The 144,179-nt window shown below is 43.6% G+C and overlaps 1 protein-coding gene across 1 annotated transcript; it reads right to left on the reverse strand.

Annotated features, from left to right (window-relative positions):
- Positions 1-6,863: 6,863 nt before the first annotated feature.
- Positions 6,864-75,325, reverse strand: ELK3 (ETS transcription factor ELK3). Its single transcript, XM_061205293.1, has 5 exons — positions 74,959-75,325; positions 45,390-45,598; positions 24,782-25,564; positions 15,295-15,417; positions 6,864-9,474 (listed from the first exon to the last, which is right to left on the reverse strand). Exons 2-5 carry the CDS (start codon positions 45,594-45,596, stop codon positions 9,376-9,378), a joined length of 1,212 nt encoding a protein of 403 aa, XP_061061276.1. The 5' UTR covers positions 45,597-45,598; positions 74,959-75,325; the 3' UTR covers positions 6,864-9,375.
- Between the last annotated feature and the right edge of the window lie 68,854 nt (positions 75,326-144,179).

Consider the following 144,179-nt stretch of genomic DNA (forward strand, 5'->3'; position numbering starts at 1 on the left):
CTATGCCCACATTCTGGAGAGTTTTTATCATAAATGGGTGTTGAATTTTGTCAAAAGCTTTTTCCGCTTCTATTGAGATCATATGGTTTTTATTCTTCAGTTTGTTAATATGGTGTATCACATTGGTTGATTTGTATATATTGAAGAATCCTTGCATCCCTGGGATAAATCCCACTTGATACGGTGTATGATCCTTTTAGTGTGTTGTCGGAATCTGTTTGCTAGTATTTTGTTGAGGATTTTTGTATCTATATTCATCAGTGATATTGCTGTGTAATTTTCTTTTTTTGTGGTATCTTTGTCTGGTTTTGGTATCAGGATGATGGTAGCCTCGTAGAATGAGTTGGGAGTGTTCCTCCCTCTGCAGTGTTTTGGAAGAGTTTGAGAAGGATGGGTGTTAGCTCTTCTCTAAATGTTTGATAGAATTCACCTGTGAAGCCATCTGGTCCTGGACTTCCGTTTGTTGGAGGATTTTTAATCACAGTTTCAGTTTCATTACTTGTGATTGGTCTGTTCATATTTTCTATTTCTTCCTGGTTCAGTCTTGGAAGGTTATACTTTTCTAAGAATTTGTCCATTTCTTCCAGGTTGTCCATTTTATTGGCATAGAGTTGCTTGTAGTAGTCTCTTATGATGCTTTGTATTTCTGCAGTGTCTGTTGTAACTTCTCTTTTTTCATTTCTAATTTTATTGATTTGAGTCTTCTCCCTCTTCTTCTTGATGAGTCTGGCTAAAGGATTATCAATTTTGTTTATCTTCTCAAAGAACCAGCTTTTAGTTTTATTGATCTTTGCTATTGTTTTGTTTGTTTTTATTTCATTTATTTCTTCTCTGATCTTTATGATTTCTTTCCTTCTACTGACTTTGGGTTTTGTTTGTTCTTCTTTCTCTGGTTCCTTTAGGTGTAAGATTAGATTGTTTATTTGATATTTTTCTTGTTTCTTGAGGCATGATTGTATTGCTATAAACTTCCCTGTTAGAGCTGGTTTTGCTACATCCCATACGTTTTGGATTGTCGTGTTTTCGTTGTCATTTCTCTCTACGTATTTTTTGATTTCCTCTATGATTTCTTCAGTGGTCTCTTGGTTATTTAGTAATGTATTGTTTTGCCTTCTTGTGTTTGTATTTTTTACGTTTTTTCGCCTGTAATTGATTTCTAATGTCATAGCGTTGTGGTCGGAAAAGATGCTTGATATGATTTCAGTTTTCTTAAATTTACCAAGACTTGATCTGTGACCCAAGATGTGATCTATCCTGGAGAATGTTCCGTGTTCACTTGAGAAGGAAGTGTAATCTGCTGTTGTCGGATGGAATGTCTTATAAATATCACTTAAATCTATCTGGTCTATTGTGTCATTTAAAGCTTGTGTTTCCTTATTAATTTTCTGTCTGGATGATCTGTCCATTGGTGTAAATGAGGTGTTAAAGTCCCCCACTATTACTGTGATACTGTCAGTTTCCTCTTTTACAGCTGTTAGCATTTGCCTTATGTACTGAGGTGCTCTTATGTTGGGTGCATATATATTTATAATTGTTATATCTTCTTCTTGGATTGATCCTTTGGTCATTATGTAGTGTCCTTCCTTGTCTCTTGTAACATTATTTTAAAGTCTGTTTTATCTGATATGAGTATTGCTATTCCAGCTTTCTTTTGATTTCCATTTGCATGGAATATCTTTTTCCATCCCCTCACCTTCAGTCTGTATGTGTCCCTAGGTCTGAAGTGGGTCTCCTGTGGACAGCATATATATGGGTCTTGTTTTTGTATCCGTTCAGCCAGCCTGTGTCTTTTGGTTGGAGCATTTAATCCATTCACATTTAAGGTAATTATCAATATGTATGTTCCTATTACCATTTTCTTAATTGTTTTGGTTTTGTTTTTGTAGGTCCTTCTCTTGTGTTTCCCACTTAGAGAAGTTCCTTTAGCATTTGTTGTAGAGCTGGTTGTTGGTGCTGAATTCTCTTAGCTTTTGCTTGTCTTTAAAGCTTTTGATTTCTCTGTTGAATCTGAATGAGATCCTTGCTGGGTAGAGTAATCTTGGTTGTCGGTTCTTCCCTTTCATCACTTTAAATATATCATGCCACTCCCTTCTGGCTTGTAGAGTTTCTGCTGAGAAATCAGCTGTTAACCTTATGGGAGTTCCCTTGTATGTTATTTGTCGTTTTTCCCTTGTTGCTTTTAATAATTTTTCTTTGTCTTTAATTTTTGTCAGTTTGATTACTGTGTGTCTCAGGGTGTTTCTCCTTGGGTTTATCCTGCCTGGACTCTCTGTGCTTCCCGGACCTGGGTGGCTATCTCCTTTCCCATGTTAGGGAAGTTTTCAACTATAATCTCTTCAAATAATTTCTTTGGTCCTTTCTCTCTCTCTTCTCCTTCTGGGACCCCTATAATGTGAATGTTGGTGTGTTTAATGTTGTCCCAGAGGTCTCTTAGGCTGTCTTCATTTCCTTTCATTCTTTTTTCTTTAGTCTGTTGCATGGCAGTGAATTCCACCATTCTGTCTTCCAGGTCACTTATCCATTCTTCTGCCTCAGTTATTCTGCCATTGATTCCTTCTAGTGTATTTTTCATTTCAGTTATTGTATTGTTCATCTCTGTTCTTTACTTCTTCTAGGTGTTTGTTCTTTAATTCTTCTAAGTCTTTGTTAAAGATTTCTTGCATCTTCTCGATCTTTGCCTCCATTGTTATTCCAAGGTCATGGATCGTCTTCACTATCATTATTTTGAATTCTTTTTCTGGAAGATTGCCTATCTCCACTTCATTTAGTTGTTTTTCTGGGGTTTTATCTTGTTCCTTCATCTGGTACATAGTCCTCTGCCTTTTCATTTTGTCTTTCTGTGAATGTGGTTTTCGTTCCACAGGCTGCAGGATTGTAGTTCTTCTTGCTTCTGCTGTCTGCCCTCTGGTGGATGAGGCTATCTAAGAGGCTTGTGCAAGCTTCCTGATGGGAGGGACTGGTGGTGGGTAGAGCTGGCTGTTGCTCTGGTGGGCAGAGCTCAGTAAAACTTTAATCCACTTGTTTGCTGATGGGTGGGGATGAGTTCCCTCCCTGTTGGTTGTTTGGCCTGAGGTGACCCAGCACTGGAGCCTGCCGGGCTCTTTGGTGGGCCTAATGGCGGACTCCAGTAGGGCCTATGCCAAGGAGTACTTCCCAGAACTTCTGCTGCCAGTGTCCTTGTCACCACGGTGAGCCTCAGCCACCCCCCGCCTCTGCAGGAGACCCTCCAACAGTAACAGGTAGGTCTGGTTCAGTCTCCTATGGGGTCACTGCTCCTTCCCCTGGGTCCCAGTGCACACACTACTTTGTGTGTGCCCTCCAAGAGTGGAGTCTCTGTTTCCCCCAGTCCTGTCGAAGTCCTGCAATCAAATTCTGCTAGCCTTCAAAGTCTGATTCTCTGGGAATTCCTCCTCCTGTTGCCAGACCCCCAGGTTGGGAAGCCTGACGTGGTGCTCAGAAACTTCACTCCAGTGGTGGACTTCTGTGGTATAATTGTTCTCCAGTTTGTGAGTCACCCACCCAGCGGTTATGGGACTTGATTTTATTGCGATTGCACCCCTCCTACTGTCTCATTGCAGCTTCTCGTTTGTCTTTGGGTGTGGGGTATCTTTTTTGGTGAGTCCCAGTGTCTTCCTGTCGATGATTGTTCAGCAGTTAGTTGTGATTCTGGTGCTCTCACAAGAGGGAGTGAGCGCACATCCTTCTACTCTGCCATCTTGAACCAATCTCTGGGATCATTTTCTCTTACTGGGTCTCCTTAAGATGATGAAGTCTCACTGTGTCAATGGCAATTAATTTATAATTGTGCTGGCCATTCATTTAATAACCTTTACTGTAATTTTATAGGATAGCACTTTTAAGTATCATTGTCAGATTTTTCATTTCATTGGTTATATATTTGTTGTGAATTTGACATAGTTATCCATTTGTTTGATTCTTGCATATAAAAGGTGAAGAACTGTATCCAGCAGTTACATAAAATTGTTCTTCCTAGGAAAAGCTAGGGATGTTTCTTCATTTTACTAAGTAAGGAATTTGATTTTTTTTGATACTTGAGCACCATTCAGATTCTGAAAACTTTGCAGTGAAGAGAATTGAAACTCAGAAATTTGAACCTTGAACACGTGATTCATCTTAAACTGACAAGGTTCTTAAAGGTAAGAGAGGATGCCTTTTTGTTTTCCTTCCAAATGATGTTGTTAACACACTGAATATGTTACTCTATATATAGAAGTAGCTGCATTCTGTTTGGTGCTTTGTCAGCTTACATTTGAAAGACTATTTGTTAACATGTTATAATGATCTTTTTGACCCAAGAAAGTTCATGTGGTTTTTTTTTTTTTTTTTTTTAAACTGGGAATTTCTGTACTGCTCTTTTTTTTTTATATATAAGTATTTTAATTAATTAATTAATTAATTTTATTTTTGGCTGTGTTGGGTCTTCGTTTCTGTGCAAGGGCTTTCTCTAGTTGTGGCAAGTGGGGGCCACTCTTCATCGCGGTGCACGGGCCTCTCACTATCGCGGCTTCTCCCGTTGCGGAGCACAGGCTCCAGACGCGCACGCTCAGTAGTTGTGGCTCACGGGCCTAGCTGCTCCGCGGCATGTGGGATCTTCCCAGACCAGGGCTCGAACCCGTGTCCCCTGCATTGGCAGGCAGACTCTCAACCACTGCGCCACCAGGGAAGCCCCCATGTGGTTGTTTTGTGTGTGTGTGTGTTTGTTTTTACTATTTTTTTAAATTGTGGTAAAATACATATAACGTAAAATTTGCCGTTTTTACACTTTGTAAGTATACAGTTCAGTGGCATTAATTATTATGTTCACAGTGTTGTAAAGCAATTACCACAATCGAGCTCCAAAATTTTTCATCACTCCAAACAGAAACTTTGTACCCATTAAGATATAACCCCCACCCTCCCACGTTTTCCCGTTTCCCCAGCTCTTGGGTAACCTCTCATATATTGTGGATTGGCCAAAAAGTTCGGTTGGGTTTTTCCGTAAGATGTTATACGGAAAAACCTGAACGAAATTTTTGTCCATCCAATACTTTTTGTCTCTGTGAATTTGCTTATTCTAGATATTTCATGTAAGTGGAATCATACCACACCTGTGTTTTTGTGTCTGGCTTATTTCACCTGCATAATGTTTTCAAGGTTCATCTATGTTGTAGCATGTGTCGGAACTTCATTTGTTTTCATGCCTGAATAACATTGTTGTAGGACTATACAACATTTGCTTATCCATTCATCTGTTGATAGACACTGGTTTTTTCCATTTTTGGCCGTTGTGAATAATGTTACTATGAACACTGGTATAGAAGCATCTGTTTGAGCCCTTGTTTTCTATTCTTTGGGTTTTATATACCTAGGAGTGGAATTGTTGGGTCAGTTAGTAATTTTATGTTTAACTTTTTGAGGAACCGCCAAACTGTTTTCTACAGTGACCGTACCATTTTACATTCTCAGTAGTAATGTATGAGGTCCAGTTTCTCCTCGTCCTTGCTTTTTAAATTTTCTCCCATTATATTCATTCTAATAGCTGTGAAGTGATGTCTCATTGTGGTTTTGATTTGCATTTTCCTAATGACTGGGTGTTAAGCAGCTTTTCATGTGTTTACTGGCCATTTGTATATCTGCTTTAGAGAAATGTCTGTTCAAGTCCTTTGCCCTTTTTAAAATTTGGTTGGATGTCTTGTAGTTGAGTTGTAGGAGTTCTTTATATATTCTAGATTAGACCCTTATGAGGTATATGAGTTGTAATTATTTTCTTCTGTGGGTTGTGTTCACTTTCTTGATGGTGTCCTATTGATATACAGAAGTTTCTAATTTTAATGAAGTCCGGTTTATTTTTTCTTTTGTTGCCTCTGGTGTTGGTGGCATATTTAAGTTGCTATTGCCAAATCTAAGAACATGAATATTTTCCCGTTTTCTTTTAAGAGTTTTATAGTTTTAGCACTTATATTTAGGGCCTTGATCCATTTTGAATTAATTTTTGTCTGTGGTGTAAAGTGAGTGTCCAACCTTATTCTTTTGCATATGAGTATGTAGTTTTCCTAGCCCTACTTGTTGAAAGAACTGTCTTTTTCCCACTGGATGGTCTTGGCATCCATGTTGAAAATCAGTTGACCATAGGTATGAGGGTTTATTTCAGGGCTCTCAATTCTGTTCTCTCAGTCTACATCTCTATCCTTCTGCAGTACCACAATGTTTTAATTAATTATAGCTTTATAAGTTTTGAAATCTAGACGTGTAAGTCCTCCACCTTTGTTTTTCTTTTTCAAGATTGTGTTGTATATTCAAGGTGCCTTGAAATTCCATGTAAATTTTAGGATGGGATTTTCTGTTTCTGGGGAAAATAAGTTTCTTTGGGATTGTGATAGGAATTGCATTGAATTGGTAGGTCACTCTCGGTAGTATTGTGATCTTAACAATATTAAGTGCTCTAATCCATGAACGCGGGATGGCTTTAATTTCTTGATATTATTTGTAGCTAAAAGAATAAATGGTAATTTAGTTTTTCCCATTCTCCTTACCTCCCTATCTCAGTACAGAATGACAGATAGAACTTCAAATTTAAGAGATCACAGGACGACTTTTCAAATTCATTCCCTTCCACCCAACTCAACCTCAATAAGTATATTTGTTTCCTTAAATATCTGTGTTTAAATAAGATTTATATATACATAGTGTGTTTCGATGTGCAATATTTAAGCTAAACAACAATTCATTTTCCAACTTACACCCTATAGAATGGTGGAATTTGGATCATCCCAAGTAAATGGAAGTAAACCAATCCACTTGCCTCTTCACACCTTTTATCACAAAGTATTTATTGAACAAAAATAACAGTAAAAATGATACATATATGAAAGTTGAATGAAGATTTGCAGTCATAGAAAAGATGTGTACAAAGAGACCAACATTTAGGTTATAGTTCTATAAAACTTTACCATAGCATTTTAACACTGATCAAGCAAACATATAAAAAGGGGGAAACAAAGTTACTTCTTATGTTCTTTGAAACCTATTTTCTGACTAAAATAATTGTTTAAAAAAACAAACAAACAAACCCAACACACAGAATGAGTGAGTCAGAGCTATAAGTGTTATACTTCAATACCTCCAGTTCTCTTTGTGTTATAGTGAGTTTTTTGATCCATCAAAAATTATTGTATTTTTCCGTTTCTAGTAAGTGGAGCTAGAGTGTATGTTAGTCATAGTATTTGGAGGAAGGGAGTACAAGAATCAGATTTACATTCAACATTTACATTTAAAATAATATTTTTGGTTGAGGTTTTTGCACATTGACTTAGTTTCTCTGTAAGAATCTTGAATTTGAGGTGTGCTCTTATCTGACAAAACAGGGGGTTTTTTTAATGCTTTTTTTTTTGTTTTTTTCTACCTTACAGTTTTGGACCAGTAGTTACCTATAGCTAGGCGTGGGGAACTAGAACTGGACTGAGCACCAATCATTGTTCTACCTTTAATGAACTATGTAGCCTTAGGCAACTCCCACTTCTCCTGTGCAGTTGTCCTTACCTGGAAATGGTGGTTGGATGCATTCTCAAAGGCCTCTTATAACATTTTATGTTTGATGAATACCAGTCCCCTGGACCAGCTCTTTTATTTTAAGTGTACAGAATTATCCTTAGCCTATAAGGGAGTGACAGTAGTGTCTATTTGGAGATTTTGGAACCAGACCCATTATTTTATATTCAAAGATGCATATTGGAGCGTTTGGATTTTTTTCCCCAGATAAGGGCATACATCCCCAAACACAGAGATGCTCAATTCCAATTGAAAATCTCAAGCTTTGTAAGTGTCAAAACAAAATTTTAGATTTCCTGAAAATTCAAGAAATAATTTGTTTTGGCAACCTTTATTTTTTACCCTTTCTCATAATCCCTGCCATCTAATGCGTCATGTGGATCAGTGAATTATTTAGCCACATTTCAAATTGGTTTCTGTTACAGTTAAGGATGATAATTAACTTAATCTTGAACTGAAAGCACTGGGCACTTTCCAGTTCTTTTATCTTACATTAGAACTTTACTACTTCATATACAGAATGGCACTGTAGACTGGTGCCTGCTGATTTTTTGAAGGAACAGAAAATATGTTTCTATTATCACTGCTCTAAACTACACTGCACAAAAGAATTTACTGCTGAGTATTCCAAATTGTTACATAATCAGTTCAGTTCCACAATGATGAGGTTCCTGAAGAATTTTATATTTCTTTTATCAGTTTTCCTTCATTCTCACCATAAACAGTAATACATAAAGCAGTGTATCCTATACCTCTCAATTTCCACAAGCAAGGCTATACCTATACACATGAAGACACCTGGTGTTACAAAATTGTTTCTTTGTTATTTGTATTCATCACCAGTCTGTGAACCTCTTCCAAAGCATAGGATTTTTAAATGTTAATTATAGTTCCTGGGGTTTAGAGAAACCCTAACAAACATAATGATACAGTAAATGCATCAGAGAGGTATGATTCTCTATGGAAAACTGGGAGAACCAGGTTAATTTTTTTAAACAAGAATGTGCTCACCTAGGAAATATTCCAGGGGCATGGATAGAGTGAACTTTATATAGCTTTTCCATCTCAGGTTTTTGTTTGGAAGGAGTCTAAAAGATTGTAAACAGGAAGCTAGCCTTTCAACGTTCATTTCTCAAAAAATGCACTTTAGAGTATTTTCTTTTATGAAAGTTTATTGTCTAAATATGACTTAGTTTTTTCTTATAAAAACATTACTTGGACATTATATTCACTGAATTTCAGTTCAAAAGAGGTTCTAAGGCAATTCTCATACAGTTGAAAGCAAAAAAGAAAAAGTAATATGAATCTGCTTTCATATTGCCTACTTGTGAAAAATAATGAAATTCTACTAGAGAGCTGTTTGATACTAATTTTTGTCTTTCAAACAATTTCTCTTAATACTAAAAAATATATAAATCATTTACATTAAACTAAAAGAAAAGGAAGGCACAGCTGGTTATAGTGTATATAAGCACAGTTCAGCATATGCAGAATTAAAGAGGAAAAAAGCTTCACATCCTTATTAGTTACATTGAAAACCATTAAGAAAAGTTCTTCACTGTCAACAGTGTTCAACACTTAAGAGCTAAGAAGATATAAAAACAAAAACATTAAAATTCACTTAATGCAAAACAGATTTTCATATATACTTGAATATAAAAAAGTTTTTTAAATGCTAACATAAATCTAGACCATCCATGTTATGAAAAGTGCAAACCAAATTAACAGACGGGTTTCACAACGTCCTTCTCACGACACAGGTAAACTAGCCCATGGGGACAAATTTGTTTCATCAGTTAATGAGTCTTTAATTGTGGCCAGACGTCATCAGGATTTCTGAGAGTTCGAAGAAAGCAGTACTGGAGAAGCAGCTCTGTCCAGACTGGGGATTGGCACTGGCATGTGGCCATTAAGCAGTGTAGGGAACTGTAGTGGACAAAAGATTTTTAAAAATAGTTACTGCAAATCCATCGGGAAGACCTGAGTCCTTCACATTCCTAGACAGACCATAGTGGATCAGTTCTCTCATCACCCCTGTGATTGATAGAGGTCAGTTGCCAATTATTTTATAGAATGTGTGATTGGAAGATGACAATGAAATCAAGGTTACATACAGCAAACAGAGGCTAAGGCTTAGAAAATGTCCCTAATTATTTTATGTGCCTAGGCTACTAGAAAAAAATATGTACTTTATATGTTGCTAAAGTATGTTCTAATACTATTTCTAAAAGATTCCATGCTTTAAATATTAAGAAAAATTAATTTTGAAAACCAGGAAACTGACTCCTTGCATGTAAATCAGTAACTTCTCATACTGTATTTTGAAATTGGCTAGCAGTTTTCCAGAGTACTACAATGATGCTTCTTGGTAACTGTTAAAAATGAGGAAGGTTATTTTTTGACCAGGTGTGAGTATTTATTACACATAAACCTTACCAAGGCCAGTAGAGAGGGCACTAAAAAATAAAAAGTTTGATTCTCTGGAGAAAAAAAAAAAAAAATGAGGAAGGTTCTTATCTTGAAAGATATTCTTATTTTCTAAATCTTTTAAGTATTCTTTCTAATTAAAATGATAAATAATATCAAACTGAGTAGAGAGATCACCCATAAGTGCCAAAACTTAAAGACTAAAGTTAATTTCTGTCTTGTTGGTAACTAGGATGATAAATAGGACAAAGGTATATGCTTTGATACCTTTCAGGTCTAAAATACAGCAGCTATACTCCCATTTAATTTTAATGAAATAATTAAAGACCTCCTTTTAAAACTGTTGGAAACTAGGTTTTCATTGTCCAGGATGATATGTGTCACAATGCTCCTCTCCTGGGCTGTCTTCTAGTTTAATTCCTGTTTAGTCTAGATAAGCTAAATGTTAAACTTCACTTCATCAGTAAGTATCAAACTACAGAGCCAGGCATGTGTTAGAAGTACAATATTTGTAGAACAAGTAAATATATTTTTGCAATTTTCAGACTATTTCAGTAACTGTTATGTGTCTAGTCCCTTACAGTTTATCAGTGGTTGTCATTTCATTTGATATCTAGAGCCTATAAAAGTTCGGTTATCCCCAATTTATGGATGAGAAAACAGATTTCAGTTAAGTTCTGATTGGCTAAAGGTCATAGCTTATAAGCAGTAAAGCCAAGTTTAAACTCTGATTGAAAGATACTGTGCTTTCTGTACCAAACTGCCCAACTTATTTTTGTCAGGGGTTGGGGGATGGTGCTCTTTAATTACTATTTCAGTTTCTTTAATGGTTATATTCAAGGTTTTTGTTTCTTTCCTGACACTTGGAATTTTAATGTTACATAGAATTTTATCCATTTCAGCTGGGTTATCAAGTCTATTTGCATTTAGCTTATACTCTTTTTATTTAAGGCGTGCTCCTAACCACTATTCCCATTGATTAAGAGTGAACACTGGAAGAAGAGCAGATTTTGAATTTTCATTCTTTGAGTTTATTTACATCTTCTCTCAGTTTTTGTCCATCTTATTGGTGTTTTCAAAAGGATCAGCTTTTGGTTTTGTTACTGATTTCTGTCCTGTGCTCTTTATTTCTATATACTCAGTTGTCATAGTTTCTCTTGGTTAGTCTGGCTTTTCTGACATATTTCATAGTCCTCTTTATTGCCCCCCCCCCCACTATCATCCACACACAGTCCCTTTTCTTAAATTACAGCATTCCCCAACTTTTGTGCTCAGCCTTCCTTTCTCCTATACTGGACTCAACAAAAATTTCCTGATGTCAGTTAGATATCCCCACCAATGCCTCTTCCCCACTCACTCTTAAGTCAATAAGAGTGGTGGTAAGGAGCTCGACCCTAAACATGAATCAGGGCTCTGCCACTTATTAACATGTGATCTTGGGTAAGTTGAGCAACATCTCTGGGCCTTAGTTATCTTTTCTTTTTCTCGTGAAATTGGTTATCTTTTCAAATAGAACTATTGGGACTATTAAATAAGAAGCCATGAAAAAGTATGCTTAGAACAATGTCTGGTATACAGCAGCCCTCAAAAAAATGGTAACTATTGTTATTAATAGCATTCCCAGTCTTTTAATCACTTAGTAATCTTTCCCTCTTCCTAATTTTCACTACCTACTTACTCCTTACACTCAACTAAGTCATCCTCTCAATTTTACCTCTGGAATGTCTTCGAAATATATTCCTGTTTTCACTGTTCTTATCTAAAAGATGATTCTTCCCTCAGAATTTAGAATAGTATAAATTTCCTCATGTTTTCCTGCCCCTTACACTTTCTGCTTTCTCTTCTGTCCTCTCTCCACACTGTGATATCAGCGCTATCTTTCTAAAATAGAGATGTTATGCTATTTCCAGCTTAAAAAGCCTTCTGTGGTTATCACTTAACAACTCCTTGGTATACTATTCAAATCCCACAGCTGCTTTTCTAGCCAGTCTCCTATCACCCAGTTCCTTCCAGAACAGACTATGTACTTTCACATCCAAATGATGCAGATCTATTCATTTAGAATATACTTTGCCAAAATCCTGTCCCTTCTTCCTAGCTTAGGTGACACTTCTGCCTTGGAGCCTCTGTCCAGTCCCCAGCTGGAAAGAGCTACTCCTATTGGGTTCCTGTAGCACTGTGTTTACACATCTATTATTCACATATTGTATATCCTCACAGTCCCTGCCTCAGAGCATTGCAAATATTTGCTGGGTTAGATTTGTTGAATTAAAAATTACAGAAAACATTCTCAATTGAAAATTACCTTGTTTCAAGATATAGCTGTACCGACTAGGTGTATTCCAAATCTGATCAAAATCTGTTTCAAAAGTGGAACAGACATCCTAAAGACAAGCTTAAAATGCTAAACGGTCCAATTGTAACCCATCTCTATTTATAAATCAAGGTTGTATATTTAGATTTAGCACAATGTCTTTGGCATCTCTCTCTTCACTAAAACGTGTCTAGATTCCAAAGCATACCTCTTCTAGAAAGGCTAATATAATATCTTCACTCTCCTTCCCTTAAAATTTTCAGTACCTGCTCTCACTTACTATAGTAATATCAGGGGACCTTCTGTGCCAAAACCCCTCAGCTCTGTCAACGGTGACCCTAAGGATTCTGATCTTTTCTAATCATCGTAGCAGGAAATCTGCCAGCATCATTTAAAACTTACTATAGGCCAAGTCTAATTTGTTTCCTCCTCTAACAAACACATTCACATAGCATATGTGATAGAGGCTTGCTATTTTTAAAGAAACTTATTTTCATTAGTTTAAAAAGGGGTACTGTTGATAGTAATCTGAATTTTGAAACCCATCACTTGAAATGTGTAATTTTTAAAAATCAAATTCTTCTTCTTACCATGTTATTTACCATTTTCAAAACTGCTAATTTCAGCTTTCACTAGCTCGATGCTCTTATCATAGGAAGAGTAGTAATACTTTAAAAGGTACAAAATTGTTTTTCCTTAGTGTCATGGATCCCAATCCCAAAAAGAGGGCCCAAGGCCATGCGACCTGTCAGCCATCCAAACCTGGTTGCACTTTCCTTTTCAGGAACTGTGTTTTGCATGGTTCCAGGAGAGAGGACAGGTCCAGTTTGTGAAATCAAAATTCTGAGCAGGTAGCCTTTAAATGCAGCATTTCTTTTGCAGAATTCTAAATGGCAATTAGGAGCCACTGGTCCGCAGTGGTTCTCAAAGTGTGGTTCCTGGGGCAGCAGTATCCCTAGGAGCTTGAATGAATGTTTTTATCAGGCCCCATCCTAGACCTTCTGAGTCAGAAACTCGGGGGGGGGGGGGCGGGGCTCAGCAAACTGCATTTTAACACACCCTCCAGCTGATTCTGTTGCACGTTAACTTTGAGAACCACTGGTCTACAGTAGTGACTGAAGAGGAGGGATATGCCTATCTATCTCCCAATTCCCAGAGCTCCTGATACCCTACTAATGTGTAGAATCACTGTGGACACGAACCACTGTTCCTGTTGGGAGTAACGGGCTGGAAAAGGTTTAGTGTCTAAGGCAACAGATCTCAAAGAACTCCCAACCAATAGTTCTCCATGGCTTCCTTCGGAGGTCACCAAGCCCTGCACCAATCAGGTGGCAGAATTCCCAGTAAGGAGGGAAGTAAGAGTCCGTTCATTATTCACAAGTATCTAGGGAAGCCTAGAGAGGCCCTGTGTCAGGCTCTAGGATTAGAGTAGTATTACAGTCCCTACCGCCATGGAGCTGACTGTACGTATGCACCGTACAGCTAACTCCTTTCTGCTCTACTCGGGAACTCTCTGCTGCTCCCATCTGGAGACTTCCAGGAAATAAGGTCTGTTAGTTCCCCCACCAAAAGATTACCAATCTAAAACTTGCCTAATACTGCACTTGCTCACTGGTTTTTGCTCACTATTTCTAGTTTTTGTTTCCTTGCCTGAGTTAAAATGGCTAAGAATCACCACATTGGCTGTGCATGACCATATCCTCAATTTCTTGTGATGAGAAGAAGGGCCAGGAAGAGAAACCTGATTACTCCAGGGATATAGTCACATCATGACACCCTACCTCAACCCTATTAGGAAACCAGAGAAGCAAGATAGTAATCAAAACCTCTTTAGCTCCACCCTTCTCCCAATGAGACCCTAAATACCAGCATGTACAGCCCATGGCACAGAGGTAGACATTAAACTTGACAAGCAAAATGAACAACTCAGAAAAGCACTGGAGGCCTGATCTTTTTAACACTTAACTTTCTTAGACATCTCTTGATGAATTCTGAGGCATCCATCCCTTAGTCAGCCAGTGATACTTACTGAACATCATTCTGTGTACCAAGAAATGTGCTAGATGCCAGGCGCACACCACAGCAAACAAGATGGGCTCTTGAGGGCCCACAGTTGAGTGGATTGCCAGATGAATACAAAGTGGCAAGCGCTAGATGCAACGAGAGCAAAAGAACTACAACTAACTTGGGGTAAGCCATGTTGGGGGGCGGGGGCAGACCTGGCATGCAGGTGAATGAGACAGACCAGGCTAGAATCAGGTCGAGAGGGGGTTTGTACTTTATCCAGTTTTGCTTCATTCCTGTCCCTAGGATCCCTTCTACACTACATCCACATATTCAAACAGTAACATCTTGGTCAGTGAGTCATCTTTGGGTCTCCAAGAGGAAATACTGATTTCCACACAATAGCAAGTGATGCTACTGCAGGATTCTAGTGTGGGAATGACTAATGAATGTGCTTACCTAGTACAGGGAGTTTTACAAGATAAAATAGCAGAGACTTAATTCATTTTTAACCAAATGCCCTGGAAGCTTTTTTTTTTTTTTTTTTTTTTTTAATGGAACAAGAGCTTGATTCTGATTCATAGAATTATGCAGGTAAATTTTCTGTTACAGCTTGGAGAAGCTGTTCACTATTTATTTTGTGATGTCACTACGTTGACTAATAGATTAGTATTTTAAAGTCTTTTATGAGATTGTATAAAATACAATTAAAAAAATTTTTTTCCTTAATAAGTTTCCAGTTTTCATAGTCAGCGAAAATATCCAAAACACTTCAAGAACTAACTGTTCTATTTATGGGTATCTGACATGAGAACTCCACCTTAGTGAAAATACGTGCCTCTGAAGACAGCCTTTTGCAGCCACGTGAACATGAATTCCTTTTGGAAACTTAAACAGTGAGTTCTGCCCTACATTTAGTGAAAATATTACCTTGCGGGATTTACTGGGGAAACACATCCCTTAGAAATTCCACATTTAAAAGTTCGTTTCCAAATGCTCACCTGGAACAGCGTGTTTGGCCCTTGCAGCCGGGCGGGGCTCAGTGGAGCAACTGGACTAAGGCTGCTCCAGAAGTGTATGCTGGATAGCAGTGGACTCGGGGTCAGAAGCAATCCATTTGGTGTCTGGGAAAGAAGCACATACACAGTTTTTGATACAGGTATCACCTGACTCCACCTGTGGTCAGTAGTGTGGCCGGGGGCATTAGCCACAAACCAAGAAACAAGCTTCACCATTTTAGGAAAACCTGACAACTTTGTTATTTCTGCAGGGCTGTGCAGCTTAATTTCCTTCAATGCTAATTGTATGAGCAATTTTATAAAGGAAGAAAGTATGGAAACGTTACGTTCCTTAAGCATTCTAGTAGAAAACTCAAGTTCCTAGCAACTTTTGTCCGGGTGCTCTTCAATTTGCTCCTCCTCACGCATTAAACAAGATTTATTGTACAAGTAAATGGGATCCCATGAAAGGGCTTTATTTTTTCTTATCTATATTTTCTTATTTTTCTACAGTGGACATCCATTCCTTTGGCTACACACATACACACACGTTTTTTAAAGGGCCTCCCAAGCTTCACTTTCCCTATCAATCAACAGCCCTTTAATACTTCAGGATCTGCTGCTAAAATACCCTGTAGCAGCTTCATCAAAAGCTCTGAACTGGGTTTTCCAGATTTCACTCCGGATATGGGGTTCATGAGAATTCATCTCCCTGGCAAATGGTTTGGAGGGGGAAAAAAAATCCTTTCTTGTCAGATTGGGTATAAAGCCAGAACTCTGGGTTTCCTGGGAGAGTGCCAAGGATTGCATTTGCTTGCATACACGCAGCAGGAGTCCTGGCCTGCAAGCCAGCCAGAGTGCAGAAGAAACAACACTTACGGCCCCAGCTGGTAAGTCTGCATGGCTTTTATTCTCAGCGGAGCCAAACTCCCTGGCCAGGGTGGTTTTATACCTTTGCTGACTAGAAGGAACCCCTCAGTGGTTTTGTGATGTCAATAAGGTGCTCTGTGTAAGAAGAACGACAGCAAGGGCGTCAGCATTTCAGATTGCATCATGCTAGATGCTGAAGTGTTATTTTTTCCTAGAATTGGCCTTAGCTTCGTTAATTATCCAGAACATTTAGCTTAAATCTAAGTTGAAAGGTCTGCTCTGTTCAGTGGAAAGGAGACAAACATCCAAAGGTTCTCAAACAAGCTGCTGAAAAGACTCAAATTATTTGAGTCTTTGGTTCTACAGCATTTCCTACATATTGAATGACCTATGAGGTTACTAGGATAAATACTTGTTTTGGATAAGTTTCCCATTTGTTCTAATTCAAGGCAATTTCACAAACTTGCCAGGCCATCTGGCCTAACGGTTCAGGCTTAGCGGTTCCGCATGGGCTCTGCCAGGGTTCCCATCTTAGAACCACTACTTACTAGCTAGGTAACCTTTCTGTGCCTCAGTTTCCTAATCTGCAAGATAGGAAGAAAAATGCCTACGTTTTTTACATTACAGGATTGTTAGGAGGAATAAATGATCTATGTAAAGCTCTTAATATGTGCCTGGAGCAAATGCTCAATAAGTGTTCAGGACTGTTATCATTAGTAATTAATTAAAAGTGTACTTGACGAACTGTATTTCACCTCTTCATGGGAGAAATCCTCAACTGTATATGGAAAAGTACTTAATGTTCTGAAACAGACAAACCAACCTAGTCAGCTGGTGCTTTAAGGTTCCTCTCAGTCATGTTAGGGTCAAGTCCACAGCTCAGGTGATCTGAGAACTAGTATTTGCATGTTACTCTGAAGCCAGGTCCCAACCACAGTATGCCACATTAACATTTACTAACCAATGTGTTCAGGGCCTCCTAGTTTACCTACCAATGAAAGTCTCACAGCTCTAAAGAGACAGTGAATCTGCTAAACTACAAAACATAGCTAGCTACCTTTCTCTCATCCATGGCCATAAATATATATCCATTTCTTTTTAATCCTCTGAGCAACATATGAGGTGTAGAATATATTTTCATAGTCTAAAATTCATACCCATGTCTGAATTTGAGATGTTTTGCATATTTGTTTCTAAGGGATACAGGATATACTCAGAATACAGTAGCCTTCTGTTTCTCATGTTAAATACATTTGAAATGTCTTCTATAATACATGCAAATAAATACTGTAAAATGACTTCATTCACTCCTCCCTCTCCCTCCCATCCCTGTTCTGCCTGAAGATCCTGTGGCCGTAGAGAAAAAAACTGGTTGGTTGCTCTTTTAGGGAAAATTCCTATAAAGCCTGGCCTGGCTTATCTCTGGTATCATGTGAGCTTTCACAGCCTCTCTCCACAAGCACCTTGAGTCATGGAGGGTAAGCTGAGCCCGAGGTAGAGGCTAAAGAAAGAAGCCACCAGCAAAACGCATGCTTCCTCTTCCTTCATTGAAGAATGTCTTTCTTAGCAAATGAGCTCTTCTGAATGGCAGGCAGGGACTTACTGATCCTGGCACCTGCCAGGGAAGGGGATGCCCTAGGGCCCAAAGGCAATGGGTGTTCATTTTCAAGGGGAAAGACCCTCCTCTCAGGACCTCGTTTCATCCTCCCCACTCAGTTCTTCTTACACTTAATACTGAGTCTTCTAGAAAGCCCTCATATTTGAGCTAAACCTGGTGAGCGAACAGTGTCCAGACACACCCCTCCTGAGTGCCCTCCTCCTGGATCATGCCCTCTGACCATCAAAATGCCCTCCACCTCCTCAAAGGAGATTCCTGATTTCCCCTCAACCAGACGGCACAAATTCACCACCTTCTTTCCAAATCCAGTGTTTATGACGCATCCATTTCTATCAACAGGAGCACCGTTTATCTACCCACTCGACAAATACTGACCAAGTACATAGTATGTATCAGGCGCCAGAGAAACAATGGTAAAACAAGACACTATCCCTGTACTCAGAGCCCAGTCTACGACCCTGCATCCAGTCACTGAGATGCAAAATGCCTTCCCCTCACCCCTTGCCACACCCTCTGGGCATGGCCTGTGGACCCTTCCTGGAACTGACTCTCCTATTTACCCCCTCATTTCCAGTCTTGCTGCATCCAAGCCCCTATCAACTTAGGTGGCTGGCATTCAGCAACTGCCACCTAAAGCAGCCCAGCTGCCTCTGGTCTCTCCCTTCCAATCTGTTGTGAGCACCGCCACTGAATCAATCCTCTTAAGACACTGTGTTTAGTTTCAGGGGAAAAAAAGAGTACAACCTCCCTGGCCACAATTCTAGGTTCCCCCATAGCCTAGTTTCATGTGAAAGCCCCCCCCCCGCATCCCCCCCCGAGCTTTGGTTGAAGTGTCCTGAGCACCACACAATTCCAACCTACTAGTTCTTCAGCACTCATTCCAGAACTATCCTGACCACTCAGCCCATGGTCCCCTGGGCTAGAGCCATTCCACAAGTGATCTCATCTGCTTCTACAGTTATTAACCATCCCTTAACCACCCCAAACTCTCTCCTTAACTCTAATTGCAGCTGGGTGTTTCCTCCTGAATGTCCTTCAGGCTCCTCAAACTCAACACAGCCCAAACTGGACCTGTAACCTTTCCCCATGAGTTTCTTTCCTTCCGTCAAACTCATACTCAACTTCTGGCTCTCCCCTAGCACCTCCACACCCGTCACCAAGTCCTGTTGGTGGCAGGCCCTATGTCTCTCAGATCCATCGCCTTTCGCCTCATGCCACTGTCACAGCCTTAGGTCCTCATTGTCTTTCACCTGGAATTTTACAGTCATATCCTAACTGCTTCCAGCCTCTCCCCTCCCTAATCCACATCATCAGGATGGTTTCTAAAACAATTCTCACTATGTCACTCAGGCTCCATCTTCCACCACTTCCTTTACCTTTGGAATGTATCCTCCCCTCTTCCTGAACTACTGTTCTGCCCTAATGCACAAGGCTATTGCACATCTTTATGCTTTGGCTCAAGGTGTTCCTCTGCCTACAATGCCCTCTTCACCCCATGTGCCAGATAAACTGCTGCTGATCCTTTAACACCCTGCCCAAGTGTGATCTCCCCTTCCACGAACACCTTTTCAACACCCTTCCCCATCCCCAAGAAAGTTAATACCTTCTCCCTTAGTAGTCCTTTTATACCTAAGAATTCCATTTGTACTGTGTCCGGGATACTATATTAACCAACTTAAGGTAAGTTACGAGTTCCCTCCCAACTAACAGGGATTATCTAATTCACGTTTGCACCCCCAGCTCCAAGCAAAGCCCGTGACACATGACAGGTGCTCCATCTGGGTTTGTTGAATTGAACTACATGTCCTTTCCCCCTTCTGTTCCTAAGGTGCTTCTCTGCACTGTGCATTTGGCTCTTGCCGTGTGCCATCTTGTGCGTGTGTATGCCTTGTCATGGCTAGGTCCTAAGGTCATAAAAACAGGCACTTGTACTTTTGGTGTCCTTCCTGTGATTTGCAAATAATGCTAAATAATTACTTGTTGATAGATTCTAACAGGAATTTTTGTTTCCCTTGACTTATACCTTCAGCAGCTATTAATTTCCCATCAAAACAAGTCTAAATTCCTCAGTGAGTTCCCAGGGCCCTCTATAATTTCACGTTATATATTGCCCTTATTCTTTACCTACTGGACAGCAAGCTTGTAAGCTCATGAGAACAGAAACTGTGTATGTCTTGCTCACCTCTGTATCTCCAGGTGCCTAGCCGATGGTTGGACAGGTTGTAGCAACAAACATCTCTAATCTTAATCTCCCATGGATGCCAACAGAATCCATGACAGTGCCATTTTGTGGTTAAAAAAATCCTCAAAAGGTGACAGTGAACCTCTGGAACCTCCTAGAGTTGTCTGAATTCAAATAAAAACATGGTTTTAAGAACTTCCAAAAAGAAGTAGAGTCACACAGGAGTTTGTATAGCACTGAATGTGCTGATCTGAAGGAAAAGAGGACAAAGAGGAGAATTCCCTATTGGTCCAGGGTAGCTATGGTAAGAGTTAGGGGGGAAAATAGAATAAGGGTAGAACTGGGGAGAAGTCGGGAGAGCCACAAAGGATCTACAGAAAAGACGGGCCCCAGGGTGGAAAGAGGGAGGGCGACGATCACACTTTGTTCATCTTAGGCAATCCAGAGCTGGGAGAAGCAAGAACCTTCAGCTGGAGTGTCAAGTCACCCAAAAGTCTACCAATGACGTCCTCCACTGAACAGAGCTCCTAAAAGGACATTCTTCTTCTGTAGGGCCAGTACGGAGAAAGCTGCAGGCTGAGCTAGGGCAGTGTCATGGAGTGGGATGAAGGGGAAAAAAACCAAACTTACTTCCTTTTGTGATCATGGCAAAAGAGACAGTAAGATGGAAACCACTCCAGAGCTGAGCCAGGATGCAGTCTACCCAATGGCTCCTCACCACACGCATCCATTTTACTCCCCATTCCCACCTTATGATCTGGGCTCAAGGTTGTCACATCCATCAGTAAATGCAGGAAGGAGGTTTTAGCATTTCAGTCCTCAGCAAGCTGTCTCTACTCAGTTAGTGTTCACCCAAAGCCGCTGCTAATGAAACAGCCTGGGGCATGCATGCTCAGACTCTGATGTGAGTTCACGCCCTGGTGCCCGCACATATCTGAGTTCAACATCTTAGACATCACGTGTGAGATGAGCAGAGGTCTTGGCATAAATGGAGGGACGTGCAATGAGCCAACCTCCGATTCTGAACTAACTTTACACTGGTAAGACAGGAGGAGGGAGAGACTAAACAGAAGAGGCAAATGGAAGGAAGAGGGACAGGTGACACCCAGATGCAGAAGATACAGAGAATCAGAAGTTCCAGCTGGCACCATTTGGGCTTCCATGGTGCCTGGCTGGAAACCAGGAGGGTGTCACATCCTGGCTCCTCCCCCAACCCCCATCTCAATTTCTGTAGCTCATGCCATCAGAGATAACATTCTTGTTTTTCTAGCAACAGTCCAATATGACCTGGGTGGCTGAGCTCCAACTGCCTCCCTCCTTGGCACCAGCTGGCTTTTGTATTCTCATTTTTTCAGTTCCTCACAGTTCACGCTGGGGGCGCCTCGTGGTGATCATCGTGTCTGTCTACATTTGTAATCGTTTCTCAAAGACTCCTAAGAGTAATCTCAACTGCATTCTTGATGGGCGTGGCGGTTACGATGTTGGGGGAGTGGCAGAATGCCGATGCTTTTTCATGCCCATCATGTTGTAGCTTGACATTTCGAATCTGAATTTGGGCCTACACGAGGTATGTGGTTTAATAAGGTCCTTGGAGGGCATTGTAACCACATGACCCTAAGCAGGCCGAGACATGCTTAATCCTACCCTTCTTCCTGCCATGCTTCTAGCTGAAACTAACTGGGAATTATTCTTGGAATAAATGAATCAATAATGAATCAATAAAATATAAAATATAAATCATTCTTGGAATAAATACAAGTTCTTGGGAACTTCATTTTCAGGGTATCAAATTATTACAGCACACTTTTGTCTCTTTTAAAGCTAGCCACGAAGAAAGTTGATAGGCGGTCCCCACAGGTAGCCAAATGTTTCTGCGTACACACTGCACACCCCACAGAAAGTGGATTTTCTGCGACAGAAAGTGCTAAGGGAGGAGAGAAGCCAGTGAGCCGCGGGAGTGAGGCGCCACTGCTGCCTGTGAGAGAAACGCCCCACGCTCCCTTGGGTGGAGAGGAGTCCCCCCGAGTTGACCTGGGGGCGAACAGGAGTCTTTCGCTCCCGTCCCTGGGGCGATTTCAGGGAGACGGGCTCACCCCTGCGTGTGAGGCCCAGTGGACTTCAGGAGAACTGCTGAGGGAGCTGGTGCTGTTTCTGACTGTGCACCGGAGGGAGAACCAGGGGCTGGTGGGTTAGTTTCTGGGGCGCCCGGAACAGCTCCTGTTCTCTGAGAATCCAAATCCTACACTGACTCGAGGCCTCCCCGAAATCCTAAAAGACTCAAGGCTGGTCAAGTCGAGATAAAGCCACTTGACTCTCCTGTCTGCTCTCAGAGAACCCACCTGGGGGAACACCCCACCCTTGAGTCCTGCCCTTCCTCTGCTCTCTCTGGTTTCTCCCTCCCTGTCAGCCACAGGCGCTCCAGGTGCAGAGCTGAGCCCGCTAGAAGGTGAGGGGATCTCAAGCCCTGAGACTCCGCCATCTCCCAAGGGCAGCCGTTGACCGCTTTAGCTCTGAATGGCTTCAGACACTACCTAGCCCCCAACGCCACCCCCTCACACCTGACCCAAAGCGCCTCCCTTGGCCCAGGCCGCCCCGCCCCTCTCCTGTCCTAGTCCAGACCCTGCCCGGTGCCTCTCTCCCCTCGGGGAAGCGCCCTCCCATGTCTTGGACTTTGTGGCGCTCGCTCACAGGTCGAGGCCCCGCCCTCACAGCTTGGGAGGATCAGCCCGCGCATCTCCCTAAGGCACAGGTCCTCTGTTAAACATCTGGCTTTCCCGTGCTTCCCCCTCCCTGCTGGTAGGCCATTCTAGTAGATGCCGCCTCCCAGTCCTGAGCTTTGCATCCATTCCTCCACATCCACCCTCTGTCCCTAACTCGTGTCACTGTCCCCCCTCCCCTCGGCCCAGCCACACATCCTCAGTCCCGCTGCCCGGAGCCTCCCTAAATTCACTATGTCCAGGCCCAAAACCACAGGGCTAGCCCGAGCCGCTTTCCTCCGACACGACTACAGGGCTGGCACGTGTTCAGAGATGGTGATACACAGAGAAAGCAGAGGCTGAAATCAGAGTTGGCCTGGGCCTGGCTCTAGGCCTCTCTACACCTCACAGCTGGAAACACAGAGGAGGCCGAGGAGGAGAGCCTCAGATTGCCCCCCCTGGCCCGCTTCTCTAGTTACTTCTCTGAGCGACATCGGAAGCCGCTGTGCCTGAGCCATTTACTCAGCGGTCCTTAGTCACTGGACAGTTTTGCTTGGTTAGGAAATGCCCCACTTAAGAGCACACACGCTCATTCTGTCTGTAACGGAGCCCTTAGCCCTCCCCTCCGCGGCAGCCTGCCGTCACCACCAGCTCACAAGCCGAGCCGACACCAAATCCCTGGGCCACAATCATCTGGGAGAAGCCATGGAGAGGAAAATGCCCAAGAGCTGCTTTCAGCTGCCTGCAGACTCCACGGACGTCTCATGATCAAGGACAAGTGGGCATTTTCCCAGTGCACATGCCGAGAGCATTTTACTTAAAGAGCATGGCTTCTGGAGCGGACTAACTGGGTTCAAGTTCACCTCTGTGGCCTATTAGCTGTGTGACCTTGGATGAGTTACCTTACCTCCGTGCCTCATTTACCTCTGTTGGAAAAATGGGACAACAATAGTATCTCCTTCACGGGCCTGTGATGAAAAATAACTGAGACGGTGCATAGACGGTGTTTAGAACAGTACCTGGCACACATGAGCAGCTCAATTATGCTGCCACTAGTGATGGTGACAGCAAGGACACCTGCAGCGATGGGTATAGAGGCAGGGGACAGAGAGCTCCTACCCACCTCAAGCATGACCCCACCCTGGTGCCACAAAGTCACATGATACTAAAACCTGCCGGTTGTAGCCAGCTCTCTTCCCACGGCCATTATCCCCTTTAATCCTCACAACAATCCATTGCACAGATGTGGAAACTGGCTCAGAGAGCAAGTACCCGCAGTCACGTTTCTACCCAGCAGTGCAGCCAGGGACTGAATCCAGGTCTGTGACCCCAAAGCCAATGCACTTAACCTCTGCCACTGAAACGCATCCAGTTTTCCAGAGGAAGCAGAAGTAGGTTTACCAGTACCTGCTCTGCCTTTGCCCTGCAGCTGCCAGCTGGACACGAGTGAGCATCTGAATACTGTATTTAGAGGAAAAGGCCACCTTCATGTTGGAGTTAATAGCACCGAAGACTTTTCTTGCTCTACGAGTTTGCTTTCCTCTCCCCTGTGCTGTGGACCTGGGCTTTCTCAGACTAGCACTGTTTTTTACTGAAGCATCTCTTTCTCACTGTTTGATGTGGCTCCTGCATTTCTTATTAGAGACTACAGGACAACCCAGCTCCCCACTGACGATTGCAATGGCCGTACTGGTTAGCATCTATTTTCTTATTAACAGAAAACAAATAGCTACTTATCAAGGGCCCCCCAGAGAAGATTCTGCCATAAAATTTTCATAAAGCCCAAGCGCCTTCTGAAACGTCACCGGCCTGCTCAGCTTTCCCTGTTTGGATCTGCTTTGACGGCCAGTGTGCGTATTCCATCTTACGATCGCTTTAGGCCGCTAAAAGCTAGAAACCAATCAAGCATCCCACTGTGGCCAATACCCTAAGCCTTTCTTCTTGTGTATGCTCCCACCTGGGCATGGAAAAGTAATTTCCCTGCACAACGACACAGTGACTTTGCCACAGGGACCCTCGGATTATCCTTTGAAGGGCAGAAGGAAGTTGCTTCGGTTGCTCTTTCCTCCCTTCCGCTAAGCCACTGAGTCTGGGTGCGGCCAGGATGACCGGGACGGCTCTTACCTGGGCGGTGAAGAAGGCTGGGGTGAGGGATCCCGAGGGAAGGGCCGGGCTGTTGAGGGCGATGGAGCCGATATCGGTGCCGGAGAGCACCAGCGGGGGCGCGGAGATTTCCAAGCCTTTGGGTTTTTTGGCCTTTGGGGGAAGAGATGGAGACCTGGTCTTGGAGCCCGATGATAGGTTCAAGGGCTCTAGGGAATCCGAGTCATGGCAGGCGGCCTCCAGGAAGAGGCTTCTGTGTTCGGAGGGGAGGGGCGAGTTAGGGGACAGGGACGGGGACCGAGACGAGGAGGGCGAGGCGGACGAGATGCTAGCGGCGGCGTTTGGCAACATTAAAGAGGAGATCTTGGCGGAGACGGACGAGGCCAGGAAGGCCTCCGACGTGGAGGGCAGGGACACCACGGGCCTGCTGATGTGCTTGTCGGTTTTGTTGGTCACAAACCTGATGACAGTCCTGACTTCTTCCACGGGAGGGCTGTCTTCCGGCTGCTCCTCCAGCTTCTCCGTCTTGATGGCCTTGAGGGACTCGGGTGGGTTCTGTAGGGAGTTGATGGTAAAGGACGAGTACAGGCCCGAGTGGATGTACTCGTTGCGGCTGGCGCTCTTGAGGGTGGACAGGCCGTGTCTGTGGGCCTCGCGGCTCTCGGGGGGTGCCTTGCACTCGCTGTCCTGCAGCAAAAGGCTCTCCCGGCTGATCTCCACCGCGTGAGGGTCCATTTTCAGTATCTCCGGGAAAGAGACGAATTTATACACAAACTTCTGCCCGATCACCTTCTTGATGATGTTCTGTGAACACAAAAGCAGACGTGGAAAAGATGAGTGCATCAGAGAAACTGGTAAGAGGCTCATTCTTGTGGGGGACCTTGCTGGCAGAAGCACCAAAACAGTCCTGATGGCACATCTCAGCTAAGGTGTAACGGAAAGAGGACTAAAGCTGAGGGCAGAAGAATTTGATTTGCATTCCAGTTCTGCTAATTACAAATGGTGTGATCTTCAGCAAACTGATGGTCATTTTTAGTTTCCTCATCTGTGAAGTGAGGATTATTATACCTAAGAATATAATAACAGTTGCCAATTATTAAGCACTTACTATGTCACTGGTATTGTTTATGCATTAGCTCATATAATCTGTACAGCGATCCTAAAAGAAAGGGATGATTCAACTCCCATTTTAAACCTTAGGAAAATAAGCTTAGAGCATTTAAATAACCCACAGAGCCACATGGTAGGTAAGTGGTAGAGGCAGCATTTCCTTTACCATAATATAGTATTGTCTTACCTACCTCTGGGACTTGTGAGAATTCAATGAAATAATAATGGGAAAGCATTCTGTAAGCTGGAAAGCATTATAGAAATGTAAGTTATTATCACCAAAACACCACAGTGTTTTCTTAAATCATGTAGCCATTTTTTTCCTTTTTAATTTTCTGCCAAGAAAGCTGCTGGAGGAAAAAACAAAGTGTCTACTTGGATGTTCACGACATTCATACAGTATTTTAAGTTGCTGGTATCTACTTCCGGCTCTTCAGTTTATGGCTCCCATCCTCAAACATTAGGATGTAAATGAAAACCAATAATCATTGCAAAAGTTTCCACCCCCCTTTGGGAGAACGGACTTCATTTTAAAGGCTGTACTGTTCTTGAGATTTATTAAATCCGAACATTAGCCAAGTCTATCAAATGCTTGCCAGGTCCGAGGTACTCAAGGCAGACAAAGATGGTCTCCCTCAAGCACAGAGAGGTAGCGGCACCATCCTGTGGGAAGAGGACTTCCTTACAAACTGTTCCACTTAAAACCTGGGTATGAATGAGGGTAAAAAAAAAAAAAATCATTTGGGGGAGAAGAGCTTGAAAAGTAGCTCCTGTTGAGCATCTACTCTGTCCTGGGTGTTATGCACAAGTGATCCCATTTGATCTCACATGAACCCAATTGTAGGCTGGAAGGTATCATCCTTATGACATAAGCTCAGAGATGGGAAGTGATGTGCCCAAGAGCCACAAGATCTACTAATTCTAAAGCCTAAGGTTCTTCCCATTTCCACACAAAGTTGGAGGGAGAGAATCAAAGAGCCCCCTTAGTAGAGATGACATTTTAAAATTAGTTCATCTCAAATTTTTAAAAACTGAGATACAATTGACATATAACATTAGTTTCAGGTGTACAGCATAATGATTGACATGTGTATACTGCAAAATGACCACCACAATAAGTCTGGTTCACATCCATCAACACACACACAAATTTTTTTTTCCCTTGTGATGAGAACTTTCAAGATCTACCCTCTTAGCAACTTTCAAATATATGAGAGGAAATTTAATTAAATTTTGATGTTCATCTTGTGATCAGTTTGGTGTATAAATACATTATGCTTTTGCCTTCCCTCTTGTTACATTACAGCCTGCTAACTTGCCTTTGTCCTCCTTAAATGCACCCTCAAATCCCAGAAGTGAATTTATCTAGCAGTCAGGAGGGATGGGCATAATTACCAAGCCACTGAGATTTTCAAGGAAGAATTCTTCAGGGCAGGCATCTAAGGGAGGGACACACAAGGTCCCCAGGCAGCACCAGAAAACCCAATAACGCAAATCCTGGCGAAACTATGCTCAGCACCAGCACACAGGAGGTTCAAACCTGAGTACGTGAGATTGAAAGCTGAACAGTTCCAGTGCATGGCATCCTGGCCTGCAATTTAACCCACCAAATCCCATTTACTCCATCTGACCTCATTTTCACACTCGACACTAGCAAAACTGAAAACCACTTAGAGAAACTTCAGAGAGATCTAGTAAACTTAAGAATTCCACCTGGGCCTAATTGGCATCATCTCTGCACGTGACACACCAAGCCTGGGTAGACAACGCGCCTGGGAGAAATCAGCTCCCAAAAGGAAAGGGTTAAATAAGGGTGTTATTGGTGCCACCTGACCCATAAAAAGAAAGCATGCTTGCCTGGTGTGTTCCTCTGCTAAAATTCTAAGGTATTTTTGTTTCCCACTCATAATATTCTTCTCCCTGGAGGAAAACTTCATTTTATTCTCAGCCAGTGTGAATACTCATCTAAACTGAGTGAATCATTAAAGCCTAAATAATTACACAGAAGAAAAGAGAAACTGTATGGGCTGAATCCTTTCTTCTGCCAGGTCTTGGAAATTTTTTTTTTTTTTCTTAACAGAACCAACCTTTAATTTTATTATGGGTATTCAGAACATAATGTCTGAGCAGGGATTACATTCACAAGCAAACCAAGAAGTCATTTGGGGCTGTGATAAAAATGCTAAAAGTGGTTGGAAATTGAAAGGCAATCTCAAATAGAGAGCTGGGCCTCAACGTGTTAAAAAGAACATAAGGGGGCTTCCCTGGTGGCGCAGTGGTTGAGAATCTGCCTGCCAATGCAGGGGACACGGGTTCGAGCCCTGGTCTGGGAGGATCCCACATGCCGCGGAGCAACTAGGCCCGTGAGCCACAATTACTGAGCCTGCGCGTCTGGAGCCTGTGCTCCGCAACAAGAGAGGCCGCGATAATGAGAGGCCAGCGCACCGCGATGAAGAGTGGTCCCCACTTGCCTCAACTAGAGAAAGCCCTCGCACAGAAACGAAGACCCAACACAGCCATAAATAAATAAATAAATAAAAATTAAACTTTAAAAAGAAGAGAACATAAGGAACAACCCACACGACTATCAACTGAGAAATAAACAAAATAGGGGACGGTCGTACAATAGAATATCATCCAGCCATAGACGGGAACAAAGCACTGGCACAGCTACAACATGGACACACCTTGAATGTGTTCAGCTAAGTGAAAGAAGCCAGACACAAAAGGCCACATATTGTATGATGGACTCTATTTATATAAAATATCCAGAAGAGACAAATCTATAGAGACAGAAAGTAGATGAGTCATCTCCTAGGGGATGACTAGGTGGGATGGGGGAATTGAGGGGTGACAGCTGAAAGGTAAGACATTTGGGGGGGTGGTAGTGAAAATGCTCTAAAATTGATTGTGATGATGGATGTACAACTCTATAAAGACACTCAAAGCCATTGACTTGTATGCCTTAAATGGGTGAATTAGCTGGTATGTGAATTATGCTTCAGTAAAGCTGTTATTTAGACAGAGAATGTGAGGAATCCTTTTTCCCCCAGCTTTACTGAGATATAACTGACATATAACATTGTGTAAGTTTAAGGTGTACAGTGTGATGATTTGATGCACGTATAGATCACTAAATATTTACCACGATAAGGTTAGTTACCACATCCCTCACCCACGTAATTACTATTTTGTTGTTGTTGTGAGAAGATTTAAGGTCTACTCTCTCTGCAACTTTCATGTATATATTACAGTATTAACTCTAGCCACCACGCTGTACATTAGATCCCCCAAATTTACTCATCTCACTGCTAGAAATTGGTACCCTATGACCAACATCTCCCTGGTTCCCCACCTCAGCCCCTGGTAACCATCAATCTACTCTGTGAGTTTCTATGAGTTCAGCTTTTGTGGATTCCACATGAGTGAGATCATACAGTATTTGTTTTTCTCTGACTGACTTATTTCACTTAGCATAATGCCCTCAAGGTCCATCCAGAACATAAGGAATTTTAAGAATTTTGGCATGCTTAAAGGGAAGATGGTGGGAACTTTTGATGGCTGGATGGCAACTGCCATAACATGCTAACCCCCACTCTGAACAGAGAACAGAAGACACTGCACAGGGCCCTGAACTCAGCTGAAGCAGTAAGGGCCCTTCAGTAGCTGCTGCCTTCATGAGGAGAGCTGCTTGGACACCAAGAGAGTTTTTTTAGGGAAAGGCTACACGGTGACAGGGATGGAGACAACTGAAGGAGCTGAAGACCGAAAGGAGAAACAAACAGCTTTTGGAAAGAACCAGGGTGGGTCTTGCTTCTCTAGAAACCAACAGGAAAGATGGATTAGATGTGGCTACCTGGACAATTTGAAACCTCTGCAAAGATGGAAGGCTGGGAAGGGCTGGGAGGAGAGGGGAGGGTGGGGTGCAGGAAGGAGGTCAGAGTGTGCAGGCCAGCTGTTTGGGAGCCCAACTCCACACCGGGGATATCTGCTCACATGAGGGGAGCCAGTGAGGAAAGACCCCCACCAGGATGCCCAAGGCCAGAGACGTAGGTGGGTAGGTGGACTCAGAGGAGGTGTGTGCCTGGCAGCTGAACTGACAGCCCCTTCGTACCCGACTTCCAGGGCAGACCCCAGGAGCGTACTGGGGGCATGTGTGTTTGCAGATCTCTCTGTAGCCTCCAAAGGAAGGTTTCCTTGCAAGAGTTTGGCTTATGAGGGGCTTGCTGAGAAAACGCACAGTACAGGGGAATAACATCAGGTAGTATTTGCTGACTATTATCTATCAGGCTGTGTACTAAGAACTTGACCACCTTCAAGTCATTTAATCCTCTGAAAGATTGGAACTGTTATTACCCCCATTTTAGAGATGGGCAAACTGAGGCTCAGAGAGTATAAATCACCCCCAATCACGAGTGTGTACTTGGGCAGTCTGACTCCAAACACTTGGCCACAACGGAAGGTGACACAAGTCTCGGGCTGACACAGCCCAGGACACGAGAGCACTTGGGGATGGGCTCTTATTATGAAAAGTGACAAGGATATTTAGAAGAAGCCTGGTTTTTCCACCCCTTCCTCCCAGACTCACACGTATTTGTTGTTTATGGTTGCCTGGTAACCTGACAAATGCTGTCTGTGTCCAGTTGGGCCGAGTGACTCTCAAGCACGGTTTCAGGGCAACAGTTGCACACATCTTCCCTCCACATGTAGAGGACCAGCCTCTGTTCGTAATTTCCCATCAAATGTGTATTCACAACCAGGGTGGACTTCTGACCCAGCATTCCGTGTGAGGTTACAGGCGGCAAGGACGGGACCAACTTCAGCGAGGGGAAAAGCAACATCCACCCAACGCACCCCAAGCGGCAGTTCCAGCAGAAGTGGAAGCTCAGGTCCCCAAACCACTCCCTCCATTACCACTGCCCAGTGGGTGTTTTAAGACTGCTGGAGCCTACAGGGCAAGCAGTCCATCTGGGGCAGGACTGTGGCCGCCTTGTGCAAAGGAACCCTTCCTGACGCACCAGCTACCTCTGGTCCCATGAGAGTCTCCCTAGCTTATTTCACCCTAACAAGACAGACAGTGCCGAGAGAGTGGGTCCTGTTTCCACTTCCCTCAATGTCGCCTGCTGCCCTGACGGGTTCCAGGCTTACTTACAAAAATAGGTGTGTCCATGGGTGTGTTCAAATATGTATACATTACACCCAACTCTGCCTTCTCCTCCCACTGAAGAAGAAGGAGCTTGTGTGAATAATCCCATACAGTGGAGAACTCAGACATATGTCTATTAAGTATTATGGTTTTAAAAAAATTACATACAGTGCAGGGTAATGAAGAGATGCTTGTGGAATTGAATTTACCATCTTAATTTTGATGTTACGAAGGATACTATTAAGTTCGCTACATGTTTATTGAATGAATGACTCTCATTGTGGAGAGAACCGACTGAGGCAGGAAGCCAGAGGCTTCACCCCATGACAGACGATTTTCCACGGCTAATCCCCAGGCTGGTTAAAGCTCTATGTGATGCATCCGATACGTATACTTTCGCATATGCTTTTTTGCTGGCATTTTTAAGTGGAAAACTCCCAGACAGACCCTGGGGGCTAATGCAAACCTCCACAACCTCACACCTCCTGTGAGAGCTTAATAAACTGTAATTCCACTTACCCCAGCAAATATCTGTTGCCTCTGTCGGCTCTGGCCTGGCACCCCAATTTTGATGTAAGGTCATGCTTGGGGCTTTCCTGTGCTCGGACTTCTTTCCCCAGCTCTCATTCCTCCCCAGTGCTGCCCTTCCCTCGGGGGCTGCTCCTGACCCCAGGAGGAGCCGGACCAGCTGTGGGTTCCCCATCAGTAGGGCTGCGGCTCCCTTCATCCTCCACCATTTCAGGGCTCCCAGAAACTGCAGGACCCCTGCCACCCCCCCAAACCCCCGATTTCACAACTTTCCTATCTTGTTCTCACAACTGAGAGATGTCTGCGGCTCACGACAGACAGCCCATCCTTTTCTGAACCCAACACTGGCAGCAGGGCTGGGTACAGAGGACAGAGTGGTGGATCTTTCCATAAATTCCCACTTGACCTGGCCACCAGGGCTGCCACCGGGATGACAAGGAGCCGTTCCAGAGTCACGGCCTGAGGTCAAATGCCACCCCTGTCTCTTATCAGTCGTCTCCTCCTCTATAAAATGAGGGGACCGACCTCCCACCCACCTTGCAGGATTGACTGTGTAATCCACATAATGCTTAGCAGAATGCCTGAGACAGCCACACGTGATAAGCCCACAGTATATACCAGCTCTTAGCATTATTATTTTTACACTCCCATTGAAGCAAAACCAAAACAAAACGTAAAAACCACCCTCCATCAGCTCTGATGACAACTGAAGAGTCAAAATTAAACCTCTTAGAAGGCTGTACTTATTCCCACGGGTCTGGGTGACCAGTTGGGTCGTCCAGCAGACAGAAACACACCTGGTTTACATATCTCGACCAAGGAGGGGAAACACGATGTTCTATTTAGTTGGGTTAAGACAAGAAGCAGACACGAGGCTTCAGTCCGTCATGCCTCGTGTGGACAGCACTTGACATCCACTGTGAAGAAAACCTCACACACGCCAGTTGATTCAGGACTGGGGGGAAGAGAGGCCCTCCCGCAGAGAGCAGCAGACGCGAGCAACTGGGGAGTCCAAGCGTCCCGCTCGGAATGCCCCAGCAGCTTCGGCCGAGATGCCGCACGTCCAGCCTGACAACTGGCGCAAACACTAACCGGACACCCCAGCCAATCTCGCTGTTCTCTGATGCCTATCAGAGCAGGAAACGCACTGCCCAGGCTGGAGGCAGCAGCCCAGATCCACGGCGTCTGCTGTGGCTGCGGCCCTCGGGGAGGGTGACGCAGGCAGCTGGCCCTGAGCGCCTGTCACCGAGATCCTGGGGCAGGGAAGGATTTACTTGGGGGACTTTCGTCTGGCCAGGATAGATAGCCTACATGAAAGGAACCCGTGGCCAGAAAGGGCAAAAGAAAGAAGCAAGCATTTGCGAGGGCCTGTCACGTGGTGTACATGCACAGCTGCCTCGCGAGATGGGCACTGTGATCCCATTTTTAAGATGAAAAAGTCGAGGCTCTTGGTTGGAAGTGAGGTTATACCCAATTTCCCACCCCACAGGGGTGGGTTCAATACTGGGTGAGCCTTACGACAGAATTCCACAGAGGTCTTTTAGAGGACAATACATCGTTAACATTTCCCCATGTCTTTAAATTAAAATTAGGGGAAAAAGCAGCATGCCTGGGATGCTTCCATTATTTTAATGAAATCATTTTACATGTATCAAATAAAAGGAGAAAAATTAATCTTGAAAGGTGTATAATAAAATTTGACAGAGGTAGGATTACCACTGATCTGCAAATTTGTTTTTGCTTATCTGCATCTTCACATTAAAAAAATTATGTTTCATATGTTTTGCTCGTCAAATTAAGAGAAGGAAGCAGGCTCTGAAAAGCTTAGGCACCCAAGATCACGTAGCTTGTAGCTGGAGGAGCTGAAGTTTGAACACAATTCTATCCAGAGCCAAGACCAAAGCCGTCTCTGTTCCACCACCACACCCTCTCCCAGAAAGCAGCTGAGTTGGCTCAGAGGCTGCTGCTTAAGCCAGGCTGCCAGGACCACGGGCTCTGCATTCCAGAGGAATCTCGGGGTAACTGCGGCGAGCCTGGGAAAACCAGCTCCATGCTCAGGAAGCTAGGGCGCTTCTAGATCCTCCTGAGGAAGGCCGGCCTTCCTGAGGCTGTTCTTTAACCCCACTAGAGCTGCCTCTGCCCACCTTCAGGGCAGAGGAGGTTCCTGCTTTGATGGGACACCCTACTTGAGGCACCGGGGACCCAGCGGTCCTACCACAGCAGGATGGACATCAGAAGCCCACCTCTAAGTGGGTGACACCCAAGGGTGACAGGAAAATAACGGGAAGCTGATGTCCACATACAGGCCTGGTTACGGCCCCCGCCAAGCAGTAGAAGGGCTCGGAGGGAGCATGGAGAGCGACGGGCAACTCCTCCCAGTGTCCACAGGCCTGAGCAGAGCTGCTCACACAAAGAGACAGGCCCAGGGCCTTGATGGGCCAGAGGCGAAGTGCGACCAGCACTGGGATGAACGGGCCCAGGTTTGAATCCCAGTTTCGTTACTTACTAGGACCTTGAAAAGGTATTGAACTTCTGCAGGCTTCAGTTTGCTCACCTCAATTCAATGAGTTGGAAACACATTTAATATAAAATGTTGATATTCTCAAAGCAACATTTTAACATGAATTTAGGAAAATGAATTTTAAACAATCTTCAAAACATGATAAAGGATGGTGGTATCTTTGAAAAACATACAGACGAAGTTAAGGGACAGGAGATGTATTAGATAGTTGCTTTCCCAAAATTAGATATTTAGTTTATTCCTAAAAGGGAAATAAAAATATCTCATAGGGCAGTTTTTTCTAAAAGGCCAGTGTATGTCAGTGCCTCACTCAGAGAAGTCCTCAAAACATGAGCTCTCACCCAGTGGAATTTCACCTAGCAAGCAATGATCTAATTGAATAGCATCCTCATTATATCACACTGTCTTCTCATTTTATTCTGCCTTCAAGGAATCAAAATTCCTTATATGGGTACTTTGTTTTAGTTACAGAAGGCTTATGCAGTATCTCATGTAAGCCTCACAACACTTTGAAACCCATTTCACAGATAAGGGATCCGGGGCTCCAAGCTGGGTTCACAGCCTAGTAAGTAGCAAAGCTGAGCCTCCAGGCCCCCGGCTTCGCAGCCAACACCCTGTCTTCAGCTCCTTGTTTTGGGTTCCCATCCAGACCATGATCTGACTCATTCTTTCCTGACACAGAACCTAACTGTCCTCTCTCCAAAGTCAGAACAAGGACTCACTGTAGGAGTCATGCTCAAAGTTCCTCCTCCATAACACGCAAACATTCTTTCAACAAACACTGAAGATGCGTTTGTATGGAAAGCTCCTTGCTGGGCTCTGAGGAACAGCAAGGGAAGGGAATCTGGCCCCTGTCCTCATCCCCTAAGTGTCTGATGGCTGCTTGCATGGCAGTGGCAGACCCTGCCTCTTCTCGTCCCTGCCACCTGAACCCGAGGGGACGCAGAGGTTGCCTGGCTGTACTGGGCTCTGCTAGGAATCTGCTGTGGGCAGGCTTGCCTCCCAACGGTGGCCCTAGAGCAGCTATGAAAGGGCTCCTGTGACCCACGCATGAGCCTGAGCTCCCTCCCCCGGGGCAGTCCTTCTCCTCGGTCCTGAGTTGAATGGCGCTCCCTCCACCCAAAATCCACACCCACCCTCAAATGAGACCTTATCTGGAAATAGGGTCTTTGCACATGTAATCAGCTAAGGATGTCAGGATGGAATCATCCTGGAGTCGGGGTGGGCACTAAATTAAATGACTGATGTCCCTACAAGAAAAGGAAAAATCCAGAGACACACAGGATGAAGGCCATGGGAAGACTGGGGCAGAGATTGGCAGGTGCAGCTATAGGTCAAGGAACCAAGGATTTCCGGGAGCCACCAGAAGCTGGAAAAGGCAACGAAGGATGTTCCCCTAGAGCCTTCAGAGGGAGCACGGCCCTGCTGAAACCTCGATTTCAGACTTCTGGGCTTCAGATCTTTTAGAGAATAAATGTCTATTGTTTTGAGCCACCAACGTGTGTGCTAACTTGTTACAGCAGCCCTAGGAAACTCCCTCCTCTTTCTTAACGTCTCTGTCCATCGAGGCAGGGAGGCCTGGCCTTTCCTTTCTGAGAGCTCGGCCTGCCTTCACGCCGTCACATTGCTGAAGGCACTGGGTCCAGCGCAGCCTGGGCCGTCCTGGGTCTAAAGCTGAAGCTTGGAGTGCGCACATTCGCACACACGCGCGATCACACCCAGCCCCACTTCCAACTTCTAAGAATAACATGCTGCCAATAAAGGGCTCCAACTCTGTCTCGGAATTGGCCGACTCCCGGGGGAGGTTTCCTTGTGGTTTGGGTTGAGATCTCTATTCTCTGGCACTGTAAAGCTGCAGGGCCAACCGTCCTTCCAAATTCTCTCCTGGCCTGGAGCGAAGGGCTCCTCTCCCTGCTGCCCCAGGGGCACCCACCCCACCCAAGAAGCCCAGACTGCACGATGTTAAGGACATTTTCCCACCCCCTCTGGGCCCGCGGCTGCTTCTCGCTGGATGGGGAGTCTTGTCTCCCCCTGGCTCCCTTTCAACACTCAAGGGTATATTTATTAAAGGCCCCTGGAGTGTTAATAAAATAAAATGTAAAACTGCTCCCCTACTTCCCCTGCGGGTGGGGCAGTTGCAGGGGAAGCAGTGGGGATGGGGCCAGATGGTGAAGGGACTTTGGAGCCTTTCCTGGAGGCTGCAGGGAGCCGGGCAGGTGCACAGGCGGAGGGGTGCCGTGCTCCAATCTGGCTTTCTTTAGGAAGTGTCATCTGGATGCAAAGGAAGTGCAGGGTGTTCTGGGGCATCCAGAACTACCACCTCACGTTTTCAGCAGTTTTTCCCATTATCATTTCCAACAACAAACATGGGAAGCCGGGCCCCTCTGCCTGCCTGCCCTGGGGCAGTAATCAGCAATATTAGGAATATGGGATTCAAGCTTGAGTTCCTGGCTCTGCAACTGTGTGACCCTCCAGCTTCGTAGTCCTGAGCGTGGGCCTTGGGGTCAAGACTCCGAGGCAGAAAGCTCTGCTGTTAACCGGCCGCTTCATCTTGAACCTGTTAGTTAACCTCTCTGAGACTCAGTATCCCCACCTCTAAAATGGGCCCACTGCCAACAGAGATGACAGGCATTTCACGTGTTAGGGAACGAGTCTCTAAATGTAAAAATATCTACCACAGGGCCTGGCTCAAGACAGATGCTCCATACATGTGAGCTTCCCCTCCTTCTGTCACAAATTTGGGGTAGGAACTGAGATAAACTGTTGCTGGAGCCCAGGCAGGAGATGGGGAGGAGGCCGCTCAGAGGAGCAGCTGGGTCTGGTGGGTGGATGGTGGGTGGCGGGCAGTATGCTGTGAACGTTAGGGATTTTGTCAGTTTATCTACACAGCCACTAAATTTTCCTGCAGCTAGAAGCCCAGAAGCGGGAAGGCTCATGCTGGCAAACTGGTGTGGGCTTGGGTAACGGCCTGACGTAAGGGGATTCAGCCGGGCTGCCAAGCACAGCAGCCTGATCAACACAGCACTGAAGTTATTCCCAAGACTCTGGGTGTTTCTTAGCAACGGCCCTATTTGGGGGAACACTGAGTGCCACAAGGAAGCTGGCTTGGAAGCTTGTGCAAGACAGGCGACACCCCCAATCAACACGCAGGGTCCCCCCTGCAGCCTGGCTCCCTCATGCCAGCTGCTCTCTCCCGGGGCAATGCGGCCAGGCTGGAAGCCCTCCACGAGGCCAGCAGCTACCCCACAGGTCTCCAGGCTGCATCCAGGACCAAAAGCTTGCAGAGAGGCCCTGGTTAACCCCTCGGCCCCCAGGCAAAGCCCAGTTGCCATCTGTTGTACTCCAAACCGTCCAAGCGGCTGACAGGACACAAAAGAAAAAAAGACACCCAACAAAACACGCCAGGCCCTCAACACTCAGACCCAGGGCTGAGCACAGAGGGCGCCTTTGAGATACAAAAGACCCCCGAATGGAGTCCAGGATAGATGGGTCTCCTGTGCCATTTTGCAACCAACCAAGGTGTTCTAGAAAGTTCCAGGATATAAATGCTCGCTGGACTTTTGTTCTCTCTCCACTCTGACAGACAATACATCATATTATCTTCACAAAATTTATTTGGGGGAATTAAAGAATTCTGCCAGGGCCAGGCTTCTTGGTGCAGGCAGTTGAGCTCAGATATGTATTATTAACACGAACATTTTCCTGTCGTGATTGCACACCCAATTTAAAATGAATTATCCAATTAAGTTAAGAAGGTGATGCGTTCCGCTTCCAGGAATATGTTGCCAATGACTCTGTCTTGACTGTTCTCCCCTAAAACCCTTCCAATTAAGTAAAGACCGCTCGGCACATCGTGAGGATAAGCCGGGAGGTTGCTGTGGAGACGGGAGGATTTTTCATCGTATCACCATTTCAATCTCCTGATGAGAAGGGAGCTGGCAAAGCTTTCAGCCTCCCCCCGGGATGAATGTTCACCGCCAACAACAACAAGGACAAAAGCTCTGTTGGACAGAAAAGGATGAAAGATTGTGTAAGCTTCCAGGTCTCCTTCGGCAGCAACACAGAGAGTCATGGCTTGGGCTCCCTTGAGCAGAAGTCAGTTGGCCGGTGTTCGCAAGAGGCAGACGCCACCATTTCCCTTCTCTCCCCCTCCCTCTCGGGCAGTTCTAGAGCGGGGCGTGCAGGCCTGATGCTGAAGCTGTGACAGCACTAGCTCAGCCCGCAGACAGCAATCGATTTGTGCTAACCCAGCCAAAAAGATCAGGGCTGTGGGGTCGGACTGTGGCACCATCAATGTCATGAAGAGTAAGAGGAGAAAAAGATCTGTATTTCTAAAATGCAAACCTGACCACGGCACTCTCTCGCTGACAGCCCTGTAGTGGCTTCTCCATTGCCCTTGACATCAAGTTCCAACTCTTCAGCACGATACTCTCCATCCTCCATCCCCCGCTCACTCTTCCAACCTCATCCCTCCCTCGTTCCCTAAATAAACACTCAAACTCTTTCACACCTCCTGGCCTTTGCACATGCTGTTCCCTTTCTCAGTAAATCCGTTCCCAACTTTTGTCAGCCTGGTAAATGCGTTCTTATTCCTCAAGACCCGGGTCAGATGTCTTGACCTCTGGTAACTTTGTCTCTGCCTTTACTTCTCTCCCCGTCTCTCCTGGAAGATAGATGCTGGAATCATGGCCAAGCCAGCGCTTTACAAGATGTCGCTATTATAATTGGTTTGCACGTTTGTCTCCCCAGCCAGCTGCTAAGCCACTCACGGGGAGGTGGTATGTTTTCAAAGGAATGACTGAACCACAGAAGAATAGGTAGAGGTGAGAGAAAGAGGCCATGTCACCTGGAGACGGATGTACAGGAGTATCTCGGAGATAACTGCAGGTTTGGTTCCAGATCACTGCAATAAAGCGACTATCCAATAAAGCAACTATTGCAGTAAAGTGAGACACAAAGTTTTTGGTTCCACAGTACATATAAATGTTATGTTTACACTGTACTGTAGTCTATTAAGTGTGCAAGAGCATTATATCTAAAAAAAGAGTACATACCTTAATTAAAAAATACTTTATTGATAAAAAAATGCTAACCGCCATCTGAGCCTTCAGCAAGTCAATCTTTTTGAAATAGTAACATCGAAGATCACTGATCACAGATCACTGTAACAAACATAATACTAATGAAAAAGTCTGAAATACTGTGAGAATTACAACTTGCTCCACACACGGTTGCCACAAACTTTCAATTTGTAAAAAATGCAGTTATCTGCAAAGCGCAATAAAACAAGGTATGCCTGCATAATTAAAAACCACCCAGAAGTTGTTCAAGAAGAGAATAAATGCTGTGAATGCCAGCCGTCCCCTGTGCTTGTCACACTTGGGCCAATGGGTGTGGGCAGGCGTCAGGGCCAGTGATGGCTGTGCGCTGGGTGCATGGCCCTCTCTTCCCCACCCCAGGACAAGAGATTTAAAAACCAAGTCTGCCTGAGGTTATTAAGAGTTGTTCAACTTTTTAATAAATAGTCTCTGTAAGAGATCCTTATTATTACATCAGGCTGTAAAAGTACCTTCTGGAAGACTCAGTTTAAAACTAAGAAGAGGAAAAAAGCCCTACCCCATGTGAGCCGCCAGAACTACCATGAACCAATCCATCTCTGAAGGCTTACAGCAAGACGGAGGGAAACAAGCTGGCAGAGGGTGACAGTGAAATACCCAGGCACGAACTGAATGTTCCCGTTAGGTCTCTGTCAGCTCTGGTTTCTGCCCTTCATGGGCTCAGACACAGGCGTCCTCCCATTACCTGCATGTTTCCAAGCTGAAAAGGGGCCTCCCGTCCATGTCTGAGGAATAAAATATGCTGCGTCCTGGTCTGGGCATCACTCCTTTCTTGGAGTTCAAGTTGGGTCTGCCCAGCCGCCTCTTCAAAGCTCTGAGAGGGGCAGCAGGTCCTTGGCAGTGCTTGGCTGCAAAACTCTACCTCCCCAGCCTTCCCTCACGCGTGAGAAATGGGCAATCCACAGAAACACAGGTGGAGTAAGGAGCCTCAGCGACCAACACCAGACCTTAGCCATTGCTAATCCAGGGTTGGAGCCATCGGGGTCGGTCGGCTTTTCTCCCGGTCTATGCCATGTATTAAATTCATTTGCTGAGCAGGGAACCGCTGAATTTCTAGACTCTGAAACCCTCTAAGGCAGGACTCATCTTCTTGACTTTTGCTTCCACCCCAGGGGACCCAGCACGGCGCCTGGCCCACAGTGGGTACACTGGGACGTGCCTGTCATAGAGTCTAATTTCACACCTGCAGTTGAATCTAGCTGCTGTCCATGTCACAGGGAGCAGTTTTCCTTTAGGATTCGTTGAATCTAAAGCTCTCCCTTGGTGTGTAATTTTGAGAATCTAAATGTAAGCCCAGGAGTGTCAGAAATACATATACATTTTATGGGTTGAAGTGTGTTCCCCAAAAAGGTAGGGTGAAACCCTAGTCCCAGTACCTGTGAATGTGACCTCGCAGATGTAAGTGAGTTAAGATGAGGTCACGAGCGTGGACTGCAATTCAATAGACCTAGCGTCCTTTTAAGAGGGAAATTTGGACACAAAGACACAGAGGGACCACCATGGGATGGCAGAGGCAGAGATGGGAGCTACAAGCCAACGAACACCAAGGATGGATGACGACCACCAGCAGCTGGGAAGAGGCAAGGAAGGATTCTACCCAGAGTCTCAGAAGGAATGTGGCCCTGCGGACACCTTGATTTCAACTTCTAGCCTCCAGAACTGTGAGAGAATAAACTTCTGTTGTTTTAAGCCTCCCACTTTGTGGTAATTTGTTACAGCAGCCCTAGATAATTAATACAGTACAATAACCCAGAGGCAGTAAGTTTTTGTTGTTTAACGCCTATTTAGCGACAGCTTTCATGATAGAAGTGATTTGAATTTGGGTGGCGGCCACTTCATTATGTTATCCGTTGGCTCATTCATTTGCTTCCAGTATTTACTGAGCCCCTAACATGTGCCAGACCCTGTGCACAGTACCAGAGTAACGAAAGTGGCTAAGCCAGGAGCCCATGGTGAAGACGGCTTTGGAAGGATGACGGCCATAGACACGACTGTACCGCCAGGCAGTAAGTCTTGCAAACGCGGATATCAGAATCGACCGGCATTTGCTGCACGTCCTTACCAGGTGCTGAGCGCCTCGTGCACATGGTCACACGTACTCCTTACACAATCCCACGGAGGAAGGTGCTATTCGGTGCCCACTCCCCCATCGGGGATCTGAGACTCAGGAAAGGAGGCACAGCAGGACTTTACCCTGGACAGCACTGACCACAAAGGGAGCACGGAGGAATCAAACAGGGAGGTGTTTGATTCAGAGGGGCAGGAAGTGTCATTTAAATATGAAAGCATCTTTGAAAGTTGAATTTTCAAAACACCCAAAATAGATATCATTAAAAAGCACCACAAAGCACTCCTGAGTGCTCACAAGTGAGAAGAGCCATAACGCCCAGGATCTGATGCCCCCTCCCTGTGTGTAGGATGCTGGCACAAAGGTCCTAACTTTCTTCTTGGTACCTGCCTGAATTTTTCAAATTAGCGATAAGGAAACTATCCTCTGTGTTATTAGTCTGGCTAACACTTGCAGCACTTAACGTGTTTGGGCACTGCTCTCAGCCCTGACCACGTGTTAACTCAGCTAATCCCCACCATAACCCTCTGACGTAGACTCTACTCTTACACCCGTTTTATAGAAAAGGAAGCTGAGACCAGGAGAGATTAGGCAAAGCACTCACAGTCATGGAGCTGGATTCAAATCCAGACTATGCAGCCCAGAGTTCATGCTATTATCATAGTTCTCACTGTGATCATCCGCCCCTCGGAGGAGAGGGAGGGATATTTTAAGGAACAATGATTAAAGCACCTCAGCCCCAACCTGATACCATTAGCCCATACATTGTTCTCTGATGCCTTCTGCAAAGTTTTGCACACATTTTCCACTATTTTTTTTTCTCTGCCCATTTCTAAATATTCTGGAATGAGCTAAAAATATGACATATAACATATAAAAATAATGATATCCTCATGCCTACCTACTCTGGCAGGAAACGTCCCTATTAGGACAGACCAAGGGATGTGCAGTTTCAGCCAACAGTGAAGAGATGATAGCAAGCCGAAAAGAGGAAACTCAACAGGGGCAAAGACGCAGCTGTCAAGGTAGGGAGTCACTGAATTTATGCCACGTGCAGAGCAGGCTCCAGCTAAGTGTCAAAGGGGGGGGAGGGGCGGAGGGGGGAAGGAGGGGTGGGGGACGGGAGAGAAGGGGACTGAAGATGACACTGAAAGGCAGACAGGGTTACAGGAGGGCTGGGTGACCGTGAGAAGCACGTGCAGTGCAGGACGGGGCCCAGCAAGGGGTGCCCATGTGGCCAGGGGCTCCACACTCACAAAGACCTTCCTCGAATCTGTCTCTCCAGCGAGAGACCAAACCATTTAAGACCGTCGTTTTTGTGGGTCAAAAATGATCAGGTATTGGCAATTTCACACCATTCAACTTACACATACAGTCCCAGAGCAACGCTGGCAAAACTGAAAAAAGTGAGTGTCCATCACAAAATGTAACATACAATTTTTTAACCTTCCTTCACCATTTCTCCTCCTCCCTCTTTCTCCCCGCTTTCTGTTCGTCCTCTCCCCTCGCTCTTGCCCGACTCCTCTCTTCTCCTTCATCCTCCTCCCCCTCTCCTCCCTCCTCTTCTTTTCACGTACAACTATATTCGGTGTCTAATGACCACGCTTACTCATCACTTGACAAGGTTTCATGAGAAAGATTCAAATGGCCGTGTGTACGGTGTACACGTTTCCAAGGAAGGACGAAGGGCGTCTTCTCCCGGTGGCCAAGCCTGCACGACACCCTGGACAAGAGCCACTCCTGCCCTCACTGTCACGGCCAGCTGGCTGCACAAGGGTCACGTGGCCGGACCTTAGCTCAGCCCCAGCAGGAGAGGAAAGGGACACATGGGGTGAGCAGGCCACACTGGCCACTTGGACCTGGGGCTTCACAGTAAATACAAATTTCTAAGGTTGCGATACCCTTTGTGCTGCCTGATTGCCTACCTGGAACTCAGGCATTCAGAGGCAAAGGAAATGAACAGCCCAGAAGGCAGGGCACAGGCCTTCTGGCCAAGAATGTGGGCATCCTGGCTCTACCACTTCCTGGCTGCAGGAGCTTGGGCAAGGTTTCCATCAAATGCCCCTACGTTCTTATCTGTAAAAGGAGGAGATGCCAGCAGGACTGTCTCAGGGGGCTGTGAGAGTTTAAAGGAGACCAGGGGTAGGAAGTGCTTGGCACACAGTCCCTTAGACACAGAAAGTACCAAAACATGGTGGGTGACTGAAGGCTCTGAAACTGCTTTCCCTCGAGATTTTCAAAATCTGCCCAAGGGAGATGAGATGTAGTCTGAACAGCACAGCTTTGCCTGTCTTTTGGGGAGTCATCTTCAGCCCATGATCCCTCTTTGTGCTGAAGATACACAATCCTCAGCCCCAATGCCTGGGCCATGTGAAAAGGTGAAACCGAGTCACAGACACCAAATTCCTTTTCTGTGACACCTTGATTTAAAATTCCTTTTTTTTTTTTGGTCAGTCTCAAAGCCATGCTCTTTAGGCACCCTGCCAGCCAGCAAGATGACTGTTTTCCTTCAGAGGGCCCCAATTCCCATTGTGTAACTTAGAACCTGGGGGAAAAAACGCAAAGCAATAAACCATCTGCAAGGCTTTCAGACAGTGCAATTTGTGAGAAGTGCTTTTACATCTTGGTAAGACTCTGCATTAAGCCAGCATTAATTAATTGCTACATTAAAGAGAAGCACGTTTAACATTTCAATGACAATCATATGCAATTACGATCATACAAAGGAACACTTTATAATTAACGATGCTCCCACTTCCTGCAATGTGCAATCCTCTGTCCTGAATTCCAAAGAGGTTAGCAGGAGGAAGGCACCAAACATAGATCAGGAACTAATATTTAAATCCGTTTTTAATTCACCTTTCAACAAGAAGAGTAAAACCAGAACAAAAGCTTATACTTATTAGGACTCCAAATCTTTATCTCTATGAGGCTAAATATTCAGCAACAACAGATCCACACAGAAATGGTCAACAGGGCTTCCCTGGTGGCACAGTGGTTAAGAATCCGCCTGCCAATGCAGGGTACACGGGTTCGAGCCCTGGTCCAGGAAGATCCCACATGCCGCGGAGCAACTGGGCCCGTGTGCCACAACTACTGAGCCTGTGCTCTACAGCCCGTGAGCCACAACTGCTGAGCCTGTGCTCTACAGCCCGTGAGCCACAACTGCTGAGCCTGTGTGCCTAGAGCCCGTGCTCCGCAACAAGAGAGGCCACTTCAGTGAGAAGCCCGTGTACCGCAACAGAGTGGCCCCCACTCGCCGCAACTAGAGAAAGCCCGCGCACAGCAACGAAGACCCAATGCAGCCAAAAATATAAATAAAATATTTAAAAAAAAAAAAAAAAAAAAAAAAAAAAAAAAAAAAAAGAAATGGTCAACAATTACAGGCCTGAAATGATTACCCCTAAAGAGCAATAATTTTGCCCGACCAGGCACATCAACTGCTTTTCCAGAAATGTATTACTACTCACCCCAACAGTCCTGGCTTTGGAAACTATGCTGTGTTATCATTAACAAAGCACTCTGACTTATCTCTACGACTTAAAAATGAGAATGGTTTTTCTTTTAATTAGGGAAGTTTCCCACGAAGTCGCGATCCCCAGGTACCAAGCATTGTTCTAACTGCTTAACGTGTGTTGGCTTGTTTAGTTCTTCTCGGCAATCCTGAGCCCACACTATTATGAGCCCCATTTTATATGTGAGGATAGCAGGTGCCCAAATGTTAAATAAACTGCCCCAGGTGCCATCCCCCCAACTCCCGCAAAGCCTGTTTGAGTGAATCACAAACCAGACAGACTTTCTAGATTGTCACATTCATTCTGTCACTCAAGCAACTACCCATGAGGGAGGCCCCAGAACCTTCCCGCATCTAATTTCTGTTGTTATTAGCAAAATCCTGCAGCAACACAGAAGAAAGTGCAGAGGGAACAAAATTTGACCCACGGTAACATCTTAAGGGCTTCCAGAAAAAAACAAAAATCCCTATGGCATAGTTTTTCTTATAAAACAACAACAACAAAACCCGCATAAATTGCCTCTATTTGCCACTAGCATTATGGTACCCTACTTTCCACTTCCATGGATGGATTGTGAAGGTGGCTCCCGCCCCGTGACAGCCTCCCGTAAGGGCAAGAGCTTACCTTGTCATAATAGTATCGCAGGGCTCTGCTCAGCTTGTCGTAGTTCATGTTTGTTTTGTTTTTCCGGAGTCCCCACAGCTTGGCCACTTCTTCTGCTTTGAGGAGCTTGAACTCACCATCGTTGGAGGTCCAGCAGATCAGGTGCTCGTGTTTCTGGTCCAGCAGCAACTGCAACAGGAACTGCCACAGCGTGATTGCACTCTCCATACCTGAGGAGGGAGGGGCCGCGTCAGTGCAGGTGCCAGGTCTGGGGGGATCGGGGGCTCAGGGTGGGCACCTCAGCACCTCCCCCTGCCCCCAGTGAACCTAATCAAAAGTTGCTTTCATTTCCATCCCAACAGGCCACTCTGAATCAGGTGCCTTCTGGCTGCATTTTTGTAAAGAGCCACAATTCAGAAATACAGGGAAGCCCTGTGACCTTCGTATTCGCCACACACATCCCGGCAGGTGACGGGGTTGCATTGAGAATAATGTGAAAAAATGATTCATGAACTGCCCATTCCTAGAATCAGTCCTCATACAAACTATCCCCCATGTTAATCATTGTTAATGCCCACGATGATTAACATGCTCCTGCCCATCCTATCAACTCCTTTGCTGCTCAGCCTCTAGGCCATTATCTGTGTGAAACGCCAGACCCCGTGATAAGTGCATTTATGCGGGGCCTGGGGTATTTCCATCAGTGTGACCACATGGGGAGCTTCGTGAGGAAGGGACTTTGTTGGATTACTCTTTGCATTCCCAGCACTCTGATAACCCAGCCCAATGCCCGAGTGTAGCGTGCGCCAGACTGATACATGTTTATAGACCTGAGGAATGGGTCACTGCCACTTGAAGAGTCATTCTCTTTCCCAGGCACTTGTCATGTGGCAGATAAAAACCCCATGTGTCACAAGCACAGAGATGGGAAAAGCACTTTTTTCTCCACTGTGAGAGGAAAGCCTATAAAATCTTATCTTTTTCCCTTGACTCTGGTGTGGACTTTGTAGGTGCTGTTCCTTCTGCCTAAAATGCTGTTCCCTAGCTTTGGAGCCTGGTGAACTCCTACTCATCCATCATGACCCAGCTTACATGGGACCTTCTTGAGGAAATTTTTCCCCACTCTCCCAGGCAGTTACCAGCTTCAGACATCTGAGGACTTTCATGGCAATGGGTACTGATTCTAAAAATAATAACAACAACAGTAATAACAACCATTTGTCTTATCAACATTCGTACATAAGGAAAGAAGAGGCAGTTGGGCTGTCCTCAAAAGCTTCACCTCAGATCGACTGTCATGATTGGACACGTGAAGTGCCCTGGGTTTTGATCTGGGAAAAATGGGGGTAAGATTCCAGTGCTGGGCTGAGGGAGCCAGGGATGACCAGAGGGTGGAAAATTGCCTTCTGGCACAGATGGAAGCTTCAAAGGCCAGTTGTGAGGTGGGGACAAAGCCAGAGAGAACTGGGGATCATCCCCTATTATGCAAGGAGGAAACTCTGAATCCCCAGGAGGTAGCCAGGTGATGGGAACAAGGGAGCATTGAGAAAGATGCACGACTCTGGGAGACCCGGAAGCCAGAATAACAGCCTTAGAGAGTGTTATTTGTACCAATATTTTTGTCAACTCCACACCTCTCCTGCATTTCTCTTAAAGGGGCAGCTTTCAGACTGACAAATCATTTTTCTTCCTTTCCACACGGGGATGGATGTGAAAATACCTAGCCCTCTGATAAGTATTCATTTCCTTATTTCCTTTCACATGTTTTGCCAAAAGAATACATTTTATTGTTTCCCTGAGCAACGTGGGTTTCTCAGTTAAAGGGAAGCAGATTAGGAATGTCCTTCAAATACCCACAGGGTACTTTACTTATGGCTCTTTAAAGGAGGTATTCTCTACAGAAATCAATCTTCACCACAATGGCCACTCAGTCTGTAAGACAGTAAGTCATTTCATTGTTAGATCAAAACTGCCTTTGCATCTCATGAGTCTCCTAAGCGCAACCGCGGTGGTGCATCCGCAGCAGCCTGTCAGCTCCAACTCCTAATATGAGCTTCCGATTATTTGAGGACGAGCCACAACTTTCTTCTCATCATTGGCACTAAGAATTGTTAACAGTTGTCTCAAACTCTTTGGTGTGTTCTCGGCCAAACACTTCAGACAGTAAGCTTTCAAATATCTTTAAAATTTTAAAGGGCAGAAGGCTGCCAGTGGGTTTAGAGGTCTGGACAGAAAGGATTTCCAGGTCTGTGGCTCAGATGCCAGGTAGGATAGTGGTCAGCCACCTGCACCTCCCCCACCTTTAATTGACACGAGCCATCCTGTTCCAGATGGGACAGGAGGACAACGTAAACATCTCCATCTGTTTTACACTTAGTGCTTCTACCAACCAGGACTCCTCAGAGCTTCTTGTGCTTCCTGCAATCCCTCTCCTTGGCGTTCCAAGCCCGTGTATCAGAGCCATGTGCCTCGGGCATAAATGATGAGGACCTGTATGGTAGAGTGGATAAATGTTCTCCATCCTTCACCCCTTCTCCCTTTCAAGTGACCACGAAGCAATGCCCCAGAGCGGGTGGAGTACTTTCTTCCCATCCCACTGAAATTTGGGCTTGGCCACGTGATTTGATTTGGCCAATAAAATGATGAGTAGAAATGACAATGTGCCAATTCTCAGATGACGCCTAAGAGGCATCCCATGTTTGCACTTTTCCTCTTGTGCTCCTGTTACTGCCGTGAAGCTGCTGCCCAAAAATGAAAGGCACGTGGAGCCAACCTGAGCTCAACCCAAAGCCTGGAGCCAAGTCCCACAACCCACAGTCTGAAGCAGCATCCCTGAGGCTAACCAATGAGGAAAATAAATACTGCTGTTTGCCAGTGACTCCCGGGGCTGTTTGTTATGCGGCACCATTGTAGCAAGAGTTGACAATTACAGTGCCTGACGTCTTGGTCTAAAATAATTTTCTCTTTGCTGGGGTGCAATATCTCTACACTGTAAACTTACATTCACAATCATGAGGTGTGTCTAGACACGAGAAAGCATGCTATGTAGGGGGATTGCCCGACCACGTCTTTACTCAGAGGGTTACGAGTGGGCCACAAAAATGACCATGGGTGCTATGGCCATGGCCTACAGCAAAGGCAGAAGGAGGAAAGAGGGAAAGAAAAGGGAGACATAAAAGAGTAGAAAGTGAAAAGGCAGAGGAGCAAATGGTGGGGATGTGGACCCCCTCATCAGGGCCCTCCCAGATTTCTGGAATAAATGAACTGGGCTGAGGGGAGGCACGAGCTGAGAACTAGGAATCACAGAGCTGCCCTGACAAATTCAGAGCTTTGGTGAGGCTGGGTGGGCTGAGGAACAACCCCTTCGCCCCCTCACTCTCCCACACCAAGGTGTCAGAGCCAGGCTACGGCTGCGGATGGGAGGATCCCTCAGAGGGTGGATGTGAGTAACAGGGCTGCACTGGAGGCGACTAAGGCATCAAGCCACCTCTGCCTAAAGCACGTCAAGCCTGGTGCTGAGGGCCTCATTCTCCTTTTCCAGCTCTTCAGCCACTCCTCCACCCCGGTGGGTCCACCAGTTTCAATGGGTGTGCAGTCACACAAATCTTTACTGTTAGAAATCCAGCCACACATTACTCAGAGATGAGTCTCAAAAATATTTCCCTGTGAGCGTACTGCATCTACAAACATCTGTCATCCCCTTCTACACTCGGCAGAAGTCATTCTGGGAGACAGTGGGCCCCCAGGGCGGCTCTGGATGCCCCCATCCTCTCTGGCCGGAACCAGTGGTGTGATGGAAATGGGCGAGTGTACATGGGGGAGTGGGGACACGGGGAGGGAGGGGAAACAGAAGGGCAGAGGGGGGATGGGTCACCAGCTGACATCACCGCTGTGGTTCCTGCCATCAAGGGTACTCACTGTTTCTTTGATTTTAGTTCCCACCTTAACTTTATTTTAACTATGATTAAGTTTCATCATTTACACAGTTGTCTTCACATACAATCATGCTTCACGTTCTGTGACACACCTCTGCCAGCTACAAACTTTGCCCCTTTCCGGATGTTGGCAAAGAAAAAGAGTCTAACATCGTGACTGGGGAATACAGTCTCCCCTGTAACCACCGACACATATTAGCAAATTCATCCAAATGAAGAGTTCTCTTACCAGAAAGAAAAATTGAGTATTTTTTAAAAAATTAATTCCTTGATGCCTAGAATCCTTAATAAAGTCCTATATCTTAACATGTGGGTATAATCAAGTCCAATTTATCTGGCTGCCATTATAAGGAATGTGTGTAATTCAAACAACATCCTGTGGCTCTTATTTAAAAAGTTCAAGAAAGTGTTGCTACTTGAGATTTATGTTTGATATATTATTATACAAACGGGGGTCTGCTTTAAGTTAAAATGTTTCATCACCCTAGCCTCATTGAGCCGATTTCCCACAAATCTCCACTTAAAATACATAGAATACATAAAAGAAATGCTATTAATCAAAAAACTTTTCCCAAATCAAATTTTTGGCTACCTAGAAAATGCTGCTTTTTTTTTTTCCCCAGACCTTATTTTGAATGGATGAAATTTTATCAGGTATTGTAATGTCATTCTTTTTTTTTTTTTTTTAGGGTTGATAAAATTTAGTTTTCAATATGAACACATGATCCTTTGAAATCTTAAAATCTCATGAAATGATATGATAGCTCCAAAACCATCAACTGATGATTTTTAAATTATTTTTAATTTCATGGAAAGCACATGATTCTATTCTAATTTTTTTTTCATTTTTCATTTCTTTTTATTGATTGATTCTTTAAATTCCATAGTGCTTGTAATGCCATTCTTAATGCAAAATCAAACTCTGCACTTTTACATTTAGGAGGATCCACTTCTAAACCATCACTGCTCTTACAGGAAGAGGTGTCCTTCCGCATTAGATACTTTCTGTATCCCGCTGACTGCACCCTCAATCCCGCCGCCTGCCGTGGATGGTCTCTCTCTCACCACTTCTGTTGGAACTAATCCAAGACCGCAGTCACAGCAGCTGGCAAGACCTCATCCAGGCCTCTCCAGAGAACAAAGCTACCTGCTATTTGCCCCAACTGTTCCTTTTCCTTTGTAATTTATAGCCTAGATCTTGCCGCTGTGGAGCACAGATCATTTTAAACAGTTTGTCAAATCTGAATAATACACACACCTCCTTTTAAAGGAGCAAGAGGTATGTGTATTATGTTGCCATGGTGACAAATCATTTTCACTAAATTTTTTTATTATGGTCTCCCTTCAATATAAAGAAGAAAAATGGATATAAGCACCTCAAGGTTTATAGTTCTTATACAGCCAGATGAAATTCACAAATAAAATAGATTGCTCCCACCCTATTCAAATTAACAATTAATTTTGTATATGACACATGATGTTTTGTTGAAAGGCAACCAACAAAAAGGTTATGGCAGTGTAAGTTATTTTGAGTAAGATGTGTTTATATGATTATACCCTACAAAGAGGAGAGAGACCCAATTCTCTCTCCACTTTTTTCAATTTTTTTTTGAGTGTCCATTTTATGCCAAGACACCCTCTGGGTATTCGGGACACATCAGAGAACAAAGGAGATGAAGACCTCTGTCCTCATGGAGCTTACATTCCAAAGGGAGAAGACAGGCCATAAACAACAAACATATGACTATTAAAATACATAGTATGTTGGAAGAATAGTGTTGTGGGGAAATGCAACCAGAGCAGGATAAGGGGGTGGGAACCTGGGGTGTATGAGCAGAAGGTCATGGAAGGCCTCACTGAGAAACTAAGAGTTGAGAAATACCTTTGTTAAAAAATAATTTTCAAAATGGGTGAAATCATGGCTCTCCTACAGATATAAAATGAAGACATGTTAAAGATTTTATTTCACTCATTAGTCAAGCAGGAACTTGGCAGATGTTCTAACGAGTTCAAAAGAGAATCTGAATAATAAAGGCATTTATAAATTAGGAATATTGAAATGAATGTACAAATAGGGGTGAGAGAGGAATCAACTGAACACTATAAGATAGAATAGAATTTGCATATCTATAGACAATAATTATTTTGCTATCAGTTATCTATAATTAACAGGATTGTAAAATAGCTTCCACAAAACCAGAATCACATCATCCAAAGGGGTTTTTCTCTAGAGACTAGATAATGCAGTTTTTCATGGAAGCACAATTATTTTCTACAGCTTGCAGCAGGCGAGAGGGTGAACCACTTCGGTCTACTTGGAAGGTTACATAATGGGTAAAGCAGATTCAGAGCCAGACTCTCTGGGTTCAAATGCAAGTACCAGTCCTGTCTGCCTGTGGGACTTTGGGTAAGTTACTTAACCCTTCTGCGCCTCAATATCCCCATAAGGAAAATGGGGATGATGATAATAAAAGTATTTCCTTTACAGGGTGGGTGCAAGGATTACATGAGTTACTAAGAATGCACTTGAACTACACCTGGTACATAATAAGTGTTATTCAAATGTTTACTATTATTTTTTAAGCAACAGGGAGCACGTTGTGAGGACATTTGGCCTTCACCTAGCTCAAAGGCATCATTTAGCTACTGTATCCACCTTGGTTCTTTGTTCATTAGGCAACAACTCCAATACAGGCACTGAAATCCAGGGAGAATCTTCAGCTATTTGGTGACTATTGTTTATAAGGTGACCTGGAATATGTTTATGTGAGTTTTTTTTTTAAAGACTATCATCAAAAAATGAAAGAACATTAACAGATACACACTACTATATATAAAATAGATAAATAACAAAGACCTACTGTATAGCACAGGGAACTATATTCAATATCTTGTAATATGTAAACTGATACAGCCACTATGGAGAACAGTATGGAGGTTCCTTAAAAAACTAAAAATAGAACTAGCATATGACCCAGCAATCCCACTACTGGGCATATACTCTGAGAAAACCATAATTCAAAAAGACACATGCACCCCAATGTTCATTGCAGCACTATTTACAATAGCCAGGTCATGGAAGCAACCTAAATGCCCATCGACAGATGAATGGATAAAGAAGATGTGGCACATATATACAATGGAATATTACTCAGCCATAAAAAGGAACAAAATTGGGTCATTTGTAGAGCTGTGGATAAATCTAGAGACTGTCATACAGAGCGAAGTTAGTGAGAAAGAGAAAAACAAATATCGTATATTAACGCATATATGTGGAACCTAGAAAAATGGTACAGATGAACCGGTTTGCAGGGCAGAAATTGAGACACAGATGTAGAGAACAAACGTATGGACACCAAGGGGGAAAGCGGCAGGGGGGTGGTGGTGTGATGAATTGGGCAATTGGGATTGACATGTATACACTGATGTGTATAAAACTGATGACTAATAAGAACCTGATGTATAAAAAAATAAATAAAATTCAAAAATTCAAAAAAAACAAAAACAAAAAAATGAAAGAACATTAACAGATACACACTACTATATATAAAACAGATAAATAACAAAGACCTACTGTATAGCACAGGGAACTATATTCAATATCTTGTAATATGTAAATTGATACCGCCACTATAAAGAACAGTATGGAGTTTCCTTAAAAAACTAAAGATAGAGCTACCATACTACCCAGCAATCCCACTACTGGGCATATACCCTGAGAAAACCATAATTCAAAAAGAGTCATGTACCACAATGTTCATTGCAGCTCTATTTACAATAGCCAGGACATGGAAGCAACCTAAGTGTCCATCAACAGATGAATGGATAAAGAAGATGTGGCACATATATACAATGGAATATTACTCAGCCATAAAAAGAAACGAAATTGAGTTATTTGCAGTGAGGTGGATGGACCTAGAGTCTGTCATACAGAGTGAAGTAAGTCAGAAAGAGAAAAACAAATGCCGTATGCTAACATATAAATGGAATCTAAAAAAAAGGTTCTGAAGAACCTAGGGGCAGGACAGGAATAAAGATGCAGACGTAGAGAACGGACTTGAGGACACGGGGAGGGGGAAGGGTAAGCTGGGACAAAGTGAGAGAGTGGCATGGACATATATACACTACCAAATGTAAAACAGATGGCTAGTGGGAGGCAGCCACATAGCACAGGGAGATCAGCTCAGTGCTTTGTGACCACCTAGAGGGGTGGGATAGGGAGGGTGGGAGGGAGACGCAAGATGGAGGGGATATGGGGATATATGTATATGTATAACTGATTCACTTTGTTGTACAGCAGAAACTAACACACCATTGTAAAGCAATTATACTCCAATAAAGATGTTAAAAATATATATCTTGTAATAACCTACAATGGAAAAGAATCTGAAAAAGAATATATATATATATAACTGAATCACTTTGCTGTACACCTGAAACTAACACAACATTGTTAATCAACTATACTTCAATTTTTAAAAAAATGAAAGAACAGATTTAAAAAAAAATTCTGGCAGAAAACTTGGATCCCTGAGTACATATTTGCTGCCTTCAGCTTAAGAAACACTGGTTTAAAATGCTTAGCCTGAGGCCTCCAAGTTGTTGTGACTCCAGCAAAGATGGCCCTTGAGTGCTCACATTTCCCTTGGAGCTAGTTCTGTCCCCATCTATCTTGTGCCCCTGGAGCAGGGAAGGGAGTCAAGTAGATGAGAACTGTTGGGTCAGAAAGAAGAAAGAGAAGTGTTCTAAAATGACAACCCAAGGGATAGCCATGACAACATTGCTTATGAAGATGGAGCCCACCTGGGTCCATTCCCTGGGCTGGTCATGGTGGAGGTGGCCCAAGTGTAGAGCTTGGCCACTGGCACAGAGCGGGAGGGACACTTAGGCAGACTCTGAGTGGTTACTTTCCACCCTCGTTCTCTGTTTTCAACTCCTTGTTTTTAAAAAATGCAAACAGTATCATTGATTCATTCTTTAATTTCTGGATGGAGGTTCAAAGAGAAGGATGCTATAGACTGCATATACTGATTACTCTCATCATCGCTGGTGCACCTCTTGGCCCATATGAGAGCCGTCAGGCCACGTGGCCCTATCACAGCCTTGGCATCTCCCTCGGGTCAAGGGTACCAGCCACCAATCCTCTGCGCACACTAACTAGCTAAAGCCAGGCAGACTTCCACTGGGGGTGGTGGGGGGGAGCTGAACACCCTGCACAAAAGGAGTGAAAGTTGCTCCCTCCACTCCTCGGGAGTGGAAACAGGGCCAACACTAATGAAACAGGGCGAGAACAGTAAAATGCAGTCACCATCCTCGTGCTAAGTCAGGTGCCTCAAACAATAAGTACAACGCGCAGGACAGAGAAGATCAAAAGGTCCTCCCCAATGGACATAATTTACACGCACACACTCATGTGAACACACTCATGCCAGGGGTCCTTATAGCACTTTATCATAGTCTGTCCTCCAGTGTTATCATTCATTCATTAATCTGTCTTTGCCGATTATAAGAGCCTTCTCTTGGTTTTCTCTGTACATGTTGGGTATTATCTATTAAGCCTTTACCATATACCAAGCACTTTGCATTATCTCACTGAATTCCCACAACAGCCCTCCGAGTTAAATAAAATTACTGTTCCCTCTTTGCAGATGAGGAAATTGAGGCCCAACTGTGGAAGAGCACAGTCTACTCTCTGTGTGGCCAACATCAGGGCAAACTGTTGGTCACCAGTCCATGATGAGTTAAGTATAGGAACTGAGAGTAAATATTTAGAGACTTCACTGCAATTTGTCATTGTCACCACGTCCAAGTATGTGATCAGTAGGCTTGTCTGGTCAGCACAAACTATGGACTAGTCAGAAACATGAAGAAGGACCATGCTAAAATGTGTGATGTTCAAGGTTAGTTTTTCAACTGTAACCCCAAAGTGTATACAAATCTAGAATTCATTGGTTTCATTAAAAGATGATTTAATTTAAACTGTATTATGTTACAGGATAAATTGTTGGAACTGGCAACTAATGAAGGAATGAAGATGGAGTTTAAAATTCAGCAAACTTGCTGCATTTTAGATGAAAGTTAAAAAATGAATATCCTGAGTTTGCCGAAATGGGTTTAAAAATCTCTTCTTTCTGTCTGGTCAGCATACCTCTGTGAGACGGGCTTCTCTCGAGCGTAATTAAAACAAAACACAGAAACAGTTTATATACCTCGTCTCCTGCAAGTAGCACTGTTGTATCCAACCTAGATTAATCAGTCAACCTAAACACTTTCTACATTAAAAGTGAAGTATTGATAAATATGGTGTTTGTTTAAAGTGTGCTTATAGGCATTTAATACAGGGAATCTCTATTTCACTTATGACTTTCTCCTTTGGCTAAAATTACAGAACGACAAAAGTTACCAGTATGAATAGTGATCTTCTATACAATTGCCTTTATATGCATTTTCATTGAATATGTAGCTTTTTGTAATTATTTCCCCCATTATGTTTATTCTTATTTATTGAAATGTAATCTTACACCTGCCTAATCTATAATAAAAACTAGGGGCTTGTATTTTGGTATCTTTGTTTTTAATTTTATTTTCCTAGTAATTTATTTTTATGGTATTATCCAAAATTATCAGTCCACAATGTACTGGAAATTTAAAACACCGGTCCTTCTCCACAGATGGTTTGAAAAGCACTGCTCTTGAACGTTGACTCCACGAGTCCCAAACTTTGTTTTGCTTGCTGACGCAGCCCTAACTCTTAGATCACTGCCAGGTCATAGTAGGTGCTCAAGAAACATCTGTCAAATAAATGAATGAATAAAACTGAGGTTAGTACAGGCCATAGCCCATGCCCTTAGCCACTCTGTTATACTGCCTCCTACCAAGGGTACAGAAGTCACATCAGGATCAGGGTTAGGATCAGACTAGCTGGAGAAGGCTTTCTAGAAGAGTAAGCTTGAGCACAGCCTTAAACAAAAGGGTGAGGAAAATTTGAAAAGGGTGAGAGGATTTGATCAAACCCCCTCCTTCAAAAGCTGAAAGCTAGAGTTACGGAACTGCTGCTGTTCAGAGGGCAAGCCCAGAATTTCTCCCCTTTCCTTGCTAACATTTAGCTTCTGTTGGGTCCTAAAAACCAGGTTCTGGTACAGATTTACAATTCACTGAGTTGTGTCCTCAGGAGTGAGTCTTGGGTAGGAGAGCATTTGAGGTTCTGGGGGCCAGAAGGCAAGAGAAGAATATTCTCCCACCTTAAAAAAGAAAAGGGTGAGAGGACAGAGGCAGATGTTCCCCGCAGTGGGCAGGGCAGGGTTGGGGGGCAGCAATGGCAAAGGCCAAAGCAAGGCTCAGTGTAGGGGCCTGGATGAAACGGCTCTGCGATCTACCCAGAGACAACCTCCAACTTGTGCCTGAAAAACAAAGGCCACCCTAGACGCACAGAGAACAAACTAGTAGTTACCAGGAGGGAGGGGGAAGCGGGGAAGGACAAGATAAGGGTACAAACTACTGTGCATAAAATAAATAAGCATGGGGCAGAGACAAGATGGCAAAGTAGAAGGACGTGAGCTCACCCCCTCTGATGAAAACACCAAAATCACAACTAACTGCTGAACAACCATCGATAAATAAGCTACAAGGATATATTGAACAACACAGGGAATATAGCCAATGTTTTATAATAACTATAAATGGAGTTTAATCTATAAAATTTGGAATCACTCTGTTGTACACTGGAAACTAATATTGTAAATCAACTCTACCTCAATTAAAACAACAACAACTAAGTCCAGAGGTTACTGTGCTCCTTCAAAATCCACCAAGCCTCCAGCAGCGGCCAGGCTGCCAGGGGAGTTAGCCCTGCCCCATGACCACCAGCATCACCACCTTGTCACCCTGCAGCCAGGAGGGCTCCCAGTGAAGCTGATGGTAGATCCTAATGCCCCAGGGACCACCACCTTGCACAAGTCTAGGGGCCCCAGGGATTTTGTATTTATAACTTGGTGGGGGCCTGTACAAAGAGGATTTCCCCAAATTGTTTAAGCTTCAGCCCCCCGACACCTAGACCTGCCCCGGCCCCTTCTCAGGCCTCCTCCTCCCTCATAGAAGTTGCTTTCCTCTTCTTGGAGGCAGGCATTCTCTCTATCTGTCACAAGGTGGCGCCAGACATCCTAACGTGAGACGGGACTGCACAGACCATGTACGCAAAGCGTGAGGTTTTTGCTTCCATTCTTAGAAGCTGAAAAACCCACTTATTTGCTCTTCTTTATATCCGTGGCAACCTAACACTTCTCTTTGCATGTTTCTGGTTTCATTTTTTAAGTTACACTGAGGTGGGGCCTAAGGGGGGTCAGATTATCTTTATAAATCCTACATATTGTGGGAACTAGAGAAATTAGCCAACTTAAAAACACCAATTAGTCAGAAACGAGAGAGCCCAAGGAAAGGAGAAAAACTCCTGTGTAAGAAATAAACAAAGTAGGTGTTGCAAGTTCATGTCTTTTTACTTGTTAAAAACTGCACGGTTACAGAAGTGAGTATGGATTTGAACACTTAGTACTGAAAATTCTCTGAAGTCCAATTCTTCTGTCCAGAGCAACATCTATTAAGAGTTTCTGTATTGTTATGTTATCAGTGTCCAAGAGAAACGTCAGGAACCATCGCACTCCCAGGTTCGATCCCTGGTCAGGGAACTAGATGCCCCATGCCGCAACGAAGATGCTGCGTGCCGCAACTAAGACCTGAAGCAGCCAAATAAATAAATAAATAAATAAATAAATAAATATTTTTTAAAACAACCAAAAAAACACCTGTACTTAAGGCAAGGAATTGGAAAACAACAATTTGTACTATTTGTGGTCTGCGATAACTCAGCACAGAATAATTTTAGGGCACTAAGTCAATAAGGATTAATATTTGGTAACTAAGCAGCACAAACTGAATTCTTTTTTGTTATTTTTGAGAAGGTGAAACTAAGATTATTAACATTTATTTTCAGAAGACATTTTAATTATTGTCAAACACTGCATGTAAAAAGAAATGCTAATCGGTGAGGCCAAGTTCATGTCCCTCAAAGCTCTCTTATCTATTAAAAAATGTTTATATTCTCATTCATTCTGTGAATATCTACAGATTGTCCATGCTTTGAAGAGCAGAGTGAACAGGAAAAGAGGGAAAGCAGCCATCGCTCAGCCTACTTTTTTACCCTTTAGAGTTCACAATGTTTTTCAAATCCAGTTTTTCAAATAACTCTTCTATCTGAGGACAGAGAAAGATTTTTCCGGGGAAATCACTGATAGCCACTGTAATAACAACATCTGCCCTTTACTGTGCGTATGATCCACCCCTCCTTCCTTCTGAAACTCTGTTGTCTGTGGGTAAATGAGAAGCAGTTCAACTGGTTTGTTGGAGACTTTTACATGGGTGAATTTCCTTTGGAAAAGTAACTGGATGGCTACATTAACGCCAGCTGGGAGAGTGCGTTCCAGCCATTCTACTTCCTCCCACATCTGTATATGCAGGCCATTCCCCCCCACCCCATGATTGCACATCCAGCCCTATCTTATCCCACATTTTCAGGCTAGGCCCACATGCAGATGGGAAAGGGCCTCTTCTCACTCTAGGCTGCCTCATATGGATACCCCTTGGGTCCCTAATTTGGCAACATCCCAAAACTTCCTAATGTTCCTGGTACTGAGTTTGTTCTTCCTGGGCCAGAAGCAGAGGTGGTGATCAGTCCACGGGGTTAAAAAAATAATAAATGGTTGTCCCAGAAGCACCCACCTATTTCTCTGCACCTGAAAGAAACAAGTCGATTTGAATGAGATAGTGTATGGGAGAAGCTGGGCACAGTGCCCTGTACATTGTGAGCCTTCAACAAGGCTTAGATGCTGCCTGCATCTGCGCCTTCTATGAAGCTTTCAACAAGACTCCCACAGATGGAGCTATTTCTTGTTAGCCATCATTCCATCAGCGTCACCCAGCAATTCCAACACAGCACCTGGCAAACCACAGGCATTCAATAAAAAAGTGTGCCGTGAATCTCAAGTCCTTGGGATCTCAATTTCTTTACCTTTAAGGTAGGGACTGTAACATCTGACTTCAGAGACTCTTCTGTCACATGCTAAAGCGCCCAGACACAGTAGAATTTTATTTTTCTCTTTTTTTCCTTGGGAGAAAGATGGACTTGTCCACTTCTCCAGCATCTCCCCACGTGACTCACAATCAGGTAGCCACACAAATAGTGTACGATCTGTAGTCCTCCACATAGGTACACATCTCCATTTAATCTCTTCCTTGAAAACATCAGACATAATTTTATTAAGCATTTAAAGGAACACAAGCCTGCTAGATCAAAGCGGCCAACTGGTCACCCAGCTTTCCCAAAGTGGGGCTGTAGTTCATTACAGCCAATCAGTTCATCACATCCACCTCTCCTGTTATGTCAACATGCCCGAGAAACAGACTCAGAAGCCCTGGGCACTGCAGGGAAAATCTTTCCAGGTAACCACTGGTATTAAAAAAGCAGACGTCTTGAAAGATGATTAGGATTGTAAAAAATCAGAGGTTCCTACAGCCTGAGACAGTCCCCAGGTCCCCCCATGGAGTCTCACAGAGAAGTACAGGCTCTGCTGACAATGCTTTTTCTTTAAACAGATGGGTTGCGCCTTCCCAGACATTTTTGGACTAAACCCGAACCTTCACTTTCTTTGCAATTGTTTTTGTTGTCTGTGTTGTTTGTTGAGGATCTTAATTCTGGCTTGAAGCATGTCCCCTTTCAGCTCTCATACTTGGTAACATTTGGCTTCCTCTTCTTCTGCAGGTTGCAGGCAGGAAACTGGAAAATGGGCCACAGGAAACCTGGCCTCCTACATCTGTCCCACTTTGTAATTGCAGCTCTGGTTTCATTTTGCCTTGTGTGTCAGCTCTGTTTTAACCCTCAACACGACGGCCAAACTCTGCTTTCTGTAAGAACACTGCTACTCTTATTGCCCAAGGAAACTCATTGAGACTTTTTTTTCTTCCCCAGAGTAATTAACCATATGAATTCAACATGGAAAAAAATACTGAACGAATTCTCCTAACAGTAGTCATTTGGATCAAAAGAGTATGGAGCTAGAAAAATGATACATTCAATGTGATAAAACTACTAATAAGTCCCCAGTGAAAATTCAAGACTACTTCATAATACTGCACACAGCAGAAGTTATATCAGTGTGATTATTAGTGGCCCAAGGCTGCCTGACGAATTTTGACTTTTGAGGCTTTGATAAATAACATATGATAATAAACTATAATCATTCTTCATTATAATCTCTCTCATTATGATGCTATTTCAAATTATGTTTCTTAACCATATCACCAACTATTAGGTTCAACCATATGAAATTGTTTTTATGGGTCAAAAACAGTCAAATACCAGCAGTCTCATACGGTCAACCTAAAGCATATAATTACACCCAGAGAATAGATACACACACACACACATCCCCAGGGCAGTATCTTCTTCCTGTGTTTGGTCCATGGACCCTTTCTGAGACTCTAACATTCTCTAGTAGAGAAAAAAAGATATATTTAAATCCTAAAGGTAATTTATAAATCTCAAAGAGTCCCATTCTAAAGGAAATGTTAGCTATATCGTCCCCCATCAGCCAATACTGAGTGTCCATGGAATTCTCAAGAATAGGGCTCCTACCAAAAATAATCCATTACTTATTTAAATAGGAGCTTTTCTTTTTTAACACTAACATTTGATGAGCATTTACTATGTACCAGGCATTGTGTTGAGCACTTCATACACGTTATCTGAATTTGATACTGCATGACTTAACAAGGTAGAATAAGACGCTCCGGCCACGGGAGCATTTTGGGAAAACAGAGACTTGTACACAGGGCACGTGGCTCCAAAGTCCACCTTCTTAATCACCACACATAGTTCCCCCAGCAGAAGCGTCATTTCTTATATGCACATCTCACTGCTACTAAGAGAAAAGTCCCATTTTAACACAGAGGGCGATACAACATTCCTACGAGAAATCAAATCAGGAAGTTTTCTTGTTCATCTCTGGCTTGCCTCATCTGTGACTCCAGTTGTTCCAACTGGTTCTGTTTTTAAGAAAATTTGAACCCATCCCACCATCACTTTTTTAAAAAATCCAGTTTCCCTTTAAAAAGATCTGCTATTGGTTTAAATACATAGCTGTTTCATCCAATGCTGAATAATCGAGGTTGCCTCTTGATGAAGACAGGACGTGAGAAGCTGTGCCTTCTGTAACCTAGCTCCTTCTCAACAGGAAAGACTCATCCTCTTGTTCGGTGTGTGCACACTGTATGGTGGAACAAGAGGAGGAAAGTGGAAAATGAAAGGTAGGTGATCTCGCCTGGCCCCGGAGCGGGGCCCCAAACCTGTGTGCATTTCACGTAACAATGACATGTACCATGAGAAACACTGCACTGCGAATAGGGACAGGCTGGGGATCCCAATGAAACGACAAGACTGACAGGACTTGGTGAGCACCCAGCAGGGGCTAAAAATTTTTCCTTTAAAAACAAACACCTCTGGGGAAGCCCTCTTTCAGGTTCTAAGAAAGCCATATTTGGGATTTCATGGCATCTCATGACACGCACATAAAATTTATAAAGGTGTTTTGCATTCAGTAAAACTTACTTAAGATCTTGCCAACTGTTCTTGAATTTGAGCTTCAATTTAATGAGCTCCCTAATTTCCAGTGGGTATTTCCCCACACACACTACCCCTGATTCTTATATTTCATAGGCCTTTGAATGGAAAATCTTTTACCTAAATTTTTGTACTGTTAATATTAATAAAATTCGATCCTGTGTGCAAGGGGAAACGTTGGAAGTCAGAACATATAAATTCTCATCGTAGCCATGACCTTAAAGAGTTGCGTGACCTCAGGCAGGGATGTTAACTTCTCTGTTTCAACTTCTTAAGCAAGGCCAACCCTATATCCCTCCATAAATGAAGGTCAGCAAACTAAAAGACTTTTTACAATTAAGAGTATTTCAAAAGTAAAAATCTAAGATATCCTTTTGATCAATACATCGTGTAAGTGATCTTTAAAATAAAAATGGAATAATGCCTTCAGCTTCAAATAAAGCCTTCACAGAGAGATTTTTTAAATCTGTGGTTGCCTTCACGTCAGAAAATGTTTATTTGCTTACTTTGTTTAGTTTTACGAAAATCGAAAATAAAGGAAATCTTCCATGCCACTTCTACTAGAATGAAACCATAACCTTTCAGATAAACTTGAAACCTTTTCTGTGCTAAATAATAAGCTGGTGAAGGCCACAAGTATATACCCAGTGTGGTAAGAACACTTTTGCATGACACAAAATGATGGTAGTTTTTCCACATCCAGAAACTGAAGCATTTCCTGCCAGAGCATCCTCCAAACTCTTCTATTGTGTTGAAACTGTAAAATCTTTCTAAATCAGGACTTCCTCCTATTATGCTTTAGAGGCGTCTTTCTGGGAAGGGTAGATCCAAGGCAAAAGGTAGGAATTCCTGCAGCACCACCCAGTGGAAACATTAGAAAAAAAAAAAAAGAAAAAGCAAGATAAAACATGTTTAATAAAAGAAAATTCATGTCCTAAGCTCTGCTAATTAAAAATCTGGACAGTATGCTTTTTCCATCAATGGCAACCAGCAATATGATTTGCTTAACGATAGTGCCCTTTTTCCTCGGTGCCGTTCCTTAAATGCCAACCACACAAATGATCGTCAACATCACATCTGCCTTGTCTCTCTCACACGTGTGCACACACACTGGGCCAGGGAGGAAGGAGTCCCGGGTGGGGTCAGGTGTGGCCCGAGACACCATCCCTTCCTCTCAGAAGGATCCCCAGGGGACCGTGGGGACCGGGAAATCCGCACAGCTGTGCTCGCGTCCCAGTCCAGCTGCAGCGTCGGGCATTTCCTGGCAGAAAGGTAAGATCTGTGCATCTTCCCCTTTCCCTGGTCTGAATGCACCTGGTCTGAGCCACCTCCAACATCTGCAGGCACTTCTACCTCCCTCAGTCCCCCCGAGGGAAAGGCTCAGAGCCTTTCCTCCCCCTGTGGCCCTTATCTCTGGTCCCCCCCCCCCCACCAAGCTCTCTCCATGGTGATCATTGCTTCTGCCCCCCTGTCCGACCAAAGCCTCCCACAGCTCGTTTCAGTCTGTCTCTACTTCACTTATGCCCTCATCAGAACATGTCTCTTCACCAGCGGCTGCTTCTCACACACGCATGACACATCAGGCTACTGATCTTGGGAACGGGATTGGAGCAACAGGAACCCCCGACCCTCTCCTTCCAGCTTTCCTTCCCAGAGAGCCCTGGCAGCGGCCAGGAGAGGGAGAGAGCTGTGGTCTTCCCGGAGAAACTGAGAACTCTCTTGTCTTCTCTACAGAGTTTAAAATAATAAAGTATCATTTCTTCAATCATGTCTGGATGCTTAAGTCACTAAAGAAAATGGTCCCTAACATCAGCACTCCTGGGAAAGTTATCTTTCCCTCTTCCTAGAATAAGTCCACCAAAACCATTTTACATGTCTTTTAAAAATAGAAAATGATACTAGTTAGCCGATCTTGATATTGTTTAGAAATATATGATCTGTGTTAAAACGTTACAATATAGCATATTTGAACTGATAGTTTGCAAATGGCTAATAGTATTATAAACTCTTTTTTCCCCTTTTTCTGAAGTGTAACATTTCACAAAATGTGCTGGTTTCTGGAAATGTCAAGATTTGGAAAATATTGACATTAGCTAGTCTTCGGGCCCCACTATATGTAGTACTGTTGCAAAAATGTTACGAGTTACTGGTATTTGTGTGACATCTTCTTTAGGGATTTTGGAGAAGCACTAAGAGCTGCCTTCCAGGGGTGGTTACCTAAGCAAAGAACTGCACTCTTCCAGATCCTGCGGTCACTTTAGCATCACCGCTTTTCTTCAGTGCTCTTCTCGGCAAAACTCTTGCATGGTTTAGAAAATGCAAATTCTAGGCCTCAACATTTATACATAAATCTGGTATGATAATATATTCACATTGGAAGGGATCTATAAAAAACAGTGACTCTGCAGCCTTCAAAATATCATCACCTGCTCATGTGGTGGACATCTGTGGGGGATTTTAGCTGCATCTAAAGTCATGAAGGTAGACTCTCCCTTTTATAGCTTTACTGTCTCCATATACATATTTCTCTCCCACATTTTTGTACAGGCATCAAGTTTAGCTACATATAACAAGTACGGTGCCAAAATGCAGTTTCTTCTAAATTTAAATGCTAATAAAGTTCTTTTTAACATGAAGCAAAACTACAATGGCGTTAAGTTAAAATAGCAAGCAAAAGGCATCTTGTTTTTCACAGAATGTCTATTTAAAATCTAGCCTGACTTGTAGACAAACTACAGTAAGTGGAACACATTTAAAATATCTTGGTTTTTCTGTTGAGTACAATTATTTGTAAAAAAAAACTGTTGCAAAAATAGACAGTGAGTGATTTCAAAACTAAATAATCTCCTCCAATACATTATACTTAAAACGTGTTGATTAACCCCCAAACTGCAATGAATACGTGAACAAAATAACATTGAAACTGTCATCAAGTGGAAGACCGAGAGTTCATTCTTTCGTGTCAGGTTGATGTTGTGCACACATATTTCCTTCAAGAAGTCAACAAAAGCATCCCACGGAAAAGAATGGCTGTTGGTGGCATCAGCAACCAACATCAGATATGTACCTAAAGCCTCCTCACAGCCCTTAATTCCCATTCGGGAATCTGCCATCCACTAAGTTGGCTTTAGCCCTTTTTTTAAATGTCACATATGACTTGTTCCTCTGCTTACTCTTCCAGTAATTGTTCCACGTGAAAATATCAACTGTACAAAACAAATGCCAGCTTCCGCTTTAGATGATCTTTCCCCTTTGCTAAAGAAAATCACCCTTTCTGTATTTTAATCATCTGGTACATGTACGATCTTCTACATCAAGGTCTTAAAGTTTCTACTTTCCTAAAGACAAGTTGGTAGGTCTTAATATTTAGGTTAAAAAAAAAAAACAAAACAAAAACAAAGGATGTGGCAAAGCCTAGAGGAAGATGCCGTTCTTGTGGTTCAGCTCTGATTTAAATCAAAGCAGGGCAATGCTCTTGAGAGTGAGACACGGAGCTTTTGAGAGCCCAAGTACTCTTGGGTCATTTTGTTTGATTCAAGACATCTTTTAACAGCATATACTTTGGTGATGAAAGTAATTCACTTTAAGAAATTGTTGGGGACTTCCCTGGTGGTCCAGTGGTTAAGACTCCACGCTCCCAATGTAGCAGGGCACGGGTTCAATCCCTGGTCGGGGAACTAAGATCCCACATGCTGCACGGTGTGGCCAAAAAATAAATAAATAAAATAAACAGTAAAACAGGAGAAGAGTTCATTTAAAAAAAATGTACATTGAAAAACTGTTAACTCTCTTCAAAAGTACTCAATGTCATAAATGCAGAATTGAGAATTAGGGCTAAAGAGCCTAAAGAAGTGAATGAAGCAAAGTTAGGAATGCTGAGTGGCTGGCTGAGCGATGCTTCTGGTTTTGCCTCGACTATCAGAGGTGAAGTGGGCCCATCAACAGGCATTCTTCCCTCCTCTATAGGCTCAGCACAGATGTGACAGCATCTCTCTCTCTGCCTGGGGTTTAATCAGTTCCAACCCTGTCTCAGAATGTCACTTGGAGAATTTGGAGATGTTTGTTCTAAAATGTTTTTAAAAAGAAAAAAAAAAAAAACCCAGCCATGCTCTACTACCCAACCCCCTCTGGTCTAAATGATCAGTATCTGGAGCTTGAACATTAGCAAAAATAACTTCCCCACAACATTCATGAATTCTAGATTCCAGAGGCTTTCAAAACGCAAGACCATACAAGAAGATGAAGGAGCCGCCTCCACATACAGCCTTCAAATAATACCAAATGGTTTGGTCCCTTCCTATGTGTTCTGTATGGGGCTTGCTGAAATTATGAGGCATCCGAGCTTTCTCCTCTCCTGAAAACTATCACAAAAATCCAAGTTCCGTCTTGAGTTCTCACAATGAAATAATGAGTCTTTGGGATGGAGAGCTTTAGCGAACATTGCATTATGCTCTAATCCTCTGTACAGAAGTGGGGCTTGAATCCTACATGAGAAGGCTGACCCCACAGAGAAGGAGCAAACACTGAGATCACATACTGTCCCATTCTCGTAGACTCATGCATTGCTCTTGTAGCTACATCTATGGAGGCACACCCAACTACACACACACACACGCACACACTCACACACACTCATCTGCCAATGCTTATCTCCAACAACCAATGGCTTATATTTTAGCCTCTAGATGCAAACCTTCCAAACTCCAGGAAGGGGATAGTGGGGAAGTTACATTTCCAGTTCACTGAGTATTAACCAGAGATGTATTCTTCTTAACTACTAGTGTTAGGAAATTGTTCTCACATCTACAGCCCTTCCCCTTGCCTAATAGAGCTAATAGAGCATTCTGTTCATTCTGGGCCCCAGTATCACCATTCTGAATATGATGAGGACTTACAGGTGTAGACAACGTAAGAATCCCTGCAGTTAATTCCTACAGACAGACCCTGCAGTTACCCAGGAGCACATCCTGGAATAAATTCTGGGGCTTATTCTGTTGTGGTGGTGGTGGTTGTCTTAATCTCTCTTCTGACAATTAAGCGCAGGGAGAAAAAAAATCTGCTTACTTACACATTATCGTTAATCAAGGTTTGACTATCAACAAACCACTCCTTGGCAAAACCCAGCTGAAATTAACAGCAGATCTAGCCCTCGACCAAAAGCAATTTAGGTATTTAACCATTCATCCTTTCATCATCACACAGGCAGTGTCATTATTTTAAAACTCAATCAGAAATGTCATTTATTAATTATAAAAGGTTATGGACAAAAGCTACACACACAGGTTTTAGTATAAGTGAGGAAGCAATTTCAACAGTGAATATTACAGAACTCAGTCCAAGGGATCTATGAAAATTTGGTCAGCTGAAGTCTTGATAAAGGACTATGACGCTTGCTGTAGAACAATTAATTTTAACATGGAAAGAACTTTACATTGAGATTCTTTCAAGCTGTACTATCCTATAAATTACCTAACTGTTAACCAACCATTCTGAGTATAACACTGATATCAACAATAGGGCTAAAGTTTGTCCCCTCAGATGTTAACACACCTGATCTCTGTACATTCACTTTTCCTACAAATCTGGACAAAAATTCTGGAAAATGATATATCCTCTATACAGGATCTTCTTGGCTGTCTCTTTGGTTTAACCAAGAGATATGCCTCTTATTAATTCAAATAATTGACTGTCTAGGAAAGAGTTGGATTTAGGCATAGCAATAAAGTGCTTTATCAAGTCCACTGGCAAAATGCGGGGAGAGGAGCTATGGTGACAAAGTTTTCCCCCTTCAGATTGCTTTTAACTCAACAAATGCCAGGTATTGTACAAAGGGCTGGGATAAACACAAGGATGAGAATAGCAGATGAAGCCCAGAGGGAGCTTACAGACTGATGGGCAAGACAGATGTGAAACACATCTTGATACATACACGCACAGATATCCCTCAGTTTCCGAATCTAATGAATTCCAGGGTTTGGACAGTGACTTCAGATAGCAAAGGGTAGCCTGCTATCAAATCTACTTGGTTCCTGAGTTCTGGATAAGGAATATTAATGAATAATGAGAAACACCAGCCCTATCTCCAGAAATATATATCTGAAACTGTTTGGTACCTGTGCTTGGATAGTAAGAATCTGCAGAGGGAGAATTCAGGTAACAAGGAAACCTGTAAATAAAGCCTGTGGCAAGGACTCTGAAGGCCAGGGATGGATGACTGGGGAGATCTAGTCTGGAGGACCAGCAAAGGCTTCCCCAGGGAAGAGATGGTTGAGCTGAGACCTGACAGATGACTACACACTGGCTCGAAAGTGGAGTGAGAGAAATCGATTGGAGCGGAGGACCAGGAGGGGATTCCCAGAAGAGAGAACGGCATTTAGAAGGGCCCAGTGGCCAGGGGGCACATTACACATTTGAGGAATTGAGGAAAGGCCAGTGTAGTTGGCCTAAATCACAGCATGCTGCTTACATTAAAGATTTTTGGTCTCTATCCCAGCTGAAGCCACTGGGAGATTGTAAGCAGAGGAGCGAAAAGGTCGGATCTGTGTTTGAAGGATTGCTTTAGCTTGAAGGATTGCTTTAGCTTGTGGGACCAGAGGGAGGGGGTGAGGGGAAATGTGGACCCCTCAGATCCAGCAGTGGAAGATGGACAGCATTTTCAAAGACTATCAGGAGGATAGAGTAGGGACCTGACCTCGTGATCAAAATCTTGGGGCCTACTCAGCACCCAACCTGGAGACAAGTCACTGGTGTCCCCAAGAATGAGGCGGTCGTGAGTCTTTAGAAATGAGTGGTGCCTGTCACAAACCACAAAAAGAGGAGGTAAGGAAGCACAGCAGCTAATACTGACCTTCCCTCAGGTGTTCCTTATTCAATAAGAGGCCGACATGGGATTGAAGGGGAAACTTAAGGGGAATTCCTTATTTCAACACAAAACAGTTTTTAAAAATTGCTGTATATGTCTCAAAGTCAGCTTTTTGGGGATGACAGCAAACATTCACTTTACACTTTCACAACTCCTAGAAGAATTCAAGTTCTTTATTCTAAAAAAGAGCATAGACGAATAGGACTTTGGGATGCAAGGGATCGTCCCTACCTCTCTACTCCAGCCACTCTGCCCTCCAGCCAGGGAAACTGAGGTCCAGGGAGATTAAGTGATATCCTCTAAACACAATTGGTTTTAAGGGAATCTACGTTTTCCCCGCAGCATACATATTACTTTTGGTTGGCGTAAGTGATATTAAATACTGTAGAAGGGATTTTTCCTCTTATTGGATGATGAGGAAATCCACACATTCTGATGATTTATTTTTAACCAAGTAGATTAAATAGAAATACTGCAGTATATTATCCAGGTGCTCTGGGGTATAACAACATGGTAGAGTCATGAAATTGCCATAATACAATTAAAACTAGCCAGGGAATGTTTTGGGGTGATGGAAATATTCTCTACTTAGAGGTAGGGGGTGGGGATTACATAGGTGTATACAATAACATTTAAGATCTGTGCAGTTTCATGTACATAAGTTATACAACAGCGAAAGAAAGTAAAAGACACCAAGAGTCTCAGATTCATTCTATTGTTTGGATTAAATGACCCCTAACCTCACCAAATAGTGTAAGAGAAGGTATCAGATACATGTGTTTTATACCTACCCCATCACTCCCATATTTATACCTGGAACATTAGGAATTGTTCTTAGATATGGTAGCTTTAAAAAGACTTAGGATACTGTGTGCTTTAGAACTTCTTTTTAAAGCATGTATGTGAGTAAATTCATTTTAGTCCAATTCAGATCAGAATATATTAGTATAACCATCATCTTAATTTCTTTAAAAATACGCAAACAACTCTCACAGCCAATTACAAAATAATCCCATTTAATTCCTAATTTAATAATTACTTTCCAGCAACTGTAAATTAAAACACATAAAGTGGTCAATGAGTAATTCCTAGTGGCAAATCAACCAAATTACAACTTATTGAAATGATCAATTCAAAGTTTACTTTTAAACTGCTGACATATATGTAAGTTTCCAGTAATGGATGAAAGGCCATTTTCATTTCGGTTGTGGGTAGGGATAATGGGGAGTCAAATTTCTACTTAAAAGACTGAATGCCCTTAGGATTTGTTAACAGTGCACCCCAGACATAGAAAACAAACTTATGGTTACCAAAGGGGAAAGGGGGGTGGGAAGGGATAAATTAGAAGGTTGGGATTAACATACACATGCTACTATATATAAATAGATAACCAACAAGGACCCACTGTATAGCACAGGGAACTATATTCAACATTTTGTAATAACCTATAAGGGAAAAGAATCTGAAAAAGAATATATATAGGTATATATATACGTGTAACTGAATCACTGAGCTGTATACCTGAAATTAGCACGATATTGTAAATCAACTACACCTTAATAAAAAATAAAACAAAAACAGTGTGCGCACATGCACTCTCTGATAATTCAATTTACTGGGGCTCTACTATAAGTGGCAAAACTGGAGTTTTCATGTTCTCACTGCCATGGTTTCAACCAAAAAGCTACATGATCTCAGTTCAAACTGGCCATGGGCAATAGTACTCTTGAACTGAAAATCTACTTAAAACACCAACATCAAAGTTTGGAAACTTTACTGATATAAAATGAAACAGTAATAATTAAGAGTCACCAAGTGTGCAAGAGGCACCTTCCTCCCTCCTTTATAGTTAGAGAAGTTCAAGGTGTATTTTTGGTCTAACCTAGTTTCTCTGTTTTCCTCACTGAACATTCTATTTTGATGTGTCGCACCCTGGACTTCCTTTTACTACATCTTGATATTCTACTGCAAATCATGACTCATCCTTAAATCATAGAGAAACTCATCAAAATCCCAAACTGCACAGCACATATGAATTCAGTCTTTCAAGAGGGCAGCATTCTTAGAACATTACTTGGAGCCACAGAGACAAAAACACTGAACAAGTTCATGTAGAAATTATGTCAATCCACTGTTGAGTCAACACATTTATTAGATCAATAAATACGAGCTCTATGTGTGGTAATTTTGGTCTTAGTACCAGTTATTAAACTGTGTTACATGATACATTAACTGAAAATAAGCTACAAAACAGAAAGTATAGTGTGACTCCAATTAAAAATTTTATGTGTGTGCATGTGCGGCTGTGTGTATATGTATTTTAAAAGACCAGAAAAATATACACCAAAATGTTAACAGAGGGATTATGGGAGATGTTTATTTTTTTTTTCTTTGTGGTTTTCTGCATCTTCCTAAGATAATTCATATTAATATTTTTTATAACAGAAAAAAACAACTAACCTTTAGAAAATATTGCTATACTAATATCTCAAATATGTCATCAATCTACGAAGGCAAAGGGTAATTATGGATAAATAATAAAACATAAAATACTCTTGCCTTAGACATACAGAAAAATTTGCCATGAGTGGAGTCCTTCATACAAATGACCAGGACCACTCATCTGTATGTGCAGGTACCGGCCCTTAGGGGCAGAAGCCAGCTGCCTACAGCCAGGTCACAGCCAGAATAAAAGAAATGGGTTCTCTGTCCAAAGTTTAATGAGGAACCCCAGGTCTAGGAAACATGAAGATGGCTGAATCATTCCCTGGGACTGGAAGGGAGTAAAGCCGTTAATTAGTAAGCAATAATTCACCATCAGGGAAAAAAGACTTTACTCCAGGAAGTCACATCCTTAGATAATTTTTTTAAAGTGTTTTGGGTTTGTTTTGTCTTAGGTAATGTTTTGCAACCATATTGGTTTTTTGAATCCTATAGATACATAATTGGGTAGCACAGGACGCACAAAATCCGATACCTGACAGCTAAGAAAGGAATATTTTAATTTATACGCACTGCCTGGAAGCCCTTTAAAACCGATTTCAGGAAAAGTTCTAAAGAGTTATTACAAATATAAATTTCACTATATGATCTCAGAGTTACTGTTATTGTACATTACCAGGTTTGAATTAATAAAATTTTTTTAAATAAGAAAAAGAGGAGGGCTTTAATAAATGTTTAGCAAACTTCAAAATTCAAATGGGGCTGCTCTCCCCCATCTGGGCTATTGCCATTCTGGTCTAAAAAGCATTAGTACCAAGTGAGTGAGGTTCAGAGATGGTCTAATTCAGCTCACAAAGGTACACCATCACACTGTCATTATTTACATGTCATTCCACACATATTACTGACCGAAAAGAGAGAAAATTCATGCATACTGTCTTATTCACATGGCAGAAAAGTGCCAGTGATGACTTTTAAATGTCCTACTCCTTGAATGAATGCATATAAAAGTTATCATCATCATTAATGTAAACAAGAGTTTCTCAATCCGGGTACTCCTGACATTTTGGGCTAGAAAATTCTTTGTGGGCATTATTGGATGTTTAGCAGCATCCCTGACCTCTACTCACTAGATGCCAGTAGAACCCCCTCTGATTATAACAACCAAAATGTCTCCAGATACTGCCAAAAGTCCCTTGGGCAGCAAAATAACTCCCAGTTGAAAACTATTGATATAAATGAACATTATTCATTCCAAATAATAACTTATCAGAATGAAGAACTATAATTATCCCCTTTTTATTTTGAAGGAAATGTAGTCTTGAAAGAATACTTAACAACCTTCATCCTTAAGGAATGGTCATGCAAAGTGATGTTGGCTTTGGAAAGCTTTTTTCCTTATCTACTTAATATAAGTTCTGTTATCCTACTCACAGCTTTCAATGCAGCAATTTACTGAGCATCTACTCTGTGCCAGGTGCGGTGTTAGGGACATCCTGTACTCATGTCCACTGACTCACACCCTGCTCGGGCTGTTAGGGTTGTTTTTAGGACATGCTTTGCCACCAGAAAAGAAACACGGACACCTTAAAAAACCCTCAAGAGAGCAGCGTGTCCTTGTCAATAAAGGAGCCCCACAGTTCCAATCAGGTTCCTTAAAATTCTTTACCCTTTTTAGTAACTCTACACATTTCCAACATTTAAAGGTTTTTAAAAAAAAAAAGGTCAGAAGGCCTTTGCTATATTTGGCATAGAATGACCATCAGGGGTTTTTGCAGGCAGGATCATTACTGGAAACTCCAAAAACACTTAGGGACAGTCTTCTTAACTGTCTGACCCACGTGCCCTCCTAACACAATTTGTAATTTTATAATCCCCATAAATTGAAACTCATAATTGACCTTTCCCAAATAAGTGTGTGTCACAGAGAGAAGAAAAGGGAGAGAGATCGGAGGGTATTTTGTTTGGCAGTAAGGCTCAGAAATCAATTTGAGCTCATTAATAGATGCCCGGAACATGCTTGGTTTCTCGTCACCTCCGCCCTCCCCCGCCAGGAGTGAAGCACAGACGCGAGAGGATGGGTGGGTTTGAGGTGCTTGGGCAATAGAAAACACCCCCACACACACACCTGGGAGAGAAAAACCTGTAAGTTCGAAATCCAAAATGGCCAAAATGACTTCAAAGTTTTCAAGATGCTGCCCTGAAAAGGTTCGTTGGGCGGCTGCCCCTCTAAGTAAATAAAGCCGTAACTTGTCTCCCTCTCCAGCGCAGGGCTCCCCCGGCTGACAGTGGCTGCACAAAACCCCTCCTGTGCCGAGCAGCGGAAACTCCTAATGAGATTAGTTGGTGTGTGTGCAGACATTACTTAGCAATGACTACAGGGGCTCTCTCTTCCTGCAGCAGCCAGTGGAAAATTCAGGGAACTTTTTCCCCCTGCAGCAGCAGAATCCCTTTAACCCTCTCCCCAGCCAACTCCAAAAACAACTCTGCCTCCCCCAGCGTCCCCTCCCTCCCGGCTGGGGTGCTGGGGAGAGTTAAAGACCCGCCAGGGACTTCCAAAAGCGGGAGGGTGGGAGGGGGCCGGCGGGGAAGGGGCGGGTGACCCCTCGAACACTACAAAGGAAACTGTAAAAGGCACAAATACATAAACCTGAGAAGGAGCAAACCACAGTTTCTTTGTGAGCTCCTCTAGTGAGTCATTTTCAAGATGCTGTCTGCTGCCAGTTTCAAAGCGGAAGCGCATGGCAATTAGTCTTGCCGTTTCCAGACAAGCCAGAAACTCTCCCGACACTCATTTTTTTTTTCCTTCTAAAAAGCCCCTTTTGCAGTTTCTGAAATAACATTTCTTTCTCCCACCTCCATCCGCCGCCTAACTGCAGCTTGTCCGCAGGACGATTCGGTTCAGAAAACGTAACAAAACCGAGACCTCTAATTTTTTTTTTTTTTTTTTTTTTTTTTTTTTTAGCCCTCCAAAATTGTAATTCCTCCCCCAAAAAGTTACGGAAGCATTACAGGCCAACATTCAGATGCAAGCTGAAGAGCCCCATCCCAAAGTGCTGGGGGCTCCAAGACCATCTCCTGCCCGGTCCTCCTCCAAAACCATGCCCAGTAATGACTCCACCGGCTTTTAAAGGTCCGGCTGGGCGTGCGCCTGGGGCGGGGACCCGGGCGGGGGTCACCTGCCGAGCGAGAGGGGACGCGGCCCCCAGCCCCGCGGCTTGGCTCCCCACGCCCTCCGCTTCCCTCTCCACCCCTGTCCTCTCCCTGAATCCGAGCGTCGGTGCCCACTGCAACCCCGAGGAGAGCCCCAGCCCCGGCTAGGTCAGCGGTGGTCCAGCCTCCAGGCACGCAGCCCGCTCCAGTCACCGTTCCTCCCAGGGGGACCCCAAGTCTCACCGCCCCCCGCTCCCCCGCGCGCCCCCTCCTCCGGGCTCGCAGCGCAGCCCAGGGCGGGGTGTGCCATCGCCGGGTGGCCGTAGCCCCCGGGCCGGCGCGCGGACCCGGCGCAGGAGCATCCCAGCTGCGCCCACTCCCCGCGGCCGCCCCCAGCCCCGGGCCTGCAGCCTCCGACGCGGTGCCCACCCGCCCCACCCCCACCAAGCCAGAGAGAAGAAAGAAAGAAAAAACCAAGCCCCACGAAACTTTGCAACTGTCCGAGCAACAGGCACGGACCCTACTACATACCCAGATGCGGGGGAGTTTTCAAGATCCTTCTTCGGGGGAATTTCTAGGAGGAACCGGGCGAAAGTCCCCGACTTTCCATGCTGACAGGCGTCTGCAGACGGTCTGTTGCTCTTGTAATGAGATCCTGATTTTTCCCCCTTTTTTTTTCTTTCTCTCGCTCCTCTTTTTTTTTTTTTTTTTTTCCTCTGGTGTGTGTGAGAGCAGGAAGTTGGAGCAGTCAGGCCGAGCCGGCTCACTTCCTTTACTGCATTATTCCCCAGGCGGTGTGCAGTCTGTGTAAACAGGCTTTTCCGCCCCGCGCCGCGCGCCCCGGCCGCGGCTGTGCGCCGGGGCTGGCCGCCGAGGCCCGCGCATACTCCGCCGCCTGGGGCCCCGCACCGCGCCCCCGCCCGCCGCGCTCCCCGCTTCCTGCTCGGCCACCCCCGGGGAGGAGCCTCCGGACCCCGGGCGACTCCGCGTGGCCGCAGCCCCTCCCCACGGGGGGGCGGGCAGCTCGGCCAGAAACGCAGAGAAGCCGCCCACGGCACGCCGAGGGGCTGAGCTTGGGTTGTGGCGAGACGGGGGATCCCTCTTCTCCCCCCAGGGGTCCTTGTGCTGGGGACCGCGCTGGGCCCAGCAGTGGGGTCTTGCCCTGCCCGGTCGGTCTGGGCGGGGAGGCCCGAAGTGGGGAGGCCGCTGGACTCGCTGTTTTCTGTCAGCTGGGATGGAAGAGTTGTAGGGCCAGGGGGCATCGGGAGTGGGGTCCGGGTGCTCTGGGCCAAGGGCTGCTTTGCTCGTGGGTGGGGGCGTGATTGCTTAGGATGAGAAGATGTTGCATGTGCAGAAAAGGAGGCACGGGTTTTGTCAGGGGATGGACACAGTTCCTGTCTGGGATTTAAAAAAAAAAAAAAAGCCAGCGCTCAGAGTAGGGGGCCCACTTTGGGGAAAAGGATGAGAAGCCGTAAACTGGAAGCCAGGATTCTCCAGGAAGAGCCCTTTCTGGCCCTTCGCTATGGCCCGTCACAGGCCCAACCTTTCCTGCCTGCTAAGGGACTCCGGAGCGAAATGAGCAGCGGCCACGGAGCCGAGTGACTGAGGCTTCCGAGGGAGGCTCCGTGGTCTCAAAACTGGACTCCACACCACACTATGCCTCAAGGACCGCCCACCCCGAAGGGCTCAGGCCAGGCTCTGACGGGAGAGCTTGTCCACTGCCCTGAGGCTTAGAGGAGGGAGGAGGGTGCCGGTGGAAGAGTCCCTCATCCCAGCCCTGTGCGCCAGCCCCAACTGCTCCCCTTTTGGACCCCTCCATTCCCATGCCTCCACCCCTTAGCAGCGCAGACCAGCGGCTCCCAAACTTGAGCGTGCACCAGCATCACGTGGGGGGCTTGTTAAAACACAGGTTTTAACCTCACCGCCAGCGTTCCTGATTCAATACGTCTGGGGTGGTTCTCAGCCCTGGCTAAAGTTAGAATCACCTGGGGAGTGTTTTGAAATCTATTGATCTCTATACACAACCCAAACCAATTAAGTCAGCTTCCCTGGGAGCCGGGGGCGTGAGTGCTTTCGAAGGATGGCATTCTAAGAGCTCCTCCACTTGCTTATTTGTTTCTTATTTCTGCAACCTTTCTGATTATTTGTTTACGAATCTCTCACTATTACTAACTGTGGGCTTCTAAGGGCAGGGTTGTATTTTATGCTAGTTAGTACCAGGTCAGGGCACCTGACTCATAGGACAGTCCAGCTGGCAGCATTTGCTTTGGGGCTGGCATGGATAGTTCACTGAGAAGTGGGACAAGGCCCACCAGATCTCTGAGAAGGGTGGGAAAACATGAGGTGTGGGGGGCTGGGGGAAAGGTAGGGGAGTAGAGAAGAAGGAGAAGATATGGGGAAGAGGGCTGTTTATCAACCCTTGATTTTCCACTGCTAATTTTACACTTTAGGGATTATTGTTTTAATCCCTAGTGGGCTTCTCCTGTCACTCAGCAGAGCTCACTGTGTCCCTGTATGATCCAGCTGTGGACTGGGAGAATGTAAACTTATTTTATTTTCCTTCTCAGGGAGAAAATATCTCACACATACAATTCAGAACACTGTGTTGCTTTATCTAAAAAGTGTATACCAAAGCCAAGCATATCTTAAACCAGTGACTTTCATGATTTTTATTGTACATCTTCACAACAAATCTTTGTTGAATCCTAATACGTAAGAGAGAAAAGGTGTACATGTTTTCATCAGGCTTTAATTGTTTTGAAGAAATGCCTCTTTGTCTAAGGCACCCCTGAAACACTCATGGGCAGCCTTGGCATTTCCCAGACCAAATGAAGACCTCCTTAAGTTTTCCTGGTGTTTTAGGTTGTCCATACCACTATGCCAAGCTCTTTGTTAGAATGAATAACTCAGAGCTGACACTGCTCTTCCCCAAGGCACGGGGAATAAATTTTACTTGTAGGTGTCTGCAGCTTCTGTACCTTGCATAAGACAGCTTCTGCTGTCTTTGCTCAGGCTGCTATAATAAATGCCTTAGATTGGGTGGCTTAAACAACAGACATTTATTTCTCACAGTTCTGGAGGCTGGGAAGTCTAAGATAAAGGTGCCAGCAGATTTGGTTCTTGGTGAGGTCCCTCTTCCTGGCTTGTAAAGGGCCGCCTCTTGCTGTGTCCCCACATGGCCTTTCCTCCATACACACATGTGGAAGGAGAAAGAGAGAGAGGAAGCAAACTCTTTGGTGTCTCTTTTCATAAAGGGCACTAATCCCATCATGGGAGCTCCACCCTCAGGACCTCAACTAAACCTAATTATCTCCCAAAGGCCCAGCTTCTTAATACCATCACATTGGGGGTTAGGGTTTTAACATGAATTTAGTGGAGACATTAACATTCAGTTCATAACGTCTGCTATTTGTTTTTTGTGCTTTCCTTCTCACTATCAAAAAGTAGCCAAGAGATGTGGCATTTAGTATTGTACGATCCACACTATTTTTATGCTTCTGTTATAAAACAGATAGGAGTTAGGATTATATGGGTTATGAGTGAAATTTCTTCAGGAATCCTTTATAGCAGGTGACAGGGTCATTCATTTCTGCCAGCCAAGAGAGAATGAGGCTCTCTCAGCTTTGATAAGAACAGCAGACATCTTACCAGAGATTGGAGTTAGTCAGTGTGATGTGTTGGAGGGTGCTTGGGCAGGATGGAGGAGGATCAGCTCAGATAAACCCTACAGATGAAGAGTGGAGGTGGGGGCTGAGTCTCCTGAAGAAAATCAAAACCCTGGTTCCAAAAGAAGGGGTGTATTAGTCAGCTTTTGCTAGTATAATACTGTGTAACAAACAACCCCAACACTCACTGACTTGCTTAAACAACAAATGGGTCTTGGTTGGCTCGGTTCATGTTTGCTTCACATGTTTTTCTCATTCTTGGACCCACACTGAAGGAACGGGCCCAATACGGGACACGTGGCTTTCTGGAAGGGCAGGAGCTCAAGAGAAGTGAGTGGAGACACATGGAGGCCTCTTAAAACCTCTACTTAGGACTAGCACACCCTCATGTCAACTCACAACCCAGTGGAGAAAGCAAGTCATATGGCCAAGTCTAAAGTCAATGGGACAGGGAGAAGGAAAAGGAGGGAAAAAGGGAGAATTCTGAACAAATAATATAATCTACCACAAGAGAAAATGGATGTTGGGTATACAAAGACAACAAATCTCTTTGTTCCCTCATAATTTAACATTCCATAATGTATAACAGAATGGGATGCTGTGGATGGTTTAAAAAAATACAGATGGATAAGGAAGTATAATTAGATAGGACAGGAAAAAAATGAGTTTTAGAATATATCAAACTAAAATATTCTAGAACATAGCAGAACAAATAATATATGAAACGTATGAATTGATGGTATTAAACTTATGAATTGATGAATTTTGGTAGAAACTCAAAAGCAGTTTGCCTCAGTACTTTGGAGACTGCCTCAGTGTTGAGGGGGATGCGGGTAGGAGTTGGGAATAGACAGCCAAAGCCTGATGGGAGGGCAGCCCACTCAGGTGGCAAGTATACATTTGGAATCAGGAATTTGGGGATCCAGTCCCATACTGACTTGTTCTAGCTCTGTGACCTTGACTAAGTCACTCACCATCTCTGAGCCTGCATGAACATCAGTTTTTACTGATTTTTACAGTGAATGCCAATTTTACATTAAAACAACATGTGTTATGGACTAGGATTCAAAAAATTTCATGAACCTCATTTGAAAGAGTATTTAAAATAATTTTATAGACTTGCAGGAAAACCCCACTGGGAGTCTGCATTCTCCCTTTTGCATTGTTAGAGATCTTTCAGTGGGGACATTTGAGAAGCATTGATTTGGACCATCTTTTTTGCCCTCAAACTGGCCATTAATAGGCCAGAGGCTGGCAAACTACAGGCCCACTGCCCGTTTCTATGACTTTCAAGGTAAGAATTAACTTTTTTCTTTTTAAAAAAATGTTTAATTTTGGTAAAAATCATAACATAAAATTTACCATCTTAATTGTTTTTAAGTGTTCAGTACAGTAGGGTGTTAAGTATATTCACATTGTGGTGTTACTGATCTGTAGAATCTTTTCAAAAGTTTCAAAACTGAAACTCTCTACCCATTAAACACAATGCTCCATTCTCTCTTACCCCAGCCCCTGGCAACCACCATTCTACTTTCTGTTTCTATGAATTTGACTACTTTAGGTACCTCATATAAGTGGGATTATATACAGTATTTATCTTTTTTGTGACTGGTTTATTTCAGTTAGCATAATGTCAAAAGTTCATCCATGGTGCATCATGTGACAGGAGTTCCTTCCTTTTCAAGGCTGAATAATATTCCATTGTATATATACACCACATTTTTTTTTTTTAACCATTCATCGGTTGATGGACATTTGGGTTGTTTCTACCTCCTGGCTCTAGTAAACAATAAGAATTTACATGTTTAAGCAGTTGAAAACAAATCAAAGGAAGAATAATATTTCATAACATGTAAAAATTATATGAAATTCAAATTTCAGTGTCCATAAATAAAGCTTTGCTGGAACAGAGCCACGCTCACTCACTTACGCGTTACCCAACACGGCTTTTGCGCTACAGTGGCAGAGTTGAATAGTTGTGACAAAGACTGTTATGGTCTATAAAGCTGAAAATATTTACTTTCTGATTCTTTACAGAAAAAGTTTGTCAACCCCTGGCATAGGCCACAAATGAGATTTTGCCCCGTTTTTTGGTTTGGTTTTAACTGCGTTTTCTTTCTGATTCCGAAGAAGGCCTTTCCTTGCCATATGGGGTAAAAATCTTAGTGTCTTTAACAAACTTCACATCCAGGAACTTCATCTTCAGAGGAAACCAAGTTGTTGTGCTTCATTTAATTCCTCTTATTCGATCTTCTTCTGAGGTGGAGAATAGCTGGCTTGGACTCTCCTAGCCCCGGAGACAGCCTTTCAGACTTTTCTCTGGTCTCTGAATAAACCTGAGTTCCCATCCCTGGTTACACGTCAGAACCATACGTACCAGGGCCTCACCCCTGAGATTCTGAGGTTGAGTCCAACAATCTCTGTATCTCCAATGCTCCACCCAGATGACCTGTCTCCTTATGAAACCCTTGTAAATGTCTTACTCACCCTTTAGACTAAGCTCAAACCCCACCTCATCCAAGAAGTCTTCCAAGATCCACCAGATGAAGTCCATGGCCCATTTCTCCTGCATCCCCACCACACAGAGTTTGAACTTTACCACTTAGCATTATCCCAAATGCCTGCAAAAAAAGTGCTAACAAATTCTTTTTAATCAATCAATTCATCAGTAATGTTGGGTTGCCCAAAAAGTTCGTTTGGTTTTTTCTTTAAGATGGCTCTAGTAGCACTTAGTTGCCTTTAACTTAATTGGAAAAATTTTGTTAGATTGTATTGTGACAGCTGTCATATCAGTGTGCATTTAAAAAAAAACTTATCAAAATTGGTGAATTTTTGTGTAGCCATTTTAAGATGGCAGAAAATAAAGCAACATTTTTGGCATATTATGCTTTATTATTTCAAGAAAGGTAAAAACACAACTGAAACGCAAAGAAAGATACGTGCAGCATATGGAGAAGGTGTTATGACTGATCGAACGCATCAAAAGTGGTCTGTGAAGTTTCGTGCTGGAGATTTCTCACTGGATGATGCTCCACAGTTGGGTAGACCAGTTGAAGTTGATAGCGATTAAATCAAGACATTAATTGAGAACAGTCAACATTATACCACTTGGGAGATAGCCAACATACTCAAAATATCCAAATCAAGTGTTGAAAATCATTTGCACCAGCTTGGTTACGTGAATCGCTTTGATGTTTGGGTTCCACATAAGTTAAGAAAAAAAAAACTTCTTGAACATATTTCCCCAAGCAATTCTCTGCTTAAAAGTAATGAAAACGTTCCATTTTTAAAACAAATTGTGACAGGCAATGAAAAGTGGATACTGTACAATAATGTAGAATGGAAGAGATCACGGGGCAAGCGAAATGAACTGCCACCAACCACACCAAATGCCGGTCTTCATCCAAAGAAGGTGATGTTGTGTATGTGGTGGGATTGGAAGGGAGTCCTCTATTATGAGCTCCTTCCGGAAAACCAAACGATTAATTCCAACAAGTACTGCTCCTAATTAGACCAACTGAAAGAAGCACTCGACGAAAAGCGTCCAGAATTAGTCAACAGAAAACGCATAATCTTCCATCAGGGTAACGCAAGACCGCATGTTTCTTTGATGACCAGGCAAAAACTGTTACAGCTTGGCTGGGAAGTTCTGATTCATCAGCCATATTCACTAGACATTGCACCTTCGGATTTCCATTTATTTTGGTCTTTACAAAATTCTCTTAATGGAAAAAATTTCAATTCCCTGGAAGACTATAAAAGGCACCTGGAACATTTCTTTGCTCAAAAAGATAAAAAGTTTTGGGAAGATGGAATTATGAAGTTCCTGACAAATGGCAGAAGGTAGTGGAACAAAAGGGTGAATATGTTGTTCAATAAAGTTCTTGGTGAAAATGAAAAATGTGTCTTTTATTTTTACTTAAAAACCGAAGGAACTTTTTGGCCAACCTAAAAGGAGTGCTACGCCATGAAGTTTTGTAAATGATATTGTACAGTACTGAGGCATGTGAACAATCACTAGGAGGGAGAATAACTGATGACATTTGGAAGGAATTAACACTGATTCCAAGCTTTAGATTTTTTAAATTCACAATTGATTGAAATTTATTAATACTTTGTATTCTCACACTTTGTATCCCCAAATCCACATTGTAGCATTACAAAGGAAAGGAGATTAAAACACAGTGATAGGGTGTCACAACTCCAAAAACTGTGAGTCACTGCTGTTATTTCCAGGATGAATACAACTGAGAAACTCTCCTGACCAGCTACTGGTCAAAATCATTTCCTACATAATAGAAATCTGACTTGTCCAGAAAGGTACAAATGGTCTTGGGCCTTTTTTCTTTCAGTGATGCCCAGAGTTCCTGTGTAAACAGCTGCTTTGGATTTTAAATGTGTAGATCAAGAAAACAGGGCACTTCATCTCTTGTTTTGATCCTAGAAGGTGTTGGGCAAGACTTTGAAGGAAACTGCAGTCTTTCTTTACCCACAGCATCAGAGCCACAGAAACCCAGGCAATGCCCCATGGGCAGGAGGTCGTGCTGTGCTTTAATGGCAAAGATGGGCAAGGGGTGGTTCGGGGGATTTCAAGACCAACTCCTTAATGGTGGAAAAATCTAATGAATTGGAGGCTGATTATCACCTTTGAAAAATCCTGAAACTCAAATGAGAATAGTGCTTTGAGAGCAGCAAAGGAAGGCCTGGGGCCATGACCAGGCTTGCCAGAGATAATGGTAGCACAGGGGTCTTCAGAGGGAGTAGAAGCTCTCAGGCACAAGCATAATAATTCAATTCCTTCTCAAGGGTCTATTTGCATAGGGGGACAGGCTTTGTTTGGGGAGGCTGGAGCCAAGGGGGGATTTTGACGCAAAATCAAAACAAATGAAGTTGTTTCCTGCGAAATTTAGGGGTATTCTGAACCCAGGCACACCTTCTGCCTGGGGTCCAGCACCGAGATGAGAGGGCATGCAACCTGACATTCCTTGTAGTCATGAGGAAGCCCCTGAACAAGGAAGCCAGAGAACAAAGAACAGGAGGGAATAAGCCTTCATGTTTCTGTCTGGAAGGATCTCCAGTAGGAAAGGGAGAGGGAAGTTCTCTGACTGGCAAGTTTAGGAATAGAATCTGCAACACTTGGCTCAGCTCCCACCTGCCCCCTCTTTTGGAACCCGCTTGTCCCAAGAACACACGGTCTCTGTTCTCCATGCTGAGGGTGCCTGCAGGTTTCCAGCTTGGCCCAGGTAGGTAAGTTTAATCCGGGGGCGAAATGACAGCCAGCCCACTGTGCCTGTAGATGGGAGGATCATCCTCCAATCTAGCTGTTATCAGTAATAAGACGATTATTTTGATCTCCACCAGCCTGGCACCTGCTTTCTCTCTCAGTTGTTTCTGAAATTGGACAGGAAAGAGAGGAGTAATTTAGTGGGCTGGGGGTTTACCCAGCCAGCTCGTGTAAGACACCACAATTGGAATTCTGAGAAATAACCAGAGAAGACTGGGTTTCGGGGGAGTGGAGGTGCGGTACTGAGTACCCCCATCAGCATGTAGAGGTTCAACAATGTCATTAGTTGGGTGTCCATGGTCATAGGGCCTCATGTGTACCCACAGGCTGATGAGACTACAGATGTAACCCAGGATGGAGGAGAAGAGAAACGCCATCTACAGGCTGCTGTCAGGAACCAGGCACCGTGGTTTGGAGGTAAAGGAAGCTGGGGCAATGGTGTGTTATTGAACTAGCTTTAAATTAACTAGGATTTCTGTAGACTCCTGTGAGGGCTCTGAGGACAGAAGCAGATGCTGGGGTGAAATGAATGGGAGAAGCGTCGTCTCCCCAGAAAGTGTCAGTGGATACTCTTAAGAGGGGGTGAGACTTGGTAATATTACATTCATTCCCCCCTTCATCTCCACAGCAATACACATTTCTTGAATAAATATCATAGATACTCAAGGAGAAAAAATAATTATTAGAAAATTATGTGTATAATGCCTCACAGTGTAAAAAGTGTCATTAAATAGATGAACTCAATTGGTCTCTAATAGTATGAATCCTGTTTTACATTTGATACTACTGAGGAGTAGAAATGTTAATTTGTGTGTTCAAGATCACACAGTAAATGATGGGGTTGGGACTAAAGCCCAGGTTTTCTGACCACAACCCAAATCCTTTCTGGTATTCTTTGCTGAGTTATAATAGAGGACCACACAAAGTAAAGAGAAGAAACCCAGGATGGAGAGGCAGGGAAACTGCTGGGAGTGCAAGTGCTACCACTGATTTGTCCTACGGCCTTTCTTAGACTCAGAGTCTTCCCTCGTCAAACTGTAAACTGAGGGCATTGGACCAGAGCATGTCTGAGACCCTGACATGCTATGAAGGTCCTGGATGGTTCTCAGCATTAACTCACCTTCCACGGTACTTATTCACAGCAGTTCTGCCTAAGAAGCCCCCGGTCACAGAATCTGCTCAGCGGAAGGCTGGGGTGTTTTAGTTGGCCCCCTAGAGCAGCGGATTGAAAACTTTAACTCCTACCCACAGGAGGAAATGCAGTTTACATCTAAGCCCTATACACACATGTAAAGAATTGAAACAGCCTTCACAAAGCAATAGTTTGTTGGGTTTTTTTTAATGTTTACTATGTGTGATGTATTTTGATATTTTCTATCCTGTTTTATTTGCTTAGAAAATGTCGGTTGCAGCCCACCAATTTGACTTCATGATCCATGAATGGTTTAAGAGGCACAGATTGCTGAACACTGATGGGTAGTGGTGGGGCAGACCATATGACAGCGGGATCACAGAAGCCAGATGAGGTCGAGTAGGAGAAGTGGCTTCATATAAAAGGGAGAGTATTTGTCTGTGTATGTATGAGTCAGTGTCCTTCTAAACATCCCCCTACACTTTCGCATTGTCTGCCATCCCACCAAGCACATTCCCACCTCTGTCACGAAGCTATCTTCCCCAAATGCAATATTTACAAGATACTTTTGAATGTCTTAGCTTTGTTTATCACTGTCTTGATTTATCAGCCCATCAGCCAACGTATTTCTTGAGGAACCTTCACTGTGTCTGTAGCCGGCTGCTGTACAGTTGGCCCTCAGTATCTGTGGGTTCTGCATCTGCAGATTCAACCAAACACAGATTGAAAATATTTGGGGGAAAAAATTCCAGAAAGTTCAAAAAAGCAAAACTTGAATTTGCTGTGCATCCAGCAACTATTTACATAGTATTTACCACTACTTACATAGCATTTACATTGTAGTAGTATTATAAGTAATCTAGAGATGATTTAAAATATATGGGAGATACAATGGAATATCATCAGTCACCCATAAAAAAGAATGAAATAATGCCATTTGCAGTGACATGTATGGATCTAGAGATTATCATACTAAGTGAAGTAAGTCAGACAGAAAGACAAATATCATATGATACCACTTATATGTGGAATCTAAAAAATAATACAAATGAACTTACAAAACAGAAACAGACTCTCAGACATAGAAAACAAACTTATGGTTACCAAAGGGGAAAGGGAGTGAGGGATAAATTAGGAGTTTAGGATTAACAGATAGACACTACTATATATAAAATAGATAAACAACAAGGGCCTACTGTATAGCACAGGGAACTATATTCAATATCTTGTAATAATCTATAATGGAAAAGAATCTGAAAAAGAATATACATATATATATATATCTGAATCATCTTACTGTACACCTGAAACTAATACCACATTGTAAATCAACTATACTTCAATTAATAAATAAGTAAATCAATCAATCGATCAATAAGTAAATTTCAGAAACTGATTTAAAAAAACATATGGGAGGATGTGCATAGGTTATATGTAAGTACTACACAAATACCAATGGACAACTGTACTTACCATGGTGGGACGTGTGATATGTTAAGGAGGGGGGGGGGCACAGGACAAGATCCAGATGTCACCACGGGAAGGCTGGCTTGGCTGGTGGTCCGTGGATAGCATCACCTTGGTGATGGTCTTAGCCTGAGCTGACAGGTTCAGAAAGTGGACCTACACCTCTGAGCACGGCCTCACCACACGAGGCCTCATATTTAGCTCTGACATTGTCGCCAAATGATCTTATTCTTGCAGGTACAGAGACAGCCTGATAAAGTTCATCACATATCCTTAACCGTACATCCCATCCAACACCCACTGCTTAAAGTGCACTAAGAACTAATATTTTTGTAGGTCCTTAATTATATTGTCACTAGCACAATAATATCACATTGTTTTGTATGTTAACAATTAAAATGTAAAATGTTACAGTATACCACAAGTTTTATACCCTTCTTTTAGCATTTGTTCAGTTTTTAATATACCCAGAACCTCAACCAACAGCAGTGGTCTATGTCTTTCCCAACTTTGAGAGGCCCCACCCACAGGGAAGACCACATTCTTGGTAACACAGTTTTCTTGAAACATCTACAAGTGAATTTGCTTATAATGGAGAACATTCCTTTCTCAAAGTGACTGAAATGCTTGCCTCTACTGCCCAGAGGACCCCCGTAGTAACCAGGAAGCCAAATCAACATTTGAGAATTTGTTGCTTGGTGGTCAACAAGGAAAGCACATGAGGTGAATTTCTTATCATGGAGGGTCATCTCTGGAAATCACAAAGCGCCCACTCCTCACATACATTTCCCCATGCTACATTCTGCTGGACAGTCAAGCCAAAGATGGCCTTTCTCCTTGTGCTCCATTCCCATCTACACCCTATTCTGTCCACACATCCTTTCTTTGGACATTAAAGTCCAGCAAAGTAACTGTTCCAGGGGACCTGAAGACGTCCAGTGTTTTTCCCATCACATGGGGATTTAACCTTTTTGGTTTAATTTTCTGAGAGAAAACTCACTTCCAAGCCCCAGGGTGAACCTCTCTGCAGGCTCCACACACTCCCAATATGCATGGTACAAAGTAGACACTGTGCCTGACCTTGAGGATTTACCAAACTAAAATGGTAGGTTAAGCCAAGAAACCTGTCCTAAACAGATAAATTGGAAGCAGCATGGTTTGGTGGAGAGAACCATGATTTAACAGCATAGACTCTCATTCCAAACCTGTCGTGTGATTTTGGGAGAGACACTTACATTCCTGTATTGAAAATGGTAGGCCTGAGGTGGGAGGTGGTTCAGAAAACCTCTCATGACCGAAACCCACTCATTCACTGATTCATCATTCATTCGTCATTTAGGAATTAGCACCTCCTGTGTATCAGAGAATGAGTCACAACCAAATGGCAAGATAAGTAATACATGATTCCTGCCTTCAGGGAACTTTCAATCTATAACTTACAGCTCTAAAATCTCGCTCTTCAAAATACAATGATAATCAGAAAACTTATTAGCACAGGGTGGTCAGCCATGTTAATAAGGCCACGTGCTACATGGGAAGGTCTTCCACAGTGCAGTCAGATGGTCCTAGGTTCAAGTTCAGTTCCATGACCTTGAGCAAGTTCCCTTGTCCCTTCCAGTCTCCATTTCCTTGTCCCTAGAATGGGCATAATAAGATCTGCTTTGAAGTGTTGGGAGGATTAGAGATAAAATATACAAAGTATCCCACACATAGTTAGCATTTAATAAACCATCCTCCCACTTTCACTCTTAACCCTCAACATCCATTCTCCAAGAAGCTAGATTGTTCTCTTAAAAATGTAAATCATGTCATATCACCTAGTACCCTTCCATGTGCCCCCTCAAATACATGGATTCCCGACTCTGTATTGTGGCCTACGGGCCCTGCATGATCTGGCCTCTGCCTTCTCCCTGCTCTGTCTCCTTCCTATCCCCTCACTGCTCCTTCCAAGAGACCACATACATCCTCTCTGTTTTCTCAAATAAGATAAGTTTGTCCCCACCTCGGGGCCTTTGCTCTCTGCATTTTCTGAAGAGTTATTAGTTTCTCAGCAATCAGGTATCAGCTCAAATGCCACATTGTCAAAGAGGCGCTTACTGGCCATACATCTCCCAGTTCAGTCCCTCTATCACATTTTCTTGTTTACTTTTATACCGCCAGCCTCTAATTTTCTTTTTTATTTCCTTGTGTATTGTCTGCCCTACCTCCCTCAAGAATGTAAATTCCCCAGAGGTAGATTCCTTGTGTCTCTTATTCACTACATCCCCAAAACTGAGGCAGTGCCTGGCATATAACAGGTGCTTGAAAAACATGCTTTGAATTTATGTTGTAAAAATTACCATTATCATCTCGCAGTTGGAATTTATCTTCCACAGATAATGTCTAAATCTTGAGCCAAAAGAGGGAACTAGTTTCATGTCTGAAACACAAAGCTGAGAAGAATGTGTGGAAAACTCAGGAATCAGGAGGTAGGAGGGTATGAGCTCTGAGAGGCCTTTTAATGCAATATAAAGAGTTCTGGATTTGGAGTAAGAAGTCTGAATTCTAGGCCTAATTTTACCATGAGCTACCTCTATTCCTTAACTTCTCAGGCCTTCATTTCTTCATATGTGTAAGAAAGAAAAGGTTGAACTAACTAGGCCTTTCCATGCCTTTAGGACAGGGCCACTTTGGGAAGCCCAGAAGCATATGCGTGAGATGCTAAAGGAAAGCAGCTGAGAAGGGAGTGATGGGTGAGCCCCTCTCCATGCAGAACCACTCAGATCCTATGACTGATCCACTCCACGGCCAGACTGTCCCTCACCACACTGCTTCCCAGGCAGGGCCTGGTGGACGGCTGCTGCTCACAAGGTATTGGCTGAATGAAGGAATGTCCTCTGGAACCGCAGGGAGGAGGAAGTGACAACTCAGTGACTCAGAAGAAAGGACCGCTGAGTCACCAAGCCACTTCCTGTCTTGCTCAGTGTCCTTCCATGATGGGAAGGTGGCAAAGAGCTTAAGCTCTAGTGGGTCCAGATGCAATGATATTGCAAAGGGAAGGCCTTCAGGGTCAGGGGTTGGGGGAGGAGGGGAGGAAACGAAACAGTCACTTAACTTTTGAGTTCTCTGCAGCCAACCCTAACATACAACTAAATGATCATAAGCCTGATTCCTTTTTCAGAGCAATAAAATCAGTCTCTAGAATGTCAGCTATAAAAGGGGCTCTATCAGCTATCTGGTCCTGTGTAACAAACCACCACTTGGTTGGTTAAAGCAACAGCCATTATATTTGCTCACAGCTCTGTTGGTCAGCAGTTCTGGCTGGGCTCAGCGCAGCGGTTCCTCTGCTGGTCTTGTCTGGGGTGGGTCATGTGACTGTTCCTCTGGCAGCTCAGCTGGGGTCGGATGGTCCAAGATGGCCTCTTTCACATTGTCTGCTGGTTGGTGCCGGCTGCTGGCTGATCCTCTCTGTTCACGTGAGCTTTCCTCCTCAAAGAGGCTGGCCCAGGCTTGCTCACATGGCCACAGCATCGTTCCAAGAGAGTGACAGCGGAAGCTGCAAGACCTCTTAATGCTTAGACTCAAACAGAATGTCACTTGTACTGCTTTCTATTAATGCAAGTCAAAGGGCTAGCCCACTTTCAAGGGGAGAGGAAATAGATTCTACCTCTTTTTTTTTTTTTTAATAAATTTATTTATTTTATTTTTTGGCTGTGTTGGGTCTTCGTTGCTGTGTGTGGGCTTTCTCTAGTTGCGGCGAGCGGGGGCTGCTCTTCGTTGCGGTGCGCAGGCTTCTCATTGCGGTGGCCTCTCTTGTTGCGGAGCACGGGCTCCAGGCACGCGGGCTTCAGCAGATGTGGTGCGCGGGCTTCAGTAGTTGTGGCGCACGGGCTTAGTTACTCCGCGGCATGTGGGATCTTCCTGGACCAGGGCTCGAACCCGTGTCCCCTGCATTGGCAGGCAGATTCTTAACCACTGCGCCACCAGGGAAGCCCTAGATTCTACCTCTTGATAGGAGAAAAAGCAAAGTCATGTTGTGAAGGACGTGAACAGGCAGGAATGGGAGAAATTGTGGCCATCCTTGCAAACAATCTACTGCAAAGACCCAGCAGCTCATGTAGGCCTCTCATTATACAAATGAGAAGACTCCAACACACACAGGCTAAGTGACTTGGTCAAGTTCAGAGAGTCAGTGGCACATCCAGAATGGGAACCCAGGTCTCCTGCAGCTCAGTTCAATGTTTTCATACTTCAAAGACCTCTTCCACCTATAGTGTCTATCTTCTTTATCCAAACCTAGTGACATAGCCAGTCTTTGGAGCTACCCCACTTCTCAGGCTTCCTCCTCTGGATTAGCCGACCAGTACAATCACAGATTTAGGAACAGAGCACCAAAGGCTGGCTGCAGCTGCCTTTGTTCTGTGAGTCTCCTTAATAGGAAAGGAGACTCCACTCCATCTTCTGGCCTCTTGAGAGCTTGCCAGGCTCCCAGGCCATAGCTAGATTTGACAGCAAAATCTCATTTCACTGGGATCTGTTACAGCCATTTAATAAGACAGTGCTTTGTAGCTGTGGTAGTTTTTAAAGCAATATGTCTCTAGTATGTCTTGCAAGGGTAGTAGACCAATCTGTTAGACACAATACAATTATCAAGAATTAGTTCATCAGAATAGCTTCTGAAAGTGAAGACTAGAAGGAATAACAATAATCATCTAATATTTATTGAGCTTTAACTACATCCAGGCACTGGGCTCAGCATCTGCACGTACTAGCTCATTTAATTCTCATAACTACCACGTGACACAGGTCTTATTGCTATCCCCATTCCTAAAACTGTTCTCTCAAATGTCACCTTAGTGTCCAATTGCCAAATCCAAGGTCTTATTTGCAACCTTTAACCTTTTCAACTCTGCATAATTTGAAAATACTCATTTATTCATTCATCCCTACATTCAATTAGGTGATAAGACCTGGTCCAGGTGTAGGTGATAGAGCAATAAACAAGTCAGAAACATTTCTTGCCCCGACAGACCTTCCTGTCTAGTGGGATGGACAGGCATTGAGTAAGTAGCAGCCCGTAGGATGGGTGTTACGAAGAGAGATCTGGGGAAGGACTCTGAAAGGTGAGTCTCTCTCCCCTTGGTTTCTGGGAGTTGCATCTCTCCAGATTCTAGTTCCTATTCCTCTGACCACCCCTTTGCTGATTCCCAGGGTTTGGAGCTTGTCTCCTCCCCTTCTGGCTTCCTATGCTTTCCCTGGGAGCTCTCCTAAAAGCTCGTGGCTTCAACACCTGCTGAGGATTCCCAAACTAGCTCTCCAGTCACATCAGCATTCCAGCTCCCTATGGATGTCGTAATCGACATATCCAGAATCGTGCCTCGGCCATTCCTAACCCCTTGCTGATATTTTTAGTTATGCCTTCACCCACCCCAGCCTTTTCAGCCAGCTGCAATCCCATTCACCTTCAGGGCACAGCCCACAGCCAGCTCCTCCAGACAGTCTACCCCACCCTCTCCAGGTGGAGCCAGTCACTTCTTTCTCTGAACTCACTATTTCCGCCTGGTTACTCCCATACTTATCACCTTATAGAATAATTAGCTTTGTCTGTGCCTGTCTCCTCTGCTAGACTGTGTGTTCCCTGAAGGCAGGGTCCAGGACTCGTTCATCTACATGCCCTATGTTTTGCAGAGCAGTAAAAGTCCAAATACTATTTATTGAACCGTTGAACTCAATTTGGATCTAGGAAACTCTTCCAATTTCCCAGTCGAAGGCAGCGCTTTTTAATGTGACCACAACACTTCCGTTAGCGATTCTGTTAGGGTTGGCTGAGTGTGCCTGGCTCAATCACGAGATTGCTGGCCATCTCTCTGCACATTTTATTTGTCTTTTGTCCACCAACAGCCTCCAGTACCAGTCATATAATGAAAATGTTTGTGGTCCAGAATCATTCCATTGCCTTGGTCCATCCTTGGTCAAAGTTCATTCATTAATTCACCCATGTGTTCATGTACTTATTTAACAAGCACTAACTGAGGGCCTTATCTGAGCCAGGCATTACTCAAGGCAAACCCTGCCCTCAAGAAATTTAAATTTTAGTGGAGGACATGGACAATAAACAAGCAAATAAATAAGTAAACAAGGAAATATCAGATGGATAAGTGCTACGAAAGGAATAAACAGGGAGATAAGATAGCAGAAGGGGTGGCATTTTGGGTAGAAGGCACAAAGAAGTCCAGAAGAGACTTGAGGAGGGGAACAGGAAGGGCAACAGTCCTGACACAGGCAGAAAAAAAAGGGGCATATTGAGAAATTGAAAGGCGCACATGTGCCTTGGGTGCAATGAACACGTGGAGCATGATGCAGGTAAGCAGGGGCCAGGGCCCCAGGAGTCCTGCAGGCACGGAAGGACTTCTGATTTTATTAGAAACAAAATGGGGAACCATTAAGGGATTTTATGCAGAGGAGAGACACAATATGATTTATTTTGTAAAAACAGTTCTCTAAAAAAATGTAGGCAGGACAGAGTGAGAGCAGAAAGACCAGTTACAAGATTGTTACAATGGTGCAGGTTAAGTTTACTGCTGGTTAGAGCAGGGGCTGGACTCACAGAGGGAGAGAAGGTGACTCCTATAGACACCAGGCTTGAGTCTGTCTGCTCTTGCTACTTCTGGGAACCATCTACCCAGCCAGGAGAGTTCTTAGCGATGCCACTGCGTGCCGGGGGCCCAGAAAAAATCCACATGGGGTGGGCGAGAGGTACCCAGAGCTGGCCGGGAGCCCACGTCCTCTGGTCTCTTGTCTCCTTGGCCCCGTTTTATCTGGCTCAGCCCCATAAGGAGAGCCCTGCTTCTGTGCCAGCCCTTCAGAGGTTTGGAGAGATTGGAAGGGCACAGGAATGCCTGAAAGCCGACACTGCTGCGGGATTTGGCAGGTGTGGGCAGCAGTGGTGGTCGTCTGGGCACCTACCAGCCGCCTTAGCTGTAGATCCCTACTCCATTTTCCTAGGCTGCTGTCCTATCTTGACTTACTCTCAGACTCTCTCTAAATGCTTCACTGCTAAATGCCTGACTGCTAAAACACCGTTCGTTAATGTTGTTGTTTTTTCCCCACAAAACCAAGGAGTGTTTTTAAATCAATTAAACAGAGTTGAAGTGCACCTGCCAACTGTTAAGAGCTGCTAAAAGGTGCCCAGTGCCACTGGCCTCACCCTCCCTGCTCCTCCAGGGACCAGCCTCCTTCCTCCTGGGGACCTGGTGCTCTCCCCTGCTTACCTAACTCCTCCTTTAAATCTCAGCTCTAATATCACTTCCTTCTCAAGCCGTCCCTGAGGGCTGCCCACCAGTCTCTGTGCCCTGATTAAATGCACTCTAAGCACTAGGGACTTTTCATGGGACTCACGGTAATTATAATTACATACTTACTCAGCAGGGTGGAAATATACACACTACAGTTCAGGTTTTCTTTTCCTTCTTTTTTTTTCTTAAAGGTCGCTTAAATTTTTAATTTTTATAACTAGTCTCCCATTCCTGCTGATGGTGGGGAGGAAAAAAACCCTTCAACTTGCCAGTGGAAGGTAATGGCCTCTTCTGGTTTAAAACCATCTGTTTCCCTCCAATAATCAGTTACTTCAAGGTTGACGCTATCAGGGATTCTCCCTTCCCTCCCAAATGCTTTGCCCGCTGGTCCTCCTTCCCAAGATGGGGCCTGGCTGCAGGGAGGGGTGGGTCAGGGGGCCTCAGGGCGCTGGGCAGGGCCCAGGTGGGCTGCCCTAGGCTGAGGAGGGTCCCTCCCCACCTGGCTGTCAGCCCCCGACAGCCACACCCCAGGACACACCCAGCCTTGCACACACCCAGCTCCGGGAGACCCCAGGGATCCCCTCCTGCCCACCACACACCCGGCTCAGCTCTTGCTGGCCCCCGGTCCCCCCAGGACACCTTGGACACCATGTACACCCCCAGTGCCTCCACGCCTGTGATTTGGGGGGTCAGCTCCACCCTCCAGCCCTCGACTGCCAGGCCACGTCTTAGTTTGCTTGAGAGCTCACAGTCTTGGCCTCCTCTTGGGGAACTTCTATTTCCCCTGCATGCCACACACAGGCCAAGAGGAAGTGGGGGGCAATCTAGGGCCCCTTGCTGCAGAAACCCCACCACCACCATTTTGACTCTGCTGTGATGAGGAGCCTGGAGAGGGCTTCCTCTAAGTTCCGAGCAGAAAGCAGAGCCCAGTCTCCTCTGATCTGACTCCCTCTCTGTACCACCTGGACTTTTCTCATCCCTGCCTGGATGTTTGTTCAGGATGAAGGGACCCAAGTCTTTTTCTCCCTCCATCCTCCTCCTCCTGGTGGAATAGAGCTTTTCCCTTCTCTTCCAGTCTTGCCGGATCCTGTGACCCTGTGATATGGTCTCCGTAGACTCACAGTGTGAGCCCCTGAAGCCCATGATCCAGGTTTGCCTCTCCATGTGTAAAGGCAAGCTTTGGAAATTAACCTTCACCTCCTACCCCCTCACATACACACACCTGCCCCCAACTTACACTTTTTCTTTCTCCCACAAAACCTGCCTTTTAGGATTATTGTCTTGTGGATCTAAAAATCGAGCATGAATGACCCTCAAGGCTGGGCAGTGACTTCTTTCTCCTAGCTGGCATCCACCCTCTCTGAATTCATCCATTCACGGACAGGGGCTACATAGTTTTCAGGAAACAAAAAGCACCTCAGCTTAATGTTTTGAAAAATAACTTCCTATTATAGTAGTTTGTGTGATTCTTTGCTGCAGGTCTATCTCTACAACTCTTTGCTCAGCCCTGTTTTCTTTGTGACTAATGCATGTCCATGTGACTAACATATTTTGTCACGTGATTTAAGTGAATGGTTTAACTTTATAATAATCATAAAATGTCAAAATTGCCAGGGACCATACAGATCATTTAGTCCAATGCCTTTATTTTAGGAGAAGGGACTTAAGGCCAGGGTGATTAAATATATTGTTTAAAGTCACACAAATAATGCCAGGTGTGGATCTTGAATCTCTAATTCTTCTATCCTCAATTTATTCCTTCCCCAATTCACCCAACTGGCTTTGCATCAGATTTCACTTGCCTCTGTCTCCTAAGCCAAATTTATATAATTTCATAGAGAACTAGTTGTCTCAATCGACTAGTTTATGGAGATAAACCCTCTTCCCCCTTCTCGTTTTCTTCATCGGGCAGACAGATACATAGATATGTCATTTTCAGAATGGAAATAGTTTAAAGTTTTATGATTACAAAAATCATTCTCATTATAATACAAAACTGTAAGGAAATATTTACACTGTGTTCCTAGCATTTAACGTAGTGCCAGTAAACACTGAATTCTTGTTGAATGAATATTAATGAAGAAAATAAAAACCACGTATAATTGTGCTACCCAGAAATAATGATTATTTGTTCAGTGTATATGCTTCAGTGTACATGCTTTCTATTTGTACACATATACACACCATAAAAAATAGAATTAGATATTTATTTTTCTCTTATCAGATTCTTTAAACACACCAAAACATATTTTAAAAAGTAATGGCCCATTCAAGGAGGTCACCTTGGGAGACTATGCTCTTATTTTAAAGACGTTATTGTTGCTAATACACTTATGGAATTGCCTTCCAAGATTGTTGCTAATTATTTTATTCCCAGTATGAACAAATATTCATCCTTTAATGGATTTTACTTTGGAACAGAGATATTATTTGAATAACAGTGAAAAAAGTGGGTGTTACTGTTTTGGATCAAAAACAAGACGTGAATATGAAATAATGAGATTGACTTTTACTGTGTGACTCATAAATTGCTTTGAAGATTAGCCCCCATAGGGAATCCCAAAATATTTCTAGCGGGGGCATCATGGGAAAAGGGGCCTATCTTCCAAGGGGATCACTCAGCAGGTTTGCATCTGAATGTAAAAATTCCAGTAGATGAGTTTTAAAAGACAACCATATTGGTTTATAGTAATATTTTGTATAATATTGGGCTTTTATAGAAAATTATTTGTAGTTGCAGGGAATTTAGCTTAATAATCAGGTTGTTTTGTTTTTCAGTAGAAATTTGAGGTCTTATATGATTTGGACTTGAGGGGATCAAGGATTTTCTTCCCAATTGTTAAAAGCTTTCTCCAGTAGTTGCTTTAAATTTGCCCATGATTGCTTCATTTCTCTCCTCACTGTTATCTTTTAATTTTTTGGTACTTAGTAACAATTCGCAAGAGACATAAGCTCCGCACATACTTCTGCATCCTAATATATGTGTTATCAGAGCAAAAGTACATCTTATTTTTAGGAAGAGTCTAGTTGACGGGCCAGGCAGGTCACATAAATGAGTGAAGAGGGCTGAAGAGGGCTGTCTGTAAGAAAACAACAGTGTCAGCCTGATGACAAATGGCAAATGATGGTCAGCCTCAGTGTTGGAAGGCAATAGGGAGTGGTGGGGACTGGGGAAAGTCAAAGAACACATTCCCATGGAAAGGGGGCTGATTTTTGCCACGGGGGAATATAAGCTCAGGGTTATTAGAACTTCTGATTTTTAATTCTGACAAGCTGGGAATCTGGGTTTTTATCTTATCTCTCTTGATTTTTAAATGTCAGCAAATAATTCAAGCATACCAGAGAGGCAGAGGAGCATACCGATCAAGAACTCTTACTCTGGAGCCAGACAGCTTGGGTTCAAATTCCGCCTCTGCCATTTATTAATTAACTGTGCCACTTTAGGCAAGTTACTCAGCCTCTCTGTGCCTTGGTTTTCTCATCTGTAAAATGGGGCTGGTCATAATAGTTTTGATGTGACGATTAAGTGATTTAATACATGTAAAGTGTATACTTGCCTGGTGTGTAGTTAGTGCTACAGAAATGTTAGCTTTTGCTATTTAAAATGAGAAATCACTGTATGGGCTTAATAAAACACATCTGCAGGCACCCATAGACTTCCAGTTTGGGTGCTCTGGTCTAGAATCAGGAAAGAAAGCTTCTGTAACCTAAGACAGTTTGCATAAAATTATAATCACCATCTCAGCATACTCCAAAGCACACTAAGTCTTTGAAATAGACTGTGAAGGTCAACTGACCCTTAGTAACTCTCCAATTTGCTGGTGAACACCGCTGTCTCAGTAGTCACTCAGCTGACCCACAGGAGTGGGAGACCTTTCCATTTTACCTGGGCAGGCTCTATAGGTACGGCTGTTTAAGTCGTTAACATATTAAAACACTTTCATACTGGTCCATAAATGCTGTCCTAGCCAACTGCATCTATGACTTGGCTACCCTGGTGACCTCAGCCTCTCCCCCAGTGGCCCCTGTCCCTCGGTCCCTGCTTCCGCTCCGTGGACTGGCGTCTGTCCTGATAGGTTAGCGTCCACACCATACCAGTTGTGAAATATTTTGTTTACCACCTCTGTGCTTAGGTGCAGCAAAGCCAAATAAGTTGCAGATTCAACTTACATTCATTCAATTTTCATTTAATGAAAAGTTTTGTTCTGCTAAAACTTGTTATTTAACCTCTCTGAGCCTTAGTTTCCTTGTCTGTAAAATGGGGATAATATTAGTAACTACTTCTTGAGTTGTGATACATGAGAGAATCCATGTAAAATGCTTAGCACGGGGCCTGAAACATGGCAACCCCCCCCACACCATAAATGCTACTAGGCTATTAATTTAGGTACTCTAACAGAAGGCCATGCCTTGAATCCCTTTGACCCTTGGGAAGACTTCATCTGGCTTACTATTCAAGGCCTATGGATTTATAACTCTATATGTTAAATCACTAACCATTAGAGAAATGCAAATCAAAACTACAATGAGGTATCACCTCACACTGGTCAGAATGGCCATCAACAAAAAGTCTACAAACAACAAATGCTGGAGAGGGTGTGGAGAAAAGGGAACCCTCTTGCACTGTTGGTGGGAATGTAAATTGATACAACCACTATGGAGAATAGTAGGCAGGTTCCTTAAAAAACTAAAAATAGAACTACCATATGACCCAGCAATCCCACTACTGGGCCTATACCCTGAGAAAACCATAATTCGAAAAGAGTCATGTACCACAATGTTCATTGCAGCTCTATTTACAATAGCCAGGACATGGAAGCAACCTAAGTGTCCATCGACAGATGAATGGATAAAGAAGATGTGGCACATATATACAACGGAATATTCCTCAGCCATAAAAAGAAACGAAATTGAGTTATTTGTAGTGAGGTGGATGGACCTAGAGTCTGTCATACAGAGTGAAGTAAGTCAGAAAGAGAAAAACAAATACTGTATGCTAACACATATATATGGAATCCAAAAAAAAAAAAAAAAAAGGTTCTGAAGAACCTAGGGGGAGGACAGGAATAAAGACACAGACGTAGAGAATGGACTTGAGGACACGGGGAGGGGGAAGGGTAAGCTGGGACAAAGTGAGAGAATGGCATGGACATATATACACTACCAAATGTAAAATAGATGGCTAGTGGGAAGCAGCCACATAGCACAGGGAGATCAGCTCTGTGCTTTGTGACCACCTAAAGGGGTGGGATAGGGAGGGTAGGATAGGGAGCGTTGGAGGGACATGAAAGAGGGAGGGGATATGGGGATATATGTATACGTATAGCTGATTCACTTTGTTGTACAGCAGAAACTAACACAACATTGTAAAGCAATTATACTCCGATAAGGATGTTAAAAAAAAAACTCTGTATGTTAAAAAAATCTTAACACAATTAAATATAAATAATATCAATAAAATTCTATTTTATTTATTATTATAGATTACAGAAGCATATAAACACATTATAAATCATTTGGCCAATAAAGAGGATGGAAAAAAATCTAATATCTCACCAATCTAGAATATCAGCTTCTAAACAGCATATTTAAACATGATTAAGAAGAACTTTTCAAGTGATTCAAGTACAATTTGACCCCTTTCTGACATTTGGCTGGACTGTTAGCCCCCTGAGGGCAGGGTCATGTCCATCTTGGTCACTGCTGTGTCCTCAGCACCTGTAGAGTGCCTGGCCATGATCAGCACTTAATAAATATTTATTGAATGATGCTTGAATGCTGAGTGAATGAATGAATGAAGACTGGGGAAAAAGCAGAACAACAGAGCCCAGGGGAGACCCAGGCTGGGCACCTGCTCATCTTGGAGTATGGTAGACCTGACTCCACAGGGAGCTGCGCCCCTGCTGGGCCAGGTGGGGAACAGAGCACGGGGCTGTCTCTCTCCTGGCTCATTGTCCTTAACATAACTCTTGCTGCTTCCAGCCCCATTTCATATCCTGTCTCTGATTAGAAGGGCCCTTCCTCCCTCCCACTGCTTCCCCTCAGTGGGAAATTAATGCCCTCCTGGGACCTATATGGGACTTTAGGCTCAGGTCAGTTGAGACTCAAAGACCCTTACACCATGTCTCTCTCTGAGTAGCTGCTAATTTAGAGCAGCAGGCCCTAGACTGTTGGTTTCTAGAGATGGGAGACTGCTTTGTACATCATCACATTCAGGGCTGTTATTTAGCTTTCATGCACTGGCACAGCTGTAGTGGTTACTAAAATATTGAAATGCACTAAGCAACTAAAGGGTTAACACCTGGCACAGGGGTGGGGACCTCCAGCAGAGTGTCCAGCAAGGTCTCCAAGAGCCAATGTCTTGCTGTGAAATGTATTGAAAACCACCCCGACTGTCCTTAAAATGTAACCCAGTGCCTGGCACCTTATTCTATAAATGAACAAATACATGAATGAATGAGTGAATGAATGCATGGAGGGATGTAGGTAACGGTTGTTCCAGAAATTTGTGTTGCATGAAGGAGTTCTCCATCAACTGTTTTCTGAAAATGTAGGTACTCCTTCCACGCCACAGAGCATTCTGAGCACATCTTAACCAGCATTTTAAACTGCTTTCAGAAGTCAAGGTCACCCTCATACTTGTACCTGGGCTTTTACATAACACACGTCAATCACCTGTCTGGGGCAACTGTCAGAAAAGCTTTCTGTTGTGAGTAACACATCCCGAGCGCAAGCCATATTTTGCTTTACATACTTGAGTGAAGAATTGGTCCCTGGCTGAACATAATGCAAATCATTTGTTCTGGAAAAAGCAATTCAGAAAAAGATATCACCTAAAAAGCTAGAGCAACCCACTCAGAACTCTCTCCTCTGATGGGCTGTGAAAGATACTTGTGCTTAAGAGCTATTGGGGGGTGGGGGAGATCAGGGGTGCTTTAATTTCCCATAATGGCATCTTCTAGGAAGTCTTTCTATTCGCTGTAACCATTTGCTTCTGCAATGTGTGATTGGCCCCATCTGAGAAGTAACAAATGCTCCTTTTAGTGTCTGGCAGCCCCCACTAGAGACAGTTTGTAAGTGACTTCTACAATTCCTAGCCAAGTTGAAGACATTTCAATCAGTGGGAAAAGTAGAGAGAAACTCCTTACACATCAGACGTTGCCCTTGAGAAGACCCTTTCCCTCAAGCCCCCAAGCAGGGAATGGGTAACAGTTTTCCATCGTTCTTTGTCACCCATCTCTGTAGCTTGAGGCAAAGGGGAGTCATTTTGGTTTCACACACAGGTACTAGGAATAGGGGGAGTGGACCCCCCCAAAAGCTGCTCTCTCTTTTTATCTTGGCCCTTTTCTTTCACACTTAACCATGGTATCACTGCTCCCTGTTCGAGCTGTGGTTTTCACAACTCAAGCCTAAAGCCAGGAGCCATGTGGCCTCAGGATGGGTCCAGAGATTCTTGTGGCAGCTTCTTCTGAGCCCTGGTAGGTAGAGGACAGCAGGGGTGTGGGGAGGGAAAATTCCAGCCCTCACTACCGTGGCGATAGAGCTCTTCTCACATCAGTTAGGAGTGTGTCTCTTGTGGCACTTCTCTGGCCAAAACTGGGGAGCCAAGCCCAAGCCCTTGCCTTGTTGTGGGAAGCAGCGATTTGGCCACTTTCACCTTTCATTCAAAGCTTCCTAAAAGGGAGCCACCCCATCCCACACGGGACTTCAGGGAAGCCGTGCCCTCCCCAGAAATGACAAATGGAAAAGACAGAACAGACTCCAGCCAGGCCAGGATACAGTCTCTGGAAAGAGGTTGTTTTTGTCTCCAGTGCCACAGAAAACACATCCTCTTAACTTATTAAGTAGGGAAACAGCACAATCACACACGCTGGAGGTTACCAAGGTGAACAGAATCCGAGATTAAAATCTGCCAGCCCAGTGGCGCGTGGAAGCATGGAAGGCCCAGAGAGGAAATCTAGTTCACGATTGGTAAATTTTTTTGGATGCTGTTTATGTTTGAATTTTTCTCTGTTTTCCTGTAGAAACTTCCGTACCCTCTTCCTGTGTCCCTGCAAAAGGCCTGGACAATGCAGTCCCAGCACTGCTGTAGGACATGGGCGGGGTCCCACCTTCCTCCTTCCTGCAGGGATATCCTTTCCTATAGAAGAGGTAAGAATGTAAGGTTCATGTGAAAATGTGATTATATTCCTTATCTCAGTCATTTCGTGATTTGCTGTTTGGTGACAATAAGTCAGCCTGGCCACGTTCACAATAGAAGTGGCCCCAGTTCCTAGTTTTGGCTCCTGCTGTTTTCTCAGCTGAAGAGGGCAAACGGCTGTTAAAAACGCGGCTTGTTTTCCAGGATCTTATCAAGAGTTCATGTCTAAGGCCAGAAAGAGAAGGGAGGGCTCCATTTTTTTTTTCCCTCTCCTCATTGTTTCCAACTGAATTGGCAGGAAATGGGAGTCCTCTACCTGTCCCTCTTGGGAGCAAAACTGATTCGATTCCATTTTTCAGATGTATCCGCTACCACCAGAAGTTGGGGACATTTCCGCTTACCCCAAAACGAATGTGTCCTGCATTTACACAAATGACATCTTTCAAAATTGGAAATGAATCAAACCTCAGTGGAGAGCTTTGGGCTTGGTGATTGCCATAAATTGCCTCCCAACATCTCAGATTTGTTTTATTTTCTCATTGACCCCTTGATAAAGTGCCTTTTGGGGCTGTAGACCTTGACTGACTCTAACAAGTGTGCAAGTGTGTGTGTGTGTGTGTGTGCATGTGTACTGTGGATGGCATAGACACTCAGAGAATTGAAATCCTTCATACCGGGTTTTGCATCGGTTAAAACAGTTCACGTTAATAGCTGCCTGAGTGCATACATGACAGACGGGGCAATGTAGAATCCAGACAGAAGAGAAGTCAGTTTCTCAAGAATCATGGTGTGTTTGTAATTGACCCAGTATTTTCCATTTAACCCAGTTCAGCCAATTCAGTCAATCTGGATAAGATTCAAGGTTCATCTAGATGCTTCATTTCATATAAAATCAACCTCAGATGATTATATTTTAAGGGAATTGGTTGTTTTACTGCCTATAGATAAACTTTAAACATAGGAATTATATAAACCACAGTATTCCATAAACAGAAGAATCTTTCAATGTCAACCTTTCACCTTGGAGCTTAGACACAGAAACTGGACAGCTCCTAGATGGAGTCATGAAACAATCCATTTTTAACTACCCTCAAGAGCATAGGAACCGGAGAAAGCAATTTGAACCCCCTCTAGTGGGGTCTTGGTTTTCCCAGGCCTCATCATCCTCAGTCCAGGGCCCTGCTTCTGATCAAAGAGACTCTGCCCCCACCCAGTCTTGTTCTGGAACTTCCAGCTCCTTCTGCTATGTGAGGATATTTGCAGGTAGGGAGAAACTTTCCTGACTCTCTTCCTGTGGGTCCCAGGTGGCCCATAGGGCAGTGCTCAGCCCGGGGTACCCAACTGATGTTTCAGATACAGAAGTCCAATGGATCTGCCAAGAGCTACCCCAGAGAGTTTTTCCATCCAAGTGAGGCAAGCAACTTTAGATCAGCCTCCAAGGGATTAGATTTGTGGGAGAAAAATACTTAACATCCTTGTATTGTATTAACCGATGCTTCCCCCCAATTCCCACATTTCCTTTCTCTCCTTGGTGCTTCCCTCATGTCCCTACTCCCTTTGAAGCAGTTGGGCTCTTCTGTGCTGACCGCCTCAGAGAAAGGATGTTACAGTGGAAAACAGAGCCGGGAAAAGATTCTTCCTGACTTTGGAGTTTCAAAAGCCTAGGTAGGCCATTAGGGAAATGAAAAAGACCCACAGAGAGGACAAAACATTTGGCAGAAATATCATGAGTGAGAACAAAATTCCTCACCAGCCCTACAAAATGAGCTCCAAGAATTGGGGAGAACCAGAGGGGAGAGAAAAACTGCTGGGGTCTGGGCAAAAGAGCGCCCGATCTGAAGGGACTCCAGGGGCATGAGCAGAAACAGCCTCCACAGACCACCCATTATCCACTCACATGACCCTGTGCATCACCCATGCCCAGGGGCTACACTAGTTACTTTGTCCTTTGGCGTTCAGAGAAGACTTCTCGCTGACTCTTTAGCAGGAATAATAACTGACTGTGCCCCCGAGCTTGGCTGTGTTGTTGTAGTTGGACTTAGGCCATGTGATCAACCCAACATACAATATCTCAGGGCACTTTTAAGCCCCCAAGGAGGAGGGGGTCCTGGGGCACCTGGCAAGGTAGTGCTATGGAAGGAAAAGTCCCTTGTGTCTACAACTGAAGGCTGAATGAAACCAGCTCAAGATTTTCCCTGAACAAAAATGGTGGTTAAACTCCCCAAGTCCTCTCGGTTATATGACAATCTAGTTCTTTGAAAGGGAACCACACTGCTCTTCTATGTTGAAGAACTTTGGACTGTTTCCCACAGAGCTGGTCCAGTGATCTATTTGGGTGATTCTACCCTGTCTTGCATTCCAAGCCTCTGAACTAACCTCGAACTTGACCTTGATCTTGGATAACTGCCGGGTTTTCCAGGTTCTCATGCCCCTCACCCTAGAACCCTGCCCTCCCCGGTTCCCAGGCCAGGGTTTGTGCAGCTTTCATCTCTTCCACTTCACTGGGGTGTCAGTCCCAATGCCCCAGCCACCCTCCTTCTCATGGGCACATCGATTGCACACCTAGAGGTTCCCTAACTTCTGTGACCCTCAGCTCCACCACACCTCATCTTCCCTAAGATGGAGTGAGTTACAGACAAAACGGAGTCCTCAGGGCCACACCATAAGTACCAGAAAGTGCAGGTTGTACCTGGAATGAGTCAAGGTTATACTAACAGAACCAGGTTGGGCCAGTGGCTGGCCTGGATCCGTTCTTATCAACATGGAGTTTCTCTCATGTGACTGGTGTGGCCAGACCATCCTAAGACCAAGCATACTCTCCTCTTCACTAGGGGGAGGGTAGTAGGGTGGCTTCAGACCCTAAGGAAAGGCTTCTCCTGTAATCTAGAGGTAAGGTCCAGAGGGCCACAGGATGGGCCTGCGGGAAAGTGTCAATAGCTGAGGTTTTAAACTAGAGAAGAAAGGGTACAGCCAAACCAGATAATTCTTCAATGTGAAAGTTCCCTGATCATGTCTACACTGAAAAGATGAACATGGAAAACATAAAGTAGAAGGAACACTTCCGGCTTATGTCACATTCTTAGCACATTGTTCATCTTTGCACGTTCCCCTGCCCATCCCTGCTTCATAGAGATGAAGGCTTAATTTATGTTGATAAAGTGTTCTACAGGTCTCAGATGAACATTCGTATAAAACTGCAAGAATGAGCACCATTACTGACCCTAATTAGCCTGAAGTCAAGTGAGTATTAACTAGTTTTAAAGGTATAGGAATGTTGGTGTGTGTTTCAAAGGCTACCACTACCTGAGGGGAAGACATTAACCATGAAAGGAGATTTTTCATGGTGAAATTATACAAGTATTCAGAGTTAAAAAAAAAAAAAAAAGGAGCAAACATCAAGGGATTATGAGCGACCATGAAAGCAGACTAGTTAGCAAAAACAAAGCAGGGCCTCCACCAAGGTGACAGTATGACTGATTTTTATGTAAGATTTTTCAGATCAAGTCTACTAAAAGATCTGTCGGCTCTGTGAACTTTCACTGTGGTGCCCTTTCTCTGCATTGACTGCTGGCTGAAATTAATGGGGGTGTGGGTTGTGGGTGAAAAGCTTTTATTAAAATGCAGAACTTTTTGTGGTAAATTATGGTAGCTAGGAGTTTGTGTGGGGGAGGGGAATGTTCTAGAACATTTCTTCTAGCAATTGCCCTAGCAATCATATCCATCTTTGGAGGCTCACTGCTTGTCTTCTAACCTTTAGTGACCTTGGGGCAAGTTATTTAACCTTTTTGTGCCTCAGTTTCCTCATCTGTAGGAAGGGAATAGTGAAAATGCCTACCTTGTAAGGTTGGTATGAGGAAAAATGAGTTAATACATGGAAAGCACTGGTACATGGAAAATAGTACTAAGGGGTTGACTATAATTATTATGATTATCCTTGTTATAATTGTACTCTGCCCTTGGACAGGGAATCTGTTGGAGACTGAATAGGCTCTAAATAGGGCCCAAAGAAGGTCTAGGACTCAGGGAAGAGACAACGGAGAAGGAAAGATGCCAGGTGGAAGGAGAGTGGATCTGCTGTGAAGATTTTCTTGGACAGGTTATCACCTATTTCAAAAGATTTTTCACGCTATTCCACCTCATTTGAAGCCATTATCAAAATAGTATTTGGCCTATAGAACCAAACTGTTTGCAACCATATTCAAGCCCTGTTTGCAGCCCAATATTTTGAAGCAACATGGGACACAACAGCATTATTTGGCCCTTCTCTCTCAGTTGTCATGGGATTTTCTGAAAAGGGTATTTTAGATAATGGAAAGGAGATGGATAGTAATAACATTTGTCAATTATTTCTAGCCCTCCTCCTGCTGGGCACATGATGGGATTGCACTTCTGGTCCCCTTTGGGGCACTGGACGGGGTCAAGTGGCTAGTTCTGGCCCACGAGTCGTGAAAAGCAGTGAGGTGTGTCTCTTCCAGGCTGAAGCATTTAATAGCCAATGCAAGACCTACCAATCCTCTCCTTCCCTCTTGCTTGGAAGCCAGCAACTTTTGGAGGTGGTGACTGTTCATCAGCCTGCACTCCTCAATGACTGATCAGTGATGAGCAGAACCACCTCATTCCCACCCCCTTCCAACTGATCCCCGGTGAACATGAGAGAGAAATAGACTGTTATTGTTTAAAGCAGCTATTTAGGGGAGTATTTGTTACTGCAGCATAACCCCATCTCTCGTGACTGATACAGATGTCTTTAATGTAAAAAGCTACTTGTACACTGAAACAGTGAACTACAATAGTGAAAGTCCATCCGGACTACTGCCCCCAGGTAAATCTTTGTAAAATACGTCTTGTGTTATGAGATTCATCTTACAGCCTGGTATGAGATTCCAGGTCCTTGGCTTTGCTCCTCAGTCTCAAATTTGACTTTCTGTACTTCAGTAAAGAAACATTCTCAATTTAGACTGCACTCTTTTTTTTTAAATTAATTCATTCATTCATTTATTTTTGGCTGTGTTGGGTCTTTGTTGCTGTGTGCGGGCCTTCTCTAGATGTGGTGAGCGGGGGCTACTCTTCATTGCGGTGCACGGGCTTCTCATCACGGTGGCTTCTGTTGTTGCGGAGCATGGGCTCTAGGCGCGCGGGCTTCAGTAGTTGTGGCACGTGGGCTCAGTAGTTGTGGCTTGCGGCCTCTAGAGCGCAGGCTCAGTAGTTGTGGCACATGGGCTTAGCTGCTCCGTGGCATGTGGGATCTTCCCGGACCAGGGCTCGAACCCATGTCCCCTGCATTGGCAGGCAGATTAGTAACCACTGCGCCACCAGGGAAGTCCTAGACTGCACTCTTTGCCATGGAACCTCAACAAACCTTATTTATTCTCACCTCCCAGAGTATTCAAACTGTTTCTCTAACAAGAGCAGCTCTCACTACTGTTCTCTGCCTATTTAAATCCTATCCTTAGAGTGTAATTGTTACTATCTTTCCAGAGAGCAACTGGAAAATGACTACAAAACTTTAGAACATGATTATTGTGATATTATTAAACATAGATCCACAAATAAAACACAAGAGGGCCATGCAAGGACCAAAGATGACAACCTGAGATGGACCAAGGATTATGATGTACAACTGAGGTCCTTGCACATCAGTGTGGATAGTCTTTATTGGCCACAGTGTCACATCCAGGACCTTATCCTGCAGCTGCACTATCACAAGTGTGAAAAACTGCATCTCTGAGACATTCACTACACAGTGCTCATCATGGTGAGAAACTGGGAAAGCCTCAGTGGCCATCAATATGGCACTGACTGAGTTAATTACCATAGATCCATAAACTGATATGCTGAGCAAGTGTTAAAAGGGATGAAGTGGAGTAATATGTATTGACATAAACAGATAAGCATGACATATGGTTGTGTAAAAAAACTTGAAGAACTGTATATGTGGTATGATTTTGTTTATATTGCTGAATATATTTTACATTCATAAAAGCTTTGAAAGGGTACTTACTAAACCAATAGCAGTGGCTACACCTATGGAGTAAGATTGCTGGAGTGGAGTGGGGAACTCTTCCACTTTTTACTGTATTCCTGGACCTCTTACTTTTATGACAATAGTAATAACGGCTGTTGTTCACTGAGCACTTACTATGTGCCAGGATGCCACTAAGCTCATATGATAATCATCACAATGTGATGCCATGAAGAAAGTATTTTTATTCTCCTTATTCAATGGATGAGAAAACTGAAGGACAGAAAAGTGAAGCAATTCACCCAGAGTTAGTAAATGTCAGAGTCAGGATTTGAACCCTGGTAGTTTAGCTCCATGTTGTGTGTTCTTTTTTTTTTTTTTTAAACATCTTTATTGAAGTATAATTGCTTTACAATGGTGTGTTACTTTCTGCTTTATAACAAAGTGAATCAGTTATACATATACATATGTTCCCATATCTCTTCCCTCTTGCATCTCCCTCCCTCCCACCCTCCCTATCCCACCCCTCTAGGTGGTCACAAAGCACCGAGCTGATCTCCCTGTGCTATGCGGCTGCTTCCCACTAGCTATCTATTTTACATTTGGTAGTGTATATATGTCCATGACACTCTCTCACCCTGTCACATCTCACCCCTCCCCCTCCCCATATCCTCAAGTCCATTCTCTAGTAAGTCTGTGTCTTTATTCCCGTCTTGCCTCTATGTTCTTCATGACCTTTTTTTTTTCCCCCTTAGATTCCATATATATGTGTTAGCATACTGTATTTCTTTTTCTCTTTCTGACTTACTTCACTCTGTATGACAGACTCTAACTCCATCCACCTCATTACAAATACCTCCATTTCATTTCTTTTTATGGCTGAGTAATATTCCATTGTATATATGTGCCACATCTTCTTTATCCATTCATCCGATGATGGACACCTAGGTTGCTTCCATGTCCTGGCTATTGTAAACAGAGCTGCAATGAATATTTTGGTACATGACTCTTTCTGAATTATGGTTTTCTCAGGGTATATGCCCAGTAGTGGGATTGCTGGGTCGTATGGTAGTTCTATTTGTAGTTTTTTAAGGAACCTCCATACTGTTCTCCATAGTGACTGTATCAATTTACATTCCCATGTTGTGTGTTCTTAATCATTGAACTGCAATACAAACAAATAATTTTAAAAAGCCTGTTCTCCCTTCAAGACACAGTTCAACTCTCACTTCAGTGATGCAACCTCTGACCACATCAGGCCATTCATTCATTCAACAAACATTTACTAAATACTTATTATGGTCAAAGGGTCTGTTTGGAATATTGAAAAGTATATAAGTCAAATAAACCACAATTCCTGCTATTTAAGAGCTTACTGTCTAGCAGGGGAAGATAAAGTGACCTCAGAAACTAGAACAGGAAATGCTAAGAGACTGAGACAAGATTCTCTAAGAGCTCAGAGAAAAAGAGAAGACACTTCCAACTCTGGAAGCAGAGGCAAGCCTTGAAGGCAAGAAAGGCATCAAGAAAAGCAAATCATTCTCTTTGGCTGGAGTGAGGGGGAGTAATAGACAATGCTGCAGAGATGGGGAGGGGAAGGACTTGACAGCCTGCTAAGGGTCATGGCCTTGGTTTGGGAGGAAATAAGACCCCATGAGAAAATTTGGAGTAGTTCAGTGATAGAATCAGAGAGCAACTGAATGATAATAGCAAATATTTTAAAAGTGTCAGACAGGATGCTAAATACTTTCACAGAGAGTAACTCATTAAATCCTCAGAACAACCCTAAGAGGAAATTACTAATACTTTCCCATTTTTACGGGGAGCTGAAATGACTGGCTAGTTGGGTAGCACAGCTGGGATTTGAACCCAAGGAGTCCGGGTCCAACGTTTGCACCTTTAACCACTTTATTTTACTACCTTTTGCTGGAGAAATCTCTCTGGTACCACTACTTGGGGTAGCTTGGGGGAGGAGAGAGCCTTAAGGCACAGGAAAGCTGGTTAGGAGGCTATTACAATCCTCCAGGCCACCACCCCAAACTCGCATAACATTTTGTCCAAAGTATTTATTTAGTCCTTTATTCTATTGTCGGCTTTTCTTATGTGTATTAGTGTTCTCAAGTGGATAAGAAACAATCCATTGCAGCACTATTTACAATAGCCAGGACATGGAAGCAACCTACATGTCCGTCGACAGATGAATGGGTAAAGAAGATAGGTACATATATACAATGGAATATTACTCAGCCATAAAAAGGAACGAAATTGGGTCATTTGTAGAGATGTGGATAGACCTAGAGAGTGTCATACAGAGTGAAGTAAGTCAGAAAGAGAAAAACAAATATCATATATTAACGCATATATGTGGAATCTAGAAAAATGGTGCAGATGAACCTATTTGAAGGGCAGGAATAGAGACACAGACGCAGGGAGTGGATGTGTGGACATGGGGGTAGGAAGGGGGGTGGAATGAATTTGGAGGTTAGGATTGACATATATACACTACCATGTGTAAAACAGATAGCTAGTGGGAACCTGCTGTATAGCGCAGGGAGCTTAGCTCTGTGCTCTGAGGTGACCTAGATGGGGGGGATCGGTGTGGGGGGGTGGGAGGGAGGTCCAAGAGGGAGGGGATATAGGTATACGTATAGCTGATTCACTTCATTGTACAGCAGAAACTAACACAACATTGTAAAGCAATTATACCCCAAATAAAAAAAAAAAAAAGGAACGATCAAAAGCATATCGTTTCTATAACCCATGAAACATTTAAACATACATGCACACATATGTCACGTAAAAGGGCTTGAATTTATAATTTCTAATATTCTGTCATTCTCTGATTCCATAGGGAGTGGATCTTGATAATAGAGTAACAAACTCCAATGCATGGCACTTTGCAGTTTTACACTTTCCTCCAGAGCACCATTCTAATTCTGATCTTTAGAATGAACTTCTGAGGCAGAAGAGCAAGCATTTCTTTTCACAGAAGAGAAAATCAATTAGGTGAGGTTAAGTGAACTGCCCAAAGTTGCAGAGTTTCCAAGCAATAGAATCTGGACTCAAACCCAGGTATTTGATTCCAATTCCAGTGCTCTTTTGAAAGCTGAAGAAAATACCATGATTCCCTATGACAGAGCTCTCCTAAAAACACAACCTAATCTTCATATTAAAGCTTGCTTCTGAGAAACTCAGTGTTTCAGAAATTGCTTTCATCTTTTCAGCATCTAAAGGGGTGGGCAGGTAGAACTAAACCTGCTTTCAAAGTGGACAAACCTCAGCACAACTTCTGGGCGCATCAGAGCTGGAGTGACCAGGAGCTGGACTGTAGACCCCAGTGGGGTGCTGTCACTACCCACCACATTACTTAGGTTGCAGCTTCCCACACCTTCAGTTTTAAGGTCACATTAATTTTGCTGCCCTGGCATTCATCCATATACACTTTGATGTGGATAGACCTGGATATGAAGTCACCCTCTTCGACTCACTTCTACTTCAAAGAAACGAATTATAAATGAACCCACCCCAGGTATGTCAAAACCCTGGAAATCATGGGCCATTCCCTGCTAATTTTTGCAAGACACCCTCCTGGACATGATTACATGAAATACGGTTTGTGGAAGTGTCTAGCACAGCGCCAGGCATGTCCTAGTCTTTGGATAGCCGATCATTTCTGAGCACCGCTTGGGCCAGGCTCTGTTCTAGGAGCTGGGAATAGAGGAGCAAACAAAACAGGTGAGGCTCCTGTCCTCAAGGAGCCCAGCTGGGGAAGACAGAGAATGAAGGAGGAAATAAACAAGAAGGTGTATCAGGTTCCAGAAAGAGCTATGAAGAAAATGAAACAGGTGACATGGTGGAAAGTGACTGTGAAATGACTTTAGATATAGTAGCCAGGGGAGGTCTTGTGACAAGAAGTCTTTCATTTAAGGGCCAGTCATCCAAATGGCTGCAGGAATGTCATTTGGGCAGCAGCACTCATGGGCTTAGCCTGTGAGGGATGAAAGAAGGTGACGTGGCTGGAATGTGAACAAGGGAAAGAGGCTAAGACAGCATCCTAGAAAGGAGGTGGCAGCCAGATCATGGAAGGTCTTCGTAGGCTGGAGAGAGGCGTGTGAGTTTGGAAGTGAATGGGGAGTTTAAGTCAGAATGACTTGACCTGACCTATGTTGGGAAAAGCTGACTCTAGCTGTTGGGTGGAGAGTAGAGTGCCGGGAAACATGTCTTAGAAAACCTAGGCTGCTACAACAAAATGCCATAGATTGGGTGGCTTAAACAACAGATATTTGTTTCCCAGAGTTCTGGACACCAGGAAGTCCAAGATCAAGGCGACAGCAGATTCGGTTCTTTGTGAGGACCGACTTCCTGGCTTATAGATGGCCATCTTATTGCTGTGTCCTCACATGACAAAGAAAATAAGCTCTGGTCTCTCTTCCTCTTCTTATAAGGGCATTAGTCCCATCATGGGGACTCCACTCTCATGACCTCACCTAAATCTAATTACCTCCCCAAGGCCCCACCTAATACTATCACATTGGGGGTTAGAGCTTCAACATGTGGCTTTTGGGGAGACACAAACATTCAGTTCATAACAGGGCAGGTGGAAACAGTGAGAAGAGGCAGCTGCAGAGGTCCAGGTGAGAGATGGTGGGGCCTGGACCAGGGTGGATGTAACTGGGTGGAGAGATGCAGACAGATTCCGGTTGTCCTTTGGCATTGAAGCCCACAGGACAGACCCTGAATGCATGTTTCCACACGTGTTTACCTTTCTTCCTTTCCTCCCTTGCTATCTCCTTCATTTCATTTGTTGAGCTTTGGCAAAGGGTATTTCCACAGTAATTTACAACTTTTTCTTTAAATGCACAGATGATAATTACATCCAAAGCCAACTCAAATGGATTCAACAAAACTTTGCTGAGAAGAGAATATGTAGTGTGGGAAACACACAACCTTCTCACATCAGATGCTCTTTCCACTCATTTCAGTTCGTTTCAGCAATGGGTTGTGATCGGCGGTTATGAGCCAGGCACTAGGATGGGTTCTGGCAGTTCAGATGAAAAAGACACAGACCTAGCCTTCAACGATCTCACAGCCCAAGAATGGAGACAGATGGGCAAGGAAACAAGGTACTATATAGGGAGACAAGTGAAACACAGATATATGTAAGATATAGGACAGAACCAATGCAGGGGGAGAAAGGAACACTCAGAGAGAGAGGAAGAGGAGAAAGCTTCCCAGAGCAGGTGCCTGCTGGCCCAAGTATCAGGGAAGGACAGTTTCCTGGTGGACAAGGTGTGGGTGCAGGGCAGGGGGAACGGTACAGGCAAATACACGGAGGAGCAAAACAGCAGGGTTTATCTGAGGAAGCTTAGGCTGCTCAGAATTGGTAGAGCCAGTATAACAACAGAGGGAGATGAGGCTATCAACGTAAGCAGGACCCGGATCATAGAGGGCCTCATTTACTATAACTAACAAGCTTGTACTATATTCTGTAAGTGATGGGGAGTCAGAGGAGTGTTTCACACGGGATGCCACCTTCAGATTTCATTCAATTCTACGCATTCGCCAAGTGCATACCTTTAAGATGCACACAGACACACGCACATTATTCGAGAATATTTGCAAAGCTGTGTGAATGAGAGACTTTAGAAACATGTGGCTCCAAGGAAAGTATATAATTTGGAAAGGGCAGGGAAGGAAGAGAGGAAAAACTACAGCAGCTCAAGGAGAGAACCTCGGCCCCCTTCCAGCCCCCAGGAAAAGTCCGACGCAGGAAAAGCAGCCCGTCTGTTTTGTCTGCAGGCGTCTGAGGCCAGCCCTGCTCCTCCACAGAACAGAGCGATTCATGCAGAATGTCGAGACGAGAGGTGCCCATTTTCCAGGGGCTGCACTGCCAATTCCAGTTACAGTAAGAAGGTGACAGGAGCCTGGAGGCCCGGCTGTGTCAAGGTACACATTTCCAGTGGGCACACCATTAAGGCCATTAAATAAAAACTCCTAATTGTGCTCAGAGGATTTTCATAGAGCTTGGCAGCTTGGACCAGCTGTGGAATGTGCAGCTCCCAGGCCTGGCTGAGTGGAGCCTCCTAGCATCTTGGAGGGTCTCGAGAGGTGGCGTGAAAGTCGGCCCCGATGCATGAAAACAAAATTCATTTGAATTCCACTTTGATTTTATTTTTTCAGATGCCACATAAAACTTGGGAAAGGGGATGTCGTAAACCAGAGTCACAAGAGGATGGCATCACTCTGTGATGTTCCTGCTGTGAAGAATGAACTGGGAAGGTCAAGGTTTCAACATGGAAACATCCCCCCGAGGCTTCCAAATGTTGTTGTTGGCATTCTGGATTGCTTGTAGAAACTGTAGGGGGGCAGCCCTCATCTTTGTAGTGGGCAGAGAGGCAAAACCGGGTTCAGGGCATGGCCAGGAAAGGAAATGGAAATTGTTCTATTATTTGGACTGAAAATGCTCAAACATTCTCTATTGTCAGCTGCTACAAAAATCTTATAAATCTGCAACGTCCAGCAGGGTAGCAGCCAGCTGCATTGTTAATTGAACTTAAACTTGCGTTAGCCACATTTCAAGTGCTCTGTAGCCACAGCGGCCAACAGCTACTCCATTGGACAGTGCAGATGGAGACCATTTCCATCGTGGCAGAAAGTTCTACTGGACAGTGCTGTTTTAGACACTGGCTTCTTGGTGCTTTTTCCTCAGACGATAGACTCTGAGTGCTGCTTCATATAATGTTGTGATAAGAGTAATAATTGCATTAATAATGATGATGATGATGGGCGGGCTCTGCCAGGCACTGTGCTAAAGTCTTTCTGTATCTGGCAGGTTAATTCATTGAGAAGTTAATTTTTTTCATCATTGCCTTTTCCCTCTCCCCACCCCAAAATCCAAGGGAGAAGGGACCATCGGCTCCTGTGTAAGGAGAGGTTGGTGCTGCAGAGCCAAAAGTCAAAGTCCACTGAACATAACATATCTCCTTCTCTTTGGCAAAAAAGCTAAGCTTGTGAAGGAGAGTGTGCTGGATCTCATGGACGGGGAGGGGAATGAGGGGAGAAACAAGCAGGAGAGAAGGAGGATGGAGCAAGTCACCCAGACTGAAAAGAGGGCAAAGGTCAGAAAGTCCTTTTGGCAGTGGAAACAAAACCCCACTCCCTGGAGAGGAATGGCTGCTGGTAAGACTCCCAGAGAGGAATAACTGTCTGTCCCTGGGAAGGCTGCACTCAGGCCCTTGGCTCCCAGCCCTTGCAAAAGCTTCTACGCCCCAAGCATGACATAGAAGTCCTGGAATTACTGAGATTTAAGGGATCACGAGCTGGGCCACCACTAGTCCATGTGGTGCCTTTGTGCTAATTAGAAAAAGGCAAACTTCTTCCACGTATAAAATATTTAAAGTCAGTATTTTACTGATATGGGCTGAATTGGGACACCCCCATTCATATGTTGAAGCCGTAACCCCCAGTACCTCAGAATGTGACTGTATTTGGAGACAGAGTCTTTAAAGAGGTGATTAAATTAAAATGAGGCCATAGGGTGGGACCTAATCCAATCTGACTGATGTCCTTATAGGAAGAGGAAATTTGGACACACAGAGAGACCACGGGAGTCCACATGCACAGAAAGACCATGGGAAGAAGCAGCAAGCCAAAGAGAGAGACCACAGAGGAAACCAGCCCTGCCAGCACTTTGATCTTGGACTTCCAGCCTCCAGAATTGGGAGAAAATAAATTCCTGTTGTTTAAGCCACCCAGCCTGGGATACTTTGTTATGGCCCCAGGAGACTAATACAATTATCCTGCAGTCTGACCAGCTCTCCCTGGTTAGTCTCTGCAGAGCCTGTCCTGACTGCGTGCTCACTCCTGTTCACATACACGCTGTACACCTGGACAGGTGCTGAGGTGAAGACAGCCTGTCAGGTTTAGAGGGAGGGACACATAGGAATGGGGCCTCTGAGGGCTGTGGACGGGGAGAAGGAGCAACTGCTGGAATGAGGTGTGGCAGGGCATGACCCCATGTGCCAGTGAGTGTGCGTGTCTGGGATCTACTGAACACGTGCAGAGCTGAGCGGACTTTGCTGCTCCAGGACTCAGCAGCCAGGGGCCTGGGCTCCCCATGCCCACTTTCACAGCCCCACAAACCTTAGTATAGGTCTCTGCTGTGAAGGGCACCCCTTTGGAGGAGACGCTGGCCAGCAGATGGGCTTGGACGATGAGGCAATCAGCAGCAGTGAGATGCTGGAGGCCAAAGAGCACAGTTCTTACTCTAGCGAGACCCTGGAGAAGCGAATTGCCACCATGTTTCCTGCCAACCCAGTGGAATGGGAGATCGGAGGCAAATTTAATTTTATTCAGTGAAAATAGATTATGTGACCCTTCTTGCACATATAAGTTTGTGAAATAAGATTCATGCTTTATGTGTGATTCAGAAGCAGGACCTGTGGCCATTGTCTACCAGAAGCCCAGCAGGCAAGGAGCCTGGGGAATAAGTACCCCAACGCAATTTTTCCACCCTCTGACCTCTGCTGTGAGAATCCTTGGAGTCAAGCCCAACCAGAAGCGCAGAGCAGGGTGAGAAGGATAAACAGTGACACTAGGCCAAACAGGGAAATCCAGCACACCTTTTAAACATGGATCAATTTATCTAGATCTCCAGAGATTCTCCAGTTAGGCCCAATTATTATCCCCATTTTATAAATACAGAGCTTAGGCTTGGGGAGGAGTTTAAATGATTTGTCTCATTAGATTCTAGAATATAAGCTCCATAAAGGCAGTGACCTTGTTTGTCTTGTATCCCATTATATCCCCAGGACCTAAAAATGTGCCTGGAGTACAGTAGGTGCTCATTATGTGTTTGTTGAATGACTAAAAGAGTAAACTCCTCCAAGATTCCACAAGTACCACGTGGTAGTGCAGGATTTGAACGCAGACTGTCTGATGGCAAAGCTCACAGGTCTAAGGATCACATCAGGGACTTCCCTGGTGGTGGTGCAGTGGTTAAGAATCCGCCTGACGATGCAGGGGACACAGGTTCGAGTCCTAGTCCGGAAAGATCCCACATGCTGCAGAGCAACTAAGCCCATGCGCCACAACTACTGAGCCTGCGCTCTACAGCCCGCAAGCCACCACTACTCAGCCCACGTACTGCAACTACTGAAGCCCGCATGCCTAGAGCCTGTGCTCCACAACAAGAGAAGCCTCCACAATGAGAAGCCCGCACACTGCAACAAAGAGTAGCCTCCGCTCTCCATAACTAGAGGAAGCCCATGTGCAGCAACGAAGACCCAACGCACCAAAAAAAAAAAAGGATCACATCAATTTTCCTAAACCGAGGTCTGTAGATCCTATAGGTCTAAGAGTTTGCCATGATAATTGAAAACGTTTGTGATTTTGTGTACTCATTTCAAACATAGTCTTAAAACGTTAATATTAGCATATCCTGGATCACCTATCCCATAAACAGGGATGGTTTTCCCAAGTCTGTGTCTGCGTTCACTGTCATATGGACACAAAGCAGTAGCACTGTAATCATCTTGGGCTAATGAGAAAGGAACGTGGATAGACCTAGTTCCTAAGTGATACCTATGAAAACCAAGTGACATCATGGAACACTGTACAAACAAGAAAAGCTGGGGGACGGGTGGGGGGGTGGCACATGCAAAAGAACTGGCACCAGGAGGTCAGAGCCATAGTCTCCTCATGGTCAGTAATTTACGTTACTGCAAACACCATCTTTCATGCTAATGTTGTTATTCTGAATTATACTGATTGTGTAACAGTTTGGGCTTTTTTTTTTTTTTTTTTTAACACTTTTATTATTTATTTATTTATTTATTTATTTATTGGCTGTGTTGGGTCTTCGTTTCTGTGCGAGGGCTTTCTCTAGTTGTGGCAAGCGGGGGCCACTCTTCATCGCGGTGCGCTGGGCCTCTCATTATCACGGCCTCTCTTGTTGCGGAGCACAGGCTCCAGTCGCGCAGGCTCAGTAGTTGTGGCTCACGGGCTTAGTTGCTCCGCGGCATGTGAGATCTTCCCAGACCAGGGCTCGAACCCGTGTCCCCTGCATTGGCAGGCAGATGCTCAACCACTGCGCCACCAGGGAAGCCCACAGTTTGGGCTTTTTAAATTCAGTTTGGTTTTATAGTTGCATAGGAGTTTAAGCATAAATTTATGCTTATATAGTTTGGGACAAAATACAATTTAAGTTAACCTTTAAAAGTTTTTTCCTTTAAAATATGCCTGGGTATTAGTCAAGTATAGGAAATGCTTGTGCTATATGCTATAAACCGTGGTATGAACTGCTTGCGGCGGGAACCCAACGGAAGCAGCCCAGACCTAACTAGAGATGTCTGGGAAAAAAGAAAAATCTTGATTTTCCCTTCCCAAAGCTGGAAATAGTTATTATTTATTGAGCACCTATTAGTCCCTGTACTGAGTTCTTTACATGTGCTATGGACTGAATTGTGTCCCTCCAAAAATCCTATGTTAAACCCCTAACCCACAATTCAATGGTATTTGGAGATGGGGCCTTTGGGAGGTAATTAGGTTTAGGTGAGATCATGAGGGTGGGGCCCTTATGATGGGATTAGTAACCTTATAAGAAGAGACACCACAGAACTTGCTCCCACTCTTTCTCTCTTAGCCATGTGAGGACACAGCAAGAAGGTGGCTGTCCACAAGCCAGGAAGAAGAACCTGGTCAAGAATTGAATCTGCCAGTACCTTGATCTTGGACTTCCCAGCCTCCAGAACTGTGAGAAAAAGATGTCTGTTGTTTAAGCCACTCAGTCTACACAGCAGTCTAGGCTGCTTTGTCATAGCAGCCAGAACTGACTAATACAACATGTGTCATCTCAAACCCTCCTAACAACTTTGCAATGTAATTATTATTTCCCCATTTCACAGACGAGGAAGCTGAGGGTCGGGGGGGGGGGTGTAATTTGTCCAAGCACACAACTAGAAAAAGGATAATAAGGATTAATTTATAAAAGTTTGTGAATAAAGATTTATAGATTTTTAAAAGATTCTCTACCTTCTAAGTCTCGATTAATAGGTGACAAGGATTATTCCTACCATTTATGGTGAATATCATACTGTTAATACTGATAGAAACACTTCCTAGTCCCACGTGATACTTTCTAAAATTTTTTTCAACTTTATACAGATCTGTGCACCATTTATTACTAACATGGATGTTAACTAGGGTAAAACTGACTGTTCAGCTCTAATTACTTTAAACTTTGAGCATCTTTGAACCTAACTTCTCTTCCCACTGAAAGCATTCCTACGTGAGCAAGAAACTATATCTGCTATATGTCTTCTATACTCACATGGCTAAAGCTTAGATGAACGAGCTCAGCTTGGCATTGCATAAAGCTGGGGCTGTTCTCGCTACTCTAACCCCTTGTAATGAGTCTTCAAATCACCAGCAACACCCAAGCTGATAGACAGCACTACGGGTCAACCTCAAAGACAGAAGCAATTAATGATACCATCCCTTGTAGCTGTATAGTGCTGCAGAGTCCACAAGGAAAATATGTCAGAAAATATGTCACATAACTTCAAATCAGGGGTATTAGTCTCAACTTAAAGATGAGAAAATTGAGTCTCAAAAAGGTTAAATGATTTGTTGAAGTGTTGAACCCGGATTTTTGGACTGACTCTAAATCTAGTGCTCACTTTTACTATTCTATTGGTTCCCCTAGTCTGAGGAGCATGGACCTCTCAGAGGCCATTGCATGCTTGTAAAAGAATCTAATACCAGCACATGTTCAAATTACTAGGAATGTAAACTCCAGGATGGCAGGGGTTCTCAAAGCAGTTAAGACCTGGGGATCTGGACCTGGACTGCCGGATTCAAATCCCAGCTCCTCCATTAGCTAGCTGTGTGACTTGGGGCAAGTACCTTAACCTCTCTGTGCCCTCATCTTAAAATTTTTATATTAATATGTAGTAATTTATAGTAACATTAATAGCATCTACATTATTGTGTTTTAGGAATAAATTAATGAATACACATAACACCTTTAACATAATGCTTAATACAATGAGTACATAGAAAGTACTCAGTATATACAAACTATAATTATTATTGTTTACCACTGAATTATTCAGCATCTAGATTAATGCCTGACACCTAGTGCACCCTTCAATTACTTGTTGGATGAATTAAGTAAATAAGTATTTTAACAGAGGATTCCAAAGATAATATCGTGAAGAGGGAACCCTTAAAACATTTTTACTTTAAAAAGTAAAAACAAAATATCTCCCTGTGACAGTGACATCTAACCTTGAATTTACAACATTTCTAGATGATTTCAAATACCCAGAAAAAAATTAATTTCGAATCACTTTGGCTTTTAAAAATAATTTCACATCAGCGGCTAGCACAATTGGATGGCATACAATAGGCAGTCCCTACATATTTGTTTTTGATGAGAAATACATTATTTTGTATCTGTTTTGGGCAGGAACAAAGGAGAGGACAGGATCACAGTTTCTGGAAAATAATTTCTGCAGAGACTTGGCAAAAAGAACTCAGACGGCTGGTCTCGACATGACTGATACTGTTTGAATGTTTCTTGTTGAGCGTCAGTCCTTGTATTAGTAGAGGTAAACTCTATCCTGAGAATGGAAATTCAAGAGACTTTTTTTTTCCTCCTTTCCTAGAGGCAGGACTTCTGCTTTTCTGCAGTAATTTGAAAATCAGGAGAGTGAAAGTCGAGGTGGGTTCCACCCAGGCGAGAGGTACAAGGCTGGGCATGCAGGATGTCTGCACAGCACTGCATGTCGGTTTACCCAGAAAGCTCTTAAGCTGCAGCTTTCGTGATTCAGAAGACACGATAACTTTGGGCAGCCAGCGATCACGGGTGTAAATTGCCCACCAGCAGGCTGAGAAAATGCGAGCAACTTTTCTAATATCAAGACTTATTGCTGCTCAGGGAGTTTTTGTTCTGTGGAATGCTATTTCTCTCTTTGCAATCGACCCCACGTCTCTTTTCTTATTAGACATTTTTGACTTTTATGAATTTACTTAGAAAATTACGTTCTCAGAGTAATCGGGAGTTCCTCTTTCTAGGATGGATTTGACCCTCCTGCCCTCCCCCACTGGGAATTTTCCCTGAGACAGGTTTGCAAAAAAGCACTCGGAATCTTTTCAACACACCATGACGGTTCACAAGGCACAATTGTTTGTCTTCAACTTGGAATTCATCTCCATTGAGCCAGGAACAAAATAAGGCGACAGAGGTTTTAAAATTCAGACAGGAAGTTCTGCCCTTTTGACCTGGGAAACCAAGAGGAAGGTGAGGAGGAAGACGATAAAGAAAAATACTGGGGGGGTGGGGGGGGGGTCTGATATCTGTGCCTCTTATATACCTTCCATGTTTTGCCAACAAAAATTTTTAAGGTAGAAGTGGTCTTTTTAAAAGCTACTGATGAACACCAAGTGAGTCAGAAGACACCCCCCAGCCCTGATCCAGGCAGGCTCCTTGTCATAAAATCCTTTTTTTGCACAGATACAACTAAGGCAAGTAGCTGGAAGAGAGAGGTGGGGTGAAGCAACCCTGAAAAGAGTTGTGTCCTGAACCCTTCCAACAGAGATGTTCTTTCCACACTCACGTCCTCCATTTCCCACTTTTTTTCTCCCCCCCACCCATATGTTCACATCTTTCCCCTTCCTTCCTGTGTGGTTACTCCTGCCCCTTGTCTATTTCTGGCTCACTTCAACCTGCTCCCTCCTGCAATTCTTGTTGCTTCCTTCCTCCTTCCTCTGCTCTACCCTGGCCATCCCTCCCAAATCAATTTCTCTCTGTTTAAACCACATTTGTCCCACGTCTTTCATTTCTACCATTTGTTCTCAGTAGGATTTTCTAAAAAAAGCACCTCTTCCCTGTGGGTAGTATCAGAGGCTACTTTACAAACTGTGGTTTAGCTGGCCTGGGGGTTACACTTCTAGGTAAATGTTCCACTGACATCTGAGACTGAAGTAGGCTAAAACTAAATTCATCACCTCCACCCCCAATTCCTCTCACTCCCACTATGACTTCTCTGGTCCTCCTTTTCCTCATCTGCCTGGATCCCCTCAAACTAGATCCCTCCCTCTCCTGCTTCCCCCAAGGCCTGTTGATATCTCTGCAAGGTCTTTTAAATGTTCTCTGTTCCCATTGCCCTAGTTCAAGACTTCATCACCTCTCACCTGAACTGTTTTCATCCCTCCTAATCCTGCACTGGTACCTTCATTCCATTTCCCATCAGACTTGACTCTCTAAAACCCAGACCTGATTGCATCACTTCCCTGACTTAAAATTTTTCAGTGGCTCCCTGCACCTAAGGGCTAATCCACATCCTACAGCAAGGCATCAAGGCTCTTCACCATCTGGCTCCGACTTACTTTTCCAGCCCCGTCTCCCACCAACCACATGCGGGGTCCTATGTCACCATGCATTCAATAAAAAATGCTTTGTCTTAAGATGCTTTGTTCCATGATTATAGCAGCTGTGGTTCATACTCAGGGCTCCAAGCTGAAAATATACTGTCTCCTGACCCAGGTAAATGCTGAGGCATGGCTGCCCTGAGGGGTCCATCTGGGTCCTAGCCAGGACCCTGAAACTAACTAGCTGTGTGACGTCTGGCCGGCCCTCGCTTCTTCAGGCCTAGGTATCCTCATTAACACCGCAAGGCCAAGATGACTTCAAAACTACCCTCAGTGTTAAAGATGATGGATAAGATGTGCAGACTCTCCAAGCCAGACTTCATGGGCTGTGGTACTTTGCTGAGTTATCCAGGTACTAACCCTGACCTCTCAGTGCTGCCCATTTGAAGCCACCATCTCATTCAGGGATGAGATCAGACCCTGAGAGAACTGACTCATACTGCCCAGACTCAGACAAGTTGGATTTGTCCCAGAAAGCTCCTTTACGAATATGCAGTAGCAAGAAGACCTCCATCTGCTACCCAGAACACCTTTTCCCTACATGAATTGTGTATGTGTATTAATAAACTATCTAGATTTTTTTTCTTAGTAAGTTAAATTAGTTAACAAAGATTATTTGGGCTTATGGATTCAGAGCAAAAAGGGCTCATGATCCAGAGGCTAGTGTTTCCTGGCTGTAATAGGGTCTGATGAATTCCCTTTGTTCCATGTGTCTGTTAGAAGAGTTTGATTGCAAGCAGTAGAAACTGACCCTGGGTGCACAAAGCAAGAAAGGAGGATTATTGGGAGGATCATGGGTAGCTCATGGAGGCTTTCCCTGACCATCCTATCTGAAGTGGCCTATCCAGCTGGTCTCCAACACCCCACCCCACCTCTCTCTTTCAGAGGACTTGTCTAGTGTGCAATGACCTTCTTTACTTGTTTGTCATCAGTCTTCCTTATTAGACTGCTCACTCCATGAGGGCAGGGACATTGTCATTCTTGTTTGTACTCCAGAACCTAGGACAGTGCCCAGCACACACAGTATGCTCACCAATATTTGTGGGATGAATCAATGAGTAGGAAGGAGAAGATGAAAAATTAAGCCCTGGGAATGACAGGAAACAGGGATAACCAGTAGCAGGAACTTCTGAACCTTCTTTGTAGGCATTACCATGGGATGACTCAACTCCAGCTGTATTTGTCCCTCTGTGTTTCTGCTCCAGAATGGAGAATTCATGCCTAGAATGGAGAATTCAATCAGCTCAAATGAGAATCACACGCCCACTGTAGAGTCTTGGGGTTGGTTGCAGAGCCTCACGTGGAAGGTAGGAGGGCAGATCCTCAAAGAAATGGCTACCAGGCAGACGTCCACTGCTTAGTGATTACTTTTCTTAGAGACTTGTCAGTTGGATATAGCAATTCTGCTCCCTAGAGATATCTTTAGAAAAGCTTGTTTGCCTACTGTCACTTTTCTTGTCTCCATGGGTTCCACCTAAGTCGGTCTCATCCACTCAAAATTCTCACCTGCTCAAAAGAGGTAGATATACTCACTCTGCAGACAAGATCTATTTACTCTCTGCCTGGCATATCCCAGTACATCTTTTTGTACATTTGTTTCTTATTTTCTAGCTCATGAATAAAACATACAGCTACTTTACATTTGAAAAATGTGTGTGCTTTCGCTTAACTCAAATTCCTTATTTTCTGTAAACCCACATTTGGATTACTTTGTTGTGGCTAATACTGTTGTCTACCCAACAGCCACTTGGGGCTGCAATCCACTCAACCCCAGGGATGAATCACAATGGAAGCCTCTCACTTCTTTGCCTGTGATTGGACTAAAGATGACATATAAACCCAAATCTGGGATATGAAAAATAATGCAAAGTCTTCTGGGAACTTCTGGAAAGATTTTCCTCCCTGAGGAGTCACATGAAGAGAAGGGTTTTTTGTACTTTTTCTTCCTTCTTCCTTCCTTCTTGGTGGGAATGCTGTCATATAGGGATATGATACTTGGAGCAATGGCAGCCATCTTGCAAATATGAGGTAATAAATGTAAGGGCATCATGCAGAAGATGGTTGGGTAGGAGAATGTATAGGCCTGGTTCCTTGATTGATTTCATTCTTGAAACACAGAAACCAACTCTGGATTTCTTAAGTAAATAATAGGTATCCATATGGCTTAAACTATTCTTTGTTGGGCTTTTCTGTAAATTGCAGTCAAAAGCATTCCTACCTGATAGACCTGTGACAAACAACTCCTTCTTGATCTTAACTCTTACTCCTTGGATCTGCCACATTAGAGATGCTTCTATTTCCTAGTAATAGGGGTTCTACTGAGCATTAACGAGAGAGCACATCTGACGAAAAGCCTAAAAATTCACTGTGTTCTGTTATAAACACTCTTCACTGTTTATATCTACTTCTTATAAAATGAGCATTGTAAATATTTGCTTAAACAAATACTGTGGCTATTCATATAGATATCTCATATATAAATGTGTGTGTGTGTATATATATAATCTATTTTTTGTTCAATTTCACATTACAAATTAATAGTCTCCAACCTGGTATGATTTTAGAATTTCTATACAGAAGGGCCTTAAAACTGACAATTAAATGGGAAGTAGGGGTGAGGTCTTGCAACTGCATCTGCACTGCACTTTTAAGATTGAAAAGCATGCAACTGCTCATATCGTGGAATGCGAGAGGCTAAGGCAGCCCCAAGCACCCCCATCTGTACTGTGTCACTGCTATAGCTTCTACCCTTAAAACCAACTGCCTAAGGATTCCAACTTTCCTCCTGGAAGTCAAGATATCAGTTTTGACGGTTTTACAGCATGGGCCTCCAAGATAGAAAACTTGATGGAATAACATGACTTTACATCTGCATTGTCATCGAAGCTGTCTTAATCACTTTACCTTGCAACGCTGGGTGGATGATCACTAGCATTTCACATAAGAAGAGATTCAGGCTCAGAGAGCTTAAGTGACGGCTCAAAACACACAGTTAACCAGCAGAACCAGTTCTACAACCTTGATCTTCTGATGATTACTCTTCCTACTGCACCAAGTTGTTCTCATTTTAGCGAAGGGGTCTTTAGGATCTAGAATAGTGTGGCTAAAAAGGAATGCTCCTTGTCCATTAAGAGCAGCCTTTTGAAGAGCATACCTTTTACTACCAGAGAAGACAAACAGAAAACAAGAGGGTCTGGGGAAAGAAATGGGTCATCCAATCACTCAATGGATCTGGAAGGTGGTTACCCACTAAACACCCGGCCCCACATTGTTGCCATGTATTTCTCCAGACTATTAACTGCCTTCTGTCCCATATTTGCCGAAATGATACTGACTGGTCTCAACTAGGACAAGCACACCAGGAGGAACTTTAGATCTATGAAGCAGAAAAGAGAAGGAATGGGCATGCCCTACACCACTCCCTGTATAAGTGGTTTGGAGGAGCGTTTCCGATTCCTCTATAGGAATGTGATCTGAGAGCAGGGGTCTGTGTCCTTAAGAAAGGAAGAGTGTCTTCAGGAGCAGGCTGGTGGACCAAGGGAGCAGAGGGTTTAAGTCAAAGACAGCCTGGGTTTTCCAAGCCCAAAGGGCAATCGAGCTCCTGTAGAGACATGGAAAGTTAGAACAGAGCCAGAATGGAGCAAAGGGAAAAGAAAGCAAAAGGAAAACTCATGTTGACAGACGGACTGACTGAAAAGGGTCATACATAAACGTGAAGAGAAGGAGCTTCGGACTTCTCAGCTCAGGACCAGGGTAATGATGTAATCAGCATAAGTGAGACACAGTGGCCTGGCAAATGTGCCAAGAATGTGGGCTGAAGGGGCCTGGGTTATTCCAGGTTGCCATGAGTTTTAGCCAAAAGTAATAGAGCCAGGCAAGGAAAGCAGGAGGCCTTGTGCCTCAAGGATGTCCGTGCATACTCTGAGGTCCAGGACAAAGGAGTCTTGTTCATTTCCTTACTATATTGGCCAGTGAGTAGAGTTAGCAGTAGAGTGTAGCCCTTAAAGGTATAAAATATGGAATCAGACAAACTGGATTCAAATCCTGGCTCCGCCATTTACTTGCTGTGTGGCTTTGGCAAAGTGACTTAACCTCTCTGTGCCTCACAGTCTTCATCTGCGGGCTAATCAGAGCGCCTTATTGATAAGGTGGTGTGAGAATTAAATACAACATGTTCTAAAAAGGTGCTTAGTCTAGTGGCTGATACGTAGTAAGAACTCGATCTTAACCTATTCTTTTTCATAATAAAGTATATATTGAGGTAAACAGTGAAGGGATAAAAGCAGGAGAGTGATAAACACAGATTCTACACACATAATAAAAATGCACAGGATGAATGAATGCGAAAGAAGTGAAGACTAAGATTAGGGTCTAGACCATCAGTAACCGAGAAGAAAGCAGATGGAGACGTCTCGGATACGTTCACCAAGGGAACTTTTGGTTTGTATTAGGTTAGGATCAGGTGAGAAAATTTGAACCCTCAAAATTATCACCTGGAAAAAAAATACTGCATGACACAGATTTTCAAATAAGTGCTCACATGTGGAGATAATTTCTTTCTTTATAAAAACAACAGTTGTAACATTTTTAATACCACTTCCTAACTGTATGACCAAAGGCAAGTTGTTAAATTTCCTCACACCTTCTTTTCCTCTTCAATAATAAAATGGGGGATGATAATAGTACTGACTTCAGAAAGTGGTAGTGAGAATCAAATCCATTTATACGTGTAAAGCTTCTAAAAAGCGGTGGTAGACCCATTTATACTATACCACAAAAGCAATCCCTGTGGATTGTGCAAACATTACCACTCACCTACCACCCTACTATCTAATAGCCACATTTAATATTTTGTATATATTCTTCCAACCTTTTCTCATGCACATAGTGATCTAAATATGCATTTGTTTCTCGCAAAAGGGATCATTCTGTAATGTTCTCTTAGGCTCTGCTTTTCCACCTAGCCACATATGGCGAAGATCTTTTCATTTGTCAGCCTCCACCAACCTTAGGGCTCATTGTCATCCTCTTTGGCAATTTACCCTGGGTCTCAGCAGGGTCAGTCCCGGTTTCAGCTGTTTCTTCTCATTTCCTGCTTCTTCTCACTCTCCCAGCTGTGCCTGGTACCTCTGCCCGCTCACCTGCTGCCTTCCTGGTTCTCCAGGCCCACTGCCCACCCTCCACAATGTAATGTGGCTAAGCTACCCCAAAGGAGGGCAAGGAAGTTTTACTTCTTTTTATTGCTTACCTCTCAATTTTCCAGAACAGCACCAATCAAGGTTGTGTGTATTTAATCGAATTTTCCAAAGGATTAAAAGTAAGAAATAAAATGTCGAGAGAAAAATACTTAAAATTTAGTGTCAGCTCTGTTTCTTGAGTCTTAGCGGGGGAAAAAAATTATACCCTTCATAGGAAATCCCTTCACTGGCACACCCCAGCCCCACTCCTGGCCCCCAATTTCCAGGCTGGGAAACAAGCTTTCTCCTGGCTCCTCTCTGCTGTGGCCACACTATTACCAAGGCAAACTGGCAATCCTCGGGTGATATTCAATCATCAGAGATGGTCTGGCCAACGAGTTGCTTAAAATTTTCTTTCGAATGAGTTGTCATCATTTGAAAACCAGGAGATTTTATGTACAAACCTACATTTCTGGTTTCTCTTGAATGATGAAAAGCTTTGGCAGCATGGAGCCCGCATTCTTGTATGGCAACAATTTGGGAGCTGAGTACTCTTGCTCAAAATAGATAGAACATGTGTCCGCCAGGTGGCCGTGGGTCCCACCGGTTCCTATCATTAGACACTGGGGCGCATCACTTGTTTACTTACCTGCCTGGCTCCTCTAGGAATTTGAGTCAAAGTGGAGAAAAACTATTGTATGCTATCAGCTCCCCGCATCCACTGAGAACCTGCCTTAGAATCTCCCCCTCCACCCAAAGGGTAGCTGTCATCTGGGTGATTTCAGTGTCTAAAAGTCCTGTCCACACCCCACCTGAGGCCCAGGCCAGCTGGGTGAAAGCCATCTGCTCTGGGGTGGTGTCTAAGAAGGAGGGTCCCTGGGGAGAGGGTACACTGAGGGGCTCCGAACACCAGGAGGGAAAGGTGGGGTCATCGCTGGGAGCAGTCATAGCCATTACTTAGAAGTGGAGTGAAAAACATGCAAGAAATCTGAGGAGAGAGGCAAAGGCAATGGCGAAGCTGGTGAAACTGATGGCCGAGAGGGTTAGTGCAGACAGGATGGGACAAGGCATGGCTCGGGTCAGTCAGGACTTAATCCTGGGACAGGGCTCGTGAGGTTTTCCCCATTTCATGGGACGCCAGCAAGGTCATGGGAGCAGAATGTCCACGCAGTTGTGTGGGGTGGCCTCACCTCTACTGTCCTTGGGCAGCCGCTTATGTTACCACATCCTGGGCCTTGTCATCACCCAGAGGTGTTCTCTGCCAGAAATCTTAAACTCTAATCTCGAGGCTTCAGACCTCCGACGTCTCACCTTTCAGCTCTCTTGTTGAGGACTCCATCCAAGACTACTAACCCTCTTTGCTTCCCTTTCTTCCTGCCGGGCCTGGATTCCACCGGTTATCAGTTTGAACGGGTGTGCTCTGCTCCTTCACAACTTTCTCTTTCAACGCCTGCCCTGCAAACCACCAACCTTCACTCAACCAATAACGCCCTCTCCACCCTACGCTGGGTCACTGGGTGCTGCTGAGCCAAACAATGCCTCACCCCATGCCCAACTCCATGAAGCCTCTACTGCGCTAAGTCTAGGACCTGAAAAGCTCCCTCTACCCCGCCTCCAACTTGTCCACATCTGCACCCATCTGATTTCTGTCCCTCTTCCTCAGAGAGTCCTTGCTCCTATCCTTGGGACCCGTCTTCTCTTATCTCCTCTAGGACTTTGTGCTTTCAATAATCCTTTCTGTCTTCTGTCTTTAACTTTTCCCTCCCTCCTGAGTCCTGCTCAGCCCCATCTTTGAAGAAAAGTGCCCGGGAACTTCGGTGGAAATGACTACAGAATGATAACATTCAGGGTTCTAAGGAAGGAAGGAGAGAAATCAGCGAGATAAAGAAAACAGGCTGCAGGAAGGTGCATTTCTTCAAGCTCAGGGTTTTGGCAAGAAAAGCTAATGGGAACGAAATCCGAGGGACAAAGGGTTTGAGGGAACAGGATGCCCTTTTCACATCATATACTAAATTCGTCATAATGCCCTTCTTGTGTATATTATGTAGCTCACATGCAGCGTTTCATCCAATTTTCACTTCAGTCCAGCGCGATAGGCGTGGGTGAGACCAAGTGGGTGAGGAATGGCTTTGGGCGTCCAGAAGGTACTGGCACTGAGCTGGGGTGGGACCAGATATGCAGCTCAAGAAAGAAGGAGAAGGAAATCCCTAGTGGCTGCAGCCAACAGGGTAAAGCAGGGAAGTGCTGGTGCTGCCTGGCAGGAGAGATCATTTGCATGGAAAGGATGCAGCTGAAACAGATTTCTTAGACCTGGGAGTGCCTGCATGAAGAAAGAAATTCATCTTTAAGGTAGACCACGGGGGGACAATTGAAGGCAGAAAATGATGCCATTATTAAAGGTTGATGTGATCACTAAGTTAAAAACTAGTCCTTCGGTCTATTAGATAAAAAGAGAGGACCCAGGGAACCAGCCCTCTCAGAGAAACATTGAAACAAAGGGCAGCGTGAACAACTACCAAAGCACAGCCTTTGCAAAAAGAGCTCCACCGCCATCTAACCAAACAGATGTCCCCTTGAATGTGCTCTGGAGGTGAAAGCCAGGAGGTTTAACCCTACTTACAGGACTTCCCCAGCCATCTAGAGCCTCCCTGCACCTCCGTTTTCTTCAACTTGATAATCCCACCGCCCAGGCTCCCTCACAGATGTGGCAGGAATCAAATGTGACAGCACATGGGAAAGCGCTTTGGGAATTACAAAGTCTTAAGCAAATGTAACCCAACCCCACTGACAGTGGGGAAAGCTGGTTAAGGAGACTAAAACAGCCACTGCACAACTGAACGGGGCCGAATGGGTCTGGATGTGAGGATGGTGTGAGCAGAGACAATACCAAGGGGAAGTGAAACTCTGAAGACTGGGGGCAGGGGGATGGGGGGGTGGCGTGGCAGGGGGGAAGGAACAGCTTTTTAAAGACACACAAGGAAACCGCCATCTCAACTAATGAAGTAAACCCAGATCTTTCAAGGTCAACCCCGGCAGGGGATTCTCCACTGGGGTTTCCTTCTCAGCCACCTCAGTGGAACAGTGGGTTTTATTTAAAGAAGACTGCAGAGTTCTTACAAGATGAAATCTGCACCTTATACAAAGGGAAAGCATGACCCCAGAAATTACAAATCATCCACCATGTAAGGAAGAGGCTTATCAGATGATGGATGATGGAAGGAGCAGAGGCTTTGGATCCTGGCTGATCTGGGTTCAAATATGCCCCTTGGTAGCTGAGTGGTACTTCATTCTTAGTTTAACCACTCAATATTTATAAAATGGAAGTGATAATGTTGATCTAAAAGCATGAGATTAGATAATATGTGAAAAGCACCTCAGCACATGATGAGTGCTCAGTCCAACAATTCCTGGGATGCTGGGTTAGTAAAGAATGAGGTTCTGGGACTTCCCTGGTGGCGCAGTGGTTAAGAATCCACCTGCCAGTACAGGGGACTCGGGTTCGATCCGTGGTCCAGGAAGATCCCACATGCCGCAGAGCAACTAAGCCCATGCGCCACAACTACTGAGCCTGTGCTCTAGAGCATGCAAGCCACAACTACTGAAGCCCGTGCACCCTAGAGTCCATGCGTCACAACTACTGAGCCCATGCGCCGCAACTACTGAAGCCCGTGCAATCTAGGGCCTGTGTGCTGCAACTACTGAAGTCCATGCGCCTAGAGCCCGTGCTCTGCAACAAGAGAAGCCACCACAATGAGAAGTCCATGCACTGCAACGAAGAGTAGCCCCCGCTCACTGCAATTAGAGAAAGCCTGCACGTAGCAACAAAGACCCAACACAGCCAAAAAAAAAAGAATGCGGTTCTGTCATGAGAAAATTTTCTTGAACCAATTTACTTTCTGTCTGGAAAGGGAAGTCATACAAATGGAACAGTGGTTCTCAACTTGGGGTTGATTTTGCGGCCCCCCCCCCCCGGGGACATGTGGCAATGTCTGCAGACATTTTTGGTTGTCATAATTGGGTGGAGGGTTGCTACTGGAATCCAGTGGGTAGAGGCCAAGGATGCTGCTAAACATCCTACAACACACAAGACAGACTCTTAGAATAAAGAATTCTCTGGCTCCAAATATCAGTAGTGCCAAGATCGAGGAATGCTGGCCTGGCCTAAACCTGGGTCTTCATTGTTCCTTCCACAGTGTTTAGTCAATAGGCCAAGTCAACCCAACTGCATCTGTGGAGGTTCGTGCTCTGAAGCAGCCAGTGAAGGGAAATATTCATGTGACACAAATGTGCTAGTTTAGGGCTGTTTAGGGCTGTTAACAATCTTTGTTTGAGGCTGGAGTAATTCATTTAGATTGTGTTTATTGGTCACAGAGGACACCAGGTTTGGGGATGTGTTAATATTTTGGAGGAGGGAAATTATGTCCAAAGTCACCTTGACAAACAAGAGAAGTAGTTTTCCAAAAGCAGAATGGAATCCTTATTGGGGAAAAATTAGTGAGGCTCACGGGTCATGGAAATGACCTGAAGGTCACAGAGGACGAAAATTTAAACATGGCCTATGGTTGAGACAGACTCCTTCAGCGTTTCTGAGACTGAGCAAGGCCATTTTAAACAGCTCAGTGCAGAGCTTTGTATTTTTAAAAGAGATATGGAGAAACCCACAGAAAAGGAACAATAAGAGCTGGAAAATAAAGAGTTCTAAATACAGGCAAAAGGAGTTTGGGTTTTTTAACACGGAAAGGAGAGGACTGAATGTGCGAGGATTTGAACAAGAAAGATTATCACAAGGAGAAAAATGGCCAGCTGTTTTCCATCTCCATGGAAGAGCAAATTATAGGAAATGGGCTGAGATTACAGCACAATGGTGGTTATGAATACGAAAGCATTTCCTAATTGGACACTGGAACAGACTTCAGAGGAAAACAGTTCAATTCCCATTACTCAAGTTTGCTAAAAATAGGTTAAGTATTGACCTGACCACAGACAGGGGACTGGACCTGATGACTTCTTGAGTTCCTTGGTTTAATGATTTTGTCTCTGTCTTCGCAAGGCACAGCTAATTTGCTGATGAGTGAAAAATTCAGTTGTTTCACTGGATGGTCTATAGAAGCGAGTTTCCTAAACAACCCATCTGATGGATTTTCATTGATTGTGTTATTAAACTGACTGGTAGTTTTAGTCATTTGACAAAACCTTTGTAATTTTATAACTACAGAGCATTTGTAATTTTATAACATTTGTTTTACTCCTTGAACTTGGACATGAACCTATAAATTATATGATGCTTGTGGGTCGTCAAGTCAGCCTTGCATTGATCATAATGTTTAGTAGCTCAGATTTATGAGACACTGGTTTACGCTGATACTGTTACACACTTTGATGTAAACTGAACCAGTCATTCAGAACAGAGTAAACGAGGTGAGGAAATGGTCCCAGGCCTTCGGTTTGTTTCAAGGGTGTGCTCTTTGCCTCCAGAGTGTATTATTGTATTCATGGGGTTTTTTTGTTTGTTTTCTTGTTTCTGTCTGGCCCCACTGTGTGGCTGGCGGGATCTTAGTTCCCCGACCAGGAATTGAACCCGGTCCCTCCACATTGAAAGTGCAGAATCCTAACCACTGGACCACCAGGGAATTCCCTATTGTATCTGTGTTGAAGTCAATATCTGAGTTTGAATGTGGCAGGTGGGGGGTTGGGAAAAAAGATGCGATCCTGCTGTTTCTAGCATTGTACAGAAATGAATCCTTTCCATTTCCAAGTGAATTTACTAAATTGCTGATAGAAAAGTACCCAATCTATTGAAGCCTCACATCATGTACCGTGAGCGTCAAGCTAGTGTGTTTCCTTGGACCCTCTTGTGCATATACTTTAACTTTTTAGGCTTACACCTTAAGCGGGAGCAAGAACATAGACTGACTTTGTCATCCATTGAGTTTTTAGCTTCTCTGCTAAAAAATGTTCCTCTGTAAATGTTCACATTAGAGGCACCAGTAATCAGTAGTTCCCTGGTGTTCTTAAAAGGTATAGAAAAGCAGTAAAATCATTGATGTGAATACAAAATGCTGTGTATTCAATAAGAAATAAGCCTTGTCAAGGCAGAATTCTACACAAGGGTCTACTGACCTGGTTTTATCCCTGTGGCAGGATTGCTGGCTGTTCCCTAACAGCCAATCCTTCCTTCTTCCTTTAATAATACAGCCTCTGAGTTTTAGCCAAACCCATGACTGTTTCACTAAAGACTACATTTTTTCAGCATTCCTTGCACTTAGGTGAGGTAAGGAATAAGTTTTGACTGATGAGATGTGGGCAGAAGTGATGTGTGCCATTTCTGGTCCATGACCTTACAGGGGAAGGATAACACCACCCTCCATGTCTTCCTTCTCCCCTACCTATAGGCTGGGAGGCAGACATGATGGCAGGATCTGGAGCAGCCACCTTCAACCATGAGATAGAAATCCTCTGTTGAGGGTAACAGAGAATCAAGATGGAAGAAACTTGGGTTTCCATTATCATGGAGCCACTACATTAGCCTTGGACTATTTATGCTTTGACTATTACAGGACAGAAAAATAAACTTCTATTTGTTTAAGCTACTATTATTTTGACTTTTATAACAGTAGTCGAACTGGTATCCTAACTAATATCCTAACTCTCTGGGCACCAGAACCTTAACTTTCGTAATTCAAGTATTTTTTCATTCAGTAGAAAATACATATATTGCTTGAGATAGGGAGATAGATAGACAGATAGACAATACACACATAGGCACATGCACGCACACACACACAACAGTATTTGAGATTTATTAACTAGGGACTTCGTGAAGATCACCAGAGAATTGGTTGTAAAGAACTCACCCCACACTCTGTAATGTGAGCTATGTACAACTTGCTTTATGTTTTTCTGTATAAAGAACTAACAGAGAGAGAATAAATGATAGCGAGCTTTCTAGGGAGGCGGTAAAGAGCACATGCTCAGGAGACAGGCAGCCCAGCTGAACGACCAGGCTTAACCTCACTGAGTGTCCAGGTTTCCCCATCTGTACAAAAAGGCTAATAATTGCCATGAGGATTATACAAGATCGTACAGGAAAAGTGGTTAGAACGCTGCCTGGCACACACTAAGCTCTGAATAAATACTCCCTACTATTATAATTATTGGTTCCTCTTCACTAACGGCCAGAGATAATGTTAAAGAAATGTGTCTAAGAGAATGGTTCTACACTGCTCTTGATCTACTTCTATGTTTCTCTCTTGGTCTTATTCAAGACATCTGATCCAAAATGTTTGCTTCTTACCTCGAGTCCCTTACTCGTGAGTCCCAATCTTTGTTTATGCACACACTTCAGGTACTATCTGAACTACTGTATCATTGTGTTTTTGTAAATTGATTTCTAAAAGAAGCTTGAACAGTAGCAATGACATTTTAGATAGAGCTGCAGCCCTCTGTCTTCCTCATTGGATCCCCTCTCCCTCCCTCCCTCCTCTCTCTTTCTCTTTCTTTCTATAAAGCAGCTTTATTAAGATATAATTCACATACATATAACTCACCTATGTAAGTAAACTATGCAACTCAATGGCTTTTAGTGTATTCACAGAGTTGTACAACCAGCACCACAATGTATTTTAGAACATTTTCATCACTCTGTGAAGAAACCATACCGTTAGCAGTCATTCCCCATTTGACCTGCAGCCCCAGGCAACCACTAATCTACTTTCTATCTTTAAAGATTTGCATATTCTGGACATTTCATATAAATGGAATCATACAGTATCTGGTCTTTTATGTCTGGCTTCTCTCACTAAGCACGATGCTTTCAAGGTTCATTCATGTTGTAGCATATATCAATACTTTATTCCTTTTTACAGCTGAATAGTATTCTATTATATGGATATACCACATTTTCTTTATCCATTCATCAAGTGATGGGCATTTCAGTTGTTTCCACTTTTTGTCCACTGAAGTGCAGAAGTTTTAAATTTTTATGAAGTCCAATTTATCTATTTTTTCTTTTGTTGCTTATGTTTTTGGTGTCATATCTAAAAAGGCTTTGCTTAACTTAACATCATGGAAATAAACTCCTATACATTCTTCAAAGAGTTTTATAGTTTTGGCTCTTACATTTAGGGCTATGATTTAATTTTTAAATGTAGTATGAAGGGGGTCCAGTTTCATTCTTTTGCATGTGGATATCCAGTTGTCCAGCTCCATTTGTTGAAAAGACTCTTCTCTCCCCCATTGAATTGTCTTAGCATCCTTAGCCACATGTCTTTCTACTTCCTCAAACAGACAAGCAGACTCATGCCTCAGGGCCTTTGCACCGTTAGTTTCCTTGGTATGGAACCCTCTTTCCCTGATTTTCACTGGCTGGCTCCTTCTCATGCTGCAGGTCTCAGCTCAGAAAGGCTAACCCTGAACACAGTGCCCAAAGCAGCCCATCCCCCACTCACCCAGCCCCTCACCATCCTTATTTTATTTTATTCTTAGTACTTAACACTGCCTGGACATATCTAATTTTTTAATAAAGTAGAGTTCTTTAAACCCTTTAAGTGGATGGATTTTCAAATCAAGGTAGTCCTGGAGTAGATAGTAGACACTGAATTTAGAAACAAAGGATTCAGACACTGAATTTAGAAACAAAGGATTCATGTAACTGTTGTGTGTATGTGTTTGGGGGGTGGGGGGTGGGGTATGACTGAAAGGAAGACCTGTGGATGAGGATGAGAAATGAGTGGGTGAGTTCCAGGGCAGTCTGGGTGAACATCAGAATCAAGGAGCTATTCCTATACATTAGTCTTGGCAATGATTTTTCAGATTTGACACCAAAAGCACAGGCAACATAAGCACAAATAAACAAGTGGAACTACATCAAACTATGAAGTTTCTATACAGCAAAGGAAACAATCAACAAAATGAAAAGGCAATCTATGGAATGGGAGAACATATTTGCACACCATATACCCAATAAAGGGTTAATATACAAAATATATAAGGAACTCATACAACTCAATAGCAAAACAAAACAAAACAAAAACCCACTTAAAAATGGGCAAAGGGGGCTTCCCTGGTGGCGCAGTGGTTAAAAATCTGCCTGCCAATGCAGGGGACACGGGTTCGTGCCCTGGTCCGGGAAGATCCCACATGCTGCGGAGCAACTAAGCCTGTGTGCCACAACTACTGAGTCTGCGTGCCACAACTACTGAAGCCCGCGAGCCTAGAGCCCATGCTCCGTAACAAGAGAAGCCACCGCAATAAGCCTGCGCAACGCAACAAATAGTAGCCCCCGCTCGCCACAACTAGAGAAAGCCCGCATGCAACAACGAAGACCCAATGCAGCCAAAAATAAATAAATAAATTTATTTTTTTAAAAAAAAGTTTAAAAAAAAAAAATGATCAAAGGACCTGAACAGACATTTTCCCAAAGATAGCAAACAAATGGCCAACAGGTATATAAAAAGATGCTCAACATCACTAACCATCAGGGAAATGCAAATCAAAGCCACAATGAGATATCACCTCATACCTGTTAGGATGGCTATTATCAAGAAGTCGAAAGATAACAAGTATTGGTGAGGATATAGAGAAAAGGGATCCTTTGTACACTGTGGGGATATAAATTGGTATAGCCATTATGGAAAACAGTATGGGGGTTTCTTTAAAAATTAAAAATAGAAATACCATATGACCCAGCAATTCATTTCTACATATATATTTAAAGGAAATAAAATCATCATCTCCAAGGTATACTTGCATTACCATGTTCATTGCAGCTTTATTCACAATAGCCAAGATATGGAAACAAGTGTTTAATGACAAATGAGTGGATAAAGAAAATGTGATATATATATATATCATACATACAATGGAATATTATTCAGCCTTGAAAAAGAAGGAAAGCCTGTCATTTTTGACAACATGAATGACACTGGAGGACATTATTCTAAGTGAAATAAGTCAGTCACAGAAAGACAAATACTGCATGATCTTATTTGTATAAAGAATCTTAAAAAAAAAAAAAGTTGCATTCACAGAACAGAGTGTAGAGTGCTGGTTACCAGGGTTTGGGCAGCAGGGTGGAAGAGGGAAGGAAAGATGCTGATCTAAAGGTACAATTTTCAGTTATAAGATGAGTGAATAAGTTCTGGAGACCTAATGTACAGCATGGTGACTATAGTTCATAATAATGTATTATATATTTACTTGAAATTTGCTGAGAGAGTAGATCTCAAATGCTCTCACCACACACGCAAAAAAAAAAAAAAAAAAAGGTAAATATGTGAGGTGACAGATATGTTAATTAGCTTGACTGTGGTAATCATTTCACAATGTATATGTATGTCAAAATATCAAGTTGTACACTCTAAATATATATAACTTCTGGTTGTCAATCAAACCTCAATAGAGCTGGGGAAGAAACGTCATCATTTGGTCACTGTCATACTTGATTCAGAAAGCATCATCAATTGGATTCTAAAATTAGTAAAAGTTTGAAGAGGAAGTACCTGTCACTTATTAATAAGTACCTGCACTTATTAATTACAAAGAGAAAAATAGTTATTTTACAGTAGAGAAACCTGGCAGACACCATCTTCATGACCAAAGTTAATATCACCAGGAATGGAACAAACTGACATGATATATCTCATGATACTGAAAAGAAACAGTATCACTTCTGTGGTATTCCTGCCAAAAATACATTGCCTGAATGGGAACCAGCAGAAAAGCTCAGACACACCCAAACTGAGGAACATTTTACAAAGTAACTAGTCAGTACTGCTAAAAAATGTCAAGGTCATGAAACAGAATCTGAGGAACCCTTACAGATGAAAGGAGACTAAAGAGACATGATAACCAAATGCAAATTGTGATCCTAGACTGGATCCTGGACCAGAAAAATAAATTGTTTTTGCTACAAAGGAAATTATTGAGACAGTTGGTGAAATTTGAATAAGGACTGTAAATTAAAAGCTAATATTGTATCAATCTCAACTTCCTAATGTGAAAACTATACTGTTATCACACTGTGAGAGAATGTCCACATTCTTGGGAAATACACACTGAAGTATTTAGGAGTAAAGGGGCATCATATCTGAACTTACTCTCAGAAAAAATAATACACACACACACAGTGATACAATGATAAAAACAATTAGGTAATTATTAACAATTGGGGTTTCTGAATGAAGAGCATATAGGAGTTCTTTGTATTTTTGCAACACTGTTATAAGTCCGAAATCATTTCAAAATAAAAAATTTCAAAACTAGAAATGAAGATGGGTATCTCACATCTCGTAAATCCCATATAGGGATCTCCACTTTGGTGTCTTCCACAGTTCATGGAAGATTTATGATTACTTGGTAAAAATGGGTTGATGATTGTTGATTGGCAATCAGAGTGCTTTACTCATTCTCTTTCAAGTCTTAAGGGATTTTTTAAAAAGCAGCTACAATTTTTAACTTATAAAGTTAGATCCTGGGACAAACAAAGATTGTCCAAGGAACAATAAGGAAGCAAAAATTGGTCAGCTGGAACTGAAAGATCTCCACCAGCAGACCAGCCCTTCCTCTAGTGGAGTTTATTACAACTGGTGTAAAATGAATCACAGCCCAGAGGTTGCTGTGAGGGAGAATGAAAAGACAGCTGAGAATACAGAACATCATGAGACCCTGAAATTCAGTACTGTTAGTTAGAGACTCTGGGTATGGTTAACACCAAAAATGAATAGGTGCTATTTTGCATTAAAAAACTTTTTTTAAAGAAAAAAAAAAGGTATTTATTTGCAATATAAACAAAGTCCCATTGCTGGTTCAGGATATATATGTATATATGTGTATATTTGTAAGGGTCACAAGTTTTCCTTCCTAAGATCATAAAACAAAACTAGCTACTCTCTCATCATACCCTCATTTACACAAATCTGATGCATCTTTCTGAGTTTTTCTTTTGACAAGTAAAAAAGAAAGAGAAAGAGAATCACATATAGCAGGGACGCTTTTTGTCAATTTCTTGACCATAGCAAGATTTTAATCCAGTGTGTTAAAAGAATCCCTGAAAACCACCCCTGCGAGGTAAGATGCAGTGAGGCAGAATTTGATTTGCTAATTTTACTTAAAATATTCAAATTATATGAGAAAATTTTAAAGATTATTACATAAACCACGTTTTTTACATACTTCCAGCTGCCTTCGTTTAACTTTTTTTTTCTAAATCAATACTCTCTGATATTAGTTTTGAGTTTAGCTCAGATATATCTAAACCTGAACATTGTATTTCTATTTCCTTTTCACATGAAACTTGTTAATTTTATATTGTACAAATATTTTTCTCATGGATAGACCCTGAAGGCATGTTGCTAAGTGAATAAGTCAAACAGAGAAACACAAATACTGTATGATCTCACTTATATGTAGAATCTAAAACAAGCAAACAAACAAACAAAAAACCCACCAAACTCAGAGAAAAAAGAGATCAGACTTGTGGTTACCAGAGGCATGGGGTACCGGAAGTGAGAATTGAATGAAAGCAGCAGAAAGTTATGAACTTCCAGTTATAAGATAAATAAGTACTAGGGATGTAATGTACAACATGATGATGATAGTTTACACTGCTGTGTAATATATAGGGAAATTGTTAAGAGAGCAGGTCCTAAAAGTTCTCATCCTAAGGAAGAAAATTTTTTTCTTTTTATTGTATCTATATGAGATGACGGATGAGAACTAAACTTATTGTGGCAATCATTTTATAATATATGTAAATCAATCATGCTGTATACCTTAAACTTATTCAGTGGTGTATGTCAATTATTTCTCAATAAAACTGTAAAAACTTTTTTTTCTATTGTGTCCAAAAAAAAAAACAAAACAAAATCAAGGAGCCGTTCTGTTGCCCAAGGCTGGTTTTGTACATTCTCTCCACAATGGATTGAGCGATATAACTACTTCCATTTCCATCTCATATTTGTAATGCTACAATTCTAGCCTCTATTTCCATCAAATTCTAAAATTGCCAGAGGTTCTCCCTGCCCTGACCCAGTGGCGGGGATCTGGACCCCTCAGAAACTCCTATCCCTTGGATCAAACTTTATCTCCCTGTTCAGACCTAAGCTTTCTTCACGAGGCCAAAGCTCAAGGAGCCCCTGAGAGCACTAGGAGGCAGCCATTCTCTTTCCCTGAAATGCTGGTGACAGTCATTCTTTCTCACCAGGAAGTTGTGAATTCCTGTTGATCCTGCAGCACCTGGGAGTTGGAGGGAAGTGGGTGAGTGAGGGGGAGAGGATGTATGGCCCACGTTATTCTGTCTGCTGAGCTCCTCACCACCAAGACACAAAGGAGCATGTCAGAGCGCTTTTCTTGGGGGCTGTGGGGGAAGACAGTGATGACAAGCTCTAGGAAAACAATCCAACTATGGAAATTTTGTTTTGAAGGTTCTTGAGTGAGAGTTTGGCTTTTAGTTCTTGTTTTCACAGAATAACTCCTTGGAGGAAGTTTTAAAAATCATAAGGTCATGGGGCTTCCCTGGTGGCTCAGTGGTTAAGAATCCGCCTGCCAATGCAGGGGACACGGGTTCGAGCCCTGCTCCGGGAAGATCCCACATGCCGCGGAGCAACTAGGCCCGCGAGCCACAACTACTGAGCCCATGTGCCACAACTACTGAAGCCTGCACGTCTAGAGCCCATGATCCACAACAAGAGAAGCCACCACAATGAGAAGCCCGCGCACCGCAACAAAGAGTAGCCCCCGCTCGCCGCTACCAGAGAAACCTCACGTGCAGCAACGAAGACCCAACACAGCCAAAAATAAAAAAATAAATTAAATAAATTTATTTTAAAAAATCATAGGGTTATGAAATCAATGTAGTGGGCTATAATCGTCAATTTTTTAAAAAATGTAATAGAGGGGCTTCCCTGGCGGTCCAGTGGTTAAGACTTCGCCTTCCAATGCAGGGGGTGCGGGTTCGATCCCTGGTCAGGGAGCTAAGATCCCACATGCCTCGTGGCCAAAAAACCGAAAAAACATAAAACAGAAGCACTATTGTAACAAATTCAATAAAGACTTTGAAAATGGTCCACATCAAAAAAAAATCTTAAAAAAAAACAAAAAATAAAAATGTAATTGATTGTATTAGAATAGACAATATCAAAGTGCAGTTAACCATGGACTCTGGAGCCAGACCTGTTGAATGTGAACCTGCACTGTGTGGCCACTTACTAGCTCTGTGGCCTTGAGCAAGTTACTTAACTTCCCCAAGCCTCAGTGTCCTCACCTGAAGAGTAATACCTACGTACTTCATAGAGTTGGCGTAAGGATTAAATGAATTCATATACATAGAGTACTTGCTCGCTCACCTGTGGGTCAGTTGAGGATTGGCTCATTCAGGTTGGGCTCAGCTGGGCAGCTTTGCTTCAAGCTGCAGGTCCTGCCAAGCTTGGACCCTCACTTCTGGACCCAGGTCTGTTCCACCTGTTGTTCAGTTTGGGGTCCAGGCTAAAGGGGCAGCAGCTGCCTGGGAGAAGTCCTTCTCATCATAATGTTAAAGGCACAAAAGAGCAAGCCTCATCCCGTAAACACATTTGAATCCTCTGCTTGCCTCATGTCTCCTAACATTCCACTGAAAGGCAAGGTGCAGTGGAATGCACAATCCTATCGACCAAAGCCAGTCACATGACAGAGCCCAACATCAGTTAGGCAGGGAACAATAATCTATTGAACTAAACTGTTGAACAAAAACCCAATAGTCATAGTGGAAAAAGTTTGAGAAGCACTGCTCTAAAGCAGGCCAAATCTGACCCACCACCTGTTTTTTAAATAAAGTTTTATTGGAACACAGTCATGCCCATTTATTTGCATGTGGCAGCTTTTGTGATACAACGGCAGAGCTGAGCAGTTGTGAGAGGCCATATGACTTGCAAAGGCTAAAATATTTACTCTCTGGCCCTTTACCCCAAAAGTTGGCAGATCCCTCTTCTTAAAAATGAAAAGTTTAGGGGCTTCCCTGGTGGCGCAGTGGTTGAGAATCTGACTGCCAATGCAGGGGACACGGGTTCGAGCCCTGGTCTGGGAAGATCCCACATGCCGCGCAGCAACTGGGCCCGTGAGCCACAACTACTGAGCCTGCGCGTCTGGAGCCTGTGCTCCGCAACAAGAGAGGCCGCGATAGTGAGAGGCCCATGCACCACGATGAAGAGTGGCCCCCGCTTGCCACAACTAGAGAAAGCCCTCGCACAGAAACGAAGACCCACCACAGCAAAAATAAATAAATAAATAAATTTATTTTTTAAAAAAATGAAAAGTTTAGGAATTGAGGAGAATTCAGCATTAAATCAAATTACATAGTCAATGCACTCTTTCTACGCGCCAGACACTGGCAAGTGCTGCCCAATGACTATGCGGTTTGACTTGATGCTTGATTCGTAACCACTGCAAGAAGCGAGTACCTTCCTGGTTTGCAACAACCGTGGTGCGGTAAGAGACAGCCCCGTCCAGCTCTGGCCCTTGGGTCTGTAACAGAGCCTCATAGCTGGAATTTATACACTCACTTTCCTATTCCTGTCCTGTCAGGAGTTCAGTATTGTGACTTTGGTTAGAAGACATATTACATTTGGGGTAATGATCCTCAGGATGCTCCAAAAATTTAAGCTTAAAGAAAATGATGCCATCATCCAAATAAAACAAGATATTTTAGAACTTCATTGGACCCCAAACCCTCAGACCCTGAAATCGTAGGCAGAAGCCCCCCACAAGTGCACTGATCTAAGTGGAGCTGCTGAGGCTCAGCGTGGGTGGGGCCAGCCCACTGAGTGGGCTTCTTCCCTCTCTCACACCACAGTCCCCTCAGAAGCCCAGGGGCAAGAAAAAATGCCAGGGCTCCTTGGAAATTGGTTTTGTCTTTGTGAGTTTTCTAATACCCCAGAGGACAACTTTGTTGTACAAAAAAGATTGCTTTGGGGCTACTTTTTTTTTTTTTTTTTTTCCTGTAAGCCATATTTGATTTATTGGAGTAACAAATTTGAATCCTACTCCTTCCTTTAAGCTTTTAAGCCACTTTTATAAATCTTATTGTGTTATTTATCAGGAAAATCACAACTTATTTTATGGGAGGCTTTAATTAGGGGTTGGTTCCATTTAGACTTAGTTAATTAAACTTTAAAGGTGTTTAACTGCATTTATAAATTTGATATATTTGATTTGCTTTTCAGTGACAGCTAACACAGCTCTTACTATGCTCAGAAACTGTTCTAAACAATTTACATTGTTAACTCGTTTAATTCTCACAGCAGTTCAAGCAGATATCTCATGGTATTATCATCTTTGTTTCAAACACAGGGAAACTTAGGTACAGAGAGTAATTTTCAAAAGGTCATGTAGCTAATAATACCTGAACTACTTTGTGAAACATACAGTTTGGCTTCAGAATCCAGGTTTTGACTCTTATCCTCTATGTTAATTAGCTAACTCTGAATTAACCAACTTTAAAAAAGAAAAACAGGGCTTCCCTGGTGGCGCAGTGGTTGAGAATCTGCCTGCTAATGCAGGGGACACGGGTTCGAGCCCTGGTCTGGGAAGATCCCACATGCCGCGGAGCAGCTGGGCCCGTGAGCCACAATTACTGAGCCTGCGCGTCTGGAGCCTGTGCTCCGCAACAAGAGAGGCCACGATAGTGAGAGGCCCGCGCACCGCGATGAAGAGTGGCCCCCACTTGCCGCAACTAGAGAAAGCCCTCGCACAGAAACGAAGACCCAACGCAGCCAAAAATTAATAAATAAATAAAATTTAAAGAAAAACAAAAAGAATCCTGGCTGCTTCTGTCATTCTTGTAAAACAATAAAATTAAACTTATAAATGCAGTGTAACAGGTTCAAAATTCTTTTAAATGTTCCATAGTTGATTACAAACTTACATAATTGATTACTCTTACAAAAGTCTCTTAATATAGCAAATTGTCCTCCAATATACCAAATTCATTTAAATGTTACACATACTTAAAATATCAAACACACAGATTATTTCCAAACTTAACATAAAAAAACTTAATGCTATGGATGTGATTTACTTCATCTCTGTATTTAATTCCAAACCTCCCCTGGGTTGAAGACATTACGCCACCAAGGAAACAACTATGCTCTCCCGGGCTGTCGGGAGTGTGTCAAGAGGGAAAGAGCCTTGGGATCGATGCTGCCAAATGCCTCAATAAGGACTGAAAATTAACCATTGGATTTGGTCA

This window comes from Eubalaena glacialis, chromosome 11 (assembly GCF_028564815.1).
Source record: "Eubalaena glacialis isolate mEubGla1 chromosome 11, mEubGla1.1.hap2.+ XY, whole genome shotgun sequence".
NCBI classification, from domain to species: domain Eukaryota; kingdom Metazoa; phylum Chordata; class Mammalia; order Artiodactyla; family Balaenidae; genus Eubalaena; species Eubalaena glacialis.

Coding starts and splice junctions, on each gene's coding strand:
- ELK3 (XM_061205293.1), bottom strand. CDS start 45,596: ATGGAGAGTGCAATCACGCTGTGGCAGTTCCTGTTGCAGTTGCTGCTG. Junction 25,565..45,389: donor TGCGATACTATTATGACAAG/GTAAGCTCTTGC, acceptor TTGTGTTCACAG/AACATCATCAAGAAGGTGAT. Junction 9,475..15,294: donor GGCCAAACACGCTGTTCCAG/GTGAGCATTTGG, acceptor TGTCCACTACAG/TTCCCTACACTGCTTAATGG.